At 41.3% G+C, this 144,179-nt stretch overlaps 4 protein-coding genes, 1 long non-coding RNA gene and 1 pseudogene across 13 annotated transcripts in view; 1 reads left to right on the top strand and 5 right to left on the bottom strand.

Moving 5' to 3' along the window:
• pcsk7 (proprotein convertase subtilisin/kexin type 7) overlaps nucleotides 1-17,240 on the bottom strand; it is a 27,617-nt gene extending 10,377 nt beyond the window's left edge. For all 9 annotated transcript variants that reach the window (XR_007895340.1, XR_007895341.1, XR_007895342.1 and 6 more), the window contains exons 1-11: nucleotides 17,105-17,240; nucleotides 15,692-16,152; nucleotides 8,613-8,747; nucleotides 7,411-7,576; nucleotides 7,223-7,313; nucleotides 5,601-5,655; nucleotides 5,313-5,451; nucleotides 5,136-5,236; nucleotides 3,442-3,609; nucleotides 2,999-3,103; nucleotides 1,071-1,173 (exon numbers count right to left, since the gene is read on the bottom strand). Coding sequence is in view for 6 of the 9 variants with exons in the window: in XM_051679008.1 (XP_051534968.1) it covers nucleotides 1,071-1,173; nucleotides 2,999-3,103; nucleotides 3,442-3,609; nucleotides 5,136-5,236; nucleotides 5,313-5,451; nucleotides 5,601-5,655; nucleotides 7,223-7,313; nucleotides 7,411-7,576; nucleotides 8,613-8,747; nucleotides 15,692-16,141 (1,513 nt within the window). In the remaining 3 variants the exon portion in view is untranslated. The remainder of the gene's footprint in view (nucleotides 1-1,070; nucleotides 1,174-2,998; nucleotides 3,104-3,441; nucleotides 3,610-5,135; nucleotides 5,237-5,312; nucleotides 5,452-5,600; nucleotides 5,656-7,222; nucleotides 7,314-7,410; nucleotides 7,577-8,612; nucleotides 8,748-15,691; nucleotides 16,153-17,104) is intronic.
• The window catches only part of LOC127429994 (E3 ubiquitin-protein ligase TRIM16-like), a 534,825-nt pseudogene extending 463,517 nt beyond the window's left edge, over nucleotides 1-71,308 (top strand).
• LOC127429826 (uncharacterized) lies at nucleotides 42,713-51,177 on the bottom strand. The gene is made up of 3 exons (XR_007895358.1): nucleotides 51,033-51,177; nucleotides 50,782-50,884; nucleotides 42,713-42,895 (listed from the first exon to the last, which is right to left on the bottom strand). It is a non-coding gene; the product is annotated as an uncharacterized LOC127429826 (long non-coding RNA).
• An 8,881-nt stretch (nucleotides 71,309-80,189) lies between the features above and the next one.
• On the bottom strand, nucleotides 80,190-113,345 carry LOC127429804 (beta-secretase 1-like). Its single transcript, XM_051679035.1, has 9 exons — nucleotides 112,674-113,345; nucleotides 101,615-101,703; nucleotides 101,292-101,508; nucleotides 99,595-99,732; nucleotides 99,226-99,360; nucleotides 97,891-97,992; nucleotides 97,448-97,597; nucleotides 85,418-85,589; nucleotides 80,190-81,358 (listed from the first exon to the last, which is right to left on the bottom strand). The coding sequence occupies exons 1-9, from the start codon at nucleotides 112,944-112,946 to the stop codon at nucleotides 81,114-81,116; spliced, it is 1,521 nt and encodes a 506-aa protein (XP_051534995.1). The 5' UTR covers nucleotides 112,947-113,345; the 3' UTR covers nucleotides 80,190-81,113.
• Nucleotides 113,346-115,145: 1,800 nt separating this feature from the next.
• Nucleotides 115,146-139,493, bottom strand: LOC127429993 (T-box transcription factor TBX1). The gene is made up of 8 exons (XM_051679389.1): nucleotides 139,463-139,493; nucleotides 121,760-121,919; nucleotides 121,118-121,219; nucleotides 120,240-120,411; nucleotides 118,426-118,581; nucleotides 115,711-115,778; nucleotides 115,379-115,503; nucleotides 115,146-115,300 (listed from the first exon to the last, which is right to left on the bottom strand). The coding sequence occupies exons 1-8, from the start codon at nucleotides 139,491-139,493 to the stop codon at nucleotides 115,146-115,148; spliced, it is 969 nt and encodes a 322-aa protein (XP_051535349.1).
• A 443-nt stretch (nucleotides 139,494-139,936) lies between these two features.
• On the bottom strand, nucleotides 139,937-143,547 carry LOC127429815 (apolipoprotein A-I-1-like). The gene is made up of 4 exons (XM_051679060.1): nucleotides 143,474-143,547; nucleotides 142,792-142,838; nucleotides 141,933-142,077; nucleotides 139,937-140,757 (listed from the first exon to the last, which is right to left on the bottom strand). Exons 2-4 carry the CDS (start codon nucleotides 142,829-142,831, stop codon nucleotides 140,175-140,177), a joined length of 768 nt encoding a protein of 255 aa, XP_051535020.1. The 5' UTR covers nucleotides 142,832-142,838; nucleotides 143,474-143,547; the 3' UTR covers nucleotides 139,937-140,174.
• Between the last annotated feature and the right edge of the window lie 632 nt (nucleotides 143,548-144,179).

Raw genomic sequence — 144,179 nt, 5'->3', positions numbered from 1 at the left:
TTGTTGCATTGTAGTTACATTTAAAGTACCTGCATTTAATTACATTTGTAGTTACACTGTTAACTTTACCCCTAACCCAACCCTTACCCCAAAAGCTAACTCTAACCCCTAACCCTAACTCCCATACCTACACGTACTTCAACCTCAGTAGCAGCAAATGTGGATATTTTGCAGAACAACATGTAGTTACATAGTAAATACATAGTCTTGTATGTATTTAATATTAGTACATAATAGTTAAGGCCACCTAATATAAAGTGTGACCAAAATCTGATTTCTTTTTGGTATACATCTGCGGTGCGATGGCCTAATGTGTAATTAACACTTCTTCACTGTCAAATCTTTGTTAATTGGATTAAATTATATTATAAAATGGTCCAAATAAATACAAGCCTTATAAAAATTACACTTATAATAATGGACTATTTTATATTACATAAAAAAAGATATTAAGTAAGCATTAAGTAAGCGGTATGGTTACATTCTATCCAATTACCACTTGCAAAAGCCTCCTTATGGAGGGTGTGTCCACGTATTTGCACATGGTGTTATTTGCATAATTATTCGCAGTAACTCACCCGCAATACACACTCAAAGTGCACACACAATTTGTTAGATTGCACAAGCAAATTTGTACCTGTTAATCTGATTTTAGTAATCAGGGCCAAAATGTATGTTTATCATATTACTTTCTTGATATTTCGTACAAGATTGCATGTTTTATCAATATTGCGGATTGTGTAAATCCTGTCAAGAATATGTCTGGGCCAAATTTCACCACAAATCAAATAAAAGAAATAACAAATTATGTTTTGCATAAATATTTTTTTTCTTAATTGTCATCAAAATAATGCTGCTATGAAAAAATTCTACCTAAAGGCGGTTCTTAAAAATAGGCTTAGTTTACTTTATTTAAAATACTTTAGAAATACTTTACATTATGCAAAAATGTTCCTTTTGATTTTGAGGTGAGATGTGAGCTGGACATGTTTTGAGTTTGTGGAGGGTCTAGTTTACCCTAAGACATGACACAAGAACATTAGGAATTTAACTACATATTAATCTCTTACCATTCCATGTCAGCATGAGAGATTTGGGATAGGCTGGGATCATTTCATTGGCATTTAAGATGGGGCTCTGGTAGGACACCAAAAAGGGCACAAACTCCCAAACCTACCAGACACAGACACACACACACACACACACACACATTTATAAACACATATGGTCCATTCTGCATCTATTAGCAGTCCAACAATAAAAATAACTATTAAAAAACAAATAAGTATTCAGATTTAGGATATTTCATAAGAATTTGGTATGATCTATTTAAATAATAATAATCTAAATATATACTAAATTAAAACTTATAGAGTACTTTCTATTAGGAAGTGGCTGTCCCAAACACCAACCCCTAAATTTCAGTTGTTTTCGAGATGTTTTTCAAAAGATCCAATAAAAATAAATAAACAAGCTGTCACTACTAAAGCTTAAAAATTTTTTGTCCATTGGCTGAGCCTGATTTTAGTCTCATTCCTGCATTTTTAACCAGGAAGTGAGACTGCATCCCTGTCCATCATGGCCTTATGATGAGTAGTTGGATCCCATAATTTTGAATTCAATGTTTTCTGAAAAAAAAAAAAAAAAAAAAGAAAGAAAAAAAAGAAAAATCTGTGTAACTTTTTGTATGGCCACTATTTCACTTATACTATAAAAAGAAAATGTTGTTTTATGTATATACAACTGTTCAAAGCTTTCCATGCAAGCCATGTGCTGTCTTCAAAATTCGCTAAAATTGTCACTACCCAAACATATGGTAAAGTTTCGAGAGTGATGTGATTATTTCAGTAGTGACAAATTGTTATGTTCAACTATACATTTTAAGGACATAATCATAAGCATTCATAAAAACATATTTTAAATTAAACCCCATACAAATTTATTTAATTGCAGAGAATATGTGTTTGGTATTGTCAGTTCTTAAAGTTACACACTGATTTTCAGACATAGCACATTAAATTCAAAATGATGGGATCTAACTACTCATCATACTGGCATGATGGACAGGGATGCAGTCTCACTTCCTGGTTGTAAGATATTGGATCTACTTGCTTTGTTACAGACTTCTTGAGTGTACATTAGTGAACAAAGTGCTCAGAAATTCAGACAGCTTAATATTAATGTCACTGTTGAGCTTTTCTTTTTTTTTTTCTTTTTTTTATTTAACTAAAACCACTTGAGTTATTATTTTAAAGTATTCATCGTCTGTATAGAAAACAAGCTGTATGATCAAGCAGTCCTTTACTTCAATGACAGTTCAAAAGTGGTGTTTGTCCTTCCAAATACAGATGATGAGAACAATATTAATGTCTTTAAATCTTAATTACTACATTTGTGTTTGTAATATATTCAACAAAAACATGTTATGAGTTAAGATAAATAAATAAATAGGGAATATTATGTAAACTTGCCAAAAATTTCACTACCGAAACATCTGGTCTTTGTCAAAAAGACAAAGTTAACTAAAAGTTTATGATAATTATTGACTAAATATATGTTACATTTAATCAATCATTAACTCTCAGATTAGTACGATAAAATGTATGCATTTTACAGAAAAAATTGCATTTTGATTTTGATGCATCTTATCAATTGAACTGATTTTTTTTTAATGGTCATTTTAATTGATTTAGCTGTGAAAATCTTCTAGAAATAAATCATAAAAATAATCTTTACAGGGTGGATGGAAACAAATTCTTAATAGATAAATATAGTTTGTATTATAGTGTATTTCTGTGAACATTCCAAAAAAGTTTAATAAAATACAATATGAAAACTGACTGTACTTCTACTGTGTTTCTAAGATATTGTACCATATACAATACTTACAAATTTGAAAAGGTTTCCAACTCGGAGTTTGAACCAAATCGGTAGAATAGTCCATTTAACTTTATGTAACCTGTATATCTGTGACTGCAGTGATGAGTTTACACTCTACCTTAGCAGCATTCACCAGTCTCCAGGCGTTGAGCAGTCCAAAGCCGTACTTATGACTGTGATGAAAACCTGCTCCATTAGTCTCCCAATCAGCCTGTGTGTCATGCTAAACACATACAGATGAAACACATCACATAACTAAACCTTATAAAAAATCACACATATGACATTTTACTGTGGACAATGTGTGTGATTTTCATCAACAATTTTCACAAACCACAAATCAACATTACAAAAAGCCTATTTTATAAATCCATCTGTTAGCAGTATGCATCATGGTACTTTCTATGTGACTTTGTCTGGAAATATCACAGTACTGAAAGCCTCGCTGGAAGAACAATGTGCAAATACTTTGTTGCATAGATTACTTGTTTCAAGTGCATATGCACAAAAAATGAAATTGCTTTACAATAAATACACAGAAAAGCATGAGTAATATGATACCTGTGTTGCAGTGTAGGTGATGATGTGCTGAACGTCTCGCCAGCTCAGACAAGGCCGCACTTGCAGCATCAGCGCCACCATACCTGCAGCCAACGGTGCCGCTGCAGATGTGCCAGTGTGCCCGTCTGTACAACCTGTGCCACTCTGCATTGACCAGTCTGACGTCACCTACAATAATGATACAAATATTACAGTAAAATCAATTCAACATCATATCAGAGTTCTTACAGACAGAGCGGTTTTTGTTCAGTTAGTGCTTCAAACAAAAGTCTTCTTTCAAAGATAAATTGCTGTAAACCTCACAAACTTGCACAAATCCAGTGACTCGTTCTCCCCTGGAAGTGTTCATTATAGCAGCCCTGGACTTTGTTAAAACAACTTTTTCCCAGCAGACTGATGACTGTGCACCCATGACTCCCGAGTGTTGAGTAACAGCCAATCAGATTGGAACTGGTAGGAATTTCCTACTCAGTCAGCTTGGAGTAGGCCCTTTTTTCAAATTTTCTACTTTGATTTTAAGGGGAAATTCTGGATCTAAACATGGAAGATTGTGTTTAATGGAGCTGAGAATACTGCAATTTTACATGTAGCTGGAAGCACTATTAAGTAAACCAAACTATTTAAAGGGAAAGCTCACCCAAAATGAAAATTTATGTTGCTCCTCCTAACACGTGTAACTTTCTTTCCTTTGTGGAGCACAAAAGGAGAAATTTGAAGAATTGTCAAGCTGTTGTTTTGTCATATCATGAAAGTGAACAGTGACTCCGGGGTTTCAAGCTCCAAAAAGGACAAGTAGCTTTTAACACTATTCACTTACATTTTATTGCAAAAAGCCACATAATGATGATTCTACAAATTTCTCCTCTTGTCTTTCATTAGCATGAGTAAATAGTGACAGTTTTTCATTTCTGGGTAAACTATTTAATAAATAGACATGCAAGAGGTGTGTGATGAGCGTTTCTGATGAATTCCAGATCCTGTGCAGAACTTGTGCTTTTACACCCAGCCTGCTGATAAAAACAGCTGCTGTAACATGAAAATGTGCAGGAAAGTAAAAGAACAATTAAGGTGAAATTACACTGAGAAAGCAATGGCGTTTGAAAGGAGTTGATGGCTTGTTGTGATTGAATGCACTCGTACAGTCAGTAATTATTGTCATATATGGTCCATTGCAACTGTGGTCAGTATGAATACCGCAAGATTAAAGGATCACACACTGCATTCATTAGGGACTGAACTGACAGAAAAGCTGTGAAGAAATATGTTTTTTAATATTATGCATTTTCATCTTGACAGAAAGAAAATAGGTTTTGCAGACTCTGATTAACCACAGGAAAAATGTCAATGTGATCAATCATTTCAGAATAAGTTTTCATTAGTATACTAACAATTAAATAATTATTAAAGTTTAATAAGTTAATAATAATAAATCATGTATATTTTTTTTAATTCTTCAATAATTATTTTTATTGTACTGTAACACTAGAATGAACAGAATTAAATGTTATAAATAATATTAACATTAAATGTAATTATTGTAAACAGAATTTAGAAGAGCTGCGACACACGAACCATGTGACCAATGAAATGAAGGCAAACAGTGCTTCTCAATTATATTTATTTTTTTCATCCTATGCATGTGTCCCTGATTTACTGAAATAATACAGTTCTGACAGTAGGCTACAGGCACTTACAATACTGCGCAGTTGTCTGCTTCCACTGCTGAATGTGACAGCCAGCATCGACGCACACTCTTCAGCGTAGAACGGTTTTCTGCCGTTCTCATCAACAGCCCCTGTAACAAACACAATAAACATCAACATTCACTCTCAGCTGATGATTATAACAGAGCTGAGAGAGTGACTCAATACCTATGGTGATGCTGTAGATAGAGTTAGCATAGCCATCATAGTTGCAGTTGTCCTCATACTGTCCTCCGTTGCCACTGGCAACAACAAAGATGCTACCAAACCCTTTCCTGCCTGCAATAACGCCATGCTGCAGCGCCACCTGTGGACAAACAGAGCAAATCACTGACTGATTGAGTGTTGTTTGTATTTATACTCTCTGAACCTTCTTTAGCTCAAAAATGAAGCACAACCAACAAAATGGGGAAGTTTCTAGATTACATGCAAGTAAGAATAATCATAGAGTCTAACCTTGCCTAATGGATGTGGTCCATCAACTGTACGCCCGTCATCATCTGGCCCCCAACTATATCAACAATTAATGTTAGCACTAGTTAACACAATGTAAATACATTTCAAAATAAATAAATATTACACACATATACATACACACACACACACACACACACACACACACACACACTGGCAGCCAAAAGTCTGGAATAATGTACAGATTTTGCTCTTACGGAAAGAAATTGGTACTTTTATTCACCAAAGTGACATTCAGCTGATCACAAAGTATAGTCAGGACATTAATAATGTGAAAAATTACTATTACAATTAGGAAAAAATATTCAGAACTTCAAAAACTACTTCAAAGAGTTCTCATCAAAAAATCCTCCACGTGCAGCAATGAGAGCTTTGTTGATGCTTGGCATTCTAGCTGTCGGTTTGTCCAGATACTCAGGTGACATTTTACCCCACACTTCCTGTAACACTTGTCATAGATGTGGCAGTCTTGTCGGGCACTTCTCACGCACCTTACAGTCTAGCTGATCCCACAAAAGCTCAATGGGGTTAAGATCCATAACACTCTTTTCCAATTATCTGATGTCCTATATCTGTGTTTCTTTGCCCACTCTAACCTTTTCTTTTTGTTTTCCTGTTTCAAAAGTGGCTTTTTCTTTGCAATTCTTCCCATAAGTCCTGCACCCCCGAGTCTTCTCTTTACTGTTGGACATGAAACTGGTGTTGAGCGGGTAGAATTCAATGAAGCTGTCAGCTGAGGACATGTGAGGTGTCTATTTCTCAAACTAGAGACTCTGATGTACTTATCCTCTTGTTTAGTTGTACATCTGGCCTTCCACATCTCTTTCTGTCCTTGTTAGAGCCAGTTGTCCTTTGTCTTTGAAGACTGTAGTGTACACCTTTGAATGAAATCTGCAGTTTTTTTTTTTTTTTTTTTTTTTTGGCAATTTCAAGCATTGTATAGCCTTCATTCCTCAAAACAATGATTGACTGATGAGTTTCTAAAGAAAGCTGTTTCTTTTTTGCCATTTTTGACCTAATATTGACCTTAAGACATGCCAGTCTATTGCATACTGTGGCAACTCAAAAACAAACACAAAGACAATGTTAAGCTTAATTTAATGAACCAAACAGCTTTGAAATGTGTTTGATATAATGGCAAGTGATTTTCTAGTACCAAATGATCAATTTATCATGATTACTCAAGGATAAGGTGTTGGAGTGATGGCTGCTGTCTAGATTTGATCAAAAATGACTTTTTTCAAATAGTGATGGTGCTATTTTTTACATCAGTAATGTCCTGACTATACTTTGTGATCAGTTGAATGCCACTTTGGTGAATTAAAGTACCAATTTCCTTCCGAAACAGCAAAATCTGTACATTATTCCAAACTTTTGGCAGCCAATGTATATTATATATCTATATCTATATCTATATATCTATATCTAATCTATATATATCTATATCTATATCTATATAATATCTATCTAAATCTATATCTATATCTATCTATATCTATCTAATATATATATATATATATATATATATATATATATATATATATATATATATAAAAATACACACAGTATATAGGTCTTCAATAAGCTTCTGGGAGAAAAAGTACCTGCAGCTGTAAACGTCATTAATTTGGTAATGTTTATTAAAAGCCACGGCCTCCATGCTGTCTGTGAGGGGTCCGTCCAAAACTCTGATGCCTGATAGAATGTGTACAAGCACAAACATTTGCAATACATTGGGTTTTCATCACAGAAGGTTAATTATTTTTCAATCTTTCATATTTCATTTATTAACCTGCCACTTTGCTGCCATATGCCACTCCAACCGCACAGAAGCTGTTATTGGAGACTGCAGCGATCTCGCCAGCGCAGCGCGTGCCATGGTGATTATCACTGTGACCATCAGGATGAGGCATGGGGTCCGGATCATTAGAGTTTAAATCATAACTACCCTCAGGACTCTAGAACGATACAGTACTGTCATTATAAAAATAAAACTACAAATATCCAACAGTAATAGGAATAATCTGGGGTCAACTGAACCGAATTTGTAGTAGTCTATAATGTCGATTATCACAGGAAATAATTTTATGACTCGCCCCGTCATAAATCGCAGTCACAGTAATGCACTTACAATGGTTGGGCATGTTGATGGGGCAAGTGTATGAAAAGCAGAAATGTGAACCTGTATTTTTGTTAAAGCACTTACATGACATGTTCATTTAAAAACAGTGATTATTTGAGCTGTTCAAGGAATATTTTGGGTTCAATACAAATTAAGCTTAATAAATTAATTTCGACTCGTCCCTCCTTTACTTTAAAAAAAGCAAAAATCTGTTATAGTGAGACACTTACAATGGATGTGAATGGGGCCAACATTAAAATATTCACTTTTTACAAAAGTAAAGCTACGACTGACTAACCTTTTCTGTGCAGTTATATTAAATTTTACAACTTCGTTGCCATGACTACATAACGCTGTCAACCCAAAAACAACTGTAAAAGCAGTGATTTAAACAACTTTACAGCTCAAATAATACATGAGTTTAACAGAAGAATTAATGTAAGTGCTTTTATAAAATTATAATCTTCACATTTCTGTCTTTAAACCCTCCAGAAATTGACCATTGACTTCCATTGTAAGTGTCTCACTGTAAACTCGACTTTTGCTTTTTTTTTTTTTTTTTTTTTTACAGAAAAGAAGGGATGAATCGAAAAGTTTTTGTGGTAATCAACATTATGCCAAAATGCTGTCAGTTAAGGTTAACTTGTATTGAACCTGGAATACACTTTTAAGTATCTAAACTGTCCTTTTTGAGGATGGACTACTTGTGGATGAACTTCTGGTTACTGTGTTATTGATGTCATTCATGTGAGTGCAATTTGCCATATGTTAATAGCCCCATTTTTTTTTTTTTTTGTGTGTGGTTATCAACATAGTGCCACAAAAGCTGTTGATAGAGCCTCGCTTGTATGGACTCACTGTGAATGACTTACATAATTGGGCTGAATATCTTCTAAGGTGTGCTGGACTCCATCATCGACTACGACCACTGTGACCCCGACCCCTGTGACGTTATGCTCCCAGACCCCCGTCACATTGATGTCCATCCCTCGTTTCATATTATTGTGCTGTCAAAGCAAATGGAGAAGTTACTAGATGGTTGCAATGCACACGGCTGAATGATTCATCTCGAGTCAGGCATGGCACGGGTCACTCCTGTATATGTCCCATCTGAAGTGTGTAACTTTTTTACTGATAAAATACTTTCTTCTATACAACTTCTAGACTAATATAAGTAAGCCATTCATAGGTAGATTTTCTTGAAAACTGTAAACACTGTGTTTCTGTGGCACTATAAATATTAATCTGTTTATTTTGAGGGACCTGTCCAGCCAAACACAACAACATGGACTCGACCAGTGGTGTGAGTTGGGGGCGGGACTATGTGTTTGTATGATTAACAGCAGATTCGAAAAGCTGTTTGAAAACAATGTTTATTTTTGCAATTCCTCTACATTGCAAGTAAAACGTTTTGCTAAACTCGAGAGCTTGTAGATCTGAATTTGAGAACGTGATCAATAAATATTTGTAAAAGCAAGTCATACACATTATATAAGTAAAAGGATTTTGTGTCCAAAGACAAGATCTACACACTCCAATTTCATTTTATGTCTCTTTTAAAATCCTTTCTGTTATTTACAGTCAGTTGATGATCAAAAAGATAAAAAGAAACAATATTTCTAATCATACATTGCACAGATGAAGGAAAAACAACCGTGCAACTTCTCTCTCGTTAACGTGCGCCAGAGATCTTCTATAATGTGATAACCTCCACATTTTCATAGGAGATAGTACAACAGTCAACTAGCGTGTTAGGACAATAAGTCACTGTTTGCAGATATCAAACAAATGAATGGGGAGAGCCGTAAACCGAGACCTACCTGTCGCAAAATTGTCAGCGCCTTCTCTTATAAAACATTAATTTTATCACATTAAACTCCACACACTGCTTATTCCAAAAGGATTGTTTAGTGTTAAACATGCTAAAGACTAGCGGACAGATGGTCAGTTCATTTAGTGATGAGCTATTTCCTCACAAAAGCAGTTTATTCAGCACACTCAAGCATCTCTTCCATAGACATCCATTATAAAAGAACGGCCTCTTGTCTCCTCACCAGAGTAACGCCATAGAATGTCTATGGGACCGGCACGTTATGCTATTTTAAGATAAGATGCAGGCTCCCCTTGCTAGAAGTGCTCTGATGTGCACTGCACTCATTCAACTGTAAACATTCTCTTAAAGAGACAGTACCAATTTAGTGCTCGACGATACATATCAATATAAACTCAATGTAAATCACGCAAGTGCATATAAACAAATATGTTACAAAATGTAGTAAGTGTAATAAATGTACACACAAAATACATAAATATTTAAAGGGATAGTTCACCCAAAAATGAAAATTCTCTCATGATTTACTCATTACTCATGTGTTTGACTTTCTTTTTTCTGCAGAACACAAATGAAGATTTTAAGAAGAATATTTCAGCTCTGTTGGTCCATACAATGCAAGTGAATGGGTGCCAAATTATTTACGGTCCAAAAAGCACATAAAGGCAGCAAATTGAAATTAGTCTTCCTGCCCAGTAGGGGGCAGTATGCATGAAGAAAACTGAATCACCCAAAAACACAAGAAGAATGTAAACATGATCTGTTTTTCACCCACACCTTTCTTCCCTTTAAAAGGCATAGTCATACATTGTGAAATATTTTAACTTCAGAAAACGCTGTAAATATTAAAGAATTAACAACTAGGCTAGTGCCGCATCTATGCAAATAAGTTTGGTAAAAAAAAAAGTATTGTTTTTTTTTTTTTTTTTGCATAATAGTTTTGATATAGTAGCGCTTAAATTATTATTTTTAGAATAAAACGATTAAATAATTGTTATTTGTATAATTCTATTTTCATTATTAGGTTCCAACCTTGTGCATTTTTTGTAAAAAATGTGTATAACATTTTAAGCAGTGACAATACCTTGTACCATTATTGAAAATGGAGATTCATGACATCATATACATTCATAGAAAGTGAATACACAAGCTAAAGTGTGATTAAAATGATCAAAATCGTAATATAAAAATAAAAAGTACAATCTCACATACTATATTGAGTGAAGTCATACTGTATATATGAATACAATATATACAATTGTGCTCAAAAGTTTGCATACCCTTGGAGAATTGGTAATATATATATCATTTTTAAAGAAAACATGAGTGAGCAGGCAAAACACATTTCTTTTATTTCTTATGGGATTCATATTCAACTGTAGGTTATAACAGAATGGCACAATCATAAAACAAAACATGACAACAAAGAAAAAAATGAAATGACCCGTTCAAAAGTCTGCATACCCTTAGTTCTTAATACTGTGTATTGCCCCCTTTAGCATCAATGACAGCGTGCAGTCTTTTGTAATAGTTGTCTATAAGGCCCCAAATTCTTGCAGGTGGTATAGCTGCCCATTGGTCTTGGCAAAATGCCTCCAGGTCATGCAAAGTCTTTGGTCGTCTTGCAAGAACCGCACGTTTGAGATCTCCCCAGAGTGGCTCGATGATATTAAGGTCAGGAGACTGTGATGGCCACTCCAGAACCTTCACCTTTTTCTGCTGTAACCACTGGAGGGTCAACTTGGCCTTGTGCTTAGGGTCAGTGTCGTGCTGGAAAGTCCAAGAACGTCCCATGCGCAGCTTTCGTGCAGAAGAATGCAAATTGTCTGCCAGTATTTTCTGATAACATGCTGCATTCATCTTGCCATCAATTTTCACAAGATTCCCTGTGCCTTTAGAGCTCACACACCCCCAAAACATCAGTGAGCCACCACCATGCTTCACAGTGGGGATGGTATTCTTTTCACTATAGGCCTTGTTGACCCCTCTCCAAACATAGCGCTTATGGTTGTGACCATAAAGCTCTATTTTGGTCTCGTCATTCCAAATTACAGTGTGCCAGAAGCTGTGAGGCGTGTCAAGGTGTTGTCAGGCATATTGTAACCGGGCTTTTTTGTGGCATTGGCACAGTAAAGGCTTCTTTCTGGCAACTCGACGATGCAGCTCATTTTTGTTCAAGTATCTTCGTATTGTGCTCCTTGAAACAACCACACCGTCTTTTTCCAGAGCAGCATGTATTTCTCCTGAGGTTACCTGTGGGTTTTTCTTTGTATCCCGAACAATTCTTCTGGCAGTTGTGGCTGAAATCTTTCTTGGTCTACCTGACCTTGGCTTGGTATCAAGAGATCCCCGAATTTTCCACTTCTTAATAAGAGATTGAACAGTACTGACTGGAATTTTCAAGGCTTTTGATATCCTTTTCCATCTTTATAAAGTTCCATTACCTTGTTACGCAGGTCTTTTGACAGTTATTTTCTGCTCCCCATGGCTCAGTATCTAGCCTGCTCAGTGCATCCACGTGAGAACTAACAAACTCATTGACTATTTATACACAGACACTAATTGCAATTTAAAAAGACACAGGTGTGGGAAATTAACCTTTAATTGCCATTTAAACCTGTGTGTGTCACCTTGTGTGTCTGTAACAAGGCCAAACATTCAAGGGTATGTAAACTTTTGATCAGGGCCATTTGGGTGATTTCTGTTATCATTATGATTTAAAAAGAAGCCAAACGACTTTGTGATAATAAATGGCTTCATATGATCACTATCTTTAAATACATTTTCAAAATCAATGCCAAAATTTCACAATTTCTGCCAGGGTATGCAAACTTTTGAGCACAACTGTGTATATATATATATATATATATATGAAGATGCCCTTTCTCGGTTTGCTTAATATCTTTTTCAGCTTTCAGTTGCATTACGCTTAGGACTGCTCAATTATGGCAAAAATCACAATCATGATTATTTTGGTCAATATTGAGATCACGATTATTTAACACGATTACTCATTGACTTTGGAAACATCATGCATTTATTAAAGTTGAAAAAAAAAATCTTTTTAACAGTGGATTTCCTTGAACTTGAAATGTAAACTGCACTGGGTAGGGGAGGAGGCTATTGTCATATAATTATTTTATGTTATGTATGGTAGTCAAATAAAGGAAAGCCTCCATCGGCACCATTAACAGCAGGGATGCTCATAGTTCTGTGGAATGAGATCTACTTTTTCTTCATGTTATTGCAGCAAGATCTACCATGTGCAATAAAGGCTATACATTATCACAATACCAAAATTTCAGTAGTCGTAGTGAAATTTACCAGCTTCAAAACCACAACAAATAATAACACTAACTAATATGTTAATTATGGAGTCAGTAATAACATAACAATAAACGGCATTGAATAGAAATAGATTAAAAATAATAGAATAAAAAATACAAATTAAGAAAATGTAGTGCTTTTCTAACAGCTTTAAAAGTTTTTAACAGCAGTAGTCTATCCAGTATTTAAGTAAACATTCAGAATAAAATGCAACTGTGACAAGGAGGAAGGTGTGGCCAGGCCGTGATGGAGCAGCCGGAGACGCCGGTTCGGGAGAGAGAGGCACGCGGTTGTGTTGCATATGTATCTGTGTTTGTTTACGTTTGTTTTAAATTGAGTTTCTCATTAAAACTTTGTTTACTGTTCAGCCGGTTCCGAGTGAGCTAGAGGGTGGAGGAGCGGTTGAGGGCTGGGCGGCAGCGCATCCGAGAGCCGGTGAGCAAGTTCTCTCTCTCTCTCTCTGTGTGTCTCTCCTCACCCTTTCCCTCTCCCCATGCCTCCCCTCGTCTCTCCCCCAGGTTCACAGGAGGCGGGATGGGCCATGGGCTAACAGAACAGCCGGAAGGGCAGCGTGTCCCCTCCAGAGATGGGGGATGGAAGTAAGTCAGTCCAGTGGCACCCCGGCCTGAATCGGGTGGGGGAGGAGTGTGACAAGGAGGAGGGTGTGGTTGGGCCGTGATTGAGCACTGCCGGTGCTGAATCAGCTGATCAGCGGGAGAGCGAGATAAAGGGCAGCTGGAGATGCCGGTTCAGGAGAGAGAGGCACGCGGCCGCATTGCATATGTGTCTGTGTTTGATTACCTTTGTTTTAAGTTGAGTTTCTCATTAAAACTTTATGTTTACTGTTCAGCGGTTCCCGCCTCCTCCTTGCCCATACTTGAACTGTTACAACAACATAAAACTACTACTGGTCTTCAATGTATGATTATTATACATTAATACTTTTTAAAGATACTAAAGTTATTCAGTCAAGAGCAGTGAGTGTTTTCTCATTTTCTTGTTATGGTTGTTTGATTATTATAATGACACACTAGACAGCAGCAGGTCTATTAGCTTATATTTATACTAACAATTTTAATACAAATCTCTTTTTCTCCGCTGTTTACGTTCACTTTAGACATCACTCTCTGTGTTTACATGAATACCTCACCAAGACGGGCATTTTGGTGGAATTTTTACATGTATTTGACCGTTCAGGTGCGCATTAGCGTGAGCATTTTCTGAACACACGTGCATGTTCAGCACACACACATACGTCACCTGTCAATCAAACAGGGCACAACTATTACTAGATTGATAGCGAATTATACAGTTACGTGCTCTGGATTTGTTTCAACAGCAGAATAAGAATATGAACATTCTAATAAGTGACACAGGCCTAGTCTATCACAAATATACCCCATTATTTTTCTGTTATTGATGTTTTAATCAGTCTGCCTGTCCAGTCGGGCAAGTAAAATTCTCTTTCACTTGCCCCTTCCCGGACAAGCGTTAATGTCGCGCCCTGATTAAATATTGTATTCAACATTCTCTGATAAAAAATTTTCCTTCTGCAGTATATCATAAAGTAAATAAATGTACGTTGTTTTAAAGGAGTTTTAGATATTATTTTGGAAAACAAGCTAAAAAAGGCTAATCAAAAACATATTTTGTTTCAGTGTACAATGGGCTAAGACTCTCTCACATTTCTGTTCACTTCAATCCATCTTTAACTCACAAAAAAATAAACTTTCTCTTCTTAATAGAGCTGCGTATCGCCAATTTTCTTCATGATCAGATACACACAGTGAACGTGACATATATATTATAATTCACTATGTTATTTTCTAGCTGCAGCAAATGCGTGCGAGTGACGAGTGTCCCGGAGCCAGAGTGTGCAGCAGCCGGGAGAAGATTCAATCTCTTCCCCGGTCACTACATGCAACTCACAGGCGCGGCGCTGACTGCACAGAGAAATGCCAGTTTCTGAATTTCAGGTGTTTCTTCATCTTTTCTTTTCTCTCATCAAATTGTTGCACACAAAATATGTTTTCAATATTCACTTAATTATTAATTAATTTACAGGTTTATCCTGGCCATTTATTTTACTTTTTTGTAATATTCCTTTATTAAAACAGTTGCTCAATGACATCTTCCTCAAGAAAGTGACATTATTTTGACAGGAAAACAAGAGCTCAAGCATCAGCAAGTATTAGTAATGGATTTGATGAATTCTGTGATGTTTTGTGCTATTAGTTGTTTTGCTTCACACATTTTTACGTGCTTGCATCAATTTCATTGATGCGGTTAACAAAAACGGTTTGGTCCATCATCATGAATTCCACAACTTTTGAAGATGATACATGCCAAATTTCGAGTGAATTGGACATATGGTTTAGGAGAAAATTAAAAATAACAGAATATCTAGATGGGCGGAAAATGTAACCATAGTGTCCATTCGACTCGGCATGAGCCAAGGAATCAGTGGAAAAAATTTTGTTTCTAGGCTGTCCAGTTTAAAAGTTATAGGCCAAAATGTGTGTGAAATTTTGATCTGTTGGTGGCATTAGAGGGTTTAAGTTAGAGAGCCCAAAGTTGGGTCAGTTACTTTTGAAAGTGTCTTCTATCAGTGTGCTAAATTTGAAAACTTTCCTATGTACAGTTCTATGGGCTGCCATAGACTTCAAGTGCAGAGTAATAATAATAAGAACACTAACGGACACAACTTCAACTTAAATTACATCACAAGCATGTTCAGTATTAAAAGGTACTGCATAACAGGAATGGCTCTTGTATTTGAATCTTGACACTCACCAAGTGCCACTGGCTTGGATATTTGGGGTCATTGAAGGTCACGCTTCTCTTGGAGCGTCTGAGGATTTGCTCCTGGGAGTGCCAAACCACGTGAGGATTTTCATCGAGAGCTGCCTCTGTTGAACGCGTGTCCACATTCACAGTGTCTTCCACCTCCTGACAGAGCAGATAATGCCCCTCCAGCTGCCCGATCTGCCCATGATTTTCCAGGCCCACATCCCGTGCCACACTCTGGGCCAGTCTGTCAAACGACACGGCCCCGTTCACAGAGCCCACGTTGAGCCGCACCGCCCACGATCGGCCTGGGCCACAGGAGGAGGAGGAGGGAGGAGACGGGATGGATGAGGAATGGCCATGCAGGGAGGGCATGATGAGGAGCAGCAGAGGGTAAAGAGGGCTCATACCCATCTGGATGGATGATGCCATGTCAATAAAACACAATCTGTCCATATTAGAATTGCCTGAGAACAAAACACACAGAATAGAGAGAGAAATGGGTCATCTATAACATGAGTATCCCTCAAATATCATGTGTAAATAATGACCGTATCACTGAGTTGCTGATCCCAACTTTAATAAACACATTTTGTCTAAAACAAATCAAGAAAAATACAGTAGCATTATTTCTTTTTTTTTCTGTCGCATCACCAACGCACTTTTCCAACTGTCCAATTATCATTGCTGTTTCCGCATATGGGTGAATGATGTGACACTCATTTTTGTTTAGATCTAAGAAATGACAAAAAAAAAAAAAAAAAAAAAAAAACATAAAAAATACAATTCACACAAAGCAATTACTTGAATACAGCATTGAACATGTTTTCAATATCTGCGTAGATGTTTTCAAGTCAAAATTGTAATGTGGTGTACTGTAACCATCCAAAGACTAAATCAAAGTCTCAGCATCAGTACAAGCAGAGAGAAAAAAAAATAATAAATTCATATGAGTGCATCCCCAGTGTGTATATATTTATAGACACACTATTTATTTGATAGGTTTGAAAAAAAAAAATGACTTCACCTTATAAAAGTGGAAATGGCACCCATTTAAATGCATGACCCGAATACATCGCTGATATATAAAAGAGATGGCTAGAGAAAACAAGTTGTGGCATTACATTATATTATATTATATTAAATTATTGTTTGTGTAAAACTATGAGATATATGAAGTTGTTTCCATTGACATCCACACACTGTCAAACCGGAAGACAGCTGGGTGATTCTGTTTACTAACTGTAATATAATAAATCTGCTCACTATCTAGAACAAGTGTTAATTAATTCACACACAACCAGGAAACATATGTAACTCATAAAAATAAAAAATAAACTATAGACATAGATAAACATCACTGACAGAGCAATATTAATAAACGATATCCATTGTTAAATACTGAGGCGCCTCTCTTACCTTCAATTAATGTTTTTAATCTCCTTATAGTTTGACTGTTTTATTTTTGTGATATTTACATTTATTCTCCATCATTACCATCAGCGACATAACAACCTGCTCTGCAAAACTTCCGCAATCGTCATATGTTGCGTCATATCCGGCAGCTCTGTCGTACTAACTCTGGCGCACTGCCGAACCCTGCATTCAACTCTCAAGACTATTTTTTATCTTACTTCAGGTGATTGGTACACTAGAAAGTATAACTGTTCAAATCTATTGATTCCAAGGATTCATATCTGTGAAATCTGCCCCAGCAGTTACATTAAATAATTTAATGACATCAGTGGCGATTTTAGGGGGTGGCCTGTGGTGGCCTGGGCCACCCCTGAAATCTCATTGGCCACCCTGTGGCCACCCAGAACTGATTGGTAGTTCATCATGTTCATCAACACAAGAACGAAGAACCAATAGAAACACCTGTCAATCAAAGATGACATCTCAGGTCATTTGTTGATTTAGAGCCACACTGACCCAGGGTCAGTTTTATATTTCTGACCGTTATAGTAGTGGTGGGACTGAAGCTGTGTGAGCTGATCTTTGATCAGTGGGGGGAGGGGCAGGCCGCGGGTGGCCAGGCAGGTGCCGCAGATTGCAGGCAGTGGGGTTTGTGCTGTGACTGTACTTTAAATCTTTACATGAGATATTTATGAGCTCTTTATGTGTATTATTGGTCAGTCAGACCAATAAAATCTTCAAAGTTTTTATACCTTATTTGACATTTTAAATATGCAGAGGCAGGGCAAATTGCACTTAAATGCTGCAAATGATTTGACTAACTATTTTATTTGGTAATATTCAAAGTAATTGAAGCTATCAGAACATGTGGAAAATAAACCTGAGTAGACACTGTAAATAGAGTTTTGTTTTTTACTGTATTCAGAGCTCAATCTGCAATTTTAGGGTTTCCAGACAGACACCTATAAGCCCTCGTAGCCAATTTCACACACTGATTTGTATCCAATTTAACAATATTTCTGCTGGACAGTGCAGTTATAGCTAATAAATGAATGAATAATTGATTGAATGATTGATTGAATTGCGCCTCAATCAGTTATCACCTGTACTTGTATCTTTTTATGATTATACACTATACCTGATGTTATATGCAGATTATTTCTCTACAATGAGAATAGCTCTTAAAAATGTGTAACTGACTTTTCCTAAACAATTACTGATTTAAAAATGGATGTTTTGTTAAAATAACCAGAGATTCCCAGAAACTGTAATAGGCTGAAATAGAACAGGAATAGAAAACTGTCAAATGTCAAAACAACAGTCTGATATTGAATACAAACAATTCAGTGAATGCTAACATGAGTTTAAGAATTCATTTATTCTACATGTGTAGATGTTGAAGCAAAGCAATGCGATATTTACACATTTTGATCATGTGCCATTCATAAAGGTTCTCCCGGTATCGCCACCCCACACTAGGTCTGTGCCCCATCTTGGCCACCCCAGTAAAAATGTCCTGGTTACGCCACTGTATGACATATGTTATCCAGCAATCACAAATGACTGTGATGCCGTGTGCGCTGAGAAAAGTAACAGGTAGCACATGATCAAAGCCGTTTAGACTGAAATTATTAGGCCAGTGGAGAGTTTCTTTTTAAATAGAGATGAACGTTGCTATTTAAATGGATCATACTCGTTCAAAATAATAAAAGGCCATTTTAATGAGAGAGAGAGAGAGAGAGAGAGAGAGAGAGGGGACTTGTCTGAAATTGCCCACTGATTCACTCATTCACTATTTCCTGTGTAGTGAATGGCACTGAGTGCACTATATCTCAGCAGTGAGTGAACGAAATGAGTGAGCGATTTCAGACGCTGACGTAAATTCCATGCGTCACAGAGCACGGGAGCTGTCCCAGACATTTTGTCATGAATGTTTCACATATGTGGCTTCATGACATTTATCATCTCTGTAATCTTATATATATATATATATATATATATATATATATATATATATATACATACACACACACACACACACACACACACACACACACACACACACACACACACACACACACACTGGCAACCAAAAGTTTGGAATAATGTACAGATTTTGCTGTTTCGGAAGGAAATTGGTACTTTAATTCACCAAAGTGGCATTCAACTAATCACAAAGTATAGTCAGGACATTACTGATGTAAAAAACAGCACCATCACTATTTGAAAAAAGTCATTTTTGATCAAATCTAGACAGCGGCCATCACTCCAACACCTTATCCTTGAGTAATCATGATAAATTGATCATTTGGTACTAGAAAATCACTTGCCATTATATCAAACACAGCTGAAAGCTGTTTGGTTCATTAAATGAAGCTTAACATTGTCTTTGTGTTTGTTTTTGTTTTGCTACAGTATGCAATAGACTGGCATGTCTTAAGGTCAATATTAGGTCAAAAATGGCAAAAAAGAAACAGCTTTCTCTAGAAACTCGTCAGTCAATCATTGTTTTGAGGAATGAAGGCTATACAATGCTTGAAATTGTCAGAAAACTGCAGATTTCATACAAAGGTGTACACTACAGTCTTCAAAGACAAAGGACAACTGGCTCTAACAAGGACAGAAAGAGATGTGGAAGGCCAGATGTACAACTAAACAAGAGGATAAGTACATCAGAGTCTCTAGTTTGAGAAATAGACACCTCACATGTCCTCAGCTGACAGCTTCATTGAATTCTACCTGTTAAACACCAGTTTCATGTCCAACAGTAAAGAGAAGACTCAGGGGTGCAGGACTTATGGGAAGAATTGCAAAGAAAAAGCCACTTTTGAAACAGAAAAACAAAAGAAAAGGTTAGAGTGGGCAAAGAAACACAGATATAGGACATCAGATAATTGGAAAAGAGTGTTATGGATCTTAACCCCATTGAGCTTTTGTGGGATCAGTTAGACTGTAAGGTGCGTGAGAAGTGCCCGACAAGACAGTCACATCTATGGCAAGTGCTACAGGAAGTGTGGGGTGAAATGTCACCTGAGTATCTGGACAATCTGACAGCTAGAATGCCAAGCATCAACAAAGCTCTCATTGCTGCACGTGGAGGATTTTTTGATGAGAACTCTTTGAAGTAGTTTTTGAAGTTCTGAAATGTTTTTTCAAATTGTAATAGTAATTTTTCACATTATTAATGCCCTTACTATACTTTGTGATCATTTAAATAACACTTTGGTGAATAAAAGTACCAATTTCTTTCCGTAAGAGCAAAATCTGTACATTATTCAAAATAATTGCCAACCAGTGTGTGTGTGTATATATATACTTTTATAATATGCAATTAAATATTTTACTGTGCATACCCCTGGCATTTTGTTTTATTTTTTGCATTAATAAAAAATGAATCTTAATACATCGATCATAATACAGTCAATCTTTTCACAACTGTTCATTTGTCATGATTATTACATTAATTATAAAGAGAAAATTCAACAACTTGTCATATTTATGTATATTTTATTTTTCATAAAAAGATAACGGAACTGTTTACTATATGTCATTAAAGATAAAAAATAATGAAAATGCTACTCTCTTATATTTTTTATTTTAATAAATATATATATATATATATATATATATATATATATATATATATATATATATATATATATATATATATATTTTTTTTTTTTTTTTTTTTTTTTTTTTTTGAAAAGTAAACTACCAACAAAAACTAACACAAGTGCACGAGCACACATTTTCGCGGGGTTCTTCTTGCCGGGTCCGTCTTGTTGATTTTGGTTCTGGATTTTGGTTAATCTTATTTTCCTGAGAAGAAAAAGGCATATTCAGAATCAGAATGAGATTTATTGCCAAGTATGCTTACACATACAAGGCAAAATTTCTTACAGGATATTTAAAAACTTAGAATTCAGTTTTTAATTTACAGTTGGATGTATTTTGTCTACATAGGATAAACGAATAAAAGATAATGTTCAAAGTTGATGTTAATAATACCCTGATGTCAGTGTATCATTCGTGTATCTTATGTTTATATATTTATTTATTTATTTATTTATTTTTAAATGTCCAGAAGAATGGTTTACACATTTACCATCAAACATTACCAAACATTATTGAGAAAATGTCACGAGTACATGTCTGCAAATTCTAGGCAAAGGGTGACTACTTTGAAGATGCTAAAATATAACACAGTTTTGATTTATTTTGGATTTTGTTTAGTCACAACATAATTCTCATAGTTCCATTTATGTTATTCCATAGTTTTAATGACTTTACTATTATTCTAAAATGTGAAGAAAAAAAAATATAATAAAGAATGAGTGTTTCAAAACTTTTGACCGGTAGTGTAATATATATATATATATATAATTATATTTTTTTTATTTTATTTTTTTTTTTTTTTTAGTTTGGGACCCCAACTCCTTACTGTCAGCTGAAAACGCAAGTGCCTGTGCAGGTTGTATCTGGATGGGACAAGTGACCTGAAACCAGACTTCAGGCTTAACAGACAAACCCTGACCTACCTCATTACCACCCTCCGTGAGGCTCAAGACCACGGATGGGGTCAAGATCTCAAAATACTGGTCTTTACATTTTGGCTGCAACTCCTTACCGGGTTGTTTGCAGAGCATTTGACATACCCCATTCAACTGCACATGATTGTTCACAGAGTCACAAAAAAAAAAAAAAAAAAAAAAATCCTCCAAAGCAAACATAGAGTAATCCGTTTCCCATCTCTGCAGGAGCTTGAGGAAATCAGTGCTGGCTTTGCAAACCTGGCTGGCAGTCTTGTCTTTAGTGCAGTTGCTGGTAGCATTGATGGCTGTCATATTAGAATCAAGCCACCATCTGCATCTATGTGCTTCTTAAACAGAAAGTTGTTTTATTCAGCTACAAGCACTCTGTGACCACCAAGGAAAATACCTGGACATTTTTGTGGGTTATCCCAGATCTGTCCATGACTCCAGAGTGCTCAAGAACAGCTCAAGCTACACTAAGGCACTGTACCCACCAGAGGGATACCACATTTTAGGAGATGGAGGTTACCCCTGCCTTAGCCACTCAATCTCTCTTATTACACCATACAGAGAGCCACTCCAGAATGCAAGTCAGCCTTGTTTCAATCGATGGCGATCCATCTTCTTCAAGGCCCTTGAAGTTAAGCCAGTCTTTGCTCCAGAGGTCATAGCTTGTTGTGCTGTACTGCACAACATCTGCATCACTAGTGGTTACATCACGGAGCCAGAAGAAGGCCAACTGAACAACGATGACCCTGATGACCAGCACATAACTGACCCGCAGAGTGGATAACACACGAGAGACCACTTAGCTGCAGTCATCTCTGCTCCAGATTTTGATGATCTTCCTCCAGCCCTACAACATCATGATTATTTATAAAATCTGTTTCTATAAATGACTATTTACTAATCTAACACATAGTTATTATATAGTTAAACTATGAAAAAGGATGTAGGGTGTTTGTTGGTATAAATTATCTTGTGGAAAAAAAAGAGCATACATGACTCAAATCAAACTTTTTATTCTAAATAAAAACTTTAAATGTTTTCCACAATTTTTTCAAGAATTGAGAGAAGTCTCTCCTCCCTCATCTCTTCTCTTCTCATTCTCTCCTCAGCCCTTTCAGACTCTCTAAGAAATCCAGCACCGAGTCCCTTCCTGTCTCTTTGCTGGCCTTGCATCTCCACTCCCTCTCATGTACTCCTGCTCTGGCTCCTCTGGTACTGAATCAGAGGAACTCACTGCAGCAACAATGGAGTTTTCCTCTGATGAGGCAGTTAGGATTGGAGGCTGGATGGATGGCCTTCCACCTATTGCCTCCTCCATGAGGTTGTACCACTTACATGTCCCAACTCCAGTGGGTGGCTTCCTTAGCTCCTAAAAATGATTTAGAAGAGAATGATATGTCTTACAGAGATACATGACATTTTCATATAAAAAGGCTCTGACAGCATGAAGTCGTTCAGTATGGTTTTAAAGGAATAGTTCACCCAAAAATTATAATTTTCTCTTCATTTACTCATCCTTAAGTGGTCTCAAACTTGTATGATTTACTTTCTTCCACAGAGCACAAATAAAATATTTCAGCGATATGATCTGTTTATCTCTATACAATGCAAGGCATACAGGTGGCAAAAAGGTTATGTGTAAGACTTTCTAATAGCTTTTTGATTAGAACAGACAAAACAAATTTAACTCCTTTTTCACTATAAATGTGAAAATCATAAAATCATTATGAGACGTGTTAAATCTTCATCCGTCCCTAAAACAATAGAAAATCTTTGGTACATTATTTTCTAAAATGTATGCAAATAAAGTAGTTACATGTGATAAATAATATATGTGAACAATCCAACAAATTATCATTTGCTGCGTGAAATCCCGACTGTAAAAATTACCCTTGCTAGTTACGAGTCAAAAACGTCATGGTTACTGGTGTAACCTCCGTTCCCTGATGGAGGGAACGAGACATTGGTGTCGATGTAGTGACACTAGGGGTCACTCTTGGGAGCCCGAGACACCTCTGGTCTTTGATAAAAGGCCAATGAAAATTGGCGAGTGGTATTTGCATGCCACTCCCCCGAACATACGGGTATAAAAGGAGCTGGTATGCAACCACTCATTCAGGTGTTACGCTGAGGAGCCGATATAAGGTCCGGCCATTTCAGCGGGTAGTTCAGCGTTGTGGCAGGAGGGACCAACGTCTCGTTCCCTCCATCAGGGAATGGAGGTTACACCAGTAACCATGACATTCCCTATCTGTCACTCACTTGACGTTGGTGTCGATGTAGTGACACTAGGGGTCCCTATACAAAACGCCACAAGGCTGAACTGTGTTACGTGAACTGGCGGTGTGTGGTGGGCAGACTTGCTGTGTGCCTCATAGCCAGTGCACCAGGTCGACACGTAACCTCCCCCAACATAGTTATGAGTGTCGAACGGCCCTTTTTGGGGACAAGTCGACTACCCAGAGATAGAGACAGGCTTAACGCAGTCGTGGCCTCTTTCCCCTTCTCTTTTTCCACTCCCTAAAAAAGAAGGGGGATTATCTGACTGGGCCGCCAGGTCTAGTGAGGGGGTGTCCCTCCCAAGGGGAGGACACCGCGGAGACCACACCTCGCCCCAAGAGAGGGGGGGATATTTAAGTGGAAGAATACATCACATGGTCTTTCCAACCATGTGGAGAGCCTTCAAGGTAGATCCTGCCCAATGGGGGAGGAGTTACTACAACATGGAGACTGAGGGGCTCTGCCCAAGAAGATGCAGCTTGCCAGTAGGGGAACGAACTAGCGGAAGATATAGATCACATGGGGTTAGCCTTACAGGGAACCGCCACATGCGGAGCACCTACCCCAGAACAGGACTCTTAGTTAGCATGTGTACTGGGCTGGCAGCGAATCTCTCCAAAAACTCGACTGCCACAGGGCTCGGAGGAAGTCAACCAGGGAACAAACTTGTGAACACTACTGGGAATTAATGGCGCATGTCTTCAGCTCAAAAGGAGGTGGAAGGCGCTATGTGCAAGAGATACACCCGGCCGGCTATCCTGGGCTTATCCGCTTGTGTTGCGTGCCACTACCTGGGACGAAACCGGTTCCACCCGGAGGTTGTAGAACCTTGCAAAGGTGTTGGATGTTGCCCAGCCCGCTGCTCTGCAAATGTCTGTTAGAGAGGCACCTCTGGCCAGGGCCCAGGAAGCCGCTACACCCCTGGTAGAATGGACTTGTAGCCCTACCGGGGGCGGCATGTCCTGGGCGAGATATGCCATAGTTATGGCGTCAATGAGCCAGTGGGCGATCCTCTGCTAGGAGACAGCGCTTCCTTTCCGCTGTGCACCAAAGCAGACAAAGAGCTGCTCAGAGATTCTAAAGCTCTGCGTGCGATCCAAATAGATGCGTAAAGTGCGCACCGGACACAGCAACGACAGGGCTGGGTCTGCCTCCTCCTGGGGCAGCGCTTGCATGTACACCACCTGGTCCCTAAAAGGAGTGGTGGGAACCTTGGGCACATAGCCCAGTTGGGGGTCTCAGGATCACGTGAGAATAGCCCGGACCGAACTCCAGGCACGTTTCACTGACAAAGAACACTTGCAGGTCACCTACCCTCTTGATGGAAGTGAGCGCAGTCAGGAGGGCAGTCTTCAAAGAGAGTGCCTTAAGCCCGGCTGACTGCAAGGCTCAAAGGGGGCTCTCTGTAGACCCTGAAAAACTACAGAGGTCCGATGAGGGAACAAGGCGCGGCCTGGAGGGATTCAGCCTCCTGGCGTCTCTTAGGAACCTGATGATCAGACACACTTCCCTAAGGACTTACCATCGACTGCATCGTGGTGTGCTGCTATGGCAGCAACGTACACCTTCAGGGTGGAAGGGGACAGCCTCCCTTCCAACCTCTCTTGCAGGAAGGAAAGCACTGATCTGACTGCGCACCTCTGGGGGTCTTCCTGATAGGAAGAACACCACTTAGCGAACAGACGCCACTTAAAGGCATACAGGCGCCTCGTAGAGGGAGCCCTAGCCTGAGTGAACGTGTCTACCAACACAGGCGGGAGACAGCTTAGGTTTTCCACGTCCCGTCCAGGGGCCAGACATGGAGATTCCAGAGGTCTGGGCGCGGGTGCCGGATGGTGCCCCTTCCCTGAGAAAGAAGGTCCTTCCTCAGGGGAATTTGCCCAGTGGGAGCTGTCACGAGGAGCGTGAGGTCCGAGCACCACGTCTGGGCGGGCCAGTAGGGTGCTTACCAGGACGACCTTCTGCTCGTCCTCCCTGACCTTGCACAGGGTCTGTGCGAGCAGGCTCACTGGGGGAAAATGCATATTTGCGAATACCAGGGGACCAGCTGTGTGCCAGCGCGTCTATGCCGAGGAAGGCCTCAGTGAGGTCGTACCAGAGCAGGCAGTGGGAGGATTCTTGGGAGGCGAACAGGTGCACCTGTGCCTGACCGAATCGACTCCAAATCAGCTGGACCACCTGAAGGTGGAGTCTCCACTCTCCCTTGAGGGTAACCTGCTGTTACGGCGCATCCGCCGAAGTGTTGAGGTTGCCCGGGATGTGAGTGGCTTGCAGCGACTTGGTGCTGCTAACTCCGTTGGAGGAGACGGCGGGCGAGTTGTGACATACAGCAGGAGTTGGCGGTTGACATATGCTACCGCTGCCGTGTTGTCTGTCCGAACTAGCACGTGCTTGCCCTGGATCAACGGCCGGAACACCTGCTCGTAGAAACGAGAGGTCGGTCCAAGGGCTGAAAAGACGGTGACAGACCGACGTAATGGCCACGCGGTGTGTCCCGTGGTGCCATGGCCGTCTCGGGACTCGAGTCTGGAGCCAGTGCTGAAGCGGCCTCATATGCATCATGGATGAGGATGCCATATGCCCCAGGAGCCTCTGAAAAAGTTTCAGTGGAACTGCTATTTTCTGTTTGAACGCCTTCAAACAGGCCAGCACCGACTGGGCGCGCTCGTTCGTAAGGTGCGCCGTCAAGGAGACTGAGTCCAACTCCAAACCGAGAAAAGAGATGCTCTGAACCGGGAGGAGCTTGCTCTTTTCCCAGCTGACCCGAAGCCCTAGTCGGCTGAGGTGTGAGAGCACCAGGTCCCTGTGTGCGCATAACATGTCTCGAGAGTGAGCTAAGATTAGCCAGTCGTCAAGATAGTTGAGAATGCGAATGCCACCTCCCTTAACGGGGCAAGGGCAGCCTCTGCGATCTTCGTAAAGATGCGAGGAGACAGGGACAGGCCGAAAGGGAGGACTTTGTACTGATACGCCTGACCCTCGAACGCGAACCGCAGGAAGGGGAGGATCAAGGAAGGATCGAGACGTGAAAGTACGCATCCTTCGGGTCTACCTACGCGAACCAATCTTGATGCCGGACGCTCGCTAGAATGCGTCTTTGCGTCAGCATCTTGAACGGGAGTCTGTGTAAAGCCCGGTTCAGTACTCGCAGGTCCAAGATTGGCCGCAACCCACCGCCTTTTTTCGGTACAATGAAGTAGGGGCTGTAAAGCCCCTTCTTCATCTTGGCTGGAGGGACAGGTTCTATCGCATCCTTCCGTAGGAGGGTAGCGATCTCCGTGCAAGGTAGCAGCGTTTCCGTCTTTCACCAAGGTGAAGTGGACACCGCTGGACCTGGGCGGATGCCCGGCGAAGTGAATCGCGCAGCCGAGTCGGATGGTCCGGACCAGCCCTCGTGACGGACTGGAAAGCGCAAGCCATGCATCCAAGTTCCGTGCAAGGGGGACCAAAGGGACAACGTCATCGGATGTACCAGCAGGTGGGGCCTCGCGGCGGGGCGGAGCTCGAGGTGCCACACCACATCATGGCCGTGCTGAGTCCGAGGACATCGAAGCACTTACCTGGCTCCTTGTGACCACCCCCGGAACAGCCTGGGACGGGGGAGGAAGAGGCCTGTCCTCGTGACCCGTGGAGACTGTCACATCGGGGGCGGATTTGTGCCAACCTGCCAAATGGAGTGGTGGACGGTGGTCGTGATGCCAGCCATACACACCGGATATGTGACCCAGGGAACAAGGAAACCACTCTTGCTGAGCTCTTGAGTACTGCAGCCACTTGGGCATGCAGCGCAATTAAATGCAAAAGGTAACAAAAAGACGAAGATCTGCTTACCAGCTCCAGAGCAGCGGGTTTCGTTGTCCCTGGGTCGCCTGTCTCGGGGGTGCTTCGAAGACCTCCGTGGGGGGAAATGATTATTATATTAGTAGATAGCATGTGCCCCCTTTGTTTTTCCTTTATATTTTTAAAGCAGCATAAAGTGAATCTGGACTTTATATGCATCAAAGGATCATGTCTTTTGCAAAATATTTGTCCTGCATAAAGTGAGATTTTGTCCAATATATATTAGATGAAATAATGTTTAATGATCCTAAAACAAATAAAAAATATTTAATTCACAAATTACACTGCCTTCGTTTAAGAAACTTTTTTTTTTTCTTTTTCTAATGTACAATCATTTATGGCTTTTTTTCTCTGCGCATGAATGCAGCAAGCGATGTCGGAAGATGTTATCTGCAACCACTAATCTAGAGTAATTTTTTTATGTTTCACTTATCATTAAGGTGTGGATTTGGCTTTGGGAAACCGACCAGCAGTTATGTGCCACTTTATCCCGAAGCAGAAACCGAAAGCAACAGGCGGTCGATTAAGTGAGATAATTCTGTTATGAAATTCTCTATGCGAGAGCGGAAATCTTTACGTATCAAATGCTCAATTGTACAATAGAGGCATGAAAGTAGAATGCTCCGCCTGCAAATTAGAACACACTGATCTGCAAGATCATACATGTTTATTGGTTTTGTGTGTAAGCAAAATGCTTTGCCAATATACAGTATTATTAAGCTTACATATTCAGTTGAGGGTGCTCTAATGTTCACAACCCTGCAGAACCGGGCCTGCATCTAGCTGGCAGCTGCACTGACATGATGGCAAAACAACAAGATACATTACTTATATATTAATTTTTTATCGAATAGTAGTGTAACCTACTAGCTCACCTTTTGCTGCACTACATCGCGTAGCACATCCTCGTGCTCTCTGGCAATGTGATGCATACGATTTCAAAAGGAATATTTGCTAATTTTCACAGTCTCTCCACACTCCCTTTGGATTTCTTCGTTCTTAGCTTTGATTAATACTTTGCTATTGAGGTTATAAGGTTCGCAACTTCACTAAAACAATGTTAGAGCTCCATAACCTCAGATCTATTGCTTATTTAGCAGATAACCAAACCAGCATATCACGAAGCGCATTCTGGGTTGAGCGAGCGGCACTGAGCGGCCTGAGAGAGTGGAGCATAATCTTCAAAAAGGCACTCTCCACTCAGGTGGAATTATCACCGCTCCACTCAATGCTCCGCGCTCGCTCCACTCCGCTCACATGCTCTGTAAGTCACCACCCTCCCCATCTCCGTGCAACACTCTGGATTTTGGGGCACACCAGCTGACCTCCAACCCCTCAAAATAACCTGCCTGGTGATCATCACACAGGTCAGAACCCAATTCTCTATATGACTATCCCCCACATCGATGATTGCCCCATCGCCCAGAACACAAAGTCTGGGGCAAAACAAAACCCGAGTGCCTACTATGTCACACACAAAATTCTGAACCTTCAACCAGAATTTCTGGATCTCAACACACCACAAAAAGGGGGTCCAATAAAATCTATGCAAAATTTTGAATTGCATAAGATGCACCCTTGCATCTCTAGAGACAGACTTAACATTTTTAAGAATCCTAGCCCACACTTGACTTTGTATCCTGAGAACTTGGAAAAGGAATGAATAATTCTGTGGTGGCAAGGCATAGCTCTATTAGGGTCACAGACAAATAATAAAATATCATCTGCATAAAGCAGAAGCTTATGTGCCATGCCTCCCACTGTCACCCCTAGAAAGAGTGGTGGACGGTGGTCGTGATGACGGCCGTGCACACCGGATACGTGACCCAGGGAACAAGGAAACCGCTCTTGCTGAGCTCTTGAGTACTGCAGCCACTTGGGCATGCAGTGCAATTAAATGCAAAAGGTAACAAAAAGATGGAGAGATCTGCTTACCAGCTCCAGAGCAGCGGGTTTCATTGTCCCTGGGTCGCCCGTCTCAAGGGCGCTTTGAAGCCTTTCACGGGTTCTGGGCGGCCGCGAGACAGGTGGCGTCTGCTTCCTGCGGTGGGCTCCACGCCGGGGCCGGGCCGAAGGGGCGGGCTGCGGTGGAGCCGGTGCAGTCACCGCAGGGGGATGCCCTTGGCACTGAGTAGACAGGGTGCGGGATCTTGAGTCGTGCTGGGGCAGGATATGCTGGCTAGCATCCGTCTACTACTCCACCATCGAAAACTGCTGGGCAAAGTCCTCGACGGTGTCGCCGAATAGGCCCGCCAGTGAAATGGGGGCAGCAAGGAATCGTGTCTTGTCGGCCTCGCCCATCTCGACCAGGTTGAGTCAAAGGTGGCGCTCCTGGACCACTTGTGTGGCCATCGTCTGCCCGAGAGACCGTGCCGTGACCTCCGTCGCTCGGAGAGCGAGGTCGGTCGCCGAGCGCAGTTCCTGCATCAATCCCGGGGCGGAACTACCCTTGTGCAGTTCCTTTAGCGCCTTGGCGGACTTGCAGGAGAGCCATGGCGTGCAGGGCGGAGGTGGCTTGTCCAGCGGCACCGTAGGCCTTGGCCGTCAGAGACGACGTAAACCTACAGGCCTTGGATGGGGGCTTTGGGCACCCACGCCAGGTGGTGGCGCTCTGCGGGCATAGGTGCTGATTTGGAGTCGATTCGGACAGGCACAGGTGGACCTGTTTGCCTCCCAAGAATCCTCCCACTGCCCGCGCTGGTACGCCCTCACCGAGGCTCCTCTCGGCATAGACGTGCTGGCACACAGCTGGCCCCCTGGCCTACGCAAATATGTATTTCCCCCAGTGAGCCTGCTTGCACAGACCCTGTGCAAGGTCAGGGAGGACGAGGAGCAGGTCGTCCTGGTAGCACCCTACTGGCCCACCCAGACGTGGTTCTCGGACCTCACGCTCCTCGCGACAGCTCCCCCCTGGCGAATTTCCCTGAGGAAGGACCTTCTTTCTCAGGGATGGGGCACCCTCTGGCACCTGCGACCAGACCTCTGGAATCTCCATGTCTGGCCCCTGGACGGGACGCGGAAGACCTAAGCTGTGGTAGACACGATCACTTAGGCTAGGCCCCCCTCTACGAGGCGCCTGTATGCCTTTAAGTGGCATCTGTTCGCTTAGTGGTGTTCTTCCCGACATGAAGACCCCCAGAGATGCACAGTCAGATCAGTGCTTTCCTTCCTGCAGGAGAGGTTGGAAGGGAGGCTGTCCCCTTCCACCTTGAAGGTGTACGTTGCCGCCATAGCAGCACACCACGACGCAGTCGACGGTAAGTCCTTAGGGAAGCATGACCTGATCATCAGGTTCCTAAGAGGTGCCAGGAGGCTGAATCCCTCCAGACCGTGCCTCGTTCCCTCATGGGACCTCTCCGTAGTTCTTCAGGGTCTACAGAGAGCCCCCTTTGAGCCTTTGCGGTCAGCCGAGCTTAAGGCACTCTCCTTGAAGACTGCCCTCCTAACTGCGCTCACTTTCATCAAGAGGGAAGGAGACCTGCAAGCGTTCTCTATCAGCGAAACGTGCCTGGAGTTCGGTCCGGGTTACTCTCACGTGATCCTGAGACCCCGACCGGGCTATGTTCCCAAGGTTCCCACCACCCCTTTTAGGGACCAGGTCGTGAACCTGCAAGCACTGCCCCAGGTGGAGGCAGACCAAGCCCTGTCGTTGCTGTGTCCGGTGCATGCTTTACACATCTATTTGGATCACACGCAGAGCTTTAGAATCTCTGAGCAGCTCTTTGTCTGCTTTGGTGCACAGCGGAAAGGAAGCACTGTCTCCTAGCAGAGGATCGCCCACTGGCTCATTGACACCATAACTATGGCATATCTCGCCCAGGACATGCCGCCCCCGGTAGGGCTACAAGTCCATTCTACCAGGGGTGTAGCGGCTTCCTGGGCCCTGGCCAGAGGTGCCTCTCTAACAGACATTTGCAGAGCAGTTGGCTGGGCAACACCCAACACCTTTGCAAAGTTCTACAACCTCCGGGTGGAACCGGTTTCGTCCCAGGTAGTGGCACGCAACACAAGCGGATAAGCCCAGGATAGCCGGCCGGGTGTATCTCTTGCACATAGCGCCTTCCACCTCCTTTTGAGCTGAAGACATGCGCCATTAATTCCCAGTAGTGTTCACAAGTTTGTTCCCTGGTTGACTTCCTCCGAGCCCTGTGGCAGTCGAGTTTTTGGAGAGATTCGCTGCCAGCCCAGTACACATGCTAACTAAGAGTCCTGTTCTGTGGTAGGTGCTCCGCATGTGGCGGTTCCCTGTAAGGCTAACCCCATGCGATATATATTTCTTCCACTAATTCGTTTCCCTGTTGGCAAACTGTGTCTTCCTTGGGCAGAGCCTCTCTGCCCCAGTCTCCATGTTTGTAGTAACTCCTCCCCCATTGGGCAGGATCTACCTTGAAGACTCTCCATATGGTTGGAAAGACCATGTGACGTATACTTCCACTTAAATATCCCCCCCTCTCTTTAGGCAAGGTGTGGTCTCCGCTGTTGTCTTCCCCTTGGGATGGACACCCCCCGACTAGACCTGGCGGCCCAGTCGGATAATCCCCTTTCTTTTTTAGGGAGTGGAAAAAAGAGAAGGGGAAAAGAGGCCATGACTGGGTTAGCCCTGTCTCTATCTCTTGGGTAGTCGACTTGTCCCCAAAAAGGGCCATTCGACACTCATCACTATGTTGGGGGAGGTTACGTGTCGACCTGGTGTGCTGGCTATGAGGCACACAATAGTCTGCCCACCACACACCGCCAGTACACATAACACAGTTCAGCCAATTGTGCCGTTTCGTATAGGGACCCCTAGTGTCACTACATCGACACAACGTCGAGTGAGTGACAGATAGGGAACGTCATGGTTACTTGTGTAACCTCCTTTCCCTGATGGAGGGAATGAGACGTTTTATCCCTCCTGCCACAACGCTGAACTACCTGCTGAAATGGCCGGACCTTATATCGGCTCCTTAGCATAAAACCTGAATGAGTGGTTGCATACCAGCTCCTTTTATACCCGTATGTCCGTGGGAGTGGCATGCAAATACCACTCGCCAATTTTCATTGGCCTTTTATCAAAGACCAGAGGTGTCTCGGGCTCCCAAGAGTGACCCCTAGTGTCACTACATTGACACAACGTTTCATTCCCTCCATCAGGGAACGGAGGTTACACAAGTAACCATGACATTTTCCTTATTACATCATGTGTTGTTCTGAAAGCAAAAAGAAACAAATGAAACAGAATGTAGGCTGTCATCTGTACAGTCTGACCGAAGCAAAGCGGGCGTGTATACGATTAACCAAAGTGAAGCGCTGCCGGCTCGTGATGAGCGAATGGCTTGCACGCGCTGCATGAGTCTGTTGGGTATACTGCATTATTGTCACATTTAAACTTTTTGTTTAGCCTCTCATTCAGCTCATGAAAACAAGCTGCGTGATCATGAGGAAGGATTACATCAAGATTGGAATGCAGGTGCAGAATTTATATAAATAAAATAGTCTACTCCTCTCTCGCCGTTGCTGGCGTGCCAGTGATTACCCCTCAGAATGCCAGTGCTAGCACGCATGCCATAGATTGCCGACCCCTGAATCCATGCAGCTGAACAACATCAGAACCAAGGGCAATTTTAGAATCTCGATCTTAGGGGGGTCCCCCAATGACACTTAAATGTGCATATTTAGGCTGTGTCTTGTTTGGAAGGCTGCATGCTAGGTAAGACATGTCCTTTGAAGGCTGCAGTCTACCTAGCGTCCTCCTTTAAACAAGTCTTGTTTAAATGAGATGGCCTTCGTAGGAAACGGAACATAACATGGTTGCTATGGTAGCATGCCACTCTTTAACAAGCGCAAGCACTTTGAGTGAGAAGGGAACAAAGTCCCTTTGGAAGGGAATGTATGAGGTACATTTTAGGAGAGTTATAAAGATGTAAAGAGAAAAGAAAATAGATTTTACAGTTGTACTTTTAGTCTAATACTTTATTTTAATTATATATTAATACAATAATACATATTATATAATCTGCACCTGTCTACTGAGTTACTTCAACTTGGGAATTAACATTACTTGCATTTGAACATCATATTTACGGGCAAATTGGTGTTATTTTTTTAGACATTTCTGTTGAAGCAAAGAATTGTGGGTTGTGAGTGCCCACGAAGTATACACCTCATGCATCCTCCGAATTCCCATGAAAGAAGGTCACATTCGAAGGCTGCATTCGAAGTGTCCTACTCTCTTTTATGAAACGAGACAGCCTTGATGATTGGGGTTGATGATTGATTGATGTATGCGGCTGACAAATGCGACCTCCAGAGGACGCATCCTTCCAAACAAGACACAGCCTTAATGTATTCCTCTCTTTAGCCAGTGGCATATCCAGGACATTTTTACTGGGGTGGCAAAGATGGGGCACATACCTAGTGTGGGGTGGCGATACCGGGAGAACCTTTATGAATGGCACATGATCAAAATGTGTAAATATCGCATTGCTTTGCTTCAACATCTACACATGTAGAATAAATGAATTCTTAAACTCATGTTAGCATTCACTGAATTGTTTGTATTCAATATCAGACTGTTGTTTTGACATTTGACAGTTTTCTATTCCTGTTCTATTTCAGCCTATTACAGTTTCTGGGAATCTCTGGTTATTTTAACAAAACATCCATTTTTAAATCAGTAATTGTTTAGGAAAAGTCAGTTACACATTTTTAAGAGCTATTCTCATTGTAGAGAAATAATCTGCATATAACATCAGGTATAGTGTATAATCATAAAAAGATACAAGTACAGGTGATAACTGATTGAGGCGCAATTCAATCAATCATTCAATCAATTATTCATTCATTTATTAGCTATAACTGCACTGTCCAGCAGAAATATTGTTAAATTGGATACAAATCAGTGTGTGAAATTGGCTACGAGGGCTTATAGGTGTCTGTCTGGAAACCCTAAAATTGCAGATTGAGCTCTGAATACAGTAAAAAACAAAACTCTATTTACAGTGTCTACTCAGGTTTATTTTCCACATGTTCTGATAGCTTCAATTACTTTGAATATTACCAAATAAAATAGTTAGTCAAATCATTTGCAGCATTTAAGTGCAATTTGCCCTGCCTCTGCATATTTAAAATGTCAAATAAGGTATAAAAACTTTGAAGATTTTATTGGTCTGACTGACCAATAATACACATAAAGAGCTCATAAATAACTCATGTAAAGATTTAAAGTACAGTCACAGCACAAACCCTTCCATTTCCATTTCACACACAGGTTAGCCATATATATAACTTTAGCTATTGAACATATACATCTGTAAAACGCTTTACACACCTCCGTCATTAAATCAGAAAACATGGCATTTCATATTTCATGTCAATATAAAGATAACATGTTGAATGTGGTGTAGGGTCTAGCTTACTCTTTAACCTAGCTACTGTAACAATGAAAAAATGTTTTCACATTCACATGGAAATTCGGGATAAATTAAACGTTAGTTTAGATGAACATACCTCTCAAATAACAGCTTTCTTTTTGACCACAAATCGACGTCGTCAACTCATTGGAAGTTGGAGGTAGACGCTAGCTCGTGTCAGCTTCGTGCTTCTGACTGACCATTATACTCCAGACCTGGCGCCCGCTGCCCGCAACCTGCGGCGCCTGCCTGGCCTCCCGCAGCCTGCCCCTCCCCCCACTGATCAAAGAGCAGCTCACACAGCTTCAGTCCCACCACTACTATAATGGTCAGAAATATAAAACTGACCCTGGGTCAGTGTGGCTCTAAATCAACAAATGACCTGAGATGTCATCTTTGATTGACAGGTGTTTCTATTGGTTCTTCGTTCTTGTGTTGATGAACATGATGAACTACCAATCAGTTCTGGGGTGGCCACAGGGTGGCCAATGAGATTTCAGGGGTGGCCCAGGCCACCACAGGCCACCCCCTGAAATCGCCACTGTCTTTAGCATAGTGCTTTTTCCCCATGTTCACATCATTCAAGCCAACCAATATACATTCAGAATACTGTCATTTTTTTTAATAATAAACACACTTATAAAGTTATTTAAAAAACTGAAACCATTTAAAGAACTATTCAAAGATTTTTTTACATTTATTTTCCATTTATTAACCAATTAAAAATTGTGTTTATTACAGAAAAACTATAATTTTTTCAACTTTTATCAAACCACAGTATTATTACTATAAATGTCTAGCTTGAGTGAATGAACTCCAGATGAGGTTTCTTGTGTCATTCACTTGTGACTCGAGCCTTTTGAATTCATTCAAAAGAGATTTTAATTTCAATAGAATAACCCTATATACATATATATATATATATACACACACACACACACACACACACACACACAGTATTCACTTATTCGTTTAGTAGCCATTTTTGTAAATCACACTTGCGCCAGTTGGTGGCAACAAATGAATATGTTTTATGTGTTTTTGGGTCATTAAACCATTGATAAAGCACAGAAATGTTCATAACGGAAAGAAGTCTAATTATATTTTAGTAAAATCAGCGTATCTACTAAGAGACTTTAGCTGTGTTTAAATATCATAAGTATTTCCCCCGCAAATTACAACAAATCATATCATTTTGTGAACTGCTGTGTGTGACCATCAAGGTAAACATAAAGGAAAACATAGTCTATAAGTAATTACGGGTTTTAATTACGTCCTGATGTCATTGTAATGTCATTAGTCACTTTTAATCGTAATTAATCCAGCCCCTTTCTCTCATTAGACTCGTTTGAGAAGAGCAAGTTCTGCACAGAACCACTCACTGGTGATCAGCGGCAGGTACATGCCGGTTAGAAATATATCTGACTTGCAGTGACGTCATGGTGACGTATGTCAAAAAAGTCTCGTGAGAGTGAGGCGTGCACAGTTGGATTTTTCCAGCTTCGCAAACTGCAAGCATGATGGGAAACATCTTGCTGACCACACAGCTTAATGCTCTTTGGATTAAACAATCATGATGTTTTGCTCTCTTCTAAAAACATTTTTTTATCTCTAATATCATGTTTTAAGTGTATAAATTATATGTGAATATTCCCAACATATGATTGGTATCATATTTCTGAAATATCTAAAATACGTGTCTTTATTAAACTAAAAATGGATGGAAAGACACATCTTATTGGCGAAATTAAATAACAAGTGCATTGAATGTCTTTGTCATCATATTTATTTTCATTTTGAAGCAACAGAATTTATATTATCCATTCTATCAGCAACAGCGCATGAATGTGAATCCCGCAATATCTGCCTTTGATCTCATAGATGTCTGATCCACTACAAGAAGTGGGAACTAGCTGACTTGACTGCACTTATTTCACTCCTCCCCTGACTGCAGCTGTCTACATTCATGGTGAGGCGTTTGGCATCTCAAACAAGCCTCTTGTTAAACGAGATTACCAAACTAAACGAGCAACATGCCTCCTCTCCTTCTTTCAGTCCAAAGACGCTGTCACGCTGATTTCATGAATTTAATGAGTAAATGAGGTGTATTCGTTCAGTGGGTCAAACCAATGATATACTCCTTCACAGCCCACACTCCAATGCTATTGGCTCGTGCTTTAGTCAGTGTTTGATCAGTTCATTTTAATTTAATCATCACAGTATAAATGTAACTGTAGTGGAGGTGATGAAGGTTTTTGTCTCTGTATTTTCATGTTGTATTTCTGTAGAGTTTTCAGTCTTTCTCTGCACCTCCTGGATCTTCAGTCTCACCCAGCATCACTGTCAGTTCTGTCCTGTCTTTTGATGAGGTGATAAAATCTGTCTCTCAACTGAAACAACAACTGGAGGATTTCTGCACAGAACATATTGACAAGATATCTGACAGAGGTCAAATATCAGATATTTATTTACTTTCAGAGATTAATCTAAATAATAAATAAAAATACAAAGTGAAAATGACAGTAACTATGTCTGTTTATTCCCATAGTAACATACATTAAAATTATCACTGATGAACCCAAGACCAGGAATGACCTTCTACAGTGTAAGTCACTATAAAGAAACAAACAACACATGCTACTGTAAGATGCATTTCCCATAATCCCATAATATCTATGTGAAATAACACAAGATTAACAGACATGAGAGCAGGTTTGAGAAGGTTTGGTCTTTAATATCTGTTCAGCTTTATAACAGCCTAAGAAAAAACTTGAGCTTCATTCTTCAGTCTCACCAACAGAATTGTAAATTCAAACTGAGTTATTATTAAACTTAATAGAACTGATACAAAATGAGTTCAAATGTACAGTAAATATAAGAAAATTAAATATTTATACATTATTGGCATGTAGCCAATAACACACAATAACAATGTTATTTATTAAAATATGAGAATTGAGAACACAAATATATATTCTTAGTTACAGATGCCTACTATATAGTATAAGTATGTAATTAAACATTGCTGCTCACCTTCACCCCAATGAAACAAACTTACACACACAGAAACATACAGTATATGCATACACAAACTGACAAAACTGACCAAATTTAATCTAATGACGTGTGTTTTTATCTCATCAGATTTCCGTCAGTTCACAGGGGATCTAAACACAGTGAATAAACGCCTCCGTCTGTCTGAAGAGAACAGAGTGATTACTTACACTGGCACACTCCAGCAGTATCCTGATCATCCAGATAGATTTGATTTTTATCTTCAGGTGTTGTGTAGAGAGAGTGTGTGTGGACGCTGTTACTGGGAGATTGAGTGGAGTGGTGATGGTGGTGTGTTTATATCAGTGTCATATAAGAGCATCAGCAGGAAGGGAGATGGTGTTGAGTGTATGTTTGGGGGTAATGATCAGTCCTGGTGTTTGTTCTGCTCTCCCTCCAGTTGCTCATTCTATCACAATAAAATAAGAACTGATCTCTGTGTCTCCTCCAGCTGCTGTAGAATAGGAGTGTATGTGGATCACAGTGCAGGAACACTGTCCTTCTACAGCGTCTCTGACACACTGACCCTCATCCACAGAGTCCACACCACATTCACTCAAGCTCTATATCCTGGGTTTTATATTAATTCTAAATCATCAGTAAAACTGTGTGATGTAACAAATTAGAAAAGCAGTTTTCAACTAGTTTTGCTTCATGACTCAGATTTTACATTGAACATCAAGTTTGTACCACACAGTAATAAAACTGTTTATTGTACAAAGGGAAAAACTCCTTAAAATCAAACACAAACTGCATAGACCCAACAATAAGCAAATTTTAACATGTCATATAGGCTGAATATGATTTTAGTTTGTTTGTTTGATTGTTTTAGATCATCTTTAAAGCTTGAGTGTTGAGATTTTATATTTCTATAGTTTCATGCAGCCATTAATAAAACACAGATAAATTGTGATCGACAAAAACAATGTTTATCGTTATTTATATCTTTATTTTCTTGAACTTGTGTAGTTTTATTGAAGGTTTTTGAGGATAAGTTCATGTCGACATCTGTCTACTTTGACAGATGAATTTGTGTTATATTGGATTGAGGTCAGAGCTTTGTGATGGCCACCCCAATAACTTGACTTTGTTGTCCTTAAGCCATTTTGCCACAGCTTTGGAGGTATGCTTGGGGTCATTGTCCATTTGGAAGACCCATTTGCGACCAAGATGTTACTTCAATATATCCACATCATTTTCCTTCCTCATGATGCCATCTATTTTGTAAAGTGCACCGGTCCCTCCTGCAGGAAAGCACCCCCACAACATGATGCTGCCACCCCCCTGCTTCACAGTTGGGATGATGTTCTTTGGCATGCAAGCCTCATCCTTTTTCCTCCAAACATAACGATGGTCATTATAGCCAAACAGTTAAATTTTTGTTTCATCAGACCAGAGGACATTTCTCCAAAAAGTAAGATCTTTGTCCCCATGTGCACTTGCAAACTGTAGTCTGGCTTTTTTATGGCTTTTTTGGAGCAGTGGCTTTCAGGTTATGTTGATATAGGACTCGTTTTACAGTGGATATAGATACTTGTCTACCTGTTTCCTCCAACATCTTCACAAGGTCTTTTGCTGTTGTTCTGGGATTGATCTGCACTTTTTGCACTAAATTATGTTCATTTCTAGGAGATAGAATGCGTCTCCTTCCTGAGTGGTATAATGGCTGCGTGGTCCCATGGTGTTTATACTTGGATACTATTGTTTGTACAGATGAACGTGGTACCTGCAGCGCTCAGAATCGGCTCGCAAAATAGCAACTGCACGTGCAAATTGCGTTCTGCACACTGTTGGCTGATTTGCATAATTCCTTTAGTGAATGGGGCGCTAAACTAGTGCAGAGAGCGCGTGCTTGTAAATAGGGCATTTACCAGGCACAATTCATTCTTAGTGAGGTTTTCTTTTACGATCGTTTACGATCATCTTAACGTTTCCAAAACTAGCACTGTAGATCGCTTGTGATAAAGTAGAACGTAAGTGCGTCTTTACGGGAGCTGTCCATTTCAAAGGTGCTAAAACTTTTTTTTTACCTACTACCTACTACTAACTTAGAGCTTCGGGAAACCCAGCCCAAGTATCACCCACGCCGAGCGGGACTGCATGAACATCTGTCTGGTTCTTTCTCCAGAATAAATTCAACTCATTACCACTGCAGTGTCCGGATCCCAGAAATAACTTCATGCTGATGTGCCAAAAGATGAAAATGTATTTCTTTGTTGCTAAATTCTAAACTAAAGTATGATTTAGCTAAATCCTCTACATCCATTTCCTGCATTGATGAAGCTGCTGGCTCTTCGTTCTATCTTTGTGATAATGACGCACCGTTTCTGGTAATTTTGATTTTATTCTCAAAATATTACGACTTTGATCTCAAAGTGATATCACTTTATTCTCATAGTTTTGACTTTATTCTCAAAATGATATGACTTTAATCTTGTAATGCTATGACTTTATTCTCGTAATTTTGACTTTATTCTCAAAATGATATGACTTTGATCTTGTAATGCTATGACTTTATTCTCGTAATTTTGACTTTATTCTCAAAATGATATGACTTTGATCTTGTAATGCTACGACTTTATTCTTGAAATTTTGACTTTATTCTCAAAATATTATGACTTTATTCTCGAAATCTTAGATTTTGTATTTTTTTTTTTTACGTGGCACTAAAACGCTTTTTAACTAAAGTGTTTATAAATAAAATATGTAATAATCAAGTGTAGGCCCAAAGGCTTCATATGTGAGTTAAGAAGATGCTGTGTTCTATTAAAAAATAAAAACAATGTCTGAGAGTAAATGAATAACTGATTATTAATGTCTAGATTGGATAATAAATATATTTCTGGGATGGGCTGTAACATTTTATTAAAATGGGAGTGAAATGTCTTATGTGACTGTATTGGGTTCAAACTTGTACTGGGTTTTGCACTTCTTTTGAACCACATACCGAAGCAGTCACGTGATTTTAAGATGAATGAAGCTTCAGACTTCACAATCACGTTTTTTTCCCCAAAAAACAATTAAAGCTCCGATACAGTACTCAATGTATACAGTGCTTCAATGGCACAAAGCGATTTCAGCTGCCGTTAGGCCTTTATTAATGATATAGTATGTGACACGCTCCTGCTCCTCTGATATTGCAATACGGGATGACATCTCTGGAATGATTCTGCAGTAATTTGCTCTTAAGTCATGATAACGAGAAAACAACTTTTGTTATGTTGAGATCCTGACAAAGTTAAGAGATCAAGACCTTGTATTGTTCTGTTCTTTTGTATTCAAAGTTCTGTAGTTTTTCTCACCATCATTTAGCTGAGTCTCTCTCTCTTCCAGAACGAGCACTGACATTTGCAATAAAATGTAATGTCATGTCATGTCATGAACAGGAGCATTAACTGGTGTTTTTAATTCACAATGGTGGGAAACAATTAACATGCACTCGAATGCTATATTTTTGACAAAATTCTTCTGCTTCTGACAGAAAACACGACAAAAGACCTGTGCTGATTGTCATCTTTCCCCCAGCCCCTTCTTTCATATAAGTACAGTAGGTTGCTAATGACCTGAGGAGTTATAGGCGTAATATATTTGCACTTAAATATACAGTATTTTTATTATACTGTTTCTACAAGTTCACTATCACAGCATATCTTGTAGTTTGCTTATTATGTTATTATTCTTAGATTTTATAAGGTTATATAGGTTGCATAAAATTTATATTAATTAGTAGGAGAGTGCAGGAATAATAAAAAAAAAAGATGTCCATCTAGTTAAATGGGCAGGGACTGGGTGGAAATAACAGGGTGGATATTCAGCGGATAAATTAGCCCCTACATCATCTGTGATTTATATTTATAATGTTATACACTGCAGTGGGCCTAAAAGTTCAATTTTAAATACTTGAAATCATTTTCAACTATTGCACTGTGTCATTACCTCATGTCTCTAGAGCTGCATGTCAAAAACATCTTTGACAAAAATAAGTGCTAACCATTGGATTTCATATTATTTGTACCATATTTGTAAACTTACATTGATTATTTTATTTCTGTAAACATAAATATATTGAAATTTTAAAATGACAATAATTTCCCATATCTCGTCCCTTAACAGGGTGGGCATGTTATGCTTTACCACATATGACTAACACCATCAAATAAATGACAACATAAATAAAACATCAAAAGAGTTAGAAATAACTCAAAATAATTTTGCTGAATGGCTGATGTCCACTTCCAGTGTGTGTGATGCCATTGCCAATTAAAGGTCATAGTATCATGACATAACAGGGTGGACAATAAATAAAAGTACATTTTACCACAATTTAATACATGTTAGTGAGATAATATAATATTAAACTCTTAGTTGTATGGCGGGAAAAAAGAAATCCAATGATTTAGCACTTATTTTTGTCAAAGATGTTTTTGACTTGCAGCTCTAGGGACATGAGGTTATGACTGTGTAGAAGTTCCATGGAAAGGAGGAGGCGGGAGGCAGGTTGCTCACAGGTTAGGCTTTTAATGACCACATTGCTCTCAGCTTTACAATAATAAATTCTTCCATGTCACAATAATAATCTCTGCAACTTCACTATAATAAACTCTCAGCTTCACAATCATAACTCTGGGGACCATCTCTCTGTCGTCTGCTGGCGGTGTGGCTCTTTTATGCCGCTCTCCCCGTGCTCACTGTAATTAGAGACAGGTGTTAAACATAATCTAGCTCAGGTGCTAGATTAAAGCTTACCGCTTTCTCTCTCTCCGGATGGATGCTTGAACACGCCCACGCTGCCACAGACTGCAATAGTTGAAAATGATTTCAAGTATTTAAAATGTAACTTTTAGGCCCACTGCAGTGTGTAACATTATAAATTGTTTTAATATTTTTGCTAAGCTTATTTAAATTGTTATCAGGTGAAATTAAACAATTTAAACACCACAACTTGTACTGGGGACTTAAATGTCCATCGTTAAAGAGTGTTTGTTTTGTTTGTATGTTTAGTTTGCAGTCTCATTCAGATAGACGAGTTAGGTTAGACAAGTATTTTGATTCTGTGCATGAATCGTTCACTTTGAAAGGGTGAGAAGTTGATTCAGTTTATGAGCCATTTGTTTTTGATGGCATGGTTCTCGCTCTCTGAATTTAAAACTTCAGTGGATTTGGCTTCCGAATTTTCCGCCGTGTCTTGCTGCCGTGGTTACACGAGCTCAATCGCATTGAATGACTTGATTGATCTTTCTGATTATGTTCCAAATTCGACCAATACTTTTGTTACATTTCAAAAAGTCCGTGATTTTTCTACAAAGAAAGTTTCTGTTTCTGCACGAAAGTGCTCGGAGTCGCAGTCTACCACTGCTAGTACTGAAACTGACCTGTCGCTTTCCATTGACAGGGCGACCCTTGTCAATGAGCAAAAACATGGCACTTCTCTCACTCTCTTTCAAACTTCTGTGGTGACAAAGGTAAATTGTCTAAATACAAATCCATAGCATATTTTTGGAAAATGGGTTGCTTCAGCAAAAATGATTGGCAGCAGTTTCTGAGCTTGAGCTCTATTCAGTTAATCATTAAGTCATACTTTTGCAATTAGTTGTGCTTTTGTTTTTGTTTGCTGTGTGTGAGACTCCGCAAGAGACATTAGGTTTCAGTACGGCCCATTTGTTTTTTGCAATTTTGCTTGTGCTTCATTTTCGTTTGAAGAAGACGAAGACTTGTTTTGATTTGTCTCGTTTGTTTCGGAAAGGTAAAATTGTATTAGCTTTGATTCAGTGTTGTAAGCTGTGTTTTTCTTGTGTAGTCGAGTCGAAGCTCAGTGCAACTGATTATATAATTTGCACCCCCAACAGGAAAAGAAAAATGCGTTGCATTTCTATGTCAAGTGATTGTATGCTGAAATTGTTCAAAATGTACCTTTCTCTTTGTTTGAAACGCTTTGTAATGACATTGCCCAGCCCAAGGTAAATCAACAAAGTGTTGATTCTTGATGGTGGGGGTGTTACGTGCCGTGTTATTTTGTGTAAGTTTGTGACAATTTGTGTCGACTCTCAGTCAACTGCTAGACCAGGTTTGTAAGGGTGACCTGCCTGTTTGGTTGGATTTAGTTACCCTTCTGTCACTCACTCGCCGTTGTGTCGATGTTGTGACACTAGGGGTTGCACTTGAGAGCCCCAAACACCTCTATTCTTTTGAGAAAAGGCCAATGAGAATTGGCAAGTGAAACTTGCATGCCACTCCCCCAGACATACAGGTATAAAAGGAGAAGGAATGCCCACTCTCATTCAGATTTTTTCTTCGGAGCCGAACGGTTGTACTATCAGCGAGCTGAATACTACTGCTGTTCCATTCACCTCTTAAGAAGCGTATGCTGTTGGATATACGGCGCATTTCCAGCGGCTTTCTCTCCTTCTGCACGACGAGTGCAGATTTCGCCCCTGGGCGCTTCGACAGCGCTAAAAGAGTGTATATTTCTGCTAAAGAGTTAATTTTCTCTATTAGAGCACACACATTGACGTTGAACATCTTTTTAAGATGCGTCTTTATAAAGATGCCTTTCCGTCTTTGTGTGATTCCTGGATGCGGTTGTTATCTCTCCGACAGCCACGGGCGCTGCCTCACGTGTCTGGGCAGCAATCACACTGAGGCAGCGTTTGTGGATGGTTCATGTTCTCATTGTGAGAATATGACCATGGCAATGTTGCGGTCGTGGCTTTCCTTCTTCCGAAGCAGGAAAGCCACTCTAGCTGCGCCCCATGCTGCACCTTCTACCCACGGGTCTGAGGCCGGCCCGGCTGGTGCTGGAGGCGATTTGGGGAGTTCAATGGACTCGGTCTCGCCGGGTAATTCTCCACGGACCTTCCGTTCCCCAGCACTCTTGCTTGCTCCCGTCTGGTTCCGAAATGAGACCAGCCCGCCTCATGGCCAGCTTGACGTCTCTTTCGGGGCCTGCGAGGAGGATGAGTCTTCAATCGCTGCATCGGAGAGCGCACTGGTGATGTCGGACCCTGAGGACTCGACTGGGCTGCTACCTTCGGGTCTGCCCACCCAGTCTGAGGCTGACGCAGAGCTGACGCAGAGCTGACCGCCATGCTTGCCTGGGCCCCCGCGAGTATCGGGTTGGACTGAAACCCTCCACCCTCCCCTGAGTGCTTGCGGCTTGATGATTGGTTCCTGGGTTCGGGGTGCCGCTCACGGCCACGCCCCCCCCCCCCCCCGGTTCCTTTCTTCCCGGAGGTGCACGACGAACTGACGAAGTTGTGGAGGGCAGCTTTCGCTGCCCGTAAAAGACTTCCAGGTTCGTCCGCTCTCACTACCCTCGACAGCGGGGCAGTCCACAGGTACACGGAGGTCCCTCAGGTGGATAAGGCGGTTGCGATGCACCTGTGCCCGCAAAATGCCGCCACCTGGTGGGATCGTCCAGTGCTCCCCTCCAGAGCCTGTAGGACTACGTCTTCTCTGGCAAACAAAGCCTACAGTGCCACTGGACAGGCCGCCTCCACCCTGCATTCCATGGCCCTCCTGCAGGTACACCAGGCCAAGGCACTAAAAGAACTGCATGTGGGTAGTCCTGATCCTGATGTGCTGCAGGAGCTGCGCTCGGTGACTGACCTTGCCCTCTGGGCGACGAAGGTCATGGTGCGAGCACTCAGGCAGGTGATGTCCACCTTGGTGGTCCAGGAGCACCACCTGTGGCTGGATCTGGTCGAGATGAGGGACGCCGACAAAGTACGCTTTCTCAACGCACCCATCTCCCAGATTGGACTGTTCGGCAACACCGTTGAGGACTTCACCCAACAGTTATCAGTGGTAAAGAAGCAGATGGAGGCCATCCAGCACATCTTGCCCCGGCGCGGCTCAAGATCCCGCACCCCGTCTGCTCACCGAGGGCATTCCCCCAGGCGGCCGGCTCCGCCCGAGCTCAGCTCTCGGCCCCAGCATAGAGCCCCCCGCAGGAAGCTGACGCCTCCCGTTTCACGGGCTGGCATGAGGAACCGGAAGGCTCCTAATCGCCCCTGAGACAGACGACCCAGGGAGCGAGACGACTGCTACTGAGCTGGTATCCAGACCACTCCATCCCCCGGTGGAGGGCCAGGAGGTAAATCTTTTGTTTCATTCTCTTTTTTGTTCGCCACACCCCAAACGGGCTACGGTACCCAAATTGTCAAAAAAAGAGCAGTTTTCTCACTCCTTGGGTCACATAATCGGTGTTCAAGACCACCGTTGTCACGGAGACCAGACACCTAGCACTCGCAGCCAGGGACCCGCGAACGCAGTCCCCCCACTTTCACGTGCCCGGCTGTGCCATGCCTACGGCCAACCGGTTGTGACGAGTCTCGAGGATGACCCGAGAGGTCCCCCTCTTCAGTCGCTAACCTGCCCTATGCCAGATACGCAGAGCAAGGTAAGTGCTTCGAGGTCCCCCTCAGTGCAGCCACCTCGGGATGAAGCAACGCTCCTCGACATGGCATCACCTGCTCCTCCCCACCGCGAGGCCCCACCTTCAGGTACATCAGATGCAATTGTCCCTTTAGTGCCCCTCGCCTGGAGCTTGGACGCATGGCTAACGCTTTCCAACCCGTCGCGGTGGCTGGCCAGGACCATCCGACTTGGCTACGCGATTCAGTTCGCTAGGCACCCACCCTGGTTCAGCGCCACTTATTCAGCCCTTGGACAGACCTCATGTTTTTGCGGGCAGGAGTTCCCCTACAGCAGGTGTACAGACGTCTCGTGGTCACCACAGATGCCTCCAAGTTGGGCTAGGGTGCCGTGTGCAAAGGGCATGCAGCCACTGGTTCCTGGACAGGACCACGACTGGGTTGGCACATCAACTGCCTAGAGTTGCTGGCTGTACTGCTCGCCTTGTGGAGGCTATTGCCATTGATCCGGGGCAAGCATGTGTTGGTCTGGTCAGACAACACAGCGACAGTAGCGTACATAAATAGCCAAGATGGCGTATGCTGTCCTCACATGTTGCAACTCGCCCGCCATCTCCTCCTTTGGAGTCAGCGGAGGCTGAGGTCAATGCGGGCCACTCACATCCCAGGCAGCCTCAACACTACAGCGGATGTGCTGTCGTGGCAGGCAATGATCAGTGGAGAGTGGAGACTCCACCCCCAGGCGGTCCAGCTGAATTGGAGTCGATTCGGCAAAGCACAGGTAGACCTGTTCGCTTCCCGGGAATCCTCCCACTGCCCACTCTGGTATTCCCTGACGGGAGCCCCCCTTGGGACAGACGAACTGGCACACAGCTGACCCCGGGGGCTGCGCAAATATGCGTTCCCCCCAGTGAGCCTACTTGCACAGACTCTGTGCAAGGTTAGGGAAGACGAGGAACGAGTCACCCTTGTGGCCCCATATTGGCCCACCCAGACTTGGTTCTCGGACCTCACGCTCCTCACAACAGCACCTCCCTGGCAGATTCCCCGAGGAAGGACCTTCTTTCTCAGGGACAAGGCACCATCTGGCACCCATGCCCGGACCTCTGGAACCTCCATGTCTGGCCCTTGGATGGGACGCGGAAGACCTAATTGGCCTACCACCAGCAGTGGTAGACACGATCACTCAGGCCCTTTACGAGGCAGCTTTATGCCCTGAAGTGGTGCTTGTTTGCGAAATGGTGTTCTTCCCGAGCTGAAGACCCCCAGAGATGCGCAGTCGGGTCAGTAATTTCCTTCCTGCAGGAGAGGCTGGAGGGTCAGCTGTCTCCCTCCACCCTAAAGGTATATGTAGCCGCTATAGTGGCCCACCACGACGCAGTGGACGGTAAGTCCCTAGGGAAGCATGACTTGATCATCAGGTTCCTCAGAGGCACCTGGAGGCTGAATCCTCCCAGGCCACACCTCTTCCCCTCATGGGATCTCTCCACAGTCCTCCTGGGCCTTCGCAGAGCCCCCTTTGAGCCGCTAGAGTCAGTCGAGTTGAAAGCCCTCTCCTTGAAGATGGCCCTCCTGATTGCGCTCACCTCCATCAAGAGGGTTGGGGATCTGCAAGCATTTTCTGTCAGTGACACTTGCCTGGAGTTTGGTCCGGCAGATTCTCACGTGATCCTGAGACCCTGGCTGGGCTATGTGCCCAAGGTTCCCACGACCCCCTTCAGGGATCAGGTGGTGAGCCTGCAAGTGCTGCCCTGGGAGGAGGCAGACCTAACCCTGTCATTGCTGTGTACGGTGCATGCTTTGCGCACCTACTTGGATCACACACAGAGCTTTAGATGCTCTGAGCAGCTCTTTGTCTGCTTCGGTGGACAGCGGAAAGGGAATGCTGTCTCCAAACAGAGGCTTGCCCACTGGATCGTGGATGCCATCGCTCTGGCATACCAGGCCCAGGCTGTGCCCGCCTCTTTGGGAATACGAGCACACTCTACTAGGAGTGTGGCATCCTCGTGGGCACTGGCCCATGGCACCTTACTAGCAGACATCTGCAGAAAAGGCCACAGCTGGCGCGGCCTGCTCCCATGCTAGTTACGTCGCTTCCCCCCTCAGGGATGTAGGTAACTAAATGACGTCTTTTTGGGGCATTGTGGGAGGTTACGTGCAGACTGATGCACCTGCTATTATGCACACAGCAGCTTGCTTGCACCTGCATCAGCAATTCACGTAACACGGTTCACCTGTTGTGGCATTTTTCTATAGGGACCCCTAGTGTCACTACATCAACACAACGTCAAGTGAGTGACAGAAGGGGAACATCTTGGCTACTGTCGTAACCTCCATTCCCTGATGGAGGGAACGAGACGTTGTGTCCCTCTTGCCACAATGCTGTACTAGCCGCTGAAATGGCCGGACCTTGTCTCGGCTCCTCAGCACAAAACCTGAATGAGAGTGGGCATTCTTTCTCCTTTTATACCATATGTCCGGGGGAGTGGCATGCAAATTCCACTCGCCAATTTTCATTGGCCTTTTCTCAAAAGAATAGAGGTATTCGGGGCTCTCAAAAGCGACCCCTAGTGTAACTACATCGACACAACGTCTCGTTCCCTCCATCAGGGAACGGAGGTTACGACAGTAACCAAGATGTTTACTTCTGTTTTTCTTAGAGTAGGTAGGTACGTTTTTCTGTATATTTATTTTCATATTGCTAGGTTAATTATTTCTCTTTATTTTATTAGATTGCTTTGTTTGTTATTTTTGAAGTCATTTTCCATACTGCTTTTCCAAAATCTGTTCACAATAATAAATTATTGTTGAATTTATACTTTGTGTCCTCTAATATTTAGTCTGATGGCTAAGTGGGAGTCGTTCCCTTTACACTTGTTGTGTCCTACCCCAAGAGGATGTAAAAGTGTTACATTTTAAATTATTTTAATTATTATTACCAAGCCTATTAAAATAGTTTTCAGGTGAAATTAAACAATTGAAAATACCACAACTTGTACAAGGGACTTAAATGTCACCTATAATTGTAGGAATTACCCTTATATAGTCCCTCCCGTAGAAGACGCTCTACAACAAGTAAAGACTACCATCTAGAGCTTGTTTACATTAAAACAGCACGGACGGATGCAAAAACTCATTCAGTGTGAACAGTCCCAACTACACTTAAAATGAAAAACACTTTAATACAATGACAGGGAAGAAGAGAGAAAAGGCTTAACATGAAAATAGTGTATTTCTCCTTGGATTAGTGCCGTTGTTTTGGCAATAAATAGTGTTTATCACAAGGGAAATGTAAGAAAATCACATTTAGCATTTTAACTAAACTTGTTTTTTTTAATACAGTTTCTGTTCTCTTTGAGGATTGCCTCTTTGTCCAAAAATTAACCCATGATATCATCGAATAGTATCTTCCAATAATATCATCCATTAAAATCTTATGCCTTGATTATTTACATCATCACTCCTTCTAACAGGACATTCTGGCTTAACTTACTTCAGTGGTGGCAAAAGCATAACTGTTTTATTTTATATGCATAAAACACACTGTAATCACTTTATATGGTTACATATTTTATATTAACTAACAATCATTACTTTCTGCATTAATTTGATTAGTATATTAAATGATTTCCCTTATTTCAGTTTATTGGTCACACACAACACATCCTTGTGAGAAGAAGTGTGTGTGTGTGATGCCACAGGTGGTTTTTATCCTTGAGACTTCCTCTTGAGGCATGCATCTCGATTCACCCCAATACTCCCAATTCCACATATTGTCTGCATCAAATCATGCATTGTCGGACTCTATTCTATTAAAAGCATTCACATAAAGCGCCTTTACAGGAAGACACACACAGAGAGAGACTGTAATTCTCCCTAGCCAAGCTGCATTATTCCACTGATTTGCACTTTTATTATTAAACTGAGTAAATTATAATTAAATCAATAAATTAATGACTAAATATCTAACATATTGAATAACATTCATAATGCAGTTATTCATAGTACATTGATTATACACTGTCATTTTTAGATCATTGCATATTGCATACATGCTAATGCAATCATCAAAATAGACTAACTGAATGATTAAATGAAAATATACAATATTTGTTACTAAACAGAGGTCAAACTCCAGGAGAAGGAAGGAAGAGTAACAAAAACAAGCCCAAACAAAAACAGGGCAAACTAACTGCATGCACCTCCGGCACCCTTTGATCTTACTCTCCCGCTGATCAGCTGATTCAGCGCCGGCCATGCATTGTCTCGGCCCAGCCATGCCCTCCTCCTTGTTACAATGTATTACTGTAGAGAGATGAGAGAGAAGTGAATTTCCATGAGTTGGAAATGAACAAACCAGTTCCCCCAGCCTGTCCAGTTAGACGTGGGGTGTAGATGAAAGTGAAGTTAGTAGAGAGAGCCGAAGTTATGTGTGCTTACTATGTGTACTTACGTGCGTATGGCCCCGACTACATCTCTGGTAATCTCTCTCAGACAATGATTTATCAGGAACGGTTTGCTGGGGAACATCAGAACTTTACTGGGGCTTGATGAAACATGTTACAGTATCAGCATAAACCTCGATGTCGTCGTCAGAGGCGGACCGGAACGCCTCCCATTCCACGTAATCAAAACAGACTTGTAGCACAGAATCTGATTGGTCGACCAGCACTGGATCATTCTGAGGGCGGGTGCTTCCTGTTTCAGTTTCTACCTGTAAGCGGGCAGAAGCAGAATGGAAGAGTGGTCTGATTTACCAAATATTGGGCGGGGGAGGGATTTTTAGCCATCCCGGAAGGGAGAGTAGCAATGCTCCAAAACCTGGTCCCCATGTGTGTTGAAACTGATGTGTTGGTAGTATTTCGGTGCGATTGATTTGAAATTGGCTTTGTTAAAGTCCCCGGTCACAATGAACATGGCCTCAGGGTGCGCGGTTTCCTGCTCAGTTATACTCCCCTACAGTTCCTTGAGTGCCCGGTCTGTGTCGGTTTGTGGCGGAATGTACAAAGCTGTGATAATGACTGCTGTAAATTATGAAAAATTATGAAAAAAAATTAAAATAATTTATGAAACGACAAAATGTCTGACAATTTTTTGCCCATTTAATATTGTAATTTATAAATTGCATATTTGCATGACATTTTGTCGTTTCATAAAAGTATTATTATTTTTTTTTTTTTCATAATTTTTCATAAACAAAACATGTTACTAACCTGACATTTTAAAATACACCCTTGTCCTGAGAACTAGTTTGCCTGAATATTTGCCAGTGTGGTTTTATTGTGTTCACTTGTACCCAGTTGATATTATTATTGCTTCATTGCTATATAGCCTGACACTTCACTGACCACTGCCTGTATCCCTGCACTCAATTTTGGATGGAATACAAAGACTCTTAATCTATTGCCTTACAATTTAATCATTATCATTATAGTTTTAAACACTGTGATATTGGAAAATTAGACCACGTAATCTACATACCATATAGATAAATAATACTGGCTTATGAACATTTATTGTAAAACCAGAGGAAGATGTACTCATTCAAGGTTCCAAAGTTCCAAGGTTTTTTCTCTCCACTAACTAACAATTTATGGATTTTTAAAAAATTATATATATATATATATATATATATATATATATATATATAACTAACTGGCATTCTAAAATCAATGAATAAACCACATGTATTAATCATTATTAGGGTTGTGGAGGAGTCGGGGAAGGCAGAACATGAGACAGAATGAGAAAACAAAAATACAGATACTAAAAATGACAAGAGTTGGTGTGTCAAACTCATTTTAAATCGTGGGCTAAACTGGAATCATCATCACCTTTAGAGGGCAAATTTCTTTATTTAAGTTAAACCTTCAGAGCACATGCACAATGTTGTTCTGTTAGTCCTGAATCAACTTTATAGCCTAATTTAAAAACAAATATTTGGGTAGCACTTTATATTTTGTAACAATCCCTGCTGCCATACATCAGGTTCACCAACAGAGGTCATCATCACCTTCTGATTCCACATATCTGTTGCTCATTCTCTCATTACCACCAGTGTATATAATTTCTGCTCAACTCTGTATTCATTGTGAAGTCTTGCCTTTCTTTGAAACTGTGTTTTTGAGCATTTTACTCCCGTCTGTATTTACCCTGTTGGATTTTTGCCTGTTTATTAGATTACTCTCTCTGCCTGTTGTTTTTGGATTTGATTGCCTGCCCTGTGTACCTGGTTTGGATTTACTGCCTGCATTTACAGGATCTTTGCCTTTGCCTGCCGAATTGGACTTGTTTGCCTGTGCTGTTGAATTTCCTGGTTTTCCGATCCCTTGCCTGCCCACTAACTATCATTAATTTTTATTGTGTATGCTGACTGTGTATTTTTATGAACTCTGCACATGGATCCTAATCCTTCCGCCCAAGGCTCGTCATTAAAGAAGACATTGCTGAACCCAGATCCAGCAGAGTATCAAAATTTGCACTCTGAACTTGCTTCTCAGTCATCAGTACTAATGGAGCACCACAAACAATTGTGCAAGTTGACTTCACTCATCGAGGAACTTGTGAAGTTCATGCAGTCTTCCTCTGCTTCTTCTACATCAGCTGTCACTGACACTGCTCCATCATCTTACGCAACTGCTCCCACCTCAACAATTTCCATGGGTAATCCACGTCTTGCATTCCCTGAAACATTTGATGGCAACCCTGCTCTGTAGGGGATTTTTAATGTAATGTTCCATCTTCTTAGCACAACCACACATCAACCTCACTGAGGAGGCCTGAGTTGCAATCATTACCTCTCTCCTGATGGGTAAAGCACTGAACTGGGCCACTTCTGTGTGGGAGAAAGAGAGGGACTTGCAATTCTCTCTTGAATGATTTAAAGCTTGTTTTAGAACACCATTTTAGTGGAAGGGAGGCTGGAAATCTATTTATTTTCAGTTGAAACAGGGAGAAAGTACAGCCATTGATTACGTCCTCATGTTTTGCACTCTGGGTGCTCAGACTGGTTGGCCAGAGGATCCTCTGAAGACTTTTTACCGCAACAGTCTGAGTAAGTCTTTACGAGCAAAATCGTTATGTCGGGATGAGATTTTGAGCCTGGACCAATATATTAATATATCCATCAAGATGGATAACCTACTCCACACTCACAAATCAAAATATGAACTCTCATCTTTCACTGGTCTCACAACGGGTAATACTGACCCAGAACCCATACAGATTGGCCATACCTTTCTCAGGAGGAGAAATTACGCCGCAGACCTGTGCATGTATTGCGGTCAAGCTGGACATCGGTTATCTACCTGCCCTACTCGCCCCGGAACCTCCAACTCAGCTGCGGTGAGTGAGACTTTTTCTCTTGATCTGACAAACTGTCATCTTTTGGTACCTATTATTATAACACACAAATCCAACAAGATAACTAGTAATGCCTTAATCGATTCTGGGGCTGCTGGAAATTTTATTGATGCTGATCTTGTGAGAGCTCTCAATTTACCTACTGCTTCTTATATTCCACCTCTCCACATCTCAGCACTTGATGGACGGCCAATGGGCACTGCCAACATTCATGATACAACAGAGACTGTCAAACTACAAACTGGGACATTACATACTTCATCACCCATATGCCACAGAATCCTGTCATTCTAGGGTTTCCATGGCTGGCCAAACACAACCCAGAAATCTTGTAGAGTGAGGGGCAAATTCTGAGATGGAGCCAATACTGCCAGGCACAATTTCTCCTCATAGTAACCCCTATCACATGCCGCATCGTGTGTGGATGATTCTAGGATCCCACATGAAGCAAATATTCCCAAGGTTTATTCCGATCTCCAAGAGGCTTTCAGGAAAGCCAAAGCTACCCAGTTGCCCCTTCACCGTCCTTACGATTGTGCCATTGAACTTCTACCAGGCATGTCTCCACCCAAGAGAAAAGTTTATCCCCTGTCGGCACCCGAAATACCATGGAGGAATACATCGATGAAGCCCTTCAGATGGGTTCATTCGGCTATCTACCTCTCACCCCTCCAGCAAGTGTTGCTTTTTTCTTTGAGAAGGATGGGGTCTTCATCCTTACATTGACTATCGGGGTCTCAATGCCATCACCATCAAGTATCGCTACCGTTTACATCTAGTTTCCAATGCTTTGGAACAACTATGTACTGCAAAGATTTTCATTAAATTAGACCTCCGCAATGCCTATAACCTGATCCGCATCCCAGAGGGTGATGAGTGGAAAACTGCTTTCCTCACCAACAGAGGGCACTATGAATATCAGGTGTTGCCCTTCGGCCTAGCCAACTTACCTTTAGTGTTCCTAGCATTTGTTAATGAAGTGTTCAATGACACGATTAACAAATGGGTGATCATCTACATTGATAACATTCTAATCTTTTCTTCCTCCTTTGAGTCACACATTCAACATGTACGGGCAGTCTTACAGCAGCTAATGGAGCATAAACTGTACGCCAAGGCAGAGAAGTGTGAGGTCCATCAGACCATGATTTCATTCCTAGGATAAATTCTCAGTGCACAGGGAGTCGCCGTGTATGACACAAAGGTCCAAGCCATTCTAGACTGGCCCCTACCTAAGTTAATTGAAGAACTACAACGCTTCCTGGGTTTTACACATTTTTACAGATGGTTCATTCGTAACTTCATTGCCCTAGTCACACCTCTCACCTCACTACTCAAATGCAAACCCAGAAGGTTAAAGTGGAACGACAATGCCAGAAGGACCTTTAATGATTTAAAATCATGTTTCACCACCGCTCCCCATTCTTCATCACCCTGATCCTAATCTGCCATTTATCGTTGAAGCAGAGGCATCTGAGTGTGGAGTAGGTGCCGTCCTCTCTCAGCATCATGGAAATCCAACCAAGTTACACCCATGTGCCTTCTTTTCATGTAAACTCACTCCAGCTGAGCATAATTACGATGTGGGAAATCGTGAATTGCTGGCTATTAAGGCGGCATTTGAAGAATGGAGACATTGGCTCAAAGTTGCTCAACACTCTTTCCAGGTCTTCACAGATCACCGCAACCTGGAATATATTCAGGCTGCAAAGCGATTAAATCACAGACAAGCACGGTGGGCGCTATTCTTCACCCGCTTCAACTAGGGGTGGAAAAATGCATTGATGCATCGCAGTGCATCAGTCTATTAAATAAATTTAGATGCATCGATTACGAAATTAAAGAATCGATTATCATTATAAAGTAATACCTAATGTGCCTGTCACATATTACACAAACCTTCTCGCATCAGACATGGAGCAGAGCATGCAAGATTAAAGGGAAAGAAAGCGCACTTTGAAGTAAAGAAAGTTTATGCAGCCGAGTTCACACTGCAAACCTATATAAGATAAAATTAATGGATGGATGGATATAGATAGATAGTTCAGCTTTCTGTGTCATTATTCAAAACTGTTTGCATCCATTGACCAATGCAAGTTCATAGTTGTTGCCTTCTTCCCCAATTGCAATATGTTACTATTGCTTTTGTATCTCCATAAAATTTGTAATTTCTCCATAAAACAGTTTAACCATAAATGGCTTAAATAAATGTGACTGGTGGACTCACATTGGCTGTGAAGGAAAACGCTCACTCATTAATTAATTCTCTTTAGTGAATGCTACAGAATAGGGAGCGATTTCAGAATGTTCTGAAAAGAACTAATAAGTTGATTACAGTAACCTGTGATTGGTCAAAGACACGTAGCAGCCACGAAAATATTAAAAAAATGTTTTATCTTTTGCAGTCCTGCATGAAAATGTGATTTAATTCTCATGAATGGGCTTGACAATCGGAGGCGTCTCCATTTAGCCACCTGGTGCCTCTTTCCCTATCCCAAAATTAATAGGGAACTCACGGTTACCACATCCCGTGTTTCCACCTTTACATGTTTTTACAAATCAGGCTCTATCTAATACAAGTGAATTTGCATGAACCCAGACTGCGTGTTTTCTGGAAACAGCCATTAAAAGTGAAGAGCACTTATTTTTCACCTTCCCGACTCATGGACTTAAAAAGGTTTGACAGGAAAACAAACTGCTCTGAAGAAATTCACAAATCAGACAATCAGTCAAGATGAGAGTGATTTCAGTCTTCTAGGTGTTCAACTATTGGAACTACTGTTTTTGGATTAGAAAATGAAGAGTCGTAAAATTTAAACAACCGATTGCAGAGCAGAGGATGATGTCATCCGAATTTACAAATATTGAAGAATAAAATGCAACATTATTTACATGTCTACCCCATGCATAGCAGATTTATAGCCAATTGAAGTCTGAATTTCAAATAGCAAACTACAGTATCTTTGCTGTGGTCTTTAACTGCTACTAATAGAATCAAATCATTGTCAGAGCGAATCATCACACCCCTAGCTTCAACTTCAAGATCATGTACAGACCTGGTTCAAAGAATACTAAGGCTGACACACTTTCTCTTCTACATGACACCCCACGGAGCATGGAACAGATGGAAACAATTTTTTCACTCATACTTCTTGCTCCAGTCAGATGGGAGGTCATGGATGAGATTCACTGAGCTCAAACCACTGATCCTACGCCTGGTAACTGCCCACCAGAAAAGGAATACATACCCAAGGCCATGCGAACCCAAGTCATACAATGGGTATGCACCACTCCAGGACATCCAGGAATTCAGGGCACCATCAGGCTAGTACAAAATATGTTTTGGTGGCCAACCCTTCTTTTGGATGTTACCACTTTTGTGAGAAATTGTGACAATTGTGCCATGTCCAAATCCTCCAAACAGGCACCTCTGGGTTATTACAACCACTGCCCACTCCTCAACGACCTTGGACTCATCTTTTATTCACATAGATGAATACAATCATACATTCTCATCACAGATTTACCCACTTCCTACAGAAACATAACCATTCTGGTGGTTATTGAATGATTCTCCAAGTCCTGTCGAATTATCCCCCCCAAAATAACTCCCTAGAGCCTCGGAGATGGCTGAGCTCATCTTCAACTATGTCTTTTTCTTCTTTGGTCTACCAGAGAACATCATCTCAGACTGAGGTCCTCAATTCACCTCTTGAGTGTGAAAGGCATTCTGCATCAACATCAGCGTCACCTCAGAATACCACCCTCAGTCCAATGGACAAACGGAACACTTCAACCAGGAAATTGAATGATTCCTACACTCATACTGCCAAAATAATCAACATGAGTGGAGTCGCTTCCTCCCATGGGCTGAATATGCTCAAAATTCATTGATCAAAGTCTCTACAGGTCTGACTCCATTTCAATGTGTCCTGGGCTTCCAGCCTCCATTATTCCCCTGGTCAGGAGATCTTTCCGATGTACCTGCCGTTAACTATTGGATGAGTAGTAGTGAACGCACTTGGAATTCTGCTCACGTTCACTTTCAATGAGCCATAAGACGGCAAAAACTGCAAGCTGACCGACATCACTGAGGACAACTCCATCACTACAGCCGGGCCAACGTTTATGGCTTTCTACTCGGGACCAACGACTCAAGCTCCCGTCCAAAAAGTTGAGTCCCAGGTACATAGGTCCTTTCAAAATCCGTAAAGAAAAGAACCTTTGTAACAATCCCTGTTGCCGTGCCTCAGGTTTACCACCAGAGTTCATCATCACCCGAATGCTGACTGCTTCTGATTCCACACACCTGTTGCTCATTCTCTCATTACCACAAGTGTATATAAACTCTGTATTCATTGCAAAGTCTTGCCTTTCTTTGAAAATGCATTTCGGAGCGTTTTACTCCTGTCTGTATTTACCCTGTTGGATTTTTGCCTGTTTATTAGATTACTCTCTCTGCCTGTTGTTTTCGGATTTGTTTGCCTACCCTGTGTACCTGGTTTGGATTTACTTCCTGTATTCACTGGATCTTGGCCTTTGCCTGACAAATTGGACTTCTGCCCAAGGCTCATCATTACAATTTTACACTATTGTTCTACATTTATGTTCTATATAATTACAACAAATATAGTAATTACTAGGTACTAACCCTAAACCTAAACCCAACGTTAACCCATATTAAGTAAAAGTAGTTACCTTATATTGCTCATAACTTTCTTGAGTATGTACACTAAGTGTACTGAAATTACACATACTGTAAATTAAATTGCAACCAATATTTGGGTAAAACAAAAAGAAGCACACACTCACTGCTCTTGGCTCTTTAGGCTGTAATACCACATCTAAAAACTGACATTAACACAAAGAATGGCCTAAATAAAAATAAAAATAAAAGAAGATTTAATTACAGGTCTCTTAGTCAAACTCTAACAGCATCATATCAAATAATTATCCATTGAAAACGTATAAACGGCAGAGAAACTAATTGTTTTACTTCTATTTTTCTTGTAACTGTCATTGTGTGTTTTCTTGTGACAGTGTCACTCACTGATCTAGTTTCTGCTGAGAAGTGTAAATACTGTGAGTGGACCAGGTTTGAACTCCTTCACTGGCCATATGATTGACATGTCTGATGTAGAGTGCGGCTTGCACAGCAGTTGGGGATATTTGACAGCTGCTATTAGTGGTGGCTCACACTTTTATTATGCATGAAGAGCCAAGCTAACAAATTTTCACTACAAAACTTGCTTTAGGTAAAACACCATTGTGCCTGAAATAGTGGAGAAACTGAAGACGAAACTCCAAGCTGCTGTTCCTGCTCATGGTTACGCTGGAGCTTGAGATATGAAGTGTGACGTCTGTACTGAAAGAAAACACAAATCTCCTATCTGGAGTGTCTGGACTCTTACTGTCAAAATCACCTTGAACAACATGCAAATCTCTTTCAAAGTAAGAGACACAATCTGATGGATGCTACTGGACGATTCCAGGAGATGATCTGCCATCTACACAATACATTTCTGAAGGTTTTCTGTCGAACCGATCAGAAGTGTATCTGCATCTTGTGCACAATGGATGACCACAAAAACCATGACACTGTATCAGCTTTTGCAAAATGGACTAAGAAGCAAGTATGGACTAAAATTGCATGTGCCACAAGAATGCGCAAAGAGACAAGTGTTAAATTCTGTCTCTATCTTGTTAAGCTAAATATGCATGGCTGCAACTACAAAACAGCCAGTTCCTGATGCTGGTTACCCTACATTATCTTTCATATATCTAAATCTCTTTGAAAATTAATGACTGCTGGTTGCTTTTGTTGCTTGAAATTGCTGCGAATGGACCTTTTATATTTGTTTTTGTCCTAATGAGCCACAGTTCCTTCAAGTGATGAGTGACAAGACATTTAGTTGGTTGCCTGGTTTCCATTTCTTGTGTGTCTTGCGAAATGTAATTTGTCCAAAATCTTGATCCACATAACTCTATATTAAACATTCAATTTGATTTGCTGTAATTTTGTTATAGCTACTCTCAGAGGTGTTACTTAAAAACAATCATCCATACAGATGATTATGATCCATACAGAATTTGTGTAAATCTTCTTTGAAATAATACTGTATGTATTTTGAAATTTGCAATGCAATAATAATGATTTTATATAATTTAGTTTTTATTTAATTATATTTATTTAATAGATTTAATTGCAGTTTGTTTGATCAAAAGAGTCATTGGAGGAGACACACACCAAAAAAAAAAGGCAAACAGAGAATCCAGGAGAATGAGAAAAAGATTCAGGAGGTGAAAATAGCTGTGGAGTCATGCAAGGCGAGTTTTGAGAAAAGGAAAAGCAATGCTTTCTGAAAGAGAGGTTTCATACTCAGTTCAGTCACAGACTGTGTGAGGTGTCAGTAAGAGCTGATTATAATGTGTGTGTAACACCGCTATGCACAGACAGCAGTTGAGGACACTGAGTGGTTCTTTACTGAGCTAATGCGCTCCATTGAGAGAAGATACTCTGAGGTGATACAGCTGATCAGAGATCAGGAAACGGTTGTAAAGAGTCGAGCTGAATGACTCTTGCAGCGACTGGAGCAGGAGATTGCTGATCTGAGGAGGAGAGACCCTGAGCTGGAGCAGCTTTCAAACACACATGATCACATCCATTTCTTGCAGGTAACAGCTCTGATCATTATTATTGATCACACTGAAGTGTATGGCTTTTTCAAACTGTGCTATTATTTTTCTGAATGATTGGACTGATTTTTTTTTTTACCTGGTGGATGATAAAACTGGTGAAAACATTGTCATAGACTTGAAGGAAGAACCTGAGCCATATCATGAGAACCTCTCAGTTTCTCACGTAAACTTGGTTTCCTGAAAGGAGGGAATGTGACACTGCATCAGAAGCTGATGCTATGGGAGCACCTTTCATGGGGCATGACTTTGAATCTATATAACATTAAACCAATTTGATTGGCTGGTGAATCTTGATGCTCCACCTATACTGCATCATTGTGAGCATATATGCCGGAGCTCAGTGCCACTGAAGGAGAACTTATCTCTCGTCCCATAACAGCGAAAAGTCAGTAGCTGCAGCTCAGCTACACAGCGTTGCATTCTCTCCTTTTAGGGAACCAAGGTTATGTGAGTAACCTAGACATTCCCTTTCAAGAAGGAAGAGGCTATATTCATGGTAGAATGAGCTTTTATACCCATGGGACATATGCAAGAGCAATTGCATTCATGATCCAGTCGGAAATTCTTTGCTTGGAGACAGTCAAACCTTTGGATGGCCTCCAAATAAAACAGAGATGTTTTGATATCCTGAATTGACTGGTTCTATCAATGTACATATTTAATTCCCTCACTGGGCAGAGCATGTGTAGTCTCTTTGCCTCTCCTGATTCAAATGGAGGAGGGGATAATTCTTGTAGAAGGGCGTTGCCAGATCTTTGGAAACATAACCTTCCCTGGGCTTAAGAATAGCCTTTGACAGGCCTGGTCTGAACTCTAAACAGGAGTTACTGACAGAAAAGGCCTTCATAGAGAGAATATGTAAGCTTACCACCTCTAGTGGGTCAAACGGGGGACCTGTAAGTGCATCTACAACCAGTGCTAAGTTCAAGATCAGGACAGTAGCAGAGCGAGAAGGTCTCATACATCTCACACTACCAAACACCAGATGTCCATTGCACAAGGCCTATGCTGGACACGTCCATGGTGACAACTTTGCATCTGCCCATTGTGGCTAGCATCACAACTTTCAGATAAAATTTTATCCTCCTCCAAATATGCATGAGCAACTAATCTCTGTGCTTGTTAGATAGTGAGTCAGAGGACACAGAGATTTGTCTGTGATCGGTGGGGTCTGAGCGCCACCTGCCCTCAGGGGGGTGGGGGGGGCAGTCATGTTGGTTAGAAATGGAAATTTGTTTTTGCGAATTTGTTTATGCCTCGAGCAAGTGAAGCGAGGTTGACCAAACTTTATTTGGTCGTGACACACATTGGGCATGGAGCCATCAAAAACAGACATTTGTTCTCAATCCCAGCATATAACTGCAGGGAGAGCAAGATGAATATTGTGGGGACATGGCGAAGTGGTCCATACCTTCTTCGGCGCTGGAGCAGACCGGTCCATACGCGAACTTCCCTGCTTTGTTGGTGTTAATCCATCAGGAATGCTGGGGCAGCCCATAAGGAACTTTACTGCTGGGGGGAGGTCCAGGAAGAGCCACCTTCCACTTGGGTGCAGGCCGCTGGGCTTGCTTGCTTGTCAGGGCCCTGTCTCCATTCTACAGGAAGGAACGGGTTAGAGATGGTAACTCTCTGTTTGGCTGGACGCTGTCCTGAAATAGAGTGCGATCAAACCATCTGATAGAACTACACTGCCTTGGCAGGATGTGTCTATAAGCCAGCAATTGCTTCTTAGCCGATTGAAACCACTCGGTGAAAGCATCAATAGAGTCAACAAAAAAGCCCTGCTGACACACCAGGGCATCAAGCAGGACGCCTTTGTCGTCAGATCTGACAGATTTAGTCAGATGTGGCATTCAGTGAGCATCAGGCTACCCATAGATCTGCCAATAACCTGGGCACTGGTCTTGGTAGCCTAGAGCACCAAATCTGTGGCAGAATATGTGAAATGTCTATGCTGCCCTGAAAAAAGAAAATCCTGATGGTGTGATGGTGGAGTGCCAAGCTTTACCAGCCAGTCAAGTTGGTGTGATGGTATAGGGTTTCAAAGTCACGCCCATAGTGTTAGCTTCTGACACAGAGTCTAAGTTACCTTCTTGAAAGGGAACCAGAATATCATAGAGACTTGAAGGTGGAATTTTTTGACTTGGGCAAGTAAACAACCACCTAAAAGTGCTCAAGCAACCAACCAGAACACCCCAAGAAATCCAACAAAGTTTTGCATACAAGCACCTCTCATATTCTCTTTAGTAAATGTAAAATCTAGTTTAATTTATGTACGTTTCTATGCTTGTGTATTTTTATTTTTGTACTTTGCCCATTATTAAGAAATTTAAGAGGTTCATCATGTAAATAGAAGTATTAGAACAGATGCTTAAAAAGGTGCTAGAGATGATAAGGAACAGATACAGTTCTATATCATATGATATAATTTAATTTATTCATCACAGTAACAATGTAATTGTAGTGTAGGGGATGAAGGATTTTGTCCTTGTACTCTGTTGTTTTCCTGTAGAGTTTGCAGTCTTTTTCTGCACCTTGTGGATCTTCAGTCTTACCCAGCATCTCTGTCAGTTTTCTCCTGTCTTTTGATGAGGTGATAAAATCTGTCTCTCAACTGAAACAACAACTGGAGGATTTCTGCAAAGAACACATTGAAAAGATATCTGACAGAGATAAAGTATCCAAAATGTATTTACATTTAGAGATGAATCTTAATCTAATCTAAGGAAAGGTAAACATTTACATGGAATGTGAAAATGACAGTAATTGTGTCTGTTTATTCCCATTGTAGCATATACTGAAATTATCACTGGTGAACCCAAGATCAGGAATGAACTCTTAAAATGTAAGTCACTTAGCAACACTTGCTAAGATGCATTTCTTCATTTTTGGAAACTTAAAGCTGCATGTGACAAGGTCCTTTTAACTCTCTCAAGGAGAGATCCTTGATAATTGAAAAATACGAATATGCGAGCAAGATGTCTGGCTGGAGATGCTGACCATCAATCACTGTTACTTGATCAAAGGCATGCCTAAGGGTCTCATCTTGTATCTGCTCCAGAGTGAAATCCCCTGCAGGGAATCCTCTAAGGGCTGGGGCCTCCCCAGCCAGTGAATTGCAAACCACACACAGAGACACTTTGTTACAGGGCCCATCCACACAAATTTCACTCAATAAAGCAGTAAATGCTGGTCAATTCATACCCAAGATTAGTGGATGGTTGAGGCAGGGGAGGGGAGGAAAGGGAAAAAGAGAGAGAGAGAGAAAAGGGCTCACCATTGCAGGATGGCTGCCTTCAAATCGGAATACTCCAGGAGGTTGGCAACCAGGAGTTGTTGTGCCGTGAGTTGGGCTTCCCCAGACAGCAGTGGTAGCAGATGGACCACCCACTGTGAGTGCGTCCACTTCAGGGCTCTGGCCATGTGCTCGAAGAGGTCCAGGAAGGCCTCTGGGTCGTCCTGTGGTGTCATCTTCACGAGCGTCACATGGGGTCCTGCTGCTGCTGGGGTTACGGCTGAAGCCCCCTCCTGAGGCAGCAAGCTCTACAACACCCAACGGTCCTCCGCTTGGGCCTGGAGGAGCACCTCGAAACAATTCTCCTGCTCCTTCCGCAGCTCCATGAGGGTCTGGTGTTGTGCTTGATGGATGCTGGCGAGGGACTTGAAGACTTCGAGGATGTGGCGAGGATGTCATTGCACCTCCTTTCGGTATCACTGTGACAAGATTCTTTTAACTTCTCAAGGAGGAAGCGGGAGATGGGTAACAATTCAGTGTACATTTTTATTTCCCAAACAAACTTCAGAATGCTCTCCAGCTTCAACATAATGACCACACTCATGAACACACTGCTGCGTGCAACTCTCTCCCCCTCCGGTGGTCTGGATTGCCCTTTAAATCCCTCTCTGCTCACACTGCAAACACAAAACAGCTGTTAGAGGTGATTTCCCACAGGTGTCAATCCTTACCGTACTCACTCTCTCTGCCTCGCTCTCCACAGACGTCGCTCGGCCATGCCCCCATCACCATTCTGCACTATGTAATATTTTTTGGTTAAAAATGAACAAATTGCCATTATTGATTGAGTACATCAACAATCAGTGTTATTATTTTTAAGCATAAGCATATTATTTTTACATTTAATAAAGTATATTTTATCCTCATCATTACTGAATCCTCGTTTTATGTTTTAGTTTATGGTGTTATTGTGTGTATTGCATAGACATGCTATTGTAGTAACTGAGGCTGGACAAGATAGTATAAAAATAATAAAGTCTTCCACTGAACTCGTATCAGCCATATCATGGGTTTAACCTCTTAAATTGAAAATTGTAGTACAAGTCAAACATCATATTAAGATCTACTGGTGGTGGCTGAGGATAGTCCTCTGTTCTCTTTTTAAAAGTGCTTTGAGTGTAGTGTCAGAAAAGCGATTTAAGTGTAAAATTTATTGAAATATGTAAATAAGAGTGCTGTTTATCTTCATCAAAGCATGTCATATTTCCATTTCAAATGTTTAATTGTATAATATCAACATGAAAATAGCACGTTATGACTCCAGCTCCAGTCATGAACACAGGCAATCCAGGTAAGCTCAAATTGGGAGATTCATCCGCCAGAAGAGCAGTGCCAGAATACGACTGACATAATGTATTCTTCCGCAAATTGCTTGCAATTTTAAGTTTCAACCTCAGATGCTGCTAGAGAGCACAAAGTTACATTGTGCAGCTTTAAAATGAGAGGTATCATATCAATTATAGTTCAAATTGTATATATATGGAACCTGGGTAGCTCAGCGAGTAAAGACGCTGACTACCACCCCTGGAGTTGCGAGTTTGAATCCAGGGCATGCTGAGTGACTCCAGTCAGGTCTCCTAAGCAACCAAATTGGCCCGGTTGCTAGGGAGGGTAGAGTCACATGGGGTAACCTCCTTGTGGTCACCATAATGTGGATCTCGCTCTCGGTGGGGCGCGTGGTGAGTTGTGCGTGGATGCTGTGGAGAATAGCGTGAGCCTCCACACGCACGATGTCTCCACAGTAACGCACTCAACAAGCCATGTGATAAGATGCGCAGATTGACGGTCTCAGACACGGAGGCAACTGAGAATTGTCCTCTGCCACCACGAGGACTTAGAGCGCATTGGGAATTGGGCATTCCAAATTGGGGAGAAAAGGGGAGAAGTAAATAATTAAATGTTGGGCCTCATGTATTCAGATAGAAGACAAAGGCAGGCCTAACACAGTCGTAAAAACCTAACTCAGGCCCCCACATACCAAGTCATAAATCTTACTGATAAAAACCGCGCCAAAATCAAACAAAGGGAGTCCAAAACAGACTACAAATCCCATGAAGCCTTGCTCACTAAAGGATCGAACTCTCAACTCCTATTGGATGAGGCACACAACAGAACGTCCCTCAACCATGACATCATCAGGAGTAGAAATACCTCTGAAATGCTTCCGGGATTTGCTTCCAGCAACTTTGTTCGCCATGTATAGACGCAGCTCATCGCTACTCTCAGGTGCAACCTCGTGGCACAAGGAAGTACCGTCCGACTTGAAACTGTGGCCATACAATCTCCATCTCACTGGACGAGTTGAGATTACTCTGTGTTCAACCGAACACTCTAACGGATCCGAAGGAGACCGCCGAGCAATCCGCATCTTCATCCGTTTGCCTGCAGAAGTGAAGAGATTAAAGATTTCTCTTCCATCTTCAATCAAGTCGACATTTCTGATTTCTCTGCCAGCCCGCCGAGAATCAGCAGCCGTACCGCCCACCGACAGAGCGAGGAACCGGCCTCCCGTCATCACCCGAGCCTCGAGGAACCGAGTCTGAGTTAAAGGACGGATGAACACACATTCTGCATCCTCATACGATTCAAGTAAGAGGTTTACGTCTGGGCAGAGATAGAATATTATAGTGTGTTATTCTTGTGTTTCAAGGTTTTTGCTTGTACAGTTTACGGACCGCCATGTCCGCTCTTATTAATACTCAGGGTATTAATTATCACAAATTTGATTTGCTGTATTGTGGTCCAACCAAATTGGACTGTTGTGCATTTTCGCCATCGCGGGTGAGACCGGCAAAGGAGTTTATCCTTTAAAGAATCAAAGAACGCGGGACTGTTTACGAGCCGTCCAACGCGTCTCTGAGTGATAAACTAACAGCTGCTTCCTCTCCCACGATCGCGAAATTGGCTTTGGGGCCGTCACTTAATTCTCTCTCTCTTTCTCGTACTAACCACACACACACACACACACACACACACACGCGACCCCTCACAAACATTCTGGCACACATTTTTGGCTCGTGCTAAAGCTCAGCTTTGTCCCTAAGCTATCGTACAAGTGGATACATGCGGTAACTGGTAGACGCCATTGACTGGTTTCTCTCCACCCACAATCACGGCCATATTCCCTGGCTTGAAGTCTCGCATGACATACTCTCCACGAGAGTCACGTCTGCCATTTTGTGCGCGTCCCTCCTCACACACACACACACACACACACACACTCGCTCTCACACACACACACCCTCATGTGTTATAGGATTATTTTGATTTCAATATCTAATCATATCACTGTTTAGTTTGTAGTTGTAAGTCGGACGTTTATTGACTGCATTGTATTAATTATTAATTGATATTACTGCATAAATAAACTTTGTTTATATTACAAAGAGAAGTGTTTTGTTTTGCATACACCTGTGTCATGCTGACGGAATGTCAGTGCTCGGATTCAAGCCTTCATTCATTGTTTTTTCCTGAAAATCGATATTCTTCGGATGTCGATTTTCCTAAGAAAACAATCTAATATTGAGACTGTTATACTATCTGGTTATTAGTCCCTGATTCCAGGGTGGTGCCCCGTCAATGTTAATCCTTATTAATATTCTGTTGATTTTTGATAATTGATAATTGTCTTTGATGGTTGTTGAATTTGAATGATCAGTAAGCTAGTGTTAATTTTAATTAATGTTTCATCGATGTTAACAATTAACGATTATCTTTGATAATTGTTGATTTAAAGGATTAAAAAAGCTAACATTGATTCTCATCAATGTTCTATTGATTTTAATAATTAATAATTATCTTTGATAATTATTAATTATTGCTAATAAACAAACCTGCTCCTAAACGTAGCTCACTACATTTACTGGAGCCCCATATGAGGTTTTAATGAGTTAGATTCAATTAATTAATTTAAATATTAATGAATAACTTAAGAAATAATTATTAATTATTTCTGATAGTAACACTGATCTAAACAACCAGTAAAGCCCTACATAAATATAATTGTATATATATATATATATATATATATATATATATATATACACTGGAGGTCAAACGTTTGGAATAATGTACAGATTTTGCTCATATGGAAAGAAATAGGTACTTTTATTCACCAAAGTGGCATTCAACTGATCACAATGTATAGTCAGGACATTAATAATGTGAAAAATTACAATTACAATTTGAAAAAAAAAAAAATGTAATTCAAAGACTATTTCAAAGAGTTATCAAAAAATCCTCCATGTGCAGCAATGACAGCCTTGCAGATCCTTGGCATTCTAGCTGTCAGTTTGTCCAGATACTCAGGTGACATTTCACCCCACGCTTCCTGTAGCACTTGTCGGGCACTTCTCACACAACTTACAGCCTAGCTGATCCCACTCTGAACACAATTTTCCAGTTATCTGTTGTCAAATGTTTGTGTTTCTTTGCCCACTCTAACCTTTTCTTTTTGTTTTTGTGTTTCAAAAGTGAAACTTTTTTTTTCTTTGCAATTCTTCCCATAAGGCCTGCACCCCTGAGTCTTCTCTTTACTGTTGGACATGAAACTGGTGTTGAGCGGGTAGAATTCAATGAAGCTGTCAGCTGAGGACATGTGAGGTGTCTATTTCTCAAACTAGAGACTCTGATGTACTTATCCTCTTGTTTAGTTGTACATCTGGCCTTCCACATCTCTTTCTGTCCTTGTTAGAGTCAGTTGTCCTTTGTCTTTGAAGACTGTAGTGTACACCTTTGTATGAAATGACTGACTGACGAGTTTCTAGAGAAAGCTGTTTCTTTTTTGCCATTTTTGACCTAATATTGACCTTAAGACATGCCAGTCTATTGCATACTGTAGCAACTCAAAAACAAACACAAAGACAATGTTAAGCTTCATTTAATGAACCAAATAGCTTTCAACTGTGTTTGATATAATGGCAAGTGATTTTCTAGTGCCAAATGATCAATTTAGCATGATTACTCAAAGATAAGGTGTTGGAGTGATGGCTGCTGTCTAGATTTGATCAAAAATGACTTTTTTCAAATAGTGATGGTGCTGTTTTTTTTATATCAGTTGTGTCCTGACTATACATTGTGATCACTTTGGTGAATTAAAGTACCAATTTCCTTCCGAAACAGCGAAATCTGTACATTATTCCAAACCTTTGGCCGCCAGTGTATATATACTGTATATACACTACCGTTCAAAAGTTTAGGGTCACTTACTCATTCTTTATTTATTTATTTATTTATTTATTTTTTCACATTTTTAGAATAATAGTAAAGTCATCACAACTACAGAATAATAGAAATGGAACTATGGGAATTATGTTGTGACTAAACAAAATCCAAAATAAATCAAAACTGTGTTATATTTTAGCATCTTCAAAGTAGTCATCCTTTGTCTAGAATTTGCAGACATGTACTCTTGACATTTTCTCAACCAACTTCTTGAGGTATCACCCTGGGATGCTTTTTAAACAGTATTGAAGGAGTTCCCATCTATGTTGGGCACTTATTGGCTGCTTTTCTTTATTATTTAGTCCAAGTCATCCATTTCAAAAACTTTTTTTTTTTGTTTTTTTTTATAACATTTTTGTTTTGTAATGAAATAAATTAATATGGTGGCACAATTATATTTTTGTCTACAAAACTAATTTCAAACATTTAAGCATACGCCTTCAGATCAAAAGATTTTTAAGATCATAAGAAACATTTCAGTCAAGTGACCCCAAACTGTTGAACAGTAGTGTATATATACAGTACTGTGCAGAAGTCTTAGGCACATAAGATGTTTCACAAAAACATTTATCTTAAGATAGTTATGTAAATCTTCAGCTTTAGTGTATCAATAGTAAATATACATTTTAGACTCCCAAACATTACTTTTGCAAATAGAAAAGATTAGAATAGAAGAACAGGGAGCCCTGCAACAGATGTCATGGCCCCCACAGACATTAACATCGATGAAACATTAATTAAAATTAACACTAGCTCACTGAACATCCTGTCAATCTGAGATTACATATAGAGACAAAAGCAGTTGAGACAGCCGAAATAGATAGAAGAACTGTGGTGAATTCTCCAAGAAGCTTGGAACATCCTATCTGCCAACAACCAAGAAAAACTGTGTCCAGGTGTATCTAGGAGAATCGGGGCTGTTTTAATGGCAAAGGTGGTCACACCAAATATTGATTTAGCTTTTTTATGTTTACTGGACTTTGTATGATATTAAGTGATAAATGAAAACTATTTATGACATTATTTTTGAAGAAATCCTCACTATGCAACATTTTTCACAAGTGCCTAAAACTTTTGCACAGTACTGTATATATATATATATATATATATATATATATATATATATATATATATATATATATATATATATATATCCAAGTGAAATAACACAACATTAACATACTATAATAGCAGGTTAGCTAAAGATCTTTTCTTAAATATCTTATTGGTTTTGAAATCCAGCCTAAGAAAAAATTAAGAGCCTTATTCTTCAGTCTAACCAACAGAATTGTAAATTAAAATTGAGTTATTGTTAAAGTTCTATATGGAATGGCTAAAACAAAAGTCATTATGTACAGTAAATATGAGAAAACAGAATCTGTATACATTATTTGCATGTAGCCAATAACATACACTAACATTATTTATTATAAACATGGCTATTGAGAATACAAATATATTTTCATAGTTGCAGTACCCTACTATATATAGTATACTGTAAGTATGTAATTATATATTGCTGCTCACCTTCACCCCAGTGAAAAAGACTTACACACACAGAAACATCTATTCATGCGCAAATTGATGAACTTAATCTAATGACGTGTGTTTTTATCTCATCAGATTTCCGTCAGTTCACAGGGGATCTAAACACAGTGAATAAACGCCTCCGTCTGTCTGAAGAGAACAGAGTGATTACTTACACTGGCACACTCCAGCAGTATCCTGATCATCCAGATAGATTTGATTTTTATCTTCAGGTGTTGTGTAGAGAGAGTGTGTGTGGACGCTGTTACTGGGAGATTGAGTGGAGTGGTGATGGTGGTGTGTTTATATCAGTGTCATATAAGAGCATCAGCAGGAAGGGAGATGGTGTTGAGTGTATGTTTGGGGGTAATGATCAGTCCTGGTGTTTGTTCTGCTCTCCCTCCAGTTGCTCATTCTTTCACAATAACATAAGAACTGATGTCTGTGTCTCCTCCAGCTGCTGTAGAATAGGAGTGTATGTGGATCACAGTGCAGGAACACTGTCCTTCTACAGCGTCTCTGACACACTGACCCTCATCCACAGAGTCCACACCACATTCACTCAAGCTCTATATCCTGGGTTTCTCATTGGCACTAGATCAACAGTAAAACTAGTAGTGTAGTAGTATAGTCTGGGGCATCGGACCGGGGGTAATAGTGGACCTGAAAAACAGGGGCCCTCACTGGAGGGGGACCCACAGAAAGGCAATATTGATATCCTGAGATATTATCATGGAAACGTTACAGTAATATAGTAACAGTATAGTAAAAGCATGCTATTGGCAGGAATAAAGCATCATAAGACTCTGTTTTCCATTCGGAAAAATGTGGAGATCCCCTTATCTGCTTTGTGTCCTCATGTATTCAGAGACCCCCTCCCACCCTCAAAGAAAATAAAAGTGGTCTGGTCCTCGAGTACAGCAAGCCTAGTGCAAACTGTGTACACATCATGTATATTACTACTCATTAAAGTATCTACAGAAATAAAAACGAAATCGGATGTTCAAAAGAGAAAGGAGCAGAGAAAGAGCGAGAGGTGGCAGACAATTTATGAATTTTTACAGAAGAAAAAAGCAGCCTTATGTGTCAACAGCTACTTACAGTACGTAAATATGTGTTAGATATCAATGTAAACAGGGTCCAAAATTAACACTTGACATGCACCAAATGCGAGAAAAATTATTGCCTTTGGTGAGTAAATAAAATGGAAACATTATGAACAACTGCATCATTACATGATTTATATTGAACAGTGAGGACAAAACTCTAACCCTTGCTAAATAAAGTGACAAGCACAATTCAAATCAAACTGTCTGCCGGGAATCGCACATCTATAAAAAAATTTACCTCAGTGGAAAATGTAACATCAGAAGTTAATGATGTCTAAAGGCTACTTTCTCAAGAACTCCATGAGATACATGTCGAATATTCCTCACATTAAGCCACCAAAAGAATATGTGAGGAACGCAATCATGACGATCTATCTTATTTTTTTCCTGACACAATGAATTATCTGTGTTTTTTGTCACTGACACACAAGGAAAAAACAGCTAAATAATTGCACTATAAAAATAATGCAATGTTCAGTTTCACGGCTAGTAAGAATTTGTTTTAGAATTATTATTATTATTATTTTTAATAAATTATACATATTATAATTAGTTTAATAATATTTAAGTTAATTTTGGCCCCTGTGTAAATGTCAGTTCCCTATCTGTCACTCACTCGACGTTGGTGTCGATGTAGTGACACTAGGGGTCACTCTTGGGAGCCCGAGACACCTCTGGTCTTTGATAAAAGTCCAATGAAAACTGGCGAGTGGTATTTGCATGCCACTCCCCCGAAAATACGGGTATAAAAGGAGCTGGTATGCAACCACTCATTCAGATTTTCTCTTCGGAGCCGAACGGTCATGCTCACTGAGCTGAATACTACTGTTCATTCACCTCTGCTGGATCTGACGGCACATTTCAGCGGCTTCTCCCCCCTCTGCACTGGGGCACTGCAGAGAATGCCCCTGGGCGCTTCGGCAGAAAAACTAGGGAGTATATTTTCTGAAAGAGCATTTTTCCCCCCTAAAAGAGTATATATTTCTCTAAAAGAGCGCACACACGGAACGTCTTTTTAAAGACGCATCTTTTTAAAGATGCTTTTCCGATTGTGTGTTATTCCTGGTTGTGCTCGTTATCTCTCACCTTCTAACGGTCACGATCACTGTCTTTCGTGTCTGGGCACTGCTCACGCGGAGACAGCGTTCGTGGATGGTCATGTTCTCATTGCGAGAATATGTCCATGGCAACGTTGCGGTCGCGGCTCGCCTTCGTAAGAAAGCGAGCCACCCCAGAGGCTCCCGCCTCGGTCCTTTTACCCACGGGTTTGAGGCCAGCGCGGCTAGCACTGGGGGCGATTTGGGGACCCCAATGGGACCGCCTCCGCCGGTTATCCCCCCGCGGACCTCCCATTCCCCAGCATGCTCGTCTGCCCTGATCGGGCTTCCGGGTGAGTCCGCCGGCTCGTCTCATGGCGAGTTCGACCTCTTATTCAGAGCCCACGAAAGTGATGAGCTCTCGAGCGCAGCATCGGAGAGCGGGCTCGTCAAGTCGGAAGCCTCAGCTGGGCTCCTCCCTTTGGGGTCGATCGCCCAGTCACAGGCTGACGCGGAGATGACGACATGCTTTCCCGGGCAGCCGCAAGTGTCGGTTAGAGTGGATTTCACCGCTCTTCCCTGAACCCTCGCAGCTCGGTGATTGGTTCCTGGGCTCACGGCGCCGCTCAAAGCCACGCCCCGCCCTGTTCCTTTCTTCCCAGAAGTGCATGAAGAGCTGACAAGGTCGCGGGAGGCACTTTTTACTGCCCGGTCCCAATCTTTTCAGCTTCCCCACTCTCACTACCCTCGATGGTGGAGCGGCCAAGGGTTATTCGGCAATCCCCCAGTGGATAAAGGCGCTCGCGGTGCACCTATGCCCGCAGAGCGCCGCCACCTGGCGCGGGTGCCCAAAGCCCCCGTCCAAGGCCTGTAGGTTTACGTCGTCTCTGATGGCCAAGGCCTACGGTGCCGCTGGACAAGCTGCCTCCGCCCTGCACGCCATGGCTCTCCTGCAAGTCCGCCAAGGCACTAAAGGAACTGCACGAGGGTAGTTCCGCCCCGGGATTGATGCAGGAACTGCGCTCGGCGACTGACCTCGCTCTCCGAGTGACGGAGGTCACGGCGCGGTCTCTCGGGTGGATGATGGCCACACTAGTGGTCCAGGAGCACCACCTTTGGCTCAACCTGGTCGAGATGGGTGAGGCCGACAAGACACGATTCCTTGATGCCCCCATTTCCCAGGCGGGCCTATTCAGCGACACCGTCGAGGACTTTGCCCAGTAGTTCTCGATGGTAGAGCAGTAGATGGATGCTAGCCGGCTTATCCTGCCCCGGCGCGGCTCAAGATCCCGCACCCCATCTACTCATCGCCAAGGGCGTCCCCCTGCGGTGACTGCACTGGCTCCGCCGCAGCCCGCCCCTTCGGCCTGGCCCCGGCGTGGAGCCCACCACAGGAAGCAGACGCCACCCGTCTCGCGGCCGCCCAGAACCCGTGAAAGGCTTCAAAGCGCCCTTGAGACGGGCGACCCAGGGACAACGAAACCCGCTGCTCTGGAGCTGGTAAGCAGATCTTCATCTTTTTGTTACCTTTTGCATTTAATTGCACTGCATGCCCAAGTGGCTGCAGTACTCAAGAGCTCAGCAAGAGTGGTTTCCTTGTTCCCAGGGTCACGTATCAGCGTGGTTGCATACCAGCTCCTTTTATACCCGTATGTTCGGGGGAGTGGCATGCAAATACCACTCGCCAATTTTCATTGGCCTTTTATCAAAGACCAGAGGTGTCTCGGGCTCCCAAGAGTGACCCCTAGTGTCACTACATCGACACCAACGTCTCGTTCCCTCCATCAGGGAACGGAGGTTACACCAGTAACCATGACGTTATCAAGTTAAAAGAATATTCCTGGTTCAATACAAGTTAAGCTCAATCAACAGTGTTTGTGGCATAATATTGATTACCACAAAAAATTTATTTCGACTAGTTCCTCCTTTTCTTTAAAAAAAGTAAAAATGGAGGTTACAGTGAGGCACTTAAAATGGAGGTCAATGGGGTCAATTTTTGGAGGGTTTAAAGACAGAAATATGAAATTTATAATTTTATAAAGCACATATTAATTCTTCTGTTATAACTTGTGTAATATTTGAGCTGTAAAGTTGTTTAAATCATAATTTTTAGTCATTTTAGGGTTTTAGGGTTTGTTTACATTACATCGTTATAGTCACTAAGTTGTAAAATTGGCTATAATTTCATACGGAGAAGGTTAGTAAGTGATTTTTGTCACAGTAAAATCATGTTAACACACATATTGTTCATGTCTTGTGTCTATACTTTTGAAACAGTGAGTATTTTAATGTTTACAGATTGACCCCATTGACTTCCATTGTAAGTGTCTCACTGTGACCCAGACTTTAGCTTTTTTCAACATTATGTCACAAATGCTGTTGATTGAGCTTAACTTGTATTGAACCCAGAATATTCCTTTAAGACTTGCTTTTCTCTCATTTTAGACAACTTATGGTGATTTTGCCATCAAGAAAATTCCCAAATTTATACATGTATAATATACTGTATTAGTAGGCATTATTTTATTTGCTTTACTAGTTTATTTCTTAATTCAAAGAATATTTGTGTTTGAAAATATATCACCCCCACAACAAACCCAAATTGTTTAGGGGGCCCTTAAATAGTTCTGTGCCGGGGGCCCACCATTTGGTGTAATGCTCCTGAGTGTTGTTCAGCCAAGTAGATTCTTCAGAGATTCTACAGATAACACTGTTATATCACAGGTCTAAACTAAATTATAAATCTAACAATGAGTGAGTCTTATTTTTTGTAACTTAAAAATGAATGCATGAAATGAACCTTTGTGACTCAAAAGTAAATAAATAAATAAATACATCTGGGCCTACAAAACAAGTGAATGAATTCAGACAATGGGGCTCTAGAGATGTTACCTAATAATCTTCATACATGCAGGGAACAAAATGAACTTTTTCCCACACCTGCCAATGGCGAGTCAATTCAAAACCTTTACAAACAGTTGAAGTCAGAAATTTACATACACTTAGGTTGAAGTCATTAAAACTCATTTTTTAACCACTCCACAGATATAATATTAGCAAACAATAGTTTTGACAAGTCATTTAGGACATCTACTTTGTGCGTGACATAAGTAATTTTTCCAAAAATTGTTTACAGACAGATTGTTTAATTTTTAATTGACTATATCACAATTCCAGTGGGTCAGACATTTACATACACTAAGTTAACTGTACCTTTAAGCAGCATGAAAAATTCCAGAAAATGATGTCAAGCCTTTAGACAGTTAGCCAGTTAGCTTCTGATAGGAGGTGTTCTGAATTGGAGGTGTACCTGTGGATGTATTTTAAGGTCTACCTTCAAACTCAGTGCCTCTTTGCTTGACATCATGGGAAAATCAAATGAAATCTGCCAAGACCTCAGAAAAAAAAATTCTGGTTCATCATTGGGAGGAATTTCCAAATGCCTGAAGGTACCACGTTCATCTGTAAAAACAATAGTACGAAAGTATAAACCCCGTGGGACCACGCAGCCATCATACCGCTCTTGAAGGAGATGCATTCTGTCTCCTAGAGATGAACATAGTTTGGTGCGAAAAGTGCATATCAATCCCAGAACAACAGCAAAGGACCTTGTGAAGATGCTGGAGGAAACAGGTAGACAAGTATCTATATCCACAGTAAAACGAGCCCTATATCGACATAACCTGAAAGACTGCTCAGCAAGGAAGAAGCCACTGCTCCAAAACCACCATAAAAAAGCCAGACTACAGTTTGCAAGTGCACATGGGGACAAAGATCTTACTTTTTGGAGAAATGTCCTCTGGTCTGATGAAACAAAAATGGAACTGTTTGGCCATAATGACCATCGTTATGTTTGGAGGAAAAAGGGTGAGGCTTTTAAGCTGAAGAACACCATCCCAACCGTGAAGCATGAGGGTGGCAGCATCATGTTGTGGGGGTGTTTTGCTGCAGGAGGGACTGGTGCACTTCACAAAACAGATGGCATCATGAGGAAGGAAAATTATGTGGATACATTGAAAAAAAATCTCAAGACATCAGCCAGGAAGTTAAAGCTTGGTCGCAAATGGGTCTTCCAAATAGAGAATGACCCCAAGCATACCTCCAAAGTTGTGGCAAAATGGCTTAAGGACAACAAGTCAAGGTATTGGAGTGGCCATCACAAAACCCTGACCTCAATCCAATAAAAAATTTGTGGGCAGAACTGAAAAAGTGTGTGCGAGCAAGGAGGCCTATAAACCTCACTCAGTTACACCAGTTCTGTCTGGAGGAATGGGCTAAAATTCCAGCAACTTATTGTGAGAAACTTATTGTGAGAAACTTATTGTGAGAAACTTGTGGAAGGATACCCAAAACGTTTGACCCAAGTTAATCAATTTAAAGGCAATGCTACCAAATACTAACAAAGTGTATGTAAACTTCTGACCCACTGGGAATGTGATGAAATAAATAAAAGCTGAAATAAATCATTTTCTCTACTATTATTCTGACATTTCACATTCTTAAAATAAATAGTGATCCTAACTGACCTAAGATAGGGAATGTTTTCTACGATTAAATGTCAGGAATTGTGAAAAACTGAGTTTAAATGTATTTGGCTAAGGTGTATGTAAACTTCAACTGTATATGGGTGAACTATTCCTATAAAGAGTGTATGGAGGAGATATACATGAGGGCTGTTGTGCATCATTAGTAATTAGTGACATTAATGTCAATGAAATCTACTGCCTGTCTTCATTAATAGCATAAAAAATCAAACAGTTTATGGTTCCATCTTTTATTCATAGCATGACATTTAATTTGTTGTGAAATGTGTGTTTGCTTCTGTTGTAATAATGTTTACAGTAATCTTGGCTTCTAGCTGTATTACTTATTGAGCTAAGCAACAGAATGTATATTAATGGGGTCATTAAAATGTTCTAATAATAATAATAATAGTAATTATTATTATTCTTTCCATAAAAACACACTGAAGAGCAGAGGAGATACAGTACGTGTTATACAAAGTATTGCTCTAGTGAACTTTACACCTATTTATTAAGTCATAGGGATTCACCAACATGTGAACATGTTCAGCAGTCAATGCAATCTTATAATTTTACAGAAATAGTTAATGTGTTTCATTTATGTTCCAAAGCCATTTTTTGCCTACATTTGACACTTGCCAGTCTTGCTCACTTCTCTCTTTTCTCTCTGATCCGTTTCTAATATCCTCATTTTATCCTGATCCTGATCTACCTGATGGAGTTTCACGTGTGTGCAGAGCAGGGTTTTGGAATAGCACCTGTTTCACACACATCATTATGACATATAATTTTTTTTTACTCCTTGTCTGGCAAGTGACAGCAAATAGTATTGTTTCTTGTGTGTTTCATAACTGATCGTGACACACCAATGATGGAACATTTTCTGTGAATAACAAATTGTATCTGTTTCTAACACAAATCTAACTTATGACTTCAGAAGACTTGAAACACATGAGTCACATGGACAACTTTCATGATATGTCACTCTGTGCTTTCAATGTTTGGAAAAGAGCAGCGTAAACATTCTGTTAAACATAACAAGGAAAGATATACAGGTGCATCTCAATAAATTAGAATGTCGTGGAAAAGTTCATTTATTTCAGTAATTCAACTCAAATTGTGAAACTCGTGTATTAAATAAATTCAATGCACACAGACTGAAGTAGTTTAAGTCTTTGGTTCTTTTAATTGTGATGATTTTGGCTCACATTTAACAAAAACCCACCAATTCACAATCTCAAAAAATTAGAATACATCATAAGACCAATAAAAAAAACATTTTTAGTGAATTGTTGGCCTTCTGGAAAGTATGTTCATTTACTGTATATGTACTCAATACTTGGTAGGGGCTCCTTTTGCTTTAATTACTGCCTCAATTCGGCGTGGCATGGAGGTGATCAGTTTGTGGCACTGCTGAGGTGGTATGGAAGCCCAGGTTTCTTTGACAGTGGCCTTCAGCTCATCTGCATTTTTTAGTCTCTTGTTTCTCATTTTCCTCTTGACAATACCCCATAGATTCTCTATGGGGTTCAGGTCTGGTGAGTTTGCTGGCCAGTCAAGCACACCAACACCATGGTCATTTAACCAACTTTTGGTGCTTTTAGCAGTGTGGGCAGGTGCCAAATCCTGCTGGAAAATGAAATCAGCATCTTTAAAAAGCTGGTCAGCAGAAGGAAGCATGAAGTGCTCCAAAATTTCTTGGTAAACGGGTGCAGTGACTTTGGTTTTCAAAAAACACAATGGACCAACACCAGCAGATGACACTGCACCCCAAATCATCACAGACTGTGGAAACTTAACACTGGACTTCAAGCAACTTGGGCTATGAGCTTCTCCACCCTTCCTCCAGACTCTAGGACCTTGGTTTCCAAATGAAATACAAAACTTGCTCTCATCTGAAAAAAGGACTTTGGACCACTGGGCAACAGTCCAGTTCTTCTTCTCCTTAGCCCAGGTAAGATGCCTCTGAAGTTGTCTGTGGTTCAGGAGTGTCTTAACAAGAGGAATACGACAACTGTAGCCAAATTCCTTGACAGGTCTGTGTGTGGTGGCTCTTGATGCCTTGACACCAGCCTCAGTCCATTCCTTGTGAAGTTCACCCAAATTCTTGAATCGATTTTGCTGGACAATCCTCATAAGGCTGCGGTTCTCTCGGTTGGTTGTGCATCCTTTTCTTCCACACTTTTTCCTTCCACTCAACTTTCTGTTAACATGCTTGGATACAGCACTCTGTGAACAGCCAGCTTCTTTGGCAATGAATGTTTGTGGCTTACCCTCCTTGTGAAGGGTGTCAGTGATTGTCTTCTGGACAACTGTCAGATCAGCAGTCTTCCCCATGATTGTGTAGCCTAGTGAACCAAACTGAGAGACCATTTTGAAGGCTCAGGAAACCTTTGCAGGTGTTTTGAGTTGATTAGCTGATTGGCATGTCACCATATTCTAATTTTTTGAGATAGTGAATTGGTGGGTTTTTGTTAAATGTGAGCCAAAATCATCACAATTAAAAGAACCAAAGACTTAAACTACTTCAGTCTGTGTGCACTGAATTTATTTAATACACGAGTTTCACAATTTGAGTTGAATTACTGAAATAAATGAACTTTTCCACGACATTCTAATTTATTGAGATGCACCTGTATATATATATATATATATCTGGTAATGCTGCATTTCATTCCAAAAGTCTGCAGTATGAGATCCCGACTTGTCAAATGACTTTGGCATGGCAGCCGGCACAAAAATGAGCACTACTGTCCACTAGAGGGAGTGAATGGACAGTTGAGCATGTCATTTCACATGCAGCCACTAGGTAAGTGAAGACATGACGTCACACACTGATGTCTTAAACATTTTATTGGTTGTAAAAGCTGTAAAATCTGGATTTTCTTTAATAAATGAAGTCAGTAGGAAGCTGCTCAGTCACATTTTCCTCTGGCCAAATCTGAAGATTTGGTTATGATATATTTATGTATGTATGTGCTCTTCCTAATATATGTGAGTTATTATGTGTGTAATGACACACAGCAATTGTTTTAGGTTCATTTATTTTGAAGGGTGCATGTGAGTGTATGTAGGCCATCATATCTGCAGCATGTGGAATCAGTATTATAATTCCATACATGTTTAAAGAAACGACAAATACGTGATGAATAATTATTATATAATTTAGTATTGGTGTGAATCTCACAAAAACAGGTCCAGGTCACAGAAAAAAAAAAGAAAAGTGAAATGTATTTTTCATAAAGAAAATTATGTATATTTTAGGGCTTTTAAGATTTTTTTTTTTAGTCTACTTACAGAAAGCTTTCAATTAATATGGTCATATGATCATGTCATTGTAGTAATTAATAGTATCATGTTTATAAATCATAAGAGTCAAAAATTGTGATAAGTACTCAACATTTGACCTCAAATCATCTTGATGCTCAATTATTAGTATAGAATATAACAGCTAAATAGCGCACAATCGTGATGCTCTCTCAAACACACAGATTCACATATAGTTTACAGAACTTCACAGAACTTTACTTAAACAGTCCCAGAACAGTTATCCACACTTAAAAGTCTGTAAGATAAGGGTTACAGGGTAAGAAAGCCCTCCAAGTTGGGACAGCCCATTAGACTATGTTTGTGGGCATATATACAATTATAACTGTTATAGTTATAATTGTTGTGGTCTCGTTGTTATTTGCCCTTCTTTGAGGCATTCTCTTTGGCCGTCTGTCCCAGCAGTGTAATGGCTGTGTGTTTAGATATGGCTCACTTCAGGAGGGATATGTCATCAGAGAAGTCTCCAGCGCCCAGCGGGTGAAGACATCGCGTGAAGCGCCACTGACACACCATGAGGCACAGTGGCAGCATGAAGAGGGCACAGATCCCCGCCATGATGTAGGCTATGGTCATGAGGGTGGACTCATCCGTCTGAGGGATGTTGTAGCCGCAGTCGTCCAGATCAACGCCGTGAAACGGACCCTCCACTGAAGCGGTGCGGAACTCATCATGGACTGAAGTAAAATAAAATGAACAAAGAATTAGTTTTTACTTTCATATTACATAAATGAGAATGGGGGTTGGGGGTGATAATGTGCTTAGTTGTCATGAAAATAATGTTAAAATGCGAAATGGTCCTTAATGGACCTAAAATAGGTTTAATTTTAATTGTGCAAAATATTGCATTCTTTTGGACTCAAGATGGCGCCGAGTATGGCTGCTGCGTTGCGAGCTCCAACACAACATAGCAATGTTTTGTTTGTTTTGTTCACAATTCTTTGTTCAAAAAAACACAATTATGTTTTTTGTCTTGGATGCTGTCTGCCTTATTGTCTACGACAGACAAACACTTTTGGACATTGGTTCAGCGATCTCACACCGAAAACCGGACTTCACATTCCTCAATGCCGACCTGCTGTTTACAAACACGCAAGCAGAGCCCTTTGTCTGGGCAGCACGGCCGCGGAAACGCAGGAGGAAAAGGGGAAACAAAGCCGGCGTTCTCATCAGAGTAAGACGCCGCGCAAATCGACCCCCGCTACCCACTATTCTACTGGCAAATGTTCAGTCTCTGGATAACAAGCTCTGCGAGCTGAAAGCGCGGATCTCTTTCCAACGAGAGACGAGGGACTGCTGCATTATCTGCCTAACAGAAACTTGGATGTCTGCGGAGATTCCAGACTCAGCCATTGAACCCGCGGGGTTCTCCGTGCACCGAGCAGACAGAGCGAAAGACCTCTCAGGTAAAACTAGAGGAGGTGGTGTATGTTTTATGATCAACAAATCCTGGTGTGATCAGAGGAACGTACATTCCATCAAGTCTTTCTGTTCTCCTGATCTGGAATTTCTTATGCTTCTGTGTCGACCATTCTGGCTACCGAGGGAATTCACAGCGGTCATTGTCACTGCTGTGTACATTCCCCCACAAGCCGACACAGACCGGGCACTCAAGGAACTGTATGGGATTATAAGTGAGCAAGAAACCGCGCACCCTGAGGCCGCGTTCATTGTGACCGGGGACTTTAAACTGGCTTTATTAAAATCAGTCGCACCAAAATATCACCAGCACATTAGTTTCAACACACGAGGGGACCGGGTTTTGGACCATTGCTACTCTCCGTTCCGGGATGGCTACAAATCCCCCGCCCACCATTTGGCAAATCGGACCACTCTTCCATTCTGCTTCTGCCCGCTTACAGGCAGAAATTGAAACAGGAAGCACCCACCCTCAGAACGATCCAGTGCTGGTCGGACCAATCAGACTCTATGCTACAAGACTGTTTTGATCACACGGACTGGGAGATGTTCCGGTCCGCCTCTGATGACGACATCGAGCTTTACGCTGATAGCGTAATGTGTTTCATCAGAACGTGCGTAGAGGAAGTGATTCCGACCAGAACTGTACGAATCTATCCGAATCAGAAGCCATGGATCAATAGCGATGTTCGCGCAGCACTTAATGTGTGGACCTCCGCTTTTAATTCCGGGAACACGGAGGAGCATAAACAAGCCAGTTATGCCCTCCGAAAAACTATCAAAACAGCAAAACGCCAGGACAGGAGCAAGATTGAAGGACAGTTTAACACCACCAACTCTAGAAGCATGTGGCAGGGAATTAACATCATCACGGACTTTAAAGGGAATAAAAACTCCGCCATGAACACCGCTGCCTCTCTACCGGATGAGCTAAATACATTTTATGCTCGTTTCGAGGGAAACAACACCGCCCTCACAGAGAGAGCTCTCGCGGCTGAAGCTACAGAGGTTAGTTCACTCTCCGTCTCTGTAGCGGATGTAACCCGATCCTTCCGACAGGTGAATATCTGCAAAGCCGCGGGCCCAGACGGCATTCCGGGCCGCGTCATCAGAGCGTGCGTGAACCAGCTGGCTGGTGTTTTTATGGACATTTTCAACCTTTCCCCTCTCTTTGTCTGTAGTCCCCACATGCTTTAAAACATCCACCATTGTGCCTGTTCCAAAACAATCAAAAACAACTTGTTTAAATGACTGGCATCCTGTTGCTCTGACCCCCATCATCAGCAAATGTTTTTAGAGACTAATCAGAGATTACATCTGCTCTGTATTGCCACTCAATCTTGACCCGCTGCAGTTTGCTTACCGCAACAACCGCTCCACTGATGATGCCATTGCATCTACAATACACACTGCTCTCTCCCACCTGGAAAAAAAGAACACTTATGTGAGAATGTTGTTTGTAGACTACAGCTCAGCATTCAACACCATAGTGCCCTCCAAGCTAGATGTGAAACTCCGGGCTCTGGGCTTAAACAGCTCGCTGTGCAGCTGGATCCTGGACTTCCTGTCAAGCAGATGCCAGGTGGTTAGAATAGGCAGCAACATCTCCTCATCACTGACCCTCAACACTGGAGCCCCGCAGGGCTGTGTTCTCAGCCCACTACTGTATTCCTTGTACACACATGACTGTGTGGCAACACACAGCTCCAATGCCATCATTAAGTTTGCTGATGACACGACGGTGGTAGGTCTGATCACTGACAATGATGAAACAGCCTACAGAGAGGAGGTGCACACTCTGACACACTGGTGTCAGGAGCACAACCTCTCCCTCAACGTCAGTAAGACAAAGGAGCTTGTGGTGGACTTCAGAAGAAAAGACAGAGAACACAGTCCCATCACCATCAATGGAGCACCAGTGGAGAGCATCAGCAGCTTCAAGTTCCTGGGTGTCCACATCACTGAGGAACTCACATGGTCCGTCCACACTGAAGTCGTTGTGAAGAAGGCTCATCAGCGCCTCTTCTTCCTGAGACGGCTGAGGAAGTTTGGAATGACATCCTCACACGGTTCTACACCTGCACTGTGGAGAGCATCCTGACTGGCTGTATCTCCGCCTGGTACGGCAATAGCACCGCCCACAACCGCAAAGCACTGCAAAGGGTGGTGCGAACTGCCAGACACATCATCGGAGGTGAGCTTCCTTCCCTCCAGGAAATATATACAAGGCGGTGTGTGAAAAAAGCTTGGAGGATCATCAGAGACTCCAGCCACCCGAGCCATGGGCTGTTCTCACTGCTACCATCAGGTAGGCGGTATCGCAGCATCAGGACGCGCACCAGCCGACTCCATGATAGCTTCTTCCCCCAAGCAATCAGACTTCTGAACTCTTGATCTCCCACGATCAAAATACATCAGCACTGCACTTTATTACCCTTACTCTTATATCTCACACCGGACTGTCATAAATTATATTATTATTATTATATTATGTTCTCTCTTAACAACTGACTATCAACCGACAGCCTGAATGTCAATACAGTACAATACTGTACATTCTATATATATATATATATATATATATATATATATATATATACTTTTTTTATATATTTTTATTTGTAATTTTTATTGAATAATGTGTATCTATATAGTAAAAAAAAAAAAAAAACAGCGTATTGTATACTGTACAGTGTATGTTATTATTTGTATATTGTTGAGTGTAATTATGTGTATAACAGATGTTTAAATTGTGCTGTGTTAATTTGATGTTATTGTAAATTGGTATATGTCTCATCACTGTCACGACTGCTATGTTGATCGGAACTGCACCCAAGAATTTCACACACCATTGCACTTGTGTATATGGCTGTGTGACAAAGTGATTTGATTTGATTTTGATTTTGAATATTGTTTCTTATTTTTCCTTTTGATTTGGGTCGAAATTTGACTTGGACTTGACCAGTGTTGGGTGGAATCTAATTTACAAAGTAATTAATTACTGTAATCTAATTACTAAAGTAGTTTAACAAAATACATTTTCTTGTAATCAGATTACAGTTACTGACTTTAAATTAAGGTTATTACTTTTAAATACATTACTTGGGTTACGTGTAATGCACATCTACATTACGCTACAGAACATTTCAAACCTAACAAACTTAAATGAAAAGTGTACTTGTGCTTTTTTTTTTTTTTAAACAAATGCCACTTGCTGTGATATTTTGTGATCTAATACAAAAAATTCTGACATTTTGAATTGTAACTTAAGTGTCCAAATCCTTTTTTGAGTCCACTGTTAGTTCTGTCATTCTCACCATGGCACGTGCTGACAGCGAAGCCGATGCGTTTGTGTTCTCGGTCGAACACCACATAGAAACCCTCCATGATGACAGCACCCATGACTGTACCAGTGCTGGACTGAGACACAGCAAATTTATAACAGTCCTCCTGCGCTGAGGCCACGTCCTCCACCGGCCGCAAGTACTGCTGCAGAGAGACAGAGAGAGACAGAGATATCAGCTGCACAAACAAAATCACATATGACATAGATAAAAACAACAAACATGACACATGATCGGTTTTCAGTCTGGGGTTTGGGGACTCCTCAGTTCAGTTCAGTTCAGTCCCTTAGTCTGGTAGACCATTGGGGCACCACACAAAACCGAACAACCAGCTTCCTCCATTCCTCTCGTTCTCTGTCTTTCACTGGGAGTCGCTCAACGTCAAGCCTGTTCACTCTCGGATGTTGTCTTCCCACCTCTTTCTCTGCCTCCCTCTCTTTCTTTTCCCTTGTACGGTGTCTTGCAGGATTGTCTTGGAATGTCCTGATGATCTAGAGACATGCCCGTACCACTGCAGTTTGCATTTTTTCACAGTGGTCAGGTCCTCATGAGGCCCAATGGCTTGTCTGATCCTTTGCCGTATCTCTTCATTTGTGACATGATCTTTGTATGAGATGCCAAGGATCTTTCGGAAGCATCTCATCTCTGTGGTCTTAATCCTTTTCTCTAAGTCAGCTGTTATGGTCCATGATTCACAGGCATAGAGGAATATAGAAATCACTAGTGAGTGCATCAGTCTGATCTTTGAGCTGAGTGCAATGTTCTTGTCACTCCAGATGGGCTTCAGTTCTGCTGTTGTCTTCGCTATCCTGGAGAGTTCTTCAGGCTTCGATCCTTCATCTGTTACAATTGCCCCCAAATACTTAAAGCTGTGGACTATTTCCAGCTTCATACCATTGACCCTGATGTCAGAACTGAATCCCTTGGTGTTGTTGGTCATCAACTTCGTTTTCTCTGCACTGATCTCCATGCCATAGGCTGTAGAAGTTTTGTCGAGGCTCTCTACTAAGCTTGCAAGCTCTTGTTCTTTTCCTGCTAGTCCATCAATGTCATCGGCAAAACGTAAGTTGGTGATTGTTCTGCCTCTGATGCTGACTGTCCCTTCATGCTTTTCCAGTGCATCAGCCATGATTCTTCCCAGAAAGATGTTGAAGAGTGTGGGAGAGAGCAGACAGCCTCGTCTGACTCCGATTGTTGTTCTGAACCAGTCCCCAATGCTGCCATTTAAGTATACTGCACTGGTGGCCTTGTCATAGAGGTGCTCTATTGCTGTGGTGAGGTTAGCATTGATGTTGTACAGTCTCATGGTCGCCCAAAAGGCTGCATGACATACCCTGTCAAATGCCTTCTTGAAGTCCACAAAGACATGGTAGAGATCTTGCTGGTGTTGGAGGTACTTCTCACATAATATCCTGAGGTTGAAGATCTGCTCTGTTGTGCTGAGCCCTGCTCTGAAACCTGCCTGCTCTTCAGCAATGATCTTTTCAGCCTGAGGCTTTAGTCTGTTCAGCAGTATCCTCAAAATGACTTTGCTTGGATGGCTTATAAGGCTGATTGTACAGTAGTTTTGACATTGTTGTAAGTTGCCTTTCTTAGGGAGGGTGATGATCAGTGATTGGGTCCACAGTGTTGGCCATTCTCCTGTTTGCCAGATCTTGTTACAGATGTTAGTGAGGGCGCTAATCGTGACTTCTCCCACTGCTTGGATCAGTTATGCTGGGATGTTGTCCACTCCTGCTGACTTACCATTCTTCAGCGATCTCACTGCTGCTTCTACTTCTTCACGTAGGATAGGGTGGTTGTCGTTGTTAGTTGCTGGAGGGACGTTTAATACCTCTGGCTCTATTTTGGCTCGGTGGTTGTAGAGCTCTGCGCAGTACTCTGTCCATCTTTTCAGAATGTCTTGTTCTTCTGTGAGGCAGTTTCCAGATTTGTCTTGTATGGAGGTAACTCGCCCTTGTTTTGTGCTTGTTAGATCTTTGACCAGCTGGTATGCTTTCTTGCTGTTGTTTCTTTTCAAGTTTCCCTCAATGTCTTTGTTCTGAACACACTGTTCTTCTATCCAGTTCTCCTTTGCTTTTTTCATACTTTTCTTGACTTCCTGGTTGACTGCCTTTTACTGCTTTGCCCATTCTGTATCATTCTTCTTCTTCTTCTTCTTCAGCTCCCTCCTCTTGTCACACATGTCCAGGACATCAGCTGTCACCCAGGGCTTCTTGACTGGGTGATGTCTGCCAAGGATCTCGCTGGCTGTTTTGGTCAATGCTGTGTTGAAGGTGGTGATCAATGTGTCCATGTCTGTATCATCAGCGTCAAGGATGGTGAGCGGTGCAAATTTCCCAACAATCATTGCTTGGAAGGCCTCTGCAATTTCCTTCAGTTTCTTGAGGTCAAACCTTATTCTTGTGTGGCTCTCTTTCATGACCTTCTTTAGATGTAGCCTGAAGTTCATCTTCACCAGATCATGGTCGCTTCTAATGTCTGCTCCTGGAAAACTTCAAGTCTTAGCAATGTTAATGCTCAACTGTAAGCGCCTCTTCACCATGATGTAGTCAATCTGATTGTGCTGGTATCTGCTTGGGCTGTGCCATGTCCATCTTCTGGATACTTTGTGTTGGCCGAAGGTGTTTGCAAGAATAAGGTCATTGTAGCTAGCGAATTCCAGGAGCCTCAGGCCTCTCTCATTTGTCTGTGCATTGCAGTATCACCCACATATTCCTTTCCAGTTTTTACAAGCGTCCTCTCCTATCTTGGCATTCCAAATGCCTTGCACAACCAGAATATCTTTCCTCTGTGTTTTATCCATAACTACTTGTAGTTGGTCATAGAAGTCTTCCACATCTGTGTCATCATAATCCGATGTTGGGGTATATGCCTGTATGATGGTGATGTTAAAAGGGGTTGCCCGGAGTCGGATGGTGATGAGCCGGCTGGAGACTGGGTGACACCCCATAACAGTACTTACGCTGCCCTTGTGAACAAAGAACCCAACTCCATGTTCATGTTTGTCCTCTCTGCCACTGAAGTACAGTTTGTGACCTTCCAAAAGTAGTTGTTTCTCCAATGTTGTTCCATCTTACCTCACAGAGTCCAAGGATGTTCCAGCGGTATTTGTTCATTTCGTGTGTGAGTTCCTCTAGTTTGCCTGCTGCTCTTAGTGTTCTAACATTCCAGGTGCCAATGGTGATGTTGTCCCTAGCACGAATCTTTCTGCTCTCTGCACCAGTAGCATACTTTCCACCTCTGCCCTGAAGCACGACAGAAGGCGCGGTCCTTGGTGACCCAGGCGACGACCGATCCGGTATGGATTTTGTACTGGTTTTCATATCATGTGGCGTGTCTAGGGCATCTGATGCTTGGCGGAGCCCAACCCTCTCCAGGGCTGACCACAGCCGAATTCCTCCAACTCAGTGGCTCGCCTTGGTCATGAACACGTAGCCGTTGAGCTGTTTTGCAATCCTTCCGCCCTGGCAGTTGTCTTCATCTCGGAAGTTCTCCCGCCCAGTGATGCCGTGTTACCATCACACTATTTACCCATAGCTGGAAGACTTGTGGGGGCGGGAGTGTCTACTGTCCCGTGCAAGTCTCTATGACTTGCCCACTGCCCACGGAGACTCCTCAGGGGGGCGCAAGAGGATGCTATGGTGTCTGCGGAAAATTTCAGCGAAAAAATAATAAAAAGTTATTATTAACCAAATTTGACATTTTTACTGTATTCTGCCTTCTAAAGACTACAAATAAATTTCAATTGAATTAAAAATGTTTTTCTAAAAATGTTTTATATGTAACATTACTCTAACAGTGGGTAGAAAGCAGATACACTGTTAACTTCATACAGAGTAAATATTTTCCAGATAATGTTTTAATCATTTCTTTTGGCTTTATTACAATGACAATATAAAAGCAAATTTAATTTTGCATGTTGTTTTTATAATATCACGCTTACTATTTTTTCTCACACAGTATAAATGGGTCATTTTACATGAAAATATATAGCTGCCTTATATTTTAGAAAGGGGGTTCCTCATGAGGGGATCATCAAATGTGGGGTCCTAAGCATCAAAAAGTTCGAAAACCCCTGCAATAGATATCAGGATGGGAACAAGATTATTTGAAGAAACTAATACAATGGTGCTTTTTCTAAAACCTAGTGAGCTGCCTAGTTAGTATTTCAGTAACTTTGGGTAAGGGAGCTCCCATCAGGGGGCAGGACTTTGAAACCCTATGCCACCACACTAATTTGACTGCGGAAGCCAGCTTCACATCATTAGTATTTTCAGATTGAAGGGAAAGTGTTCCCATGACAGCGAAAAATCAGTAGCTGCAGCACAGCTTCACAGCATCACGTTCCCCCTTTCAGGGAACCAAGGTTATGCCAAGTAACGAGACATTAGTCAAAAACATTGCTGGAACCACTCATTAAAAAACAGGAAGGGAGGTGGAAAACATAAACCAATGGCTTGATGTCAAGACAGAGACACTAGCCTTGCTGGGTAGTGGAGCAATGTCTTAACACCTCTTAACACGGTAATGAGGGTAGGCTTCCCGAATACCTTCCAATTCCTCTAAATTGATTGAGGCTGGAGTCTCCATTCCCCTGTCCTGGCTCCCTGATGCTAGAGTAAACCTGCTCCGCTGTTCAGGTGGCCAGGGATGCGCATTGCACGTATGAGACATAATTCACTCCAGAGGAGAATTCGGTTCGCCAGTTTCAACATTGGGTGCTTTGATCACACACCTCTTTTGAGGTATATGAATGCCACAACTGAAGTGCTGTGAGTCAGGACATGAACTTTGATGTCTGACCGAAAGGATCTCAACAAGCAGTTCCAGGCGATTTATGTGCCCACAGTTTGTGAGCTTTTCCAGGCACAAAACGACAGGTGTCCATTGCACAGGGCTCCCCAGCTTGTGTTGGACATGCATCCTTGGTGACAACTTTGCATCTGACAATCTTGGCAAGTGTCACACCTTTCCAATAAAACATAACTATGAGGCGAAGGTGACCATATTGCCAAGTGTGATGAGGGACCCTCTGGCTAAGTCATCAATGAAGAGGTCTAACAGGGCGACGGCAGCTGCAGCGGCCATCAAACCTAGCATTTGTTTTTGTTTTTTGCCGCTGACAAAATCAAGTGTGGGAGAATGGACTGAATGTGTTCATCATCAGGTGCCGACATGGTTACCGAGTCGAGTTTCGTTCCTAGGAAGGAAACTTACTGACTGGGCACTCACACGCTCATTGTCCAATTGCCCTTTAAGCCCAAATGCGCTAGCACAGGTCTCTGTGTTTGCATGCTTGTACCTTTGATTGAGCTATTAGCAACCAATCATTGAGGCAATAAGGATGCTACTCGGCCTCAGCAGAGCGAGCTCATATACACATTTGTGCATGTGCAAAGGGCAAAGGACAGCCAGCAGAGCAGGACCTTGAACTGGAATGAAGTCCCCTTGAAGGTGAATTAAAAAATTTGGCCTGCAGCAAGGGGATATCTGCAACTAGTTCAGTGGATGAACATGATGTACAAAATCTGTCTCTGAGTAACTACCAATTCAGGTACCTCAAGTCCAGTTTGGGCCCCAGCCCTCCGTCCTACTTGGCAACCAGAAATATAATGGCTGAAGAAGCCGCTCTGTGCATCGAACGCCAGTACTTCATCTATCGCATCTTTGGCGAGGAGGTATTGTGCCACTGAGCATAAAGTCGCCAAATCTTGCACCGTATGGTGGATGACAGAACACCTTTGAGGCTTCTGAAGCAGTCTTCATATGAAGCACATAACCGAGTTCGACTGTGCTCAGCTTGTGGCCCCAGGTAGCTCGAGGGGTGGTCGTTCAACACAACCGAGTTGACTATGAACACGTTTGTGTCTCATGCAGGCGCTTCAATATCTGTCATGGGGCATGGCAGTGTTCTTGCATACTGGACAGCAAAGACTGAAAATAGCATTCTCGTTCCCAGCATACAATGGCGAGGAAAGCAAGAGCGTTATCCTGGGAATGAAGAAGAAACTGCTACACAGGATCTATCCAGCATACATACCTCGCAATGAGGATTTAAGTTTGGTCTGTGATGTGGCAATTCTCTGGTATGGTGTCAACACAGTAAAAACAGGCATCAAATGAACTGAAACAGCAGGAAAACCAATAAGGCTGTTTAGGTGACACCTAAAATCTGTGTTGTGACATGGTAGCTTTTTTGGCATGGTGTCCACAACAGTAAAAACAGGGCTGACCATCCTGTGTTACTGTGGAGATATCACACTCTTGTTCCTGGCTCACAATGGCGGGGAAATCGAGAAGTGGATTTCTGACAATTTAGCCATGGTTGTCATTCCACTGACACCAGGCGGTCCATTGACATGCCAATTTCCTGGGCAGAGATCTTGCTGACCAGAGTGATAATTCATGGCATGGTGCTTTCAGCAAACCCTGCAAAGGTGGCTGCACTACAGAATTGAACACTTCCTGAATAGGAAGAACATCAAGTCAAAACGTACAATTCTGGAAGGCGCAGCACCGGCAGCAAAGCTCCAAGGTATGCCGATACATCGAACACCTTACCTTTGAGGCTCAGCCCATGCTATTTACCAAGAAAAAGTAGGCATGCAAGGCTTGAGCCTGTAACAAACCCTCCTAAAATCTCTGCACTTTACATCCTCTCCTCTTGCGTCTTACTTGTCTGGTCCCTCTGGAACCTCTGGTCAAATCCACTCAAAATACAAACTCAGAACAATCATTAAGTAAACTTACAGTGAACTATCTGGCAATTTCGCCATCCAACGTCATTCACTTACAATGTGCAGCAACATTAGTCCATTCCCTCATTAGGAAAGTTCTGACGGTAGAATGCCTCTGCAACCTCTGAAGAATCAAAAAAGTGATCCGCTCCATTATAGCTGACTCGAAGGCGCCCGAGGTAAAGCATACCAAAACATACACCTTGCTTATAGTTCTTTGTTCTCTTGAGTTCTTTATCTTGTTGAAAGCCGCATATTTCCTTGCAAGTGCTGTGCTGAAATCCTCATATAACTTGATTTTATGGCCGTAGTAGGAAAAGTCTTTGAGTCTTAGCCCACTTCAAGACGGACTCCTTTACAATGTACCGGTGGAATATGACCATGAGTGGTCTTGGGTTCTCCTCCGGACAGGGTTTGGGCCTCAACCTGCGATGGGCACGATCCAATTCAGGCCGTTCAGAGAGGGATTCACTGAGCAATTCGGAGAATAGGTTAGCCATAAACTCTTGAATTCTTCCCTTCAATATCCTCAGGTAGGCCCACTACCCAAACATTCTGGCGTTTTGAGCGAGATACCAAGTCCTCCACATTAACATTAAGCACCGTATTTTCCGCACTCATGTTGTGCTCTAGCTGTATTTGTCTGTCACAGTGGTCAGAGATACTTGTTTCCATCTCGTTGATGGTGGATGCTTGTGTTGCCAAAGTTGCACCAATCGAGTCAACTGAGGATCGAATTGGTTCCAAGGACTGGTTAACAAAGCAATAAACTCCTTAGTCATGTCTTTTCTGAATTTTTCGAGATCTTTGACTTAAGTCCCGATTGTCAGCGGTTTAGACCCAGACTCAGTATTCCCTATCTTACTACCTTCTTGGTCGGCCTGAGAGTGTTGAGCTTGATTATGCTGTTTACCACCCGCTCTCGTAAATTTACTCATTTGGCTTGAAGATTTGGTGAATAAGTTACAAAAAAGAAATGAAATTGGTTCAATGTGGCCCTGAAATAAGGTGTATTATGAAGAGACTGCATGAAATAACGCGAAGTGCAGATACCACGCGTCAGTTCCGAATATTGATTTTAACATAACCAACAACATGTGCAAACAAAAATAAAGAACTCTTGTCTGTGAAATAAAATTAGATAGATTGATTTCACCTGCGTGAAACATTTGTCCTGGGATGCGGGAGGAGAGAAAAAGTCATACAACAGTCTATAGAGTTATACATAGAATAAAGGTTTTCAGATAAGTGCTTACTGTATGATTATCGGAGCTGTGTGGCGAGGTGATCTCAAATGCTGCGAGGACAAGAGACACGTGTGGAATGAATGAGTTGAGATGTGGAGTGCGACCCGCTGCTTGTGAAGCCGATCTCGTGATCGAGTTTCTACTCGGAGAGAAGCTATGTGCACCCATATGGAGCTGTAGCACGGTCAGGGCGGAAGCTGCTGTGGCAGCGAGCTCACAGTAAAAGATCTGCTTTGGTTTGAAATGAAGTTGAAGTTTGCTTGTTGCAGGATTAAAATCGAGCTGCACGGCGAAGTAATCAAGGCTGAGAGGAAAACACCTGTGCGGGAGAACCAGGTTGAAGCACTGGAGTGCATTGGAATAATGTTTGAATTCAACTGATAATTTTTGCTAACCTCACCTTAAATTAAAACTGTAATAGAGCTGCAAAGTGACTTGAAGCCGGAGCATCGCCCAAAAGTGAAGGCAGCCTTGCACTTTAGGGACCGCTCCGGGTGGAAAGTTAAGATGAGAGGACCTATATACAGCCATAGGGAGCTGTACCACAGGTATACAGTGAAGCAGTGGCCGCTTTGTGGAGGCAGCCTCAACGCCAGGGTCTGCTTCGATGAGGAAAGATTAGAATGAAAGACAGGGCAGAAAACATCAGTTGAAGTGGCTGCCGCCATTGCCACGAAATATGAAAAAAATTAGCTGCTGCGGCAGCTTTGTTGAATAACGTAATAGTTGCAATCGAAGAGCTTATCTGATGAGAGCAAATACTTCACGTAGAGTGAGTCATCCAAGACTGTCACGGGTAAGTGGGCGGGATCAAATGAAGGAAGAATTGTCACAGCAGTGATGTAAGCAGCTGTTTATATAAGCTTACTCTGACGTTGTGATTGGTCGGATTAAATGAACATGCTCCTTCTGAACTTTGTTGGTAAACTCCATATTGCGTTCTGTTCTGTGCTGCGATATTCGTACACCCCCATATCAGGGCTATGAGTAGTGCTTATTCAATTCCATGACTTTTCCAAAACATTCTGTGTTAACATGTTTTTAATGAAATCTCCAGGCCTGGAAAACACAACTTTTAAGTTCCAGGATTTTTCCAGGATTACCATGACCGTACAAACCCTGACCCATGGATGCATTTTATGGTGGTAAAGTAGCATATGCAATTCTGGATTAAACAAAGCCTGCGAACCACCTTAGGCCGGGTGTACACTGTGCGAGTTCTACGTCCAAGGCCTCTTCTCTGTTAGAAAAAACACAAGCTATCAAACTCTACCTATCACCCATCCAGTGCCTGTATTTAAACCAGTCCTCCAACAGATTAAGCAGGAGAGTGACGTGAGAGGCGTGCTGCGACACTGCGTCAGCCGCCCCTCCAAAGCCTAGCTTAACCTGGTTTCGCTCCCCCATACAATCCCTCTCCAGAAACCCCTGGATAAGGACCGAGTGGGTCAGCAGAAATAGTTCCACCTGACCCTTTTCCTCTTCTACTTGCTACCTCACCACGTATAGCAATTGTTCCCTATTCCTACTTTCACACTTCAGCACTTTTTCATCCATCTTAGCCAGAAGCTCCCTTTTCTGCTTCCTCTGCCATTTCCTTCAGAGACTGTTTCAATGCTGAACCAATTTTTTATAAACTTTAATAAATGTAATAAACCTCGACACCTGACCTCCACATGGTAAGTGGCAGCCCTCCATCCATTTTCCCTCTGCTGGTAACCAGATCAGCATATTTTAGCTTCTTCCTCTCATAGGCTGCCTCCAGTCCCTCTTCCCATGGGACAGTAAGTTCAATCATTATGACTTTCCTAGCTGATGATGACCATAACACTATGTCCCAAGGAGGTGATGGTGATCTCAGAAGGAAATGTTAGCTGCTGTCCAAGGTCAACCATCATTGACCAATCACTTCCATGTCCCAGGATTAACCTTTCCTCCCTCCGTGCCTTGTGCGGCACTTCCCTTTTTAACAAAACAATGTACTTCCTCTGAGGAGCATGATGGCCTTTGCTGGCCTTTATTCAAAACACTTCAAGGATCTCTACCAGCTTTAGCAGAACCTGATCATGCCGCAACATGTACTGTCCTTGTGCCAAGGCGGTGTTGCACCCAGCCAACACGTGCTGCAGATTTGCTCTTGGGGCATCGCAGAGGGGACAACTCTCCTCTTTAACATACGACAAAGACAAATTTCCAGGGCTTGAAAGAGTGTCATAGGTGGATCTTATTAGAAAACTTAGCCTGGCCTGGGGTATCTTACACAGCCCATCCTAAAACTCTATTAGATGCACCTTCCCATATTGTCCAGCACCATTGCTGCTGCTGGCTGACTGCTCAAATCATATACACTTCCTCTTCAATCTTAGTTACTTCTGTCACTACCATTGTTTTCTTCTGGGTTTTTTTTGTTTTTTTTTTTGTTTTTTGTTTTTTTAGGCTGCTGACCACAGTTTGGGAGCCATTCCCATCCAATGATGAGCCACAGGTGCTGCTGATACAGTTTTACTCAGCAGTCATTGAGTCTGTCCTCTGCATTTCAATAACTGTCTGGTTTGGTTCAGCTATGAAATCAGACATCAGAAAACTACAAAGGACAGTTCGGACTGCTGAGAGGATTATTGGTTGCCCCCTGCCCCCCCTTCAAGAACTGTAAATTTCCAAAGTGAGGAAAAAGGCTGGAAAAATCACTCTGGACCCCACTCACCCTGCCCACCTTTTTGAACTGTTGCCTTCTGGCCGACGCTTCAGAGCTCTGAGCACCAGAACCATCAGGCACAGGAACAGTTTTTTCCCTCAGGCTATCCATCTCATGAACAGTTAAATTGCCCCATTGAGCAATAACTATGTGCAATACAGTTTAGTCTTTTTTTATATTTATCCAAAACATCCAACCTCTTCTGCCATTTTATTCCTCTGAAAAAAAAAAAAACATTTGCACTGTACATAACAGATTTGTATTTGCACTGTACATAACAGATTGTATTAGATTTGCACTACCCATGTGTATGTGTGTCTGTATGTATGTGTGTGTCTGTACGTATGTGTATAATTATTTATTTATTTTTTATTATTATCTATGTCTTGCTGCTGTTTTGTATTGTTTTTGTATTGTTGTACACTGGAAGCTCCTGTCACCAAGACAAATTCCTTGCATGTGTAAGCATACTTGGCAATAAAGCTGATTCTGATTCTGAAATGTAGCCCTAGAACTGAAACGAATACAAGTATGATGAATAAAAATAGACCATGACAGCTCTGTCTGTCAGAGTGATAAAGATTGTTTTCTAGCATAACTCATATGGCAAATTAATTGTTTGATGTGCAGATAACAGCAGGGCATTTCTGTAGAATCCTTCTCAGTGATGTGGTCATGAACAATATGGGAAAAACACAGTTTTAACAAGACCATTTTCTCCAAATATGTAAAAGCTTCACGAACACTCACAGTTTTCATAGACTGTGCGAGTTGTAACACCTTCTCATGACTGGTCAACTTCAAGTACAATGCCAAAATCGGCTCGTTCAAATGCACACACCTCAAGAATTCAAGCCGAGAGTGCCCACATTTTTCAACATGCTTAAAAATTATCGGGAGGATGTAAGCTGCTCGTAAGCCACTCAGCTCTGCTTGTAATTCCTCTCACATGATGTGAGCCATGTACCATTAGGGTAGAGCATTGTGCCATTAGCTTAGCAACATGCTAATGCCTGTGTTAGTTGTGTTTCTTCTACATTCATGTGAGGAACATTATTTGTGTGATGCACGTTAGTAAGCTACCTGATTTGCTGCCTATGTAGCGTGTTCCAAATCAGTCACTTCCATGAGGTTCCATGATGGTTAGAATACTGTCTTAAAAGGTAACAGCCTTGTAAATAATAGGCAGCTCACTTGGTTTTCTAACAGAGCTAAGATCAAGAAAACCAACACAGGCTATGTTCAGAATGAAAAACAAGCATACAGCTTACTGCGTACTGCACAGTTCCAACTATAAAAAAGAAAAAAAGAAAATATATACCTGTGGTAGGATGGAGATCCGAAAGGATTGGTTTCGGTCCTCACTCATCAGGTACAGAGAGATGACAGGGAAGATGTGCCAGGGAGTGGTGCCCGCCTGCCAACATACCAGCTGCTCCCCCAGCCAAAAACCTGAGGGGAACTGTTCAGTCTGGAATGAAGAAAAAGACAACTGAATGGTAAGCGGTGCATTGCGACAGGACCAGGGCTCCTCAGTGGCAGACCCCTTATCCTATGTTAAGCGACCTGGGCAATTTGGCTTAAAAAGTATGCAGCATTATTAGTATTAATAATCTGGCAATTAATAAAACAATAGCAATAGCAAACATATGTCAAAAAGTGTTTGACAATAACATTGCATTGTTATTGGCAGAAAAAATAAAAACAGTTTTACTACTGAATGAAAAGAAATGTGTAATGTGACAGTGAACGATATAAACTGACTGAAGAGGCGGCTTCAATAGCCTTCACCGCAGCCTGGAACACTTTACGAGGGAGACGCAGGTTTGTTGTGCCGCTGTCCACAATACTTTTATCATAGTTATACTAAGAGAGAGAGAGAAGAAACAATTATTCTTGCTGTCAGCAATGCATCAGAAGTCATTTTTTGAAGACAAAACCCAATAAAAACTCTGCTCGTTTCATGTCACATATCACTCCACACTCTTCTGAAATAATAGGCCACACTTTACAATAAGGCTGTATTCATTAACATTAATTAACAAATGTCATGTGTATTCTGTTGATTCATGTCTTTTATTTTGAAATGTTTAGTTCCTGTTTCCCTTGTCATGTGATTCCTGTTTTCCCTCCATGTTCATGTGTCATGTTTTCATTGGTTTATTGTTTAATTAGCTTGTTATCAGTTCTGTTTGTTCATTGGTTTATGTTCCCCCATGTCCATGTATTTAAGCCTCATGTTTTCCATGTGTAGTCATCAAGTATTGAATGTGAATGTTGTTCTGTTGCCAAGCCAAGCCAAGCCAAGCCAAGCCAAGCCATAGTCAAGTTCATGGTTTTGTTAAATCACATTTAGGGTTTTGGATTTCACGTTTACTTAATAAACTGCACTTGCGTTCTTCATCTCATCATCGTTTTTGTCATTGCCATCATTGTCAGCAGCCAACATCGTTACAACAAAATATTAAACATGAACAATTAACAATACTTTTACAGCAAAGTTTATTCTGGGCTAATGTAAATTTTTACATATAATACATTAAAAAAAATGGTTTATGTTAATATTAGTTAATGCATTATGAACAAACTTTTACTAACAATGAACAATTGTACGTACATTAACATAAACAATGATTAATTTATGCTGTAAAAATACTGTATATTGTTCATTGTTTGTTAATGATACATAATGCATTAAATAATGTTTACAAATAGAACCTTTTTGTAAAGTGTTACAGACATAATACAAATATTTACCCTCAAATCAATATTTCATGCTGATTTATTTTTTATTTGATAAGTAGCTGTGTTCTAGCAGGCATAACGCCTAGTCAGTAGGTCATTATTGCAAAATAAACACCTTATGGGTGATACAGGACCCAGGTATGACTGACTCTGTATTATCCCTTACATAGATTTTTAAATGATCATTTAAATAATATTAACATAACTCTATTCAACTGCATTCTTATTTATGACCAATAATCAAAGGTTAAGGAGAAGTGAAAATAAGGAAGAAGAAAAAAACATCAGTGATGCATATTTCTCATAATAGGAATAAATGCTACATGGGCCAAACCCCAGGAAACTCATGCTTACTTCTTTGCAGTCCATATTGAGATCCTGTCCATTAACTTCAATGCGCACAATGATGACCTCATAATACCACTCCCGTCTGATTGGTGTATACCACAGCTCACCAACGTATAAGGATGGATCTATTCCCCCAATAATCTGAGAAGAATAAAGAAAAACTGAATCAACACCTGCTTATTTCATAAATCACTTTTATAGAGTGATATATCATTTCCTTACTATATATAACTTGTAATATAGTGCACGACGAGTCATCTGAAATACTTAAGTGATACTTTCATTGTGATTTTTTGTGATTTTGTAGTTAAATATGACTTAAAAAAAGCACTGCTTCTTTCCCATATTGTTCATACTCTGGTCAGTGTCGCTCACCATACTGCCCCCTACAGTTGAACTGCCTGTGCTGTAGTTCTGTGTGAATCCTGCTCCACAGAGCTGCAGAGAGAAGATATCTGGAACGCTGGTCTGTCTCAGAAGAGAGTCGAAGAACGGTTCTAGATTCTCATCCGGCTGAAAAAAGAGAAAGAGTGAGAACCGTATTAGATCCAATTCTATATAGAAATTTAACCATGTTGTCATTAAATTTCCTTCACAAATAACTACAATAAGATATTTAAGCAAAATCACACGAGCAAGAGTGCTGTTGTTCCCGTATTTCAGCACGGCTGTAATTCAGACACAGGTATTCACAGCCGTGCTGATATATAAACAGCACTCTTGCGCATGTGATATTACTTTTAAACAACAGTTCAACAAACAATTAAATAAGCAAGGGAAAATCAAGGAGCATCTCAAAAATGCTACTGTGTGTAGAACTACTTTCTTTCACTAAAGATTCAGGATTTTGCTTTGAAACAGCAAAAGCTGCAATTGCTAGTTCAAAAGATGTGCCCAAGCCTCCGTCACTAATTAGAAAACATCATTTTAGAATAGGGCTGGGCGATAAAACTTTTTCAATATTTATTGGGAAAAAATCATGAATATCGATGAGAAACTTTTGAGTAATTTTCTATATTTAGTCTATGTTCTACATCAAGACGATCAGGTGTGTGTCGCTAAAAACCCAAGCAGTTCGGCAAAGTTATAAACACTAATAGCTTACTGAATCACAGTCATGAAATCAGTCAGTTAAGAAGTATTAGCTAGTTTGCGGCAACCTAACCATGCTGTTATGTAAATCAGTAATGAGGCAAGGTAGCCACTAAGTAGCTAGCTAGCTATTCGACTAATATGATAATATGATAATATCATTGTGTATCGAACCAGACAGCACTGACAATGCAATACAGCTATGGACTGAACACAACAGCAACTTGGACATCAAAACCATTGCTATTTATTTATGTACTGTACTATTTAGCTAAACGTGTTTACATGATTCATAGTGCTGTCACATCCGCTAATTTTTTTTACAGAGGCAAGAAAGTCTTTCAGTGGACATAATGATTTTTAGGCAACAGCAATTACGTCATGTACGGGTTATGTAGATATCGACGGCTTGTTTACTAGTTCTAGTATTAGAGAGAGAAATAGAGAGAGAGAGAAATTAATCTTGAGTGATTACCTCCGTCTGTCATGACTTTCAGAAGTGATCTTCAGTGAAGCTGTTAGTTTTACTCTATTTCTCTGCAATAGTGTAGTAGTAATCCACTCTGAGTGAACATGGAGTGAAAGACAATGTCGATGTTTTGACTTCACTGAAACTCACTCATTTACGGACTGACAGTGCAGTCTCTCTCAATGTCAACTCACTCATAACACATACAAGACGCTCATTTGTCGCCACCTACTGAAGTATATATGTATTGCCATTGGGATATATCAAATCTCCACCTATAGCTCTCTAGACTACTGTTATTACTCTAGTTTGGAACGCCACTGACATAAGCGAAGTGATATAAACAGTAAAGCGTTCCCATGATGTTGGACTGCTATATCAGCACTCTTGGAACACCTCTCATCCAATCAACCAGAGCTAACTATTGTATTTACCTATACCGGGAGAAGAAAATATTTTTTCGTGCCGCCCACCAAACCATACATGCCAGTGAAACACAGCTTGGACTGACCCTTGCGATCTCTGCGTAGGCCAGTCCAAGTATGCCCTCCCAGTTGGATCCGTTGATGAAGAAGCGGTCAGACTGGGTGATGGCAGCGATGTTGGCCCTCAGTAAAATGTTGGGTCCATGAGGAACTGACACCAGATCAGTGCCCAGCTCACCCTCCCAGCGGCCCTGTGTGTACGGCACGTACACACTGCGGCCCAGATCTCTGTATGATGACGAACTAAAGACACAGACAGAGAAAGAGAGACATGTTGGGTGAATCTCACAAAAGCATTTAGGCCTAAAGTATGTATGGTAGTTGGATTAATTCTCCATGCAGTACTTACAGTGAGCGATGGTAATATCTGTGCAGGAACGGGTGAGCGGCAGCACCCACTGCGAAATTACTGCTGCCTGTATCCACCAAGATATTCAACTGAAACAGAAAGTGAACATAATGAACAATCAAAATGACTCACCACCACAATACTAGGGTGTTGCAATGTGGTTACTAAGGTGTTCATACTGTAAGCTGTTGTTACCATGTTGCTTTGTGGTTATAGGGTTTTCTTGGTGGTTGCTAGCATGCTGTTCTGTGGCTTCTAGGGTGTTCTTAGTGGTTGGTAGGGTGTTACTAGGTGGTTGCTAGGGTGTTATGCGTAGTTACTAAATACATTGCTATGTGGTTGTTAGGGTGTTCTTGGTTGTTGCAAGTGTGTTGCTATGGGGTTGCTAAGATGCCCTTAGTGGTTGTTAGTGCTTTGCTAAGTGTTTGCTATGGTTTTCTGGATCATTGCTTGGTGGTTGCCCACAGGCACAAGACAAAAAGGTGCAATTTAATAGTGATGCTTGCCTTGACAAACACCATTGGTGGTGCAAGGGGTTGGCTACAGGGGCTTAAACCCCGAAAGTTTTTAGTAAAGCTGCAAACGTTTTCTGGGGTCTCCCTCAATCATTTCGCTGTATAAAAACGTGACGACCTGACTATTACTGGACAGTTGCCTTGGCAAGCCTAGATTACAGAATCAATTTGGCACCCACATGCTGTTTGGTGGCTACTTTCCAGCACTCATGTGCACATGAAAGAAGAGGGTTTGCAACTGTGGCTGTCTGTGAATGTGAGAAAATGGAAACTGTGTTGACTTGGTCCATCCAGATGCAATAAGTACTAGAGCTGTCAAATTAAAATTAGAATATTCATCGAATTTAAGGGAAAAAAATAATATTCGAATGCTAAAACTGTGCATTCGAATTTTGGATGTGTACCAAGCACTGACGATGATTTCAGATCGATCGCTAAAAAAGGCTAGACACTGCATAATACAGTTTAACAGAAAGCAGTTGTCTCAATATGCTTTTTAAAGTCCTTTTTTACTTAGACAAAGCATAAAAAAAAAAAAAAACAGCACTCCTGTACGAGATGCTGAATAATCAAAAACAAAGCAAAACAAAGGTGTCAGTCTTGTGCGATTTTACATAGAAAAACAAATGGATGGTTGCAAAAGCGTTCGGTGTGAACAGCCCCTTACAGTAGGTAAAAGTATTTGGCTGTTGCGTCATGTTCTCTTATAAGCGTTTCTCAGATTAAGCAATTAATTTTTTAAACACTATGCACTATGTCAGGAAAAATGTTCACCTAGGAAATCTGTGTCTCGAGATTCTCGCGTTCTGTTCCATTCTGTTGTGTTCCATCTGCTTGAACATCCCCTGACCTGTGCTCATAGTCTGAGCCGCTCACCATCAAGTTCAGCCGAATACCACCGCTATCCGGGAATATTGCTACCCTACATACAACTGCACTGAATTAAACAAATGTGGTATTTCGCTGTTATTATGAAGATTGAGTCTGGGGTAGTATACTGTGGCATCAGTGCAAATATAACGCCATATGGACTGCCTATTGAAGTGTCTACCCCTTTTACTTTTGACTAAACTTTAAACACTAAACATTAAATTTGAAAATATGGACCAACTAAAACTTTTTTTTATGCACATTAGTTGAAAATGGAATGCTCTTTTTTAACAGCCAGGAATGTTCTTTGCAATCATATAATGGTGCTGTTTGGTTAATGTATTTAATGCGCCCTCTTGTGGACTAAGGAAACAATGTCAATTTAAAAATGAGCTGACTTTAAAATTCGAATATTATTTGAATTTTGAAAATATTTAAGTTAAATAAATATTGCCCAATTGCCCAATTGACAACGCTAATAAGTACTAAGTATTTAAATACAGTATTAAAATCTATTTTTTAAAGTGTCTTTATACATTTGTAGACATAAAAATTCCATTTGTGTTGCTTTGTCCAGCATTTAAAGACTGAATTTAGCACAAGTTAATAGCATTCGAGTACCCAGTATGTGCTCAGGGAATCTACAAACTTTAAAGGTGCACTCAGTAACTTTTTGTTCTTGTCATTTTGGGCTTACAGTGACATCTAGTGATGTGGATGCAGCATCATTCAAAATCAATAGTTTTCAGTTTAAGATGCCATTGTAGAAATTCACTATTCACAATCAGCCATGATTAATTTAATCCAAGAGTGAAAGTGTCCAAGGAAGTTTTTTTAAATCGTCTTTTAAATCATGTTTTTTTTAAGGAATATTCCGGGTTCAATACAAGTTAAGCTCAATCCACAGCATTTGTAGCATAATATTGATTATCACAAAAATGTATTTTTCTTTACAAAAAAGCAAAAATCTGTGTTCCAGTGAGACACTTACAATGGAAGTGAATGGGGGGCAATTTTTTTTACGTTAAAATACTCACTTTTGTAATAAAAAACTTCTAATGGGCACCCCTAAGTCCGGCTGAGCGGGAGGGGGTTTGGGGGGAGAGGTGGTGATAGTCTTCATACTTTTAAATCTCGTCTTAAAACTCACCTTTTTAAACAGGCTTTTTTATGACTGTGCATGCACTGAGTTCATACTTTGTATCTTCCGATGTTTTATTGTATATCATAGTATTGTTTGATTAATGTTGTTATTGTTTATGCTTTCAAGGATTACTTTTTTGTGTCCTGTTTGTAAGGTGACCTTGAGTGTCATGAAAGGCGCCTATAAATAAAATGTATTATTATTATTATTATTATTATTATTATTATTATTATGTTGGAGCACCGGTACTTGTCGCAGGCGCGTGCGCGATATCCGGCAGGCAATCTCCTGACACCGTAGCACTCTCAGGGGTGTTCATCTATCTGAAAACTATTGATTTTGAATGATGTTGCACCCAAACCACTAGGTGTCACTGTAAGTCCAAGATGACATGAACACAAAAGTTACTTAGTACACTTTTAATAAAAGGATGGCCTCATATGAATCCAGGGAGGTCTGGGCAAAGCCCCGAATATCCACTGACCCTAGAACCGCTCTGACAAACACTAGTCAATAGCTGATTATTCTTCTATGTTAGAGAGTTTTGACCTTGCTGATATTTGTGTGTTTGTGAAGGGGTATTTAAGAATGAGATATATGATTGATCCTGCACTTCACCAGAGACTGACTGCTTGTCTCACAGTGATAGACTCACTGACTGAGCAAAATGTGATACACAAACGAGAGAAAGAGAGAGAGAGAGAGGATGGGCGGAGGTGTTAGAGACAGAGTGTGAAACTTGAGAACATGGAGAGGCAGCAGCTGCCAGACGTCTTTGGACTTGTGAAATCTCTCACAGTGATAGACTGGTATATCAGCCAGACCGTTTATTGAAACAATATTTGGTCATTTTGAAATTATTAGCACCGGTTGATAACTGAATCCACTTCAGAAATGGTTTTCTGTCAGTTTTAAGATCATCAATAGCCTTGTCAGTGGATAATGCACATTATAAATCCTCATTCATAAACCCGAATGAGAAAAGATTTCTGTGTAAATCATTCATAAAACAGTTCTTTATAAAATGTTTATAAAATGCATTCCATGCAAAAATACATCTTTTCCAATTTTCATGTACCTTGAAATTCATGCCATTAAGAAAACACAGTTTCACAATGAATAAGACACCCTATGCTTTTGGGCATCAAACATTATGTTGCAGCTAACTAGTAATACCAATTGACATTTTAAAAGCACGTCCACTCATGAAAGCCAGAACTTGAACAACACTTAATGCACAAGCAAGCCTAATTTTAACTGCAGCATGACTGTTTTGTGAAATGAACGTCTCCCAAACAGACATTCAAAAATCATAATTTTTCATGTGAATCTATCAAGGAGGTCTATAATACCTGGAAAAATCTATCTAATAATATTTTCTATTTAAATGTTGCTTGCAATAAATTTCGTTTCGTCAGGGTTCATGGTTATGCTGCGTTCCATTCAAGTTGGATGTGGGATATTCCTACTTGATATTTCCGACCATAAATGCCCTCCATTCCCCGATATTCGGAAGATGACGTTTAAGGAAACAAAACTGCAACGCTCCCGTTAGCTTAGCAAGTGTTTGACTCTCATTAGAGATATCTCCTAGCAACCCAACTGATAAACAATGCTGCAGTGCTAGCATTTGTGCTTCAGGTGTACGATTATCAAAAGAGATGTTTTATACACCTGTTTCTGCAGGCATTTGTTAAACAAGAATTGAACTCATTTATCGATATTACTTAATAAAGTGAATGTTTATTACTTTGTATATCTCCCTAAGTGTGGACATGTTTGTGTGACATCATGCCCCTGCATCTCGGCGAAATCGGAGTTAAGAATTTCTGCATGAGCCTACAAGTTGTAATTCTGTCTTCAAGATGCATTCCATTGCACTTTTCCTAGTAGGAAGTTATAAAAAAGTTGAATGGAATGCAGCACTACTTTTCAAAACTTGATCCGACACTGAATTCTCAAGTAGCCTAATTTACACTTAGAAAACTCCTGATGTTGCTATAACAATGCAAAAAGCACTTACCAATTTACTTGAAGTGAAAATCAGTCCTCCTTTCCTGTTTAATAAATTAAGCAATCACACGGTCATGCAGAACATCTCGTGTTTTTAAATCCATAAGGATCTCTTTCTCAACGGCAATACCAGCAGCGATGACAGTCAACTCGTCAGCAAGATCTCGCGCTCTTCACTTTCAAATTATGTACATCACTTAAAGTGTGATTGCGTCACTCAAGGCCAGCTAGAAAGCCTCGATCGGGACATATACTTAAGATCACACCCACCAAGAGCAAATAAATCAATCTGATTGGCTGATGAATCTGACAATCTGACATTAGATGCTCATTCATTTGCACTGCTGAGGGATTCTGTGGAAATTCTGAAGGCCTGACGGGGTGAAGCTCAGACTCACGCGCTGCTTTGGGCATGCGATTTGTGAAACAGCTGTCACGCTTCACTTGTAAAGTTCTGGTTAAACTTTTAGTTTTTCTCTATTTGTTTGTAGATTAATTAAGAGTGGAAAGCAATTAAAAATACATAGACAAAAAGGTGATTGAGAATGAAAGGATGAAAAACATTTATTTATTTGACATGTTAGGCCAGCAGAGAATGCTTTGCTGGTCCTGAGAATTCGCCACTGCTTGAAATCGACCCCATTCTGCCGAGTTACTGACAAGCGTCATCTCCCATCGGACATAATTGCATCAATTCAAGTAAATTTTCCTTTCTCTTTGGCACTACTAATGTGGGTGCGGGTTCAAGTGCCGGAAAAAAAAAAAAAAAAAACAGTAAATAATCGTGTGCACATAAACAGTGGTGAGCATGATTCTGAGGTTGCATTTACATTCTAAGATTACATTTTTACTCCACTGATGGTTAGGTTTAGGATTTGAGTGTACAGTTAATAAAATATTTATTTAAATTTACAGCTAAAAATACAACTTGCTTTTGGCGCCACTTTGTGGATATTCAACATGGAAACCGGAGCTCACATGTGCTCATGAGTTCCCACACTTCCAGCTTCGGCCACAGGGGGCAATGATTTGAATTTTGGTAAGAACAGACCGATTTCAGCTGATGATCTTTCAACCTACTGTTGCCGAATTCACATTAAGATCAGTCTAAATAATTTTACAGAAATTTGCTCTGCTTGCATTTCATAAATAATTTAATTATTGTAAAATTCAGTTTCTCATCCCCTCATGGATTATTGCTTTTTCAAACAGCAGCAACAGCAATATGATACAAGACAACAATGTTTAAAAAAAAGTTAAATTTATTATTAATAATTATCTAAATAAACAATTATTTTCATTAGTCTGTTCATAAGTTGAACTGTAGGCTGTTTACTGTTGCCAAACAAAAGCCGAAAGGGACAAAAAGGATGATTTTATTTATTTTTTTTCTGTCTTTTTTAATCATGTTTATTTTTAAAGGAATATTCTGGGTTCAAAACAAGTTAAACTCAATTGACAGCATTTGTGGCATAATGTTGATTACCACAAAAAGCAATTTCGACTCGTTCCTCGTTTATTTTAAAAACAGCAAAAACCGTCGTTGCAGAACATGCATACACCTGAAGTAAATGGGGTCAGTCTGTAAATGTTAAAATGCTCTGTTTCAAAATTATAGACACAAGACGTAAACATGATATGTGTTAACATGATTTTAGTGTGATAGAATTGCTTACAGGGTTTACTAGTGTTGTGTCATCATGGCAAAAAAGTAATATTGGATATAACTTTACACAGATGGGTTAGTAAGCGATTTTATCTCACTAAAATCATGTTAACATCTATAATGTTTACATCTTGTGGCTATACTTCTGAAACTGTGAGTATTTTAATGTTATTGAACAGGCCCCATTTCCTTCCATTGTAACCATCATTTGTTTTCTATATATAAAAAAAGAAACGTCCTCTCAATTTCAACTGCTTTTATTTTCAGCAAACTTAACATGTGTAAATATTTGTATGAACATATAAAGATTCAACAACTAAGTCATAAACTGAACAAGTTTCACAGACATGTGACTAACAGAAATGGAATAATGTGTCCCTGAACAAAGGAGGGGTCAAAATCAAAAGTATCAGTCAGTATCTGGTGTGGCCACCAGCTGCATTAAGTACTTCAGTGCATCTCCTCCTCATGGACTGCACCAGATTTGCCAGTTCTTGCTGTGAGATGTTACCCCACTCTTCCACCAAGGCACTTGCAAGTTCCCGAACATTTCTGGGGGGAATGGCTCTAGCCCTCACCCTCCAATCCAACAGCTCCCAGACGTGCTCTATGGGATTGAGATCCAGGCTCATTGCTGGCCATGGCAGAACACTGACATTCCTGTCTTGCAGGAAATCACACACAGAACGAGCAGTATGGCTGGTGACATTGTCATGCTGGAGGGTCATGTCAGGATGAGCCTGCAGGAAGGGTACCACATGAGGGAGGAGGATGTCTTCCCTGTAATGCACAGGGTTGAGATTGCCTGCAATGACAACAAGCTCAGTCCGATGATCCTGTGACACACCGCCCCAGACCATGACGGACCCTCCAACTCCAAATCGATCCCGCTCCAGAGTACAGGTCTCGGTGTAACGCTCATTCCTTCAACGATAAACGCGAGTCTGACTATCACCCCCGGTGAGACAAAACCGCGAGTGTCAGTGAAGAGCACTTTTTGCCAGTCCTGTCTGGTCCAGCGAAGGTGGGTTTGTGCCCATAGGCGACATAGTTGCCAGTGATGTCTGGTAAGGACCTGCCTTACAACAGGCCTACAAGTCCTCAGTCCAACCTCTCTCAGCCTGTTGCAGACAGTCTGAACACTGATGGAGGGATTGTGCGTTCCTGGTGTAACTCAGGCAGTTGTTGTTGTCATCCTGTACCTGTTATGCAGGTGTGATATTCGGATGTACCGATCCTGTGCAGGTGTTGTTACACGTGGTCTGCCACTGTGAGGATGATCAGCTATCCTTCCTGTCTCCCTGTAGCGCTGTCTTAGGCATCTCACTGTACGGACATTGCAATTTATTGCCCTGTCCACATCTGCAGTCCTCATGCCTCCAAGCAGCATGCTTAAAGCACGTTCACACAGATGAGCAGAGACCCTGGGCATCTTTCTTTTGGTGTTTTTCTGAGTCAGTAGAAAGGTCTCTTTAGTGTCCTAAGTTTTTATAACTGTGACCTTAATTGCCTACCGTCTGTAAGCTGTTAGTGTCTTAACGACCGTTCCACAGGTGCATGTTCATTAATTGTTTATGGTTCATTGAACAAGCATGGAAAACATTGTTTAAACCCTTTACAAGAAAGATCTGTAAAGTTATTTTGATTTTTACTAAATTCTCTTTAAAATACAGTGTCCTGAAAAAGGGATGTTTCTTTTTTGCTGAATTTATATATATATCTATAGATATAGATATAGATATATAAATGAGGGACAATTCAATTAAAGCTGTCCATTGGTTTTAACCCAGAACATTCCTTTAATAATTAACACATGGTCACAGGTGTGTGTTTATCGTCATTTTACAATGGCTTCAATGCCTCATCAAGTCAGAATTTTGAGTTCAAGCCTAATCATGATATATTTTATAAATTGTATTATTTCAGGCATCAGCCATTGAAAACCTTATATCGGCTGATCATATTCTTTGCTCTGTTCTACAGTATCCTACTTTATTTTAAAAAATAAATAACAAAAATAGTGTATCATACTAACTATTTAGATGTGGGTGTATTTGTTGTTTTTCAGTTCATAGTGGCTGTTAAAGCACTTCTTTTCCCTTCCTGATTTCCCATTCCTCTTCTGTCTGTCTCTCTTGTAAGTGTGTAGTAAAGCTTGAGCTGACTCCTCATGTCACTGATCCGTCCTGTGGACGTCCTGTTCTTTCTGCTTGTTGAATCCTGCTCGTCTGTCTGCACCCTGCCAGCATCAGACCTGCATTCACCCCAGCGCTCTGCACGCATTTCCTGCAGTGACCCCTGTTCTGCACGCATTTATGGTGTTTTAACCCTAGAATGTGATTTATGTGATGCTGCTGTACCAGCACTAATGATATTGTGGGAATGGACTGTTCAGGATGTTTGCTGTGCAAAAACATAATTTGCTGCCTTCCACATAATTTCACATCAGGGGACAATTGTAACACTCTACAGTGATGACACTTACACATCAGTAGAGTTCTCTCTCAACCTGAGGAAAAGGTGTGTGATGGTTTCAAAAAAATTATTTGAGAAGCAGAATTAAGATTTTAAGTCTAATTTACCACAAAAAAAATTATTTCTACTTGTCCCTCCTTTTCCTTAAAATAAAATAAAAATTGAGGTTCCAGTGAGACACTTACAATGGAAGTCAATGGGGTCAATTTCTGGAGGGTTTAAAGACAGAAATGTGACGATTATAATTTTATAAAAGCACTTACATTAATTCTTCTGTTAAACTCATGTATTATTTGAGCTGTAAAGTTGTTTAAATTATTACAGTTATTTTAGGGTTTGTTGACATTACATCATCATGGTAATGAAGTTGTAAAATTGTCTATAACTTTCCACAGATGCGGTTAGTAAGAGATTTAATCACAGTAAAATCATGTTAACACACATATTGTTTATGTCTTGTGTCTATACTTTTGAAACAGTGAGTATTTTAATGTTTACAGATTGACCCCATTGACTTCCATTGTAAGTGTCTCACTGGAACACACATTTGTGATTTTTTGTAAAGAAAAGAAAAATAAAGAAATTAAATTTTTGTGGTAATCAATATTATGACACAAATGCTGTTGATTGAGTTTAACTTGTATTGAACCCAGAATATTCCTTTAAGGGGGGCTTGGGGCGAAAATGCCACCAAAAGTTTTAATTTTTTTTAACATCTGATATAGTTTTTTAAATTCTATACTAAGCCTGATTATACACATTATCACAAATTATAATTACATTTCGATTTTATAGGTAAGAGGTAATATATTCTCAATATAATTATTCAGATTAATAATTTATGCTAATGAGTTAATTAAATTGAATTATTTGAATAAAATGTTTTATACATTTCAGAAGAAAAAAAAATACCCTCATAAATATAAAAAATGCCCCTGAAAATCAAATCAAGGGGGCAATTATTCCCCCCTAATGAAATAGTTAATTTCTGACAATGGTTATTAAAATATATTTGTTTTATAATTGCTACCCAATCCCTGTAACAGGGATTACATTGATATTACAATGGGTATTACAATGTATTATAATAACTGTAATACCCTGACGTCTTGTTTTATAAGACACTGAACTAGTCTTTCTCAATGTAAATATTTTTATGATACTATTACTGGTGGCACATATTTTTTTGCACACAATATATTGCAGGTAGGTTTGTAGTAATCTGTGAAAATGACAACTGCCCCAGTCTCTCTTACTCAAGCATTCTCAGCTTTTCCACTATCAGGCCAGTGAGAGCCAAGACTATATACTGGTCAGCCGGGGCCAATTACCTCTGACCTCGAGCCGAGAGACCAAAAAATGATCTCTATTTCCACCATCGGCCAATATCCCCGCAGCGTTGCCCTAAAACTCGCCCTTAATATGCCACCCTGGTGCCAATGTCACACACCCCAAGAGGGAAACACAAGCTAAAGTATCAGACTCTGGAGACTAGATAGCTCAAAATGAACATGGATTTTGCACTGGATACACAACTTGGCATGTTCAGCGGCAATATTCTTAATCACGTCTTGGTTTTGGCAGATGCCGCTGATCTGACATTGCATCATTTTCAAACTTAGCCTTTGACATTGACCCTGCCTCAATCCCCAGTTTGCCTTCTTTGACCCAAGGGTAATCGGAGGGCCAAAGGCACCTGGAACTCCCGGAACTCCCTGGCACGCACTAACACGCCCTCATGTGTCCCGATAGTGGAAATGCGGCTAATGTGTATTTCACTGTGTTTGTGAAATAGTGGACTATTATTTTAAGGTGATGCAGCACAACAGGGATGAAGCAATGAATCATGTGATTCTACAGTCACCCCGTGTCAGCCTGTGCTCTACTCCACAGACATCCCTCATAATCAATAGTTTTCAATTATAGATGCCATTGTAGAAATTCACTATTCACAATTAGCCATGATTAATTTAATCCAAGAGTGAAAGTGTCCAATAACAAGACGGTTACTGAGATTAAGCGAGTAGTATTCAGCTGGTCATGTAATTTTAGCATGTTTAACTTGCTTAATTTGTGTTTAATTCATTCACCACACTTTTGTTTTGCACTTTGGGATGCAGTAGTCTATTCTGTGCAATATGCTAGTCGTGTACTGCAGCTACATTTTGCTAAATATAGTGGGTCATACAGGTGTTCCATACAAACAGAAAATTCATACTGTGCATCTTATAAATACCGCATGCTACAGAAAGAGTAAAAATATTAAAAGAAGTATAGTAGTAGTATGCTAGTATGTCAATCCAAACACAGCCACATTGATAATAAAGATCAGATTTGATCATTTATTTTGGCAGTGTACCAATGAACCAGTCTCACCTTCTGGGGCGGTGTGCCCACGGCCATTTCGATGTAATACCCTTGTCCTGATTTTCCGCGGAGGTTGTCAATCATGTTTACAAAATTCATCCCTCCGACTCCTCTCCGTGTCCGGGCGGCCCTTGAGGAGCCCCGGGGGGTCGCGGGCTGTGAGAGAGGCCCCTGCCGCAGGGGGACACGGAGCAGCACTGAACCAGGACTCCCACCAGAGGAGGTGACCGGCAGGAGGGCCACGAATGCCCATGAATACAGAATTAGATGGGGCACCTTCATCTTCCAAATCTATAGAATCCTTATGTTGACTTCAGTGAAGCGTTATGAGGTCAAAATGCACAGAATACAAAACAATGCGCAAACTGCAAATCTTAAAAGCCACTAAAGGACATTTGCGCTCATGTTTATTATCATCCGTCTTCTCCATCCTCCGCATTCACAATCCGCACCGACCATTCCCGTTTTCCACAGCCCAATGTACTTTATATAAATATGAATTATTCTTTACTGTTCCCAGTGCATAACATCCCCGCATCTTCTTTAAAAAAACAAAAAAAAACAAAAACGAATTTGTTAAAATGTTTTGACAATCTGAAGGCGCAAATCTCAATAATCCGCATCTATGTGTCCTCAAACAGCTCCTGCCTCCTCCTCCATCTTCCCCGCATCCGCACACACTCTAGCGATGTCCGAATCGCGAATGAATCATTCTTTGGAATCGGTTCCTTTGAACGACTCCGTCAATGCGATTCGCCGAGTGTTTGTGAATCACTCGACAGTAAAAACAATTCGAGAGTGAAACTGTGCGTTGGAATCACAAACAACGCGACATTTCACTCAATCCATGTACATTTATCGTAGGTATAATCAGCAAAGTTTAAAGTAATATTTATTTCGCTTGAGCGATGACTCGGTGAATCTTTTTAATCGGTTCATCAAAATGAATCATCCAAACCAACCGATTCGCTAAAACAAAACACACTGCTCAACGCACTGAACACACTGCACACACTGGCTTGATGCATTATGGGGCTTGAAGTTTATTTATTAAACGCACCATGACCTCACCTGCATTTGTAAAGAAGTATACAGTTGTACAGTTATGCTACCTTAGTGTAAGATTTTTTATTTTTATGTCACAAAAACTGTATTCAAATAATGGCTTTTAACATTAATGTTTTCTTGGTTAAGTGTTTATATGGGGGTTCAGGAATGACCAAAAACTAATTTACAAATGCATTCTAGATCATTGATATGTGTTTGTATCAACATGGGAGATAAAATGGAGATTTTGCGTCACATGTTAAAAATGCTTAATGCTTAAAAATGCTTAATAACACTTAGCTATTCAATATTAGTAACCAGTATGAAAATGTACCTTAATGTAAAGTGCACACATGTGAAGCATTTATTAAGGGGTTGCCAACATTAGAAACCCAAGTACATGAAGTTTAGTACGATTTAATGGTCTTTGAGCATGAAGACCTGAAAAGTGTTTTTTGGAGAGAACTTTAGGTAACTAGGACTAGGTAAAACTATTCGTTTGACATCAACATGAAAAGAAAAGTTACAACACAAGTTTAAAACAATAGTTACACAAAGCAGACTGTAGCAAAATGACATAATCCCACCTTTAATCTCACTATAGTAATCTATTATAATATTTAATATGAATAGTGCATTGTATGTTTTTTTGGTTAATTTAAGAATGAACAAGTGTTATTAAGCATTAATTACATATATGTTAAAATGCTCACTATTTGGCCAGAATAGCATGAAAGTCGCCCTTTCTATTCATGTTGTTATAACAGCATATCATGCCTTAGACTGTATTTGCAAATGAGTTATTACTTATTAATGAATCCCTTTATAAAGTCTCAGCCAAGGAAACAATGTAAAGTGTTACACAAATAAATAAATTAATATGCAATAATCAACGCAATACACTTACTGTAATATTAAAATACATTGTAGTCACATGCAGTTAAAAGTTAAACATCTGGACAATTACAGAAACAACTGTGCAACTAATACAGATTTATAACTTATTTAGTAGAACTATCATAAGCTCATATTTAGTAAAAACTTGTATTTATAGTCACCCATCTGGTTTTAGCATTTATTCATCTTTTTTGTTGTACGTACTTATTTACTGTATGTATACTGTAATAAATGTAATGTGCACTGTAAAAAACTGAAAGCATGCTTTTGTTAACATATAAAACTATTTCTGTCTGACTTGACCCTTAAAATAACTTATTTTATGTAATCTAATATAATTAAGTAGATTTAGTCATATTAAGTATTATTTATATTAATATTTTTATTTATTTGTTACAACAAGAAGCACATATTGGTTACCTGACAAAACATTTTAACAGTAGGCTATAAGGGTAATAAACACATTAACTGAAATGAACCATCGATAACTGCACAAGGGTTTTTCTGTTAACCAATCAGACTTCTCTCCGATATGCCCTAGCCGTCCCACTGACAGGGCAACGTGAAGAATACAGGGGTGCTGTAGAAATGATCATGTGACTCCCTGCACTTCCTGTCTGTGCCGTAGTCCATCCCTTCATTATATGACAGCGGAGCTTCATGGAGATTCATGTCATGAGGATTTGAATGCCCTGTAGAAAAGAGTGGAGCAGATTGCTTGAAAAACAGTTTGACATTGACATTAACACTGAAAAAAGGATTTGACTCACAGTTCAGATGCTGTTCATCTCGTATCCTCTGGTCATCACGTACAGTGCCGGTCAGCGATGGTCCCTCAAGCAGATTCCACGGCAAAGGCAGGCGATGACCGTCAGCGGTAGAGTTGTTTGCAGACCTGCTGAATTTTTTTTTTTTTTTTCAAAACATCAGTTCTGCTTTGCCAACAGTTATTAGGGAAAAGACACAAACTTAAACTCTAATTCAGTATCTAAGCCATGTCAAAGACCAGAAAGAATGCATATGTATGTGAGATTATTAGAGGCAGTGAACTGCTTTCATGACTAAAAATGTGTCTTTAACGATATATGCCTTTATTGTTTACCTGTTTTTAGGTTCTGCAGTACGAAATCCTTTTGCAAAAGGGTTGCAGGCTATCTTCAGCTGGGTGATCTGTGATAGGAAAGAAATTACTGTGATATAGATTCACTGCAACACAGACAAATAACGCTGTTAATTAACTACTCTTATCAGTCAATGCATGAAATCAATCAGAGTTGCATAAATCAAATCATGTGAAATATTTATTATGATTTTTATGAAGATTTCACAATGTCTACTCATCGTTAGGTTGATTTAAAGGGATAGTTTACCCACAAACAGGGGCAGACTGGGAACAAAATTCGGCATGTTGCGATGTCAAGTTGTCGACTGGGTGGGGGGGTGTCTGTGGGATAGTGTGGCAATGTGTTTCACTGTCCCCTTCAGATTATTGTGGCCCTGTTTCGCAGCCGGCACACTGGGAAAAGTTTCGGTTCTCGCGAATGGCCAGTTCGCCTCTGCCCAAAAAATACAATTATCTCAACATTCACTCACCCTCATGCCACATCAGTATCTCAGCTCTGTAGGTCCATACAATGGAAGTGAATAGGTGCCAAAATTTGGAAGCTCCTAAATCCGCATAAAGTCTGCATAAAATTAATCCATATGACTCTAGTGGTTAAATCCATGTGTTCAGACACAATATGATAGGTGGGGGTGAGAAACAGATCAATATTTAAGTAATTTTTTTATCATAAATTCTTCTCCCTGCCCAGTAGGGGACGATATGCATTAAGACTGTGAATCAGCAAAAAAAAAAAAAAAAAAAAAGAAGAAACAGAATGCGAAAGTGAAGTGGAGATTGACCGAGCAGAGAGGAGAGTTTATAGTAAAAAAAAAAAAAGGACTTAAATATTGATCTGTTTCTCACCGACACCTACAGTATCATATAGTTTCTGAAGATATGCATTTAACCACAAGAGTCCTCTGGAGTACTTTTATTTTGCCCTTATGTGGATTTTGGAGCTTTTTTTTAGGCACCCATTCACTTGCATTGTATGGACCTACAGAGTTGAGATATTTTTCTAAAAATCTTCATTTGTGTTCTGCAAAAGAAAGAAAGTTATACACATCTGGGATGACATCATGGTGAGTAAATGATGAGAGAATTTTCATTTTTGAGTGAACTATCCCTTTAATGAAGTGGAAAGATATGCATTACTGAGTTTAAGTGTCAAACATGAGTTATGTCCCAAACCGCACACTTCTGCACTATTCTACGTCATTTTGTAGTGTAAGTAGTGTGAGTAGTGTGCTAACACTGAAAATGCAACAAAAAGAAGTGTACTACGAGTCCCCTTATGATGCACTTCTTCAACTGTCTACACGGATTGTGGAATGTTGGACACTTCGTGCACTCAGCGCTCACGGCTTGCTGTATGTAGTGGAAGTTACCTGGCAACAATGCTGGTCTGACAAAACAACTGTAAATAACGGAGATTGTAGCAACTAGCAAAACTTCAGCATAGACAAAAACCTTACAAATGTCAGTTGAATACTTTACCATCACCCCATGCTGCAAGAATATGGACGTTATTTGAGATACAAGTGCTGAACTGAGTTTGGCTAACGTGCTAAAGCTAGTGGCAGCACACCGCATGCATTTGAAACGTCATTTCCGTCAGCTGTTAAACAGCTTCTGTGTAGTAAAAAAAAAGTGAAGTGTTCCATTTGGGACGATACTACACTTTTAAAATTCATACACATAGTGCATATTGTATATTGTAGGTGCAAAGTGTAAAGTGTGTCATTCAGGACACAGCTATGATGTGTTGTTAATTGGTCATAATAATTCTGTATTTACCACAGTACTAGTCAAGTCAAGTCATTTTTATCTGTATATCGCATTTCACAATACACATCATACAGAGAAACTGCAGAATACTAGAATAAAACATGTGAACACATTTGTTGGAGACTGAATTTGTTCTTACACACAATGTTAGATAGCTGATTTTAAATGATAAACAATAAGACAAACAAGCATAAATAAAAACAAATCAATTTGTAGCATGTAGGAATTTAATAAATGCGACTATCATCATCACACTGCAAAAAATCCTTTTCTTACTCAGTATTTTTGTCTTGTTTTCCAATACAAATATCTTAACACCTTTAAAATAACATACATTTACTCGAGAAGCAAAATTACATGAGAAATTAAGTCTTGTTTTAGAGATATCTAACAAAATTTTGTGAGGTTTATGCTTAAAAACAAGAAAAAAAAAATATTTGCCAATGGGGTGAGAAATAATTACATGTCTTCCCGTTGAATTCAGTTTATTTTCCTTATCCCACTGGCAAATCGTTTTTTCTTGTTTTAAACATAAGCCTCACTAATTTTAACTTCGTGTATTATATAATTTTGCATCTCAAAAAAATGTATCTTGTTTTAAGAATGTTTAACGAGTTTACATGTCCATCTCGTCCTTGAAATGGAAATTGTAATGCAGGGTGCGTTTCCCAAAAGCATCGTTAGCCAACTATAGTCGCAAGTTCCATCATTACCAACGATTTGGTGTTTCCTGAAACCGCAGTTCCAACAAACATTTGCAAACAGCAACTTTTTTTTATGCTAAAATATTAGCCTTGATCACTAACCTTAATAATAAAAATGTCATTTAATTTATAAATCTTAATTGTTAGTATTGGGAACGTGTATTAGTTTAAGGCTAAGCTATATTAAGAATAACTGGTTGGTAGTTGGAGTGTTTGGTACCCTGTGGTTCTGGTAAGCTGTGACTGCGATGAAGCGAGTCTCTGGGAAGGTGAATGTGCAGAAGTTGCGGTGAGCGTAACGCTGACTGTTTCTGCTCCGGTCCACCAGCACCACGTGCAGTCGTGGCTGATACCGGTGCATGGAGTTCAGGATCATCTATAGACACAAGCACATATATTTGAATCCCTGCAGTAATGCAGATGTGATATGTACAGGTGCATCTCAATAAATTAGAATGTCGTGGAAAAGTTCATTTATTTCAGTAATTCAACTCAAATTGTGAAACTCGTGTATTAAATAAATTCAATGCACACAGACTGAAGTAGTTTAAGTCTTTGGTTCTTTTAATTGTGATGATTTTGGCTCACATTTAACAAAAACCCACCAATTCACCATCTCAAAAAATTAGAATACATCATAAGACCAATAAAAAAAACATTTTTAGTGAATTGTTGGCCTTCTGGAAAGTATGTTCATTTACTGTATATGTACTCAATACTTGGTAGGGGCTCCTTTTGCTTTAATTACTGCCTCAATTTGGCGTGGCATGGAGGTGATCAGTTTGTGGCACTGCTGAGGTGGTATGGAAGCCGAGGTTTCTTTGACAGTGGCCTTCAGCTCATTTGCATTTTTTGTTCTCTTGTTTCTCATTTTCCTCTTGACAATACCCCATAGATTCTCTATGGGGTTCAGGTCTGGTGAGTTTGCTGGCCAGTCAAGCACACCAACACCATGGTATTTAACCAACTTTTGGTGCTTTTGGCAGTGTGGGCAGGTGCCAAATCCTGCTGGGAAATGAAATCAGCATCTTTTTAAAAAGCTGGTCAGCAGAAGGAAGCATGAAGTGCTCCAAAATTTCTTGGTAAACGGGTGCAGTGACTTTGGTTTTCAAAAAACACAATGGACCAACACCAGCAGATGACATTGCACCCCAAATCATCACAGACTGTGGAAACTTAACACTGGACTTCAAGCAACTTGGGCTATGAGCTTCTCCACCCTTCCTCCAGACTCTAGGACCTTGGTTTCCAAATGAAATACGAAACTTGCTCTCATCTGAAAAGAGGACTTTGGACCACTGGGCAACAGTCCAGTTCTTCTTCTCCTTAGCCCAGGTAAGACGCCTCTGACGTTGTCTGTGGTTCAGGAGTGGCTTAACAAGAGGAATACGACATCTGTAGCCAAATTCCTTGACACGTCTGTGTGTGGTGGCTCTTGATGCCTTGACCCCAGCCTCAGTCCATTCCTTGTGAAGTTCACCCAAATTCTTGAATCGATTTTGCTTGACAACCATAAGGCTGTGGTTCTCTCGGTTGGTTGTGCATCTTTTTCTTCCACACTTTTTCCTTCCACTCAACTTTCTGTTAACATGCTTGGATACAGCACTCTGTGAACAGCCAGCTTCTTTGGCAATGAATGTTTGTGGCTTACCCTCCTTGTGAAGGGTGTCAATGATTGTCTTCTGGACAACTGTCAGATCAGCAGTCTTCCCCATGATTGTGTAGCCTAGTGAACCAAACTGAGAGACCATTTTGAAGGCTCAGGAAACCTTTGCAGGTGTTTTGAGTTGATTAGCTGATTGGCATGTCACCATATTCTAATTTTTTGAGATAGTGAATTGGTGGGTTTTTGTTAAATGTGAGCCAAAATCATCACAATTAAAAGAACAAAAGACTTAAACTACTTCAGTCTGTGTGCACTGAATTTATTTAATAAACGAGTTTCACAATTTTAGTTGAATTACTGAAATAAATGAACTTTTCCACGATATTCTAATTTATTGAGATGCACCTGTATATGTGTGTGTGACTTACATGGCCATTATCATCCAGCAGGTTGTTGGTGAGTTTGAGTCGATCAAACGACACTGTCTGTTTTCCCCACTGAGCCCCCCGTGCAGGTGAATCTGGGTGGAAATGAACTCTTCCTGGAGCAGCTACATCTCCACGACCAGCAACCAGCCAGGAAGAGCTATGGAAAGCATACCTGCAAATAGGAACATCAATAATCTCCAAGATAGCCCCCTTTCAGATCAAAGAGGATCCGTTCCTTTAGGAATTGTGTTTCTAGGAGATATACTTAGTGCTATGTTCATTGCTGGTATGTTGAATGGTCCATTAGAGGGCAGTTACAGTGAGTTATGGAAACTATTGGGTCAAATTAAAATGCATGTGTTATGTTCCTTGTGTGTTGGGGTTCACATATTGAAATATATGGAGTGGTGGACTAAAGCACTGAACTGGTAAGCAAAAGGTTGTTGGTTCAATTCCACAGCCATCACCATTGTGTCCTTGAGCAAGGCACTTAACTCCAGGTTGCTCCAGGGGGATTGTCCCTGTAATAAGGGCACTGTAAGTCGCTTTGGATAAAAGTGTCTGCCAAATGTAAATGTATTAACCCTTAAATGCATAGGTGTTTCCCCAAACATTGTTACATACCTTAGGTCTTTAACTAAGCTGTCAAGCTATTTGACTAAAGGTTAACATTGATGGAAGTAACCACAGAAGTAATGAGAGTCAGTTTTGATTTCATGTTGACTTCCAACATTAAACAATCAATCATTTTTTGGTTTCTCTCTACCCCCCTGTCTCAACATTTCTTAAAAACAAAACAAAACAAAACTGCACATTTACCAGATGTACCCAGATTTGTCTTCGAGCACTGTTTGGAACAATGTTTGAGATTCTGACACCTGTATCGTTTATCATCCACTGGAATGAAGTCCATTAGAAGAACATATTCTGCTGCAGGGTCCATGCCTGAGATGTGCACTTGAAATGTAGGGAACATCCTTCTGTTGGAAAACAAGCAACAATACAGCATCCATGTGCTTAATCGTACTAAAGTGATGACAACATAATGATAACAACATATGCTAATTAGTGCTGTTTGCTAAGGCAAGCATATCTATTATCATTGTTCATACTTAGAGTTAATGATTTGATTCGAACAAACCCCTAACCCTAAGTGTTAAACTAGTTTGAAGAATACTTTAAATCGTGCTGCTTGTTGAGAAGAGATGTGCTATTCCTTTTCTAATGAGACTTTTTCTTTTTTTTTCACCTGGCGGATGATAAAATTGTGAACAAAATCCTGTACACTTACATTGAAGGAAGGACTCGAGCCAAATCTAGAGACTAGAATATCATAGAGACTTAAGGGCAGACTCTTTTCACTTAGGCTAGCAAATAACCACCTAGCAACTGCAAAGCAATGAGCAAACAACTAGCATCATGGCATTGTTTTGCACGAGCAATAACCACTTATCTATTCCTCAGAAAAATATTAAAATCAGAGGTTATAACAGATGTAATGATGTAATAAGTGTCGGAACCTTCCAGCCTTTGTGACGATCATTTCAGTGCCCAGTTGATCAAACTGCTGCCACAGGCTCTGCATCTCCAGCTGAACTCTGACACTGGCAACTTCAGGAGCTTTAGCGCACGTCCGCTCATCATCAGGAGAACAAGGCAGGGCCAAAGAACAACCAGACACTACAGAGAGATGAGCATCAGATCAGATATTCTCATGAGAGACAGGTCATGCTACAATGGCTGCCACCAGTGTTGGGGAAGCTGCTTTGAAACTGTAGCTTCCCACGGTAGCTACAACCTACTTATAACTTAACTTAGTTAAATATAAACTACAGTCAGGCTACTATTTTAAAAAGAACTTATCTACATTACAAGCTACTAACAGAAAGTACGTAGCTAACTACATTGAAGCTATTTAAAGAAGTCAATATTTTTATATTTAAAATATTATATTTAAAATATATAATTAGCGTGACATTTTGACCTGGACAATTTTTTTTTTCCTTACAGATCTTTTTTTTTTTTTTTTTTTTCTTAATCCAATTGGAATAAAATTCCTTGACTTTGTTCACATATGGTATCTTAAAAAAAAATGTTGAGCATTTTCTTCGGTCAAAAATGACCGGCCATTAGAAATGAATGAATTAGACTACAAAATACAGAAATATTAAATGTTCAGGAGTATCCCAATCCTTTAGATGAGCACATACTGTATGTGGATGTGTGTTTGCACCTAAAGTCCTCGGACATGTGCACACACACAACACACACACAAATACAAACACACACACACACACACACACACACACACACACACACACACACACACACACACACACACACACACAACATTTTCATAGTACAGTTCATTACACAGTAGTTTTCATGAAAATTAACCAAAGGTTTACTTCAGTAACCATAATTTAACCATGGTATTTGTAGTAAAACCACAGTAACCCAAGATTTACCATGGTTACTAGAATATTCCGATAGTAAAACCGTGGTTAACTTTCGTAAGTGTTAAACAAATAGGATGATAGCATTAAAATGAACAAAAATGTATATTTAGTATACAAAATAAAAGTAGGAAACAACATTTTTACATAACTAAATCTAAATATAGTGATAAACAGCAACAATTAACTAAATATTGCACTTCAAAAAACAAGGCAAAGTCCCTTTAAGGCTGCATGGGCCTCAAGTGAATCAGTGAGTCATTAATGTGAACTAGTTCATTTCCATGATCTGTCTGAAAGTACTGATTCACTAAAATTAATCAGAGTTCCAAATGCTAAAAATAAGTGAATCGTTTAATGTAACCGGTCTGTTTACATGCACTGTCCGAAAGAACAACCTCACTTAAAAGATTTGTTTTTCCCAGTGCTTCATGAGAGAGAGGATGGTTTAGGTTAGCATGTTTGATTGCTCCCGCGACTCCAATGCTGTGTTCACAATATAATGTGACAAATAGACAAAGGTTTTGTGACTCGTTGGGAAGTGATGCTCGTTACTGGAAAAGCTACAATATTGTGAAATGGTTGAACTACTGTCACACTTCTGAAAAATGTGCACTAGTTAAGTTAGTAGGGTTGCTACTTTTAGTTTACTCCCCAACACTGTTCTGTACATAATGAGTTTTCTTATTTATGGGAGTGACAATCACATTCTACAACCGAATTCACTCCTGAAACATTCGGGTAGTGACAACCACAATTTACAGAACTGTACTTAATTGATAGTGGTAAACTTTATGTGGGCGAGAGAGCATGCTGCTTCTGGCAATGGCATTATATAAAAACATTTATGTCTCTGATTGCAAAAATACATTTGGTCAAAAACGTTAATGTGAAATGGGTTAAACATTTGGCGTCCATTTTTTTTGTTGTTGTTGTTGATGGCTATTGAGACCAAACAGTGTGTGGTTATCAATATTTCAACCATAGAAAAATTTGAAGTGACTCTGTAAGCTGTGCACAAACAGATCGCTAATTTAACAGATTCAGTTTAAATGTGGATGCCACCCCCAAAAATTTACAGTCAGCATATGCCCAATGTACAGCAAATACAGAATTCAGTACAAGTACAAATAGAAGAAGATATGAATATTACCATTCATAATTGTTCTGTGCACAGGAAACCTGGTCCGTTTATCCAGTCACATACACATTCAGGGTCTTCCTAAGTGGTCTGAGTGTGTCTGATTCCATGCAGTTGTTGGTCTGGATAGTGCAGGTCTGGCTTTATATGATCAGAGAGATTCAATATGCAGCTTTTCAACTCCTCATCCATTTCATTCACTCACAACCTATGACCCACAATGTCCATAAACTCTGTACTAAACTCAAGCATTTGTTAATTACATACACATCACCAAACATTATTGAGTGAGAACAGAAGGCTTTCAGTTGCTCTGTGGCAGTAATTGATCGAGCACTTCAGGATCACACCTGCAACACTCAACACACGGCTAATTTGACTTTTACCACCATTGTTCTGCTGCAAAACCTCCTGTGAAGCCCTAGTGCTGATCTTTGACCTGATTCAGGGACGCTCAGAGAAGTCCTCCTCATGTCCACTCTGAACTCTTGAGTTCAGCCTGAAGGTCCTGCCAAGCAGTGAAGATGGATCTGTTAATAACACCCATGCACTGCAGAGAACATATATGGAGCGTTTCTACCATGTTGAATCTTGGGCACATAAATGTCTCAAAGTACTGTTGCAATAGGCTATATTTTATGTAAGCATATAGGCAACATTTGTAACAATACTTAAACAGTAAACATACACAGTTTTAAAAAAGCATGGCAGCCCCTTAGTACACTAGAGCAGAAGGAAAAAAAGCACTGAATTAATTTTATTTGCTGAAACTTCACTTGGTGCAGAACAATATGGAATAATATGAAACAATGCAACAGCCCCCTCTATGCAGCCTGAACTTGTTTAGAATGTTGAATCTTTGTGACAGCTGTGCTGAAAACAATCTAGACGCACCATAAAGAATGAAACAGAGTGCAGATGTCTCAACAGTTTTTTTTTTTTTTTTTTTTTAGATGAATCATGATTATTTTATTCTGTTGACAGACATAGTTTTTTTATGATTCAATTTTTTATTGATTCACCTATTAAACAAAGAAAAGCAAAACATACACAAACAGAATCAATATTTAACCCTCACTATTACCCCCTAAATTCCCCAGTCTTCTGGATGACCCCTCTTCAAAAGCTGCCACCCTGCCCATCTCCGAGCACCACTCCTGAAATGGGGGTGCTCCAGCCGACTTCCATCCCCTTAAAACTATCTGTCTGGCGTTCATAATGCTAGTTAGTTTTTATGTGCTTATTCTCTATATTGATGACCGCCCCATTGCCTAAAATACAGAGTCTGGGGCAAAATAAAATTTGAGTGTCCAATACCTCACACATAAAACTCTGAATCTTCAACCAAAATTCTTGGATCTTAACACACGCCCAAAAGACATGGGTTGTGTCTTTATCTTTTGATTGACATCACCAGCAAGTGGGTGTGTCTTTAAGACCAAGCCTATACAATCTAGAGGGGGTCCAATAGAATCTATGTAAAATCTTGAATTGCATAAGGCACACCCTTGCATCTCTAGATGCAGACTTGATGTTTTTTTAGAATCCTAGTCCACACTCCCTCCTCCAATACCAAGTTTAAATCTTTCTCCCATACTCTCTTGATAGAAGTTAAAGCTCCATCCCCCAGACTAGCAGGGAGTAATACACTGATGCCTCATGACCTTTTCCAAAAGCAGTAATCACCACTCCCAGAGTATCTGCTGCTTTAGGGGGGTGTAAACTTCTCCCAAAAACAGTACAGAGCAGGTGGTGCAGCTGTAAATACTTATAGAACTGGATCAGGGAAATTGGACAGTAACTCTTACACCTGCTTGGATCTTTGTCCTTTTTAAGTATCAGACTGATCCGGGCTTGTGTCATGGTTGGCGGAAGCTTTCCATTCTTTAATGATTCCGTATAAACTTCTACCAAAAGTAGAGCCAGTTCTGTAGCATAAGATCTAAATAGTTCAGCGGCAAAGCCATCTGGCCCCGGAGCCTTGCCTGTAGGCAAGGCCCCAATTACCTCGCCAAGCTCCTCCAAGTTTAACTCAGAATCAAGAGAATTTTTTTGCTCATTCATCAATTTAGGGAGTTCTAATGGTTCCACCAAGTTTCTAATATCTTCATCAGTAGACGAAGATGTGGAACTATAAAGATCAAGACAGAATTCTTTAAAAGCATTATTAATATCAATGGCCAAGTTAAAAATTTCACCACCAGCAGATTTCTTTGAGGGAATGGTAGAAAAAGACTCTCTCTGCTTTATATATCTAGCCAAAAGCTTCCCTGCTTTGTCCCCTGACTCAAAGTATGACTGTCTTGCCCTGAATAGCCAAAGCTCCACCTTCCATGACAAAATAGTATTATATCTGTATTTCAATCAGGTAAATTCTCTGAGGCCATCAGACAACATTCGGCACTTCAGCTCCGCATCGGTTCTTTTAATATTCCCTTCCAACTCCACGAGTTCTCGTGCTTTGGACTTTTTGATGAATGAGGCATACTGTATGATCCGACCCCTAAGAACCGCTTTAAGTGCCTCCCAAGCCGCGCCCACAGAGGATACTGAGGATCAGTTGGCCTCCATATAAACATTGATTTCAGCCTTTAACAATTGTTGGAATTCATGATTTTGCGAAAGGGATACATTAAAGTGCCAACTATATGATTTATTTTTCTCCGTATGTGGCAACACCTCTAAACTCACCAGGGCGTGATCTGAGACTAAGATGTTTCCAATTGAGCAATCCATAACAGATGAAATGAGGGACTTAGATATAAAAAAAAAATCTATTCTAGAATAAATCTTATGGACTGATGAAAAAAATGTGTAGTCCCTGCCAGATGGGTTCAAAAGTCTCCAAATATCTTTAAGACCAAGAATTTTACACATCCTGTGAAGCTTCAATGTTGCTTTAGGGGGCTTACACACTTTTGCTTCACTATGATCAAGGACTAAGTACATCAATAGATTAAAGTCTCCTCCAAATATTATATCATGAAGTGTGCCAGCGGCTTGCAACTTCCCTTCAAGATCTATAAAAAAGCCCTGATCATCAACGTTAGGTGCATAAATATTAGCCAAAATCAACCTTTGCCCCTGAATTTCTGCTAAAACAATAATGACTCTTCCTAATTTATCATTAATCTGTTTGAGACATTTGAATTATAGATGTTTACTTATTAATGTAATGACTCCCCTGCTCTTACTTGAGTCAGCACTAAAGTAAACATGTCCACCCCATATCTTTCCAAATTTTTCAGCTTCTTGCGGTATATATCATATTTCTTACGTTTAAGAAAATAAATAACCTTCCTTCTTTTTATGGGATGCCTAAATCCATTCACATTCCACGTGGAGAGAGACAATCCACTCATATTAACATCTGACATTTTGACATATTAGAAAAAAGAGATTGTGTGTCAAAAATAAAATAAAAAAACCCCATTCCAACATTAGTGCAACAATCAAACCCCGATCTTCCCCCCGAACCAAAAAAACAGAAAAAGAAAAACGTGCGCATTAACCCCGCGCACGACAGCACCAACCGGCGTCCATCCCTCTAAACTCAAACAGTCCATGTACGCCTATGAGAGACCCCACGACAAATTTTCCGTCAGATTGCTCAAGCCCGGTTTTTCTGTACAAATTTTGTGAGACAGAATTACACAACAGAAAATAATCTATAAAACAAACTCTGGCCAATAGGTGATAAATACAAAGACATGTAGATTCATCCACATAACTGTTCCGAAGGTGTGTTCTTCTACAAAACAAACTCAAGCCGCTAGGCGGAACCAGCACAAAAAGAAACAAAAAAGGCACCCAGTTTCGTCGGACAGTTCAGTGAGTCAGGTCCACTCGGCTGTTACATGAGTGCAAAAAAATGCCCTTAACACTCCAATGTTTTGCAAGAAATATTCCACAATACAAACTCCAACCAGCAGGAGGCATAAGCACAAAGAACGTGCAGATTCATCCACAAACTGTCCCAAAGAAGTGTTACTCCACAAAACATACTCCAGCCGCTAGCGGAACCAGCACAAAAAGAAACGTCATGGTTACTGGTGTAACCTCCGTTCCCTGATGGAGGGAACGAGACATTGGTGTCGATGTAGTGACACTAGGGGTCACTCTTGGGAGCCCGAGACACCTCTGGTCTTTGATAAAAGGCCAATGAAAATTGGCGAGTGGTATTTGCATGCCACTCCCCCGAACATACGGGTATAAAAGGAGCTGGTATGCAACCACTCATTCAGGTTTTATGCTGAGGAGCCGATATAAGGTCCGGCCATTTCAGTGGGTAGTTCAGCGTTGTGGCAGGAGGGACCAACGTCTCGTTCCCTCCATCAGGGAACGGAGGTTACACCAGTAACCATGACGTTCCCTATCTGTCACTCACTCGACGTTGGTGTCGATGTAGTGACACTAGGGGTCCCTATACAAAACGCCACAAGGCTGAACTGTGTTACGTGAACTGGCGGTGTGTGGTGGGCAGACTTGCTGTGTGCCTCATAGCCAGCGCACCTGATCGACACGTAACCTCCCCCAACACAGTTATGAGTGTCGAACGGCCCTTTTTGGGGACAAGTCGACTACCCAGAGATAGAGACAGGCTTAACGCAGTCGTGGCCTCTTTCCCCTTCTCTTTTTCCACTCCCTAAAAAAGAAGGGGGATTATCTGACTGGGCCGCCAGGTCTAGTCGGGGGGTGTCCCTCCCAAGGGGAGGACACCGCGGAGACCACACCTCGCCCCAAGAGAGGGGGGGATATTTAAGTGGAAGAATACATCACATGGTCTTTCCAACCATGTGGAGAGCCTTCAAGGTAGATCCTGCCCAATGGGGGAGGAGTTACTACAACATGGAGACTGAGGGGCTCTGCCCAAGGAAGACGCAGTTTGCCAGTAGGGAAACGAACTAGCGGAAGATATAGATCACATGGGGTTAGCCTTACAGGGAACCGCCACATGCGGAGCACCTACCCCAGAACCGGGCTCTTAGCGCGTGTACTGGGCCGGCAGCGAGTCTCTCCGAAAACTCGACTGCCACAGGGCTCGGAGGAAGTCAACCAGGGAACAACTTTTGTGAACACTACTGGGAAATAACAGCGCACATCTTCAGCTCAAAAGGAGGTGGAAGGCGCTATGTGCAAGCGATACACCCGGCCGGCTATCCCGGGCTTATCCGCTTGTGTTGCGTGCCACTACCTGGGACGAAACCGGTTCCACCCGGAGGTTGTAGAACCTTGCAAAGGTGTTGGGTGTTGCCCAGCCCGCTGCTCTGCAATGTCTGTTAGAGAGGCACCTCTGGCCAGGGCCCAAGAAGCCGCTACACCACGGGTAGAATGGGCTCGTAGCCCTACCGGGGGCGGCATGTTTTGGGCGAGACATGCCATAGTTATGGCGTCAATGAGCCAGTGGGTGATCCTCTGCTTGGAGACAGCGCTTCCTTTCCGCTGTGCACCAAAGCAGACAAAGAGCTGCTCAGAGATTCTAAAGCTCTGCGTGCGATCCAAATAGATGCGTAAAGCGTGCACCGGACACAGCAACTACAGGGCTGGGTCTGCCTCCTCCTGGGGCAGCGCTTGCAGGTTCACCACCTGGTCCCTAAAAGGAGTGGTGGGAACCTTGGGCACATAGTCCGGCCGGGGGTCTCAAGATCACGTGAGAATAGCCCGGACCGAACTCCAGGCACGTTTCGCTGACAGAGAACGCTTGCAGGTCACCTACCCTCTTGATGGAAGTGAGCGCAGTCAGGAGGGCAGTCTTCAAGGAGAGTGCCTTAAGCCCGGCTGACTGCAAAACTCAAAGGGGGCTCCCTGTAGACCCTGAAAAACTACAGAGGTCCGATGAGGGAACAAGGCGTGGCCTGGAGGGATTCAGCCTCCTGGCGCCTCTTAGGAACCTGATGATCAGATCATGCTTCCCTAAGGACTTACCGTCGACTGCGTCATGGTGTGCTGCTATGGCAGCAACGTACACCTTCAAGGTGGAAGGGGACAGCCTCCCTTCCAACCTCTCTTGCAGGAAGGAAAGCACTGATCTGACTGCGCACCTCTGGGGGTCTTCCTGATGGGAAGAACACCACTTAGCGAACAGACACCACTTAAAGGCATACAGGCGCCTCGTAGAGGGAGCCCTAGCCTGAGTGAACGTGTCTACCACCACAGGTGGGAGACAGCTTAGGTCTTCCGCGTCCCGTCCAGGGGCCAGACATGAAGATTCCAGAGGTCTGGGCGCGGGTGCCGGATGGTGCCCCTTCCCTGAGAAAGAAGGGCCTTCCGCAGGGGAATTTGCCTGAGGGGAGCTGTCACGAGGAGCGTGAGGTCCGAGCACCACGTCTGGGCGGGCCAGTAGGGTGCTTACCAGGACGACCTTCTCCTCGTCCTCCCTGACCTTGCACAGGGTCTGTGCGAGCAGGCTCACTGGGGAAAACGCATATTTGCGAATGCCAGGGGACCAGCTGTGTGCCAGCACGTCTATGCCGAGGAAGGCCTCGGTGAGGGCGTACCAGAGCGGGCAGTGGGAGGATTCTTGGGAGGTGAACAGGTGCACCTGTGCCTGACTGAATCGACTCCAAATCAGCTGGACCACCTGAAGGTGGAGTCTCCACTCTCCCTTGAGGATAACCTGTTGTTACGGCACGTCCACCGGAGTGTTGAGGTTGCCCGGGATGTGAGTGGATGCAGCAACTTGGTGCTGCTAACTCCGTTGGAGGAGACGGCGGGCGAGTTATGACATACAGCGGGAGCGCAGACCGCCTTGGCGGTTGACATATGCTACCGCTGCCGTGCTGTCTGTCCGAACTAGCACGTGCTTGCCCTGGATCAACGGCCGGAACCTCCGCAGGGTGAGCAGAATTGCCAGTAACTCGAGGCAGTTGATGTGCCAACGCAGCCGCGGACCCATCTAGAGGCCGGCGGCTGCGTGCCCGTTGCCAACAGCACCCCAGCCCATTTCAGAGGCATCTGTCGTGACCACGACGTGCCTGGAGACCAGTTCTAGCGGGAACACCTGCTCGTGGAAACGAGAGGTCGGTCCAAGGGCTGAAAAGACGGTGACAGACCGACGTAATGGCCACGCGTCCCGTGTCCCGTGGCGCCATGCCCATCTCGGGACTCGAGTCTGGAGCCAGTGCTGAAGCGGCCTCATATGCATCAACCCGAGCGGGGTGGCCACCACTGAGGATGCCATATGCCCCAGGAGCCTCTGAAAATGTTTCAGTGGAACCGCTGTTTTCTGTTTGAACGCCTTCAAACAGGCCAGCACCGACTGGGCGCGCTCGTTCGTAAGGTACGCCGTCAAGGAGACTGAGTCCAACTCCAAACCGAGAAAAGAGATGCTCTGAACCGGGAGGAGCTTGCTCTTTTCCCAGCTGACCCGAAGCCCTAGTCGGCTGAGGTGTGAGAGCACCAGGTCCCTGTGTGCGCATAACCCGTCTCGAGAGTGAGCTAGGATTAACCAGTCGTCGAGATAGTTGAGAATGCGAATGCCCACCTCCCTTAACGGGGCAAGGGCAGCCTCTGCAATCTTCGTAAAGATGCGAGGAGACAGGGACAGGCCGAAAGGGAGGACTTGTACCGATACGCCTGACCCTCGAACGCGAACCGCAGGAAGGGTCTGTGTCGAGGAAGGATCGAGACGTGAAAGTACGCATCCTTTGGGTCTACCGCCGCGAACCAATCTTGATGCCGGACGCTCGCTAGAATGCGTCTTTGCGTCAGCATCTTGAACGGGAGTCTGTGTGAGGCCCGGTTCAGTACTCGCAGGTCCAAGATTGGCCGCAACCCACCGCCTTTTTTCGGTACAATGAAGTAGGGGCTGTAAAACCCCTTCTTCATCTCGACTGGAGGAACAGGTTCTATCACGTCCTTCCGTAGGAGGGTAGCGATCTCTGCGCAAGGTAGCAGCGTTTCCGTCTTTCACCAAGGTGAAGTGGACACCGCTGGACCTGGGCGGATGTCCAGCGAAGTGAATCGTGCAGCCGAGTCGGACGGTCCGGACCAGCCCTCGTGACGGACTGGAAAGCGCAAGCCATGCGTCCGAGTTCCGCGCAAGGGGGACCAAAGGGACAAAGTCATCGGATGTACCGGTGGGTGGGGCCTCGCGGCGGGGCGGAGCTTGAGGTGCCACACCACATCGTGGCCGTGCTGAGTCCGAGGACATCGAAGCACTTACCTGGCTCCTTGTGACCACCCCCGGAACAGCCTGGGACGGGGGAGGAAGAGGCCTGTCCTCATGACCCGTGGAGACTGTCACATCGGGGGCGGATTTGTGCCACAGCTGGGCGCTCAGGGCGGGAGACCGCCGCTGGAGCGCCAACCTGCCAAATGGAGTAGTGGATGGTGGTTGTGATGCCAGCCGTACACACCGAATATGTGACCCAGGGAACAAGGAAACCACTCTTGCGGAGCTCTTGAGTACTGCAGCCACTTGGGCATGCAGCGCAATTAAATGCAAAAGGTAACAAAAAGAAGATCTGCTTACCAGCTCAAGAGCAGCGGGTTTCGTTGTCCCTGGGTCGCCCGTCTCAGGGGCGCTTCGAAGACCTCCGTGGGTTCTTCGGTGCCGGCTGTGAGACGGGTGGCGTCGGCTTCCTGCGGTGGGCTCCACGCTGGGGCCGGGCCGGAGGGGCGGGCTGTGGCGGAGCCGGTGCAGTCACCGCAGGGGGACGCCCTCGGCGATGAGTAGATGGGGTGCGGGATCTTGAGCCACGCCGGGGCAGGACAAGCCGGCTAGCATCCATCTACTGCTCTACCATCGAGAACTGCTGGGCAAAGTCCTCAACGGTGTCGCCGAATAGGCCCGCCTGGGAAATGGGGGCAACAAGGAATCGTGTCCTGTCGGCCTCATCTCGACCAGGTTGAGCCAAAGGTGGTGCTCCTGGACCACTAGTGTGGCCATCGTCCGCCCGAGAGACCGCACCGTGACCTCCGTCGCTCGGAGAGCGAGGTCGGTCGCCGGGCGCAGTTCCTGCATCAATCCCAGGGCGGAACTACCCTCGTGCAGTTCCTTTAGCGCCTTGGCGGACTTGCAGGAGAGCCATGGCGTGCAGGGCGGAGGCGGCTTGTCCAGCAGCGCCATAGGCTTTGACCGTCAGAGACGACGTAAACCTACAGGCCTTGGACGGGGGCTTTGGGCACCCGCGCCAGGTGGCGGCGCTCTGCGGGCATAGGTGCACCGCGAGCGCCTTTATCCACCGGGGGACTGCCAAATAACCCTTGGCCGCCCCACCATCGAGGGTAGTGAGAGCAGGGAAGCTGAAAAGATCGGGACCGGGCAGTAAAAGGTGCCTCCCGCGACCTTGTCAGCTCTTCATGCACTTCCGGGAAGAAAGGAACGGGGCGGGGCGTGGCTTTGAGCGGCGCCGCGAGCCCAGGAACCAATCACAGAGCCGCGAGGGTTCAGGGAAGAGCGGTGAAATCCACTCTAACCGACGCTCGCGGCTGTCCGGGAAAGCATGTCGTCATCTCCGCGTCAGCCTGTGACTGGGCGATCGACCCCGAAGGGAGGAGCCCAGCTGAGGCTTCCGACTGGACGAGCCCGCTCTCCGATGCTGCGCTCGAGAGCTCATCACTTTCGCGGGCTCCGAATAAGAGGTCGAACTCGCTGTGAGACGAGCCGGCGGACTCACCCGGAAGCCCGATCGGGGCAGACGAGCGTGCTGGGGAATGGGAGGTCCGCGGGGGATACCCGGCGGAGGCGTTCCCATTGGGGTCCCCAAATCGCCCCCAGTGCTAGCCGCGCTGGCCTCAAACCCGTGGGTAAAAGGACTGAGGCGGGAGCCTCTGGGGTGGCTCGCTTCCTTACGAAGGCGAGCCGCGACCGCAACGTTGCCATGGACACATTCTCACAATGAGAATGTGACCATCCACGAACGCTGTCTCCGCGTGAGCAGTGCCCAGACATGAAAGACAGTGATCGTGACCGTTAGAAGGCGAGAGATAACGAGCACAACCAGGAATAACACACAATCGGAAAAGCATCTTTAAAAAGACGCGTCTTTAAAAAGACGTTCCGTGTGTGCGCTCTTTTAGAGAAATATATACTCTTTTAGAGGGAAACAATGCTCTTTCAGAAAATATACTCTCTAGTTTTTCTGCCGAAGCGCCCAGGGGCGTTCTCTGCAGTGCACCAGTGCAGAGGAGGGAGAAGCCGCTGAAATGCGCCATCAGATCCAGCAGGTGAATGAACAGTAGTATTCAGCTCAATGAGCATGACCGTTCGGCTCCGAAGAGAAAATCTGAATGAGTGGTTGCATACCAGCTCCTTTTATACCCGTATGTTCGGGGGAGTGGCATGCAAATACCACTCGCCAATTTTCATTGGCCTTTTATCAAAGACCAGAGGTGTCTCGGGCTCCCAAGAGTGACCCCTAGTGTCACTACATCGACACCAACGTCGAGTGAGTGACAGATAGGGAACAAGGAAGGCGCTTAGTTCCTCGGACAGTCAAGTGAACATTCAGTGAGTCTCTTGTCAAATTCACAAGTTCTGGGGACAAGAAAATGCTGTGGTTCTTCCAAGAAAGCCTTCTTTTACTCCTCCCCTCGCATAACACAAGATTTTTATCAGATGATCTCAGAAATTTGGCCAGAATTGATCGAGGCCTGTCTCCCTCAGCGGATCTCCGAGCCAGAACTCTGTAAGCTTGCTCGATTTCCAGCTTATGGCCTGTTATGTCAAGCAGACTCGGGAAGAGCTCATCTAGGAATTTCACCATATCTCAGCCTTCTTCGATCTCAGGAATTCCAACAATTCTGATGTTGTTTCGCTACGATTCTCTAAGTCTTACAACTTTTCCCAAACACATTCCAAGTCTGTCTTGGTCGCTAGCAGGTTAGCAGATAATTCTCTCTCCGATGACTCCAGATAATTGATCCGTTTCTCACCGTCCAACACTCTTGTAACCAACTCAGTGAATTTCATCTCCATGGCAGTGATCGATCGACGTATTACAGCAAGATCCTCCAAGTCAGCAACGACCTTCGCCAGCACTGCTGACATGCTCGACAGTTGATGCTGACTCTCTCCCGCCGCACCTTCCAAACTGAGTCCCTGGTCTGCGGCCCTGTCTGGGGTATCAGCTTGAGCACGTAAGTGTCTTTTAATGTCTCCAGAGCCCGAGGATTTTGAATTCTTTGACATATTGTCTTCATAGAACAGTTATGGAACAGGGTGTATAGAATCTCAACAGTTTATGACACAAAAAGTATTAAAAATTAGCAACGTGCGCAGAGCTCGCCATTCACACGTCCGACCCTTGCATGGGGCCACGCGACCCCCTCAACATGCGTTTTTGACAATTTGAAGTTCTTTTTAACTTGACCTGGTTTTAAAAATATGCCAGTCCAGCGCGAGACACTGAAGAAAAAGCGAGATGTGGTGCAAATTTCAAAGACATTTGTCCAGCATATGTTTTAACAATGGGAAAACAGAACAGTCATGTGCAAAAACACGTTCGGTGTGAATGGCCCCTAACTTGTCCATTCGTGCGTGTCTTTCGCGTGTGCGAAACAAGTTTGATAAGCCTGTTTCTTTTTTCATTAAAGACAAACCTGAACCCGACCCCAACCCGAAGTCCTACTTGAAAAACGGGTTGGGTTCTCGAGTCCCGTCGGGCCCGGGTCAGGTTGCAGACCTCAAATACACCTTAGCCAAATACATTTAAACTCAGTTTTTCACAAGTCCTGACTTTTAATCGTAGAAAATATTCCCTGTCTTAGGTCAGTTAGGATCACTACTTTATTTTAAGAATGTGAAATGTCAGGATAATTGAGAGATGGAGAGAATGATTTATTTCAGCTTTTATTTCTTTCATCATATTCCCAGTGGGTAAGAAGTTTACATACACTTTGTTAGTATTTCATAACATTGCATTTAAATTGTTTAACTTGGGTCAAAAATTTCGGGTAGTCTTCTACAAGCTTCTCACAATATGTTGCTGGAATTTTGGCCCATTCCTCCAGACAGAACTGGTGTAACTGAGTCAGATTTGTAGGCCTCCTTGCTCGGACACGCTTTTTCAGTTCTGCCCACAAATTTTCTATCAGATTGAGGTCAGAGCTTTGTGATGGCCACTCCAATACCTTGACTTTGTTGTCCTTAAGCCATTTTGCCACAACTTTGGGGGTATGCTTTGGGTCATTGTACATTTGGAAGACCCATTTGCGACCGGGCGTTAACTTCATGGCCGATGTCTTGAGATGTTTCTTCAATATACAGTGGATAAAAAAAGTCTACACACCCCTGTTAAAACAGATTTTTTGATGTAAAAAATTAAACAAAGATAAATCATATCAGAAGTTTTGCACTTTTAATGTAAAAATTACAACCTATGCAATGCCACTGAAAACCAAAGTGACACATTTCAGAGAAACAAAATAAAAAAAAATAAAAAATTTACCTTATTTTATTCTTAAAATAGAATAACCTAACTGCATAAGTGTGCACATCCCTGAACTAATACTTAGTTGAAGCACCCTTTGATTTTATTACAGCACTCAGTCTCTTTGGATAAGAGTCTGTTAGCTTGGCACATATTGACTTGGGAATATTTTCCCACTCTTCTTTGCAAAAATGTTCCAGATCTGTCAAATTGCGATGGCATCTCCTGTGTACAGGCCTCTTCAGGTCCCCCCACAGATTTTCTATAGGATTCAGGTCCGGGCTCTGGCTGGGCCATTCCAAAATATTAATCTTTTTTTTGCTGAAGCCATTCTTTTGTTGATTTGGATGTGTGCTTTGGATCATTGTCACGCTGAAAGATTTTCAGCTTTCAAGCAGACGCCAGAAGGTTCTGTGCCAAAATTGACTGGTACTTGGAGCTATTCATGATTCCCTCCACCTTCACTAAAGCCCCAGTTCCAGCTGAAGATAAGCAGCCACCACCATGCTTCACCGTGGTGTGGTGTTCTTTTGTTGATGTGCTGTGTTGTCATACTTTTTACAGTTTTGGGCAAAAAGTTCAATCTTTGTCTCATCAGACCATAACACATTTTCCCTCATAGTTTTGGGAGACTAAATATAGGTTTTTGCTGGGCTTGGATGTTATTTTTCATTAGAAAAGGCTCGGACTTGCCACCCTGCCCCATAGCCCAGACAGATGAAGAATACGGGAGATAGTTGTCACATGTAGGGAGCAACCAGTACTTGCCAGAAAGAGCTGCAGCTCCTTTAATGTTGCTGTAGGCCTCTTGACAGCCTCCCTGACCAGTTTTCTCTTTGTCTTCTTATCAATTTTGGAGGGACGTCCTGTTCTTGATAATGTCACTGTTGTGTCATACTTTCTCCACTTGTTGATGACTGTCTTCACTGTGTTTCATGGTATATCTAATGCCTTGGAATTTTTTTTTTAGCACTCACCTGAGGGATACCTTTCAACAATGAGATCCTGTTGATGCTTTGTAAGCTCTTTGTGGCCCATGGCTCTTGTAGTAGCATGCAACCAAGATGTCAGAAAAATCCTACAAGAACAGCTGAGATTTATTTGGAGATAATCAGAGTCACTTCAGGTAAAGACAGGTGTGTACTATTTCACATGAGCTTGATTCTGAACACAGCCACATACCCAATTATAAAAGGGTGTGCACACTTATGCAGTTAAGTTATTCTAAGTTTGTTTTTTGTTTTGTTTTTCTCTCTGAAATGTGTAATTTTGGTTTTCAGTGGCATTGCATAGGTTGTAATTTTTACATTAAAGGTACAAAAAGTTTGTTATGATTTATCTTTGTTTTATTTTTTACATCACAAAAACCTTGTGTGTACACTTTTTATATCCACTGTATCCACATAAATTTCCTTCCTCATGATGCTATATATTTTGTGAAGTGCACCAGTTCCTCCTTCAGCAAAGCACCCCCACAACATGATGCTGCCACCCCCATGCTTCAGGGTTGGGAGGGTGTTCTTTGGCTTGCAAGCCTCACCCTTTTACCTCCAAACATAGTGATAGTCATTATGGCCAAAAAGTTCCATTTTTATTTAATCAGACAAGAGGAAATTTCTCCAAAAAGTAAGATCTTTGTCCCCATGTGCACTTGCAAAGTGTAGTCTGGCTTTTTTATGGTAGTTTTGGAGCATTGGCTTCTTCCTGGCTAAGCAGCCTTTCAGGTTATGTCAATATAGGACTTGTTTTACTGTGGACATTTTTACTTGTCTACCTGCTTCCTCCAGCATCTTCACAAGGTCCTTTGCTGTTGTTTGGGGATTGATTCGCACTTTTCACACCAAGCTACGTTCATCTCTAGGAGACAGAATGCGTCTCCTTCCTGAGCGGTATGATGGCTGCATGGTCCCATGGTGTTTATACTTGCATACTACTGTTTTTACAGATGAATGTGGTAACTTAAGGCTTTTGGAAATTGCGCCTAAGGATGAACCAAATGTGTTTTTCTGAGGTCTTGGCTGATTTCTTTAGATTTTCCCATGATGCCAAGCAAAGAGGCACTGAGGTTGAAGGTTGGCCTTAAAATTCATCCACAGGTACACCTCCAGTTAACTCCAATTTGCCAATTAGCCTATCAGAAGCTAATTGACAAATTGCCTAAAGGCTTGACATAATTTTCTGGAATTTTCCAAGCTGCTTAAAGGCACAGTTAACTTAGTGAATGTAAACTTCTGACCCACTGGAATTGTGATGTAGTCAATTAAAAGTGAAACAATATGTCTGTAAACAATTGTTGGAAAAATTACTCGTGTAATGCACAAAGTAGATGTCCTAAACGACTTGACAAAACTATAGTTTGCTAATATGAAATCTGTGGAGTGGTTAAAAAATGAGTTTTTATGAGTTTATGTAAACTTCTGAATGTATATACAGTTGTGCTCAAAAGTTTGCATACCTTTTGATCAGGGCCATTTAGTGATTTCTGTTATCATTATGATTTAAAAAGGAGCCAAACAACTATATGATAATAAATGGCTTCACATGATCACTATACTTAAATAAAAGACAGTTTTTTTTTGCATGATCAGTCATATTTTCAAAACCAATGCCAAAATTTCACAATTTCTGCCAGGGTATGCAAACTTTTAAGCACAACTATATATATATATATATATATATATATTCAGGGTTTATAACTATTCAGATTGACAAAAACCTGAAATATATATATTGTATTTCTAAGTACTGTATATAGTCATGAATGTATAGTTCTAAATCAGAATATTTAATTGTAAATCCGAATATATTGTTATAAATGTAAATTTTTAAATCTGAGAATATATATAAATGAATAAATAATTAATTAATACAATTAGTAAATAAATAAATGTTAGTCTAATGAATCTGCCATCTTGTGAATCATTCTCTGTCTTGAGCTGAAAGCATCACATCGTTTTGGTCCATTACTTGTGTAATCATAGCAGCCCAAGCTAGTGTTTTTTTCAAGGCATTTTCAAGACTTTAAATTAGTTTTTTCTTTCATCACCCATAATAAAGGCTGAAGTCCTTTTTTATTTCACAAATAACTTTAAATAATTTTTGTCATTTCTTGAATGTTAATGACAAGAACAGCTCTGAAAACAGATGAACAAGTTTAACTTGTCAATAAGACATAACCTGAACAGCAAAGCGCTGTGTTTTTCATTGATATCTTCAGCTAAATATTATGGTTTGGTGTTGACACAGTCTTACCCCTGGGCATTAATATGGGCACCTCATTCATCTTGTCCCATTACTCATAAATAACAGATCAGGATGTATTGATTACTGACACATTTTTGTTATCAGCTCATTAATCAGGTCAGAAATGTATAAAAGTGTGTTTTATTTATTTGTAACTCTACTAGATTCCTAAGGTTATGTGTTTTTTATAGAATTAATAAGTAAAACTTGTCATTGACCCTGATTTATAAATCCTAATTGTTGCATTTTGGACAAAGGTATGACAGATGTTGTAATAATATTTATTTGAGAACTAATGTGCATGTTGTGATTTCAACAAAACCCGAACAAATATGAATGATAGAAACATCGAAAAAATAATCGGAACATTTTACTTTATTATTACGATTGTTTATTAATAAACTTTATTGGAGGAGAACATGACATTTGATTTCAACAAAGTAACCCTTGAAAACAATAAACACAATCGAGACATTGAAGAAATAGTATGAAAGTTCTTTTTATTGAACATTGGAAATCAGCATTTAACAAAAAGACATTTTGATGATGTTAAATCAAACAGGTTTCAGTGTTCTGATATTCTGTTTGAAAGCCAGTCCTGTAGTTGTGTTAATTTGTGAGTGCATGTGAGTGTGTTGTATGTGTTCCCTATGCACTGAGAAAAGCCGAGGTGGAGAGGAAGAAGAGAAGGGAGGTGTAAAAAAGGATTGTTTTTCTCGTTTTAATTGCTAGCAGCCTTCTGGATGGCTGCAATGATGGCCTCGAAGTGGGGCTTCACCTGCTCACCCAGGTCGTTCATCTTTTTCCTCAGTTCTCCAGACTTCACGCTCTCACGGAACTCCTGGACGCCCTTCTCTATCTGTTCCTTGTATTCCTGAATGTAGGGCTCCAGCGTAGTCTTCAGCTCTTGGAGATGCTCCGTCAGCTTTTCACGCAGAATGTCCATGATGGGCACCAGCTTGGACTTGGTCTCCTCCCAGTTGGTCTCGATTTTATCCTTCAAGTTCTTCATCACAGGCTCCATCTTGGTCTTCAGCTCTTCCATCTGCTCGCGGTGTTTGGTCATGTACTCTTCGAGGAAAGGCTTGAGCTCGTTGTGGTACTCCTGGAAGTGCTTCTCCAGCACCTGCCTGAGCTCCTCGCGCTTGGGCTCGAGCTGCTTGCGGAGGTCCTCGATGTCCTTCATCAGTTTCTCGCGCATGGGGGCTGAGACTTCAATTGCCTGAGTGGCGATTGGAGTGAGGGCTTGGAAGGTATGCTGAAAATAGGTGTGGATGTTGTCTATGGACTGGCCCAGGAACACTCTAAACAGAAAGAGACAAGGTGCATTACGGTTGGCTGTCAGTGGGTTTATTGTTCTGTTAACACTTTATGTGAAGTTTGTTAAGGGTTTATAAAGGGGTTAATTTAAGACTAATAAGTCATTTACAAATGCATTATAAATGATTAATATGTGGAAAAATATTGAACATTTAACTTACATGTTATAAATGCTTAACTAATACACTTAATCATACTAATATTAATAAAAACATAAATGTCCTATTTCATGATTTATGTCACAATCCAGCAAAAATAGACTAATATAGTGAGATTAAAAGGAGGGATTACGTCACTTTGTGTTTATATTCATTACTGTAATATCTTGACTCACTTTTGTTGTCACTTTCGTTGTGACGTTGATGTCAAAAAAAATAATTTTACCTAGTCTTAGTTACCTAAAGACCTCTGCAAACACACTTTTCAGGTCTTTGTATAATAAAGCCCGGTGACCATTAAACCATAATTAACTTTTATATACAGGTTTTTAATGTTTGGCAACTCCTTTATAAATGCTTCATGTGTCCACTTTACATTAAGGTACATTTTCATAGGTTACTGATGTTGAATCAGTGTTATTAAGCATTTATAACATTTGGGGTAAAATGGCTCACAATTTGGTAGATATTGCATGAAAGTTACCATACATGTTTTACAAGCAAATATCAATGATTTATAATGCATTTGTAAATGAATTAATGGTCATTAATGAACCCCTTTATAATCCCTTAACAAAGGGAACAGTCATGTGTTATCTGTTTGTTTGAGCGGCCCATCATAACAACATTGTCTTAACCAATGTGTGATTCTCCAGTGGGACTTTTTATTGACCAATGGCAGACAGTCATTATATTTGTCATACTGTTTGGTGCCACAGGTGGTGCAACACTTCACCTCTAAAACAGGTTCCACGTGTTATTGTGAACTATTAATTGGTGCCATTTTTTTAAAGAAATAAAAATGGCCACTTTTCACGATCAGATTCAATCTCGATTGGCTAAATAAAGTCCTTCCCTAGTTTTTTATCACAACTATGTCAGATTATGGAATTAAAATGGGTTGTGAATGCTGTTTCATGTTTACTTTTAAGATTAATACCGTGCTACTCACGGTGATAACTGCTCTGATGCTCTAAAAGAAAAAATGGTGTGTTTCTTACTTGTAGTCTTTGAATTCTGTGTCATCGAGATGATCGAGGCCCTTATGTGCGGCCTGTTTCACGTTATCTGCATAAACCTGCAGCACCGACTTCACGTGATCCAGCTGTGATGGAGCTTCATCCTGCAGGAAACGGGCCTGGCAACCTGGAGAATGAAAGCATGAATTCATAAACTTGAGTTTGGAACAAGAGGCAAACAAAATTTAATGAACCCTTGAATTTCTGAAGTATCAACATGGCAGAAAATCATTTTCTTTATCAGTTTTTATCTCTTGGTTTTCTAGTAAAAAATATCAGAGATTCAAGATTAATTTACTTGAGAAGTAAAATTGTGTAAGATATTAAGGCTTTTCAAAGAAATAATCTTGAATTAAGTTGAATTTTCACCCCATTGGCAAGTTTTCTTGTTTTATGCATAAAAATGACATTTTTTTTAAGATTTATGCTAGATTTATGCAAAGAGTAAATATGTCAACTGGGTAGGAAAAATAAAAAAATAAATAATAATTAAATAATAATAATAATAAATAATACTAAATCAATAGTATTTTTGTCTTGTTTTCCAGTAAATAAAATATATAAAAATGTATGCTTATTACAGAAAAGAAAACTTGATTCAACAGTAAAACAAGTTTATTTTTTCTTACCCCTTTGGCAAAGAGTTTTTTCTTGTTTGAAACATAAACCCCATCAAATTATGTTAGATTTCTCTGAAAACAAATCTCAATATCTCATCCCATTCTACTTCTCTAGTATTTTTGTTTGTTTTAAGGATGTTTAGATATTTTTAATGGAAGACAAGACACAAATACTGTTTTTTGTTTTTTCAGTGTAGAACGGAAATAATGGTTTTAAATACCTGCCAGCAAAACCGTCAGTGCGAGAGCTACAAACCTCATCGTGGATCTGGGTAAAAAACAAAAATAAAACAACTGTCAACATTAAATATCGCTAACATCAGTGAAGCAACTCACAATTATGGATACGTTTTAGATTTGTAACCAAAACAGTGAGCCTAAATAGTCACTGGTGGATACATCACAATTCAAAATATGATATTACAAAATATGAATTATTATGATATTACTATGTTAGTACTGTAATACAGTGATAACAGAATTATAGAAGAGCATGCAACCAACTCAAACTGTTCTGGACTGGTTCGCTGTACGGAATATGTCAGCCTGTTAGACTAGACTCTAATTTATCCCAGATTAGACAGAGTTACAAAGACTTCACAACCAGATTAGCTCTCAACCATAATCTGAAATCCACTGGATTAATTTGAACACATAGATGGTAGACCTGGATAACTGAGCGGACTTCAATCTAAAGCCTGATCTTACTTTCAGGCATCAGAGGAACAAAAAGTTTGAAGACAAACTATCGTCACGTCTCAGTGTAATGCCAATGGAAAGTTTCCTGATAGCAACATTTACAAAGTACAATTCAGTATAAACTGGTTTGGTTGCTGACAGTCCAAAACCAGTTTGACCTGAGTTAGAAACGTTACACTACAGCGTCCACGACTGGACTCTTACCTGTTGATGTAGCTGATCTGGGAGAGACTGATGAACAGGGGCAGACGGATCTCTTTTATATGGCTCAGGGGACATGTGTGTGTGGGATGGGGGGGGGGGGTGCAGGTATGTGAACCTCACCTCCTTCACCCCTCACAGGAGGGTTTAAAGGTCACCTGCTGAGAGGGCGGGGGAGGTCCACATCAGTGCAGTCAGCACACGACCACCAGGACAAATGCAGACATGCACATACACAGTAGTTTGCATATAGATTTAGTTATAAATACAATATACAAGGCTTATTTCACTTACTGCTCACTCACCATTCTTTTACTTACATTACTGCTTTCTGTTGTGTTGTTGCACATTTGACAAAAAAATAAATATATTTGAGATTATTTCTTCTTACATTCAAACATTTTCTTTCTTCGTGTCATGTTGCTGGGTGTTTCTTGGCAAGCGGTGCCATAAGCCCCATTTTCATTATCTGATACTGTGTCAGATTATTTTATCATATTGTTCTTGACACAAAGTACAAAATTGAAAATGATATGGTGTGGTGCAATAATATTTTGTAGTTAAGGCCATTATTAGTCATTTTCTGCACTAACTTTCATCCCTGTAACTTTCAACCCCAAAACATTTTGAATATAATAGGGTTGAAGCACAACATGATTTGAAAGTAAAATGTCATTGGTAATTCATATTTTCAATTACAATCAGGGGT

Source organism: Myxocyprinus asiaticus, chromosome 39 (genome assembly GCF_019703515.2).
Source record: "Myxocyprinus asiaticus isolate MX2 ecotype Aquarium Trade chromosome 39, UBuf_Myxa_2, whole genome shotgun sequence".
In the NCBI taxonomy this organism is placed as follows: Eukaryota; Metazoa; Chordata; class Actinopteri; order Cypriniformes; family Catostomidae; genus Myxocyprinus; species Myxocyprinus asiaticus.
This window is presented reverse-complemented; position numbering and strand designations above follow the sequence as displayed.

Bases quoted from the DNA above. Each gene is read 5' to 3' on its own strand.
- LOC127429804 (XM_051679035.1), bottom strand. From the start codon at position 112,946: ATGAAGGTGCCCCATCTAATTCTGTATTCATGGGCATTCGTGGCCCTC. The intron at 99,361-99,594 runs GTGAGCGACACT...TATTCTTCTCAG, and splicing joins CAACTGTAGGGGGCAGTATG to ATTATTGGGGGAATAGATCC. The intron at 97,993-99,225 runs GTAAGCATGAGT...TCTCTCTCTTAG, and splicing joins TCAATATGGACTGCAAAGAA to TATAACTATGATAAAAGTAT.
- LOC127429993 (XM_051679389.1), bottom strand. From the start codon at position 139,493: ATGAATGAGGTGCCCATATTAATGCCCAGGG. The intron at 121,220-121,759 runs GTTCCGACACTT...GTTTTCCAACAG, and splicing joins ATCGTCACAAAGGCTGGAAG to AAGGATGTTCCCTACATTTC. The intron at 115,504-115,710 runs GTAAACAATAAA...AAAATTCAGCAG, and splicing joins ACTGCAGAACCTAAAAACAG to GTCTGCAAACAACTCTACCG.
- LOC127429815 (XM_051679060.1), bottom strand. From the start codon at position 142,831: ATGAGGTTTGTAGCTCTCGCACTGACGGTTTTGCTGGCAG. The intron at 142,078-142,791 runs GTATTTAAAACC...TTCATTCTCCAG, and splicing joins ACTGACGGTTTTGCTGGCAG to GTTGCCAGGCCCGTTTCCTG. The intron at 140,758-141,932 runs GTAAGAAACACA...CTTTCTGTTTAG, and splicing joins ACAGAATTCAAAGACTACAA to AGTGTTCCTGGGCCAGTCCA.